General features: G+C 40.8%; 2 protein-coding genes and 1 pseudogene across 4 annotated transcripts; all 3 read left to right on the top strand.

Annotated features, from left to right (window-relative positions):
- Nucleotides 1-7,398: 7,398 nt before the first annotated feature.
- On the top strand, nt 7,399-118,501 carry BRWD1 (bromodomain and WD repeat domain containing 1). 2 transcript variants are annotated; one of them, XM_044250915.1, is made up of 41 exons: nt 7,399-7,530; nt 7,636-7,694; nt 7,835-7,864; nt 8,041-8,100; nt 29,517-29,667; nt 31,705-31,803; nt 32,171-32,331; nt 33,530-33,751; nt 42,417-42,517; nt 43,820-43,890; nt 45,661-45,761; nt 46,558-46,598; nt 47,457-47,555; nt 50,301-50,451; nt 50,716-50,850; nt 54,828-54,956; nt 55,574-55,799; nt 61,501-61,686; nt 63,760-63,943; nt 68,041-68,134; nt 71,746-71,877; nt 79,043-79,137; nt 80,847-81,036; nt 83,175-83,300; nt 83,396-83,503; nt 85,737-85,861; nt 86,540-86,622; nt 89,922-90,033; nt 90,674-90,735; nt 91,591-91,746; nt 91,971-92,091; nt 93,484-93,609; nt 95,052-95,124; nt 96,036-96,074; nt 97,843-97,989; nt 98,552-98,704; nt 102,117-102,283; nt 107,401-107,624; nt 109,104-109,268; nt 111,612-112,523; nt 113,439-118,501. In XM_044250915.1, the coding sequence occupies exons 1-41, from the start codon at nt 7,482-7,484 to the stop codon at nt 114,578-114,580; spliced, it is 6,807 nt and encodes a 2,268-aa protein (XP_044106850.1). In that variant the 5' UTR covers nt 7,399-7,481; the 3' UTR covers nt 114,581-118,501. The 2 variants fall into 2 exon arrangements, with proteins under 2 accessions (XP_044106850.1, XP_044106851.1); XM_044250916.1 differs by having other exon boundaries at nt 71,773-71,877.
- On the top strand, nt 20,090-21,723 carry LOC122908289 (annotated as a pseudogene).
- Nucleotides 118,502-128,569: 10,068 nt separating the features above from the next.
- On the top strand, nt 128,570-140,386 carry PSMG1 (proteasome assembly chaperone 1). 2 transcript variants are annotated; one of them, XM_044250919.1, is made up of 7 exons: nt 128,570-128,735; nt 130,011-130,117; nt 132,797-132,948; nt 134,666-134,728; nt 136,622-136,823; nt 137,714-137,850; nt 140,168-140,386. In XM_044250919.1, exons 1-7 carry the CDS (start codon nt 128,599-128,601, stop codon nt 140,240-140,242), a joined length of 873 nt encoding a protein of 290 aa, XP_044106854.1. In that variant the 5' UTR covers nt 128,570-128,598; the 3' UTR covers nt 140,243-140,386. The 2 variants fall into 2 exon arrangements, with proteins under 2 accessions (XP_044106854.1, XP_044106853.1); XM_044250918.1 differs by having other exon boundaries at nt 128,571-128,735; nt 136,622-136,820.
- Nucleotides 140,387-143,875: the final 3,489 nt, after the last annotated feature.

The raw sequence follows: 143,875 nt of genomic DNA on the forward strand, positions 1-143,875 counted from the left end.
GTCCAGTTTTTCCAGAGTACAGGGTTGATCACGTCTTCTGCTCTTCCCTAGCTGGAAAGATCTGCTGGGCACACGACTCCCAGCTCCAGGGGTCCTAGTCTTGGCAGGCACTCTCCAAGCTTTGGGTGCACATTCTCGCTGTTGGAACTCCTGCCCCCAGCTTTGCTTAGGCACTTCTGGGCGCCTTTGTATTAGTCTCCCAAGACTGGCTGGCCGGAACAAGTACCATCTAGCCTAGCTCGGTAGGCGACAAGGTCAAGGTCAGGGTCAATCAAATATGGCTTGCAGCCAATATCCTCCTTCTTTGGAGCCCTTGAGGGAAGAAGTGGCTGGCTAGAAAGTTTGGGACTCTGAGTTCTTAACTCAAACATCATTGGAACTTCACCTCATTACCAACATTCGTATTTTAAACCTTTGGTGGCCTTTTTTTTTTTAATTGATGATTTTGTGTTAAACTGTGGGTTACCCCCCCACCCCACCCTGCTCTAGGTCAGACTTGCCCATAAATAAAAAAGAGGGACCAGGAAGCTCTGTCCAGCTTGCAAACAGGGGTTATTTCTGCAGTTAGGTGTCAAAAGTCATCCCAGGAATGGGAAGGCCTTGCGGTAGGCACTTAGCTATTGCGTAACTGGTGACCAGGGACTATTGCCCCAGTGAGATGACCCAGTGACCTTGGAGTGCTCCTTTCTTCCCCAGCCCCACCTTCTTGGACTTTCGCTCCATCCTTTGTTCTCTCTCGGAGACTTCCTCTTGGGCCTGCTGGGTTTCCCTCCACTCCCAGCAGCTCCCAGACTCACCTCCCCGCCTCAGGGAAGGCCAGTTTTCTTGGCCTCCTCCTCTTCATGACCCAGGCTGTGCTTGCTTGAGGGAGAGGTGGAGGCTCTGGCTGGCGACCGAGGATATGGGGGCGCTGTGTGTCCAGGGAGGAGGCAAAGGCCACGCCATGTCCATAGGAAACGCAGGACAGGATGTCCCATTCCCACAGAAGTCTGGCGATCTCCCTCAAGCAGCCTCCCTTCCTGCCTCCCAGCAAGCTCTTCCACACGCCCTTCCTCTCTCCAGGCTCTAATTACTTTGCTCTGCCTTTGAGAGAATGCAGGAGGCCCTTCTTCTGTGGGGCCACTGGATGTCTGTGTGTGTGTGGGGGAGGGGTGTAGAGAGGAAGGAAGCATTTCTGGTCTTGTTAGCTCCATTTCTGCAGGCCCGGACTTCAGGGCCCCGTCTCCAGGAATGTCCTGAGCCAACAGGTTGCTGTGGGCTCTCCTCAGACTAAACCACCACACCATCCAAGAAGATTTATGAGGGAATATTGAGAGCATAACCATCTCATATTTGAGGAACTGTTTAGTTTTTTTTTTTTTAAACTATCCTACATATATTTAGTGTGTACCTACCACACATCAGGCTTTATTGTAGCTGTAGAGATACATCAGAGAGCAAAACACAACAAATCTCTTGACCTGCCTTCATCAAGTGGGAGGAGCCGGGCAATAAACACAAATGACGAGCACATTTTATAGCGGTTAGGTCAAGCGCTGCAGAGAAAAGGGAAGCAGGCAGGACAGAAGGGAAGCGGGGACACAGAGCGAGGGTAAGTTGTACTGTGTTTAGGGTAGTCAGGGAGGGTCTCACTGAAAATGCAACCTCTGAGCCAAGACTTGTGTGAGGCAAGGAATTGAGCTGTGTGATTTTCTAGGGAAAGAATGTTCCTGGCAGAAAGAACAGCAAGTACAAAGGCCCTGAGGCAGTGGCGTGCCTGGAATGTCTGAGGACCATCAGGGTGGCCAATGCAGCTGAACAGAGTGAGAAGAGGGAACAATAGGGGATTGAGAGGTCACAGAAGCACAGGACAGACCAGATGATGGAGGCCTTGTAGGACTTGGGCTTCTCCTGAGTCAGATGGAACCATTAGAGGGTTTTGAGAAAAGAGGACAGACCTGCCCTAAGTTTTAACAGGACCCCTCCAGCTGCCTCTTGAAAATCAGCTGTTCCAGGATAAACAGAGAAGCAGGAAGACACTTAAGAGGTTGTTGTGCTTATTGAGGTGAGAAGTGGCTATATCCTAGATATATTTGGAAGGTGGATTCATCCGGGTTTACTGATGGATTGTGGGTGTGGTGAAGAGATAATTCGAGGCCATTGGAAAAGAGATTAACAAAAACCATAATGAGTTGGGAAGGGTTTTGTGAAGCAAGGAGTTAGGGATCCAGGTAGCTCTCTCCAAGCTAGAGGACACGGTGTACGGAGACAAGGAAGAGAGAGGGGAGCAGAGGGAGGGAGAACTGGATGGCACGCTCTGGACCGTGCTGGAGTGCTGGCATCTCAAGGAGAGCCTGGGTACCGACCAGAGCTCTGGACGGAAAGAGAGGCATATTCCACTGGGATGACTAAGGAGAGCTGACGCCACAGTTTATGAGGGTATGGGCAGAGTTCAGATAAATCCATTAGGGACCCGAAAGCATGCGGGGCCCCCTCTAGCAGCTCCCATCTGACTCAGAAGAGAAGCCCAAGTCCCGAAGGGCCAGGGGAGGTCGGCTGTGAAAACTGAGAGAAGATCGCAGTCTGGAGACAAGGCTGTCCCACATGAACTGTGGCTTTAGTTCGAGAACCTGCAACCACCACCAACCTGTGGCTTGGCAGGAAAGGCGCTGGGAAAGCGGAAGCCGCCCTCACCCTCCTCCCACTCTTCCAGCTCCTGCTGGGGCCTCTTAGGGCAAGACCCATGAGGAGCCAGAGGACACGGGGCTCCCGGGCGGGTGCAGTCAGCGTTCCTGCGGATGCCCTGCCGGGAAAAGGGTGGGAAACCGACGATCCTACACCGTTTTACAAAGGAAGCCTGGAGGGGCGCCTGGGTGGCTCAGTTGGTTGGACGACTGCCTTCGGCTCAGGGCGTGATCCTGGAGTCCCGGGATCGAGTCCCGCATCGGGCTCCCAGCTCCATGGGGAGTCTGCTTCGCTCTCTGACCTTCTCCTCGCTCGTGCTCTCTCTCACTGTCTCTCTCTCTCAAATAAAAAAATAAAATCTTTAAAAAAAAAAAAAAAAAAAAAAAGGAAGCCTGGAGTTTGGGTTTGGGTGATAGGGAAGGAGACAGGTTGAATGGAGAGTATGTTAAGTTGTACTTGAGGAAGTATAAAAGCAGTAATAGGAATAATTGGGTAGGGAGTCCAGGAGATTCGCTGCTGACTGAGGGAATGGAGAAAAAAATAATTTTTACCTAATAGTATGATGTTGAGAGCTGGGCACTGTTCAGACATTCTCTCTGAAATGCTTACAAGGAATTCATGCGTTCTTGCTATCTCACATCATTAAATAAAACATGTAAATGGGTTAGTGCTGTCAACGATATAGACATATTCCCCAAATGTTATCTATCGTAGTTAATTCCTATCTGAAAGATGATCAAAACCCAAGGAGGAACGCTGAGCCAGGGAGTTTGCTTAACTTGTAGGTGGCATTCAAAGACAGACATATTCTGATTCCAGCGCCCACGTTCCCAAGGTCTCTCTCGTCCAGTCACGCTGTGTTCTCTCCAATGCCCTGAGAAAAATTTCAAAAGAACTGGTGAGACTTGGACACAGGCACGGACCAATGCCTGTGACGTGGGAACATGGACGGACGGGAGCCAGTGACAGGGAGAGGCAGGCACTGCGGAGGGAAGGGGTAAATGTGGAAGCAATTTGCTGAAGATGGCGGGGACAAGTAGCATTAAGGGGACAGCTGGTTGGTTTGGATTGAAAGGGAAGGAAAGGTCCTCAGGGAAAGAGGACACTGTAGGAAGTGGAGGAGGAGCCTCAGGAATCAGAGGCAAAGTCTGCTGGTGACTGAGGTCTTACCAAAAGCCAGTTACCTTCATTCCCCGCCCCCGGAGTCTTCTGGAAACCTATCAAGATACTAACTCTTCTACTCCGAGGGGATTTAGCTCACAGAAGCCCAGAAACCCATGATTACCACATACTGCCCTAGAGAAGGCTTCCAATACAATTTTTGTTGAATGAAATGATGTTTTTGTGTGCACCCGATTTCACTTCCGTGTCCTAATTTAGCTTTGTGGTATTGCCCTTCTGTAGGTCCAATGTCATCTACTTTATTATATTCCTCAAAACTCTGCTACTACTGTGTGTGGATGAACGGGGCTTCCTGGATGAGATGAAATTCAGTTACTGTACATTTGTGCAAACATACTGCTATTAGAATTTGAATTCTGTATACAGTTTTCTTTGCATGGTGTCCACTGCTCACAGATCTCATTATTTCAAAGTTGCTCCTAACTCTGGTTTGCTCCCCATTTTCCAGATGTGCTTTTCACACGTTTCACACCTAGGGCTTCCCTAGGGCCAGCCTCGGCTTTTTCAGCTGGGAAGTGAGCATATTAATGGCATCTGACTAAGAATCAGTGATGCTTATCCAGGAGAAGTGTTGGCTGCCAAGGACTAACACATTCTAGTTCTCTTCTAGTGGAGATGGTTGACAGCATTACAATGACGTCACCTGCTGTTAAGCTCTTCTGGCCCCTGCTTATCTAGCAACTTTTCTAGAATTTGGCTTTCCATATAGCTTGCCCATGGTGCAACTCAAGTTATTTCCATCTACCCCAAAGCAAACCTTATTGTTTGCTTTTGGAGTGGTTTTAGTTCATCCGTTGGGGGAATATATACATGGTTTATGCTTTGGAGACTCCTGGCTGGTCCCCAACGGTGGCGCTGCCAACGAGAGTCTATCTCCTTTTCCAGGTGGCAGAAGTGGGGATCAAATCTGGGTCTCTGTCACTTGAGAGTTGAATGGGGAAGATATTCTGCCTCTTGTCAGAATCTATGAAGAGAAAATCTTTCAAAAACAAATAAACAGGGTGCCTGGGTGGCTCAGTGGGTTAAGCCACTGCCTTTGGCTCAGGTCATGATCTCAGGGTCCTGGGATCGAGTCCCGCATCGGGCTCTCTGCTCAGCAGGGAGCCTGCTTCCTCCTCTCTCTCTGCCTGCCTCTCTGCCTGCTTGTGATCTCGCTCTGTCAAATAAATAAAATCTTAAAAAAAAAAAAACAAACAAAAAACCCAAACTGAAATTGGCAACTCCTGGGTCAACCTTTGAAAGTTTCAATCTTCCCTTATGTCTTTATCACTTGCTAACTTGGGTCATCTTTAGCATCAGATCATAGTGTCCCACAAATACGCACTGTGACTTCAAAATAATCAAGTTGTGCCAAGTATCCATTTTAAGAAATGAGCTACAGCCTGTCTGTCCTTAGTTGGTGGCACAACCTTGACCCACTAAGCCCCAAACTTGTGACTTTTGTGACTCTTGTCATTCCACTTCAACTCTATCTTGCTGACTTAACTCCACGTTTCTGATCCCGTCTCTGCGTCTTTGTTCTTATGTCTGTTGGCCTAATGCATCTTCATTTCTTTCCTATTTAAATGGTCATCTAAGTAGTTTGCCTGCTTCTTGGTCCTAATACTCTTAAATCAATCCTAAAATTAAAAGTCCCTTCTTTGCTTAGAACCTTTTGGTTGCTCCCAATTTTTTTTTTTAACTTTTTTTCTTTTAACTTCTTAGTGGGTCTCATCCATACCTCCAAAGTTACCCCAAATAGTCATACTACAGTTCCTCAAACTTGAAATGTTACTCATGTCTTGGCCCTTTGTCGTTCAGATGCTTGGAATCACGTTCCAGACCGAAGTTGGGAAGGCTCAAACCTCTCTAACTCTCCCTCCCATAGGCAGATTGATGCCCTCTCTGCACTGTATTTTGTCATTATCTGCTTACATCTGTTTCTCCTAAAAGACACTTAAGTCTTTTGATGGCAAAGATGTGGCTTATTCTTTCTTTTTTTGTTTCCATCACTTGATATCTGCTGAATTAACAGATTTAAGAACACATTACTGATGCAGTTGTCTGAACATGTTTGGGTTGTTCATTCACAGACATATGTAAGAACTTTTTTAAACCCGGTGTAAATAATTATAAAAAACTAGCACTAGCGTGGTGCTTATTAACAGACGCTGGGAACACATATTAACCCACAGGGTTGTGAACGCTCATAACCCTACGAAGCAAGCACAAATATGATTTACAGTTTACAGGTGAGAGAAAACTGAGGCTCAGAGGCTAAGTGATCCTTCTAATCGTGGCCCAAGACCCAGGGTCAGTGCCCCCTGAACCTGAGCTGAACCACTGCGTTTAACCTCCACAGGCGGTGGGGGTTATCACACTTTTGAGTAGGGATTAGAACGACAGTGTACACTCCGTGGAGAGTAGAGATTTTTGCTTTGCTCACTGCTGTTCTTTTGGGCTCAGAAGAGGATGCTCTGGACACGCTGAGCCACGACCCCACTGAGGCCAGAAGCTAGCACAGCAAGTAAGAGAGGGCCAAGTCCTTGTCCACTGCTCCAGCTCCGAATCCCAATTACACACGGTTCCCCTCGTGTGTTCCCTCAAGTTTCCTGCTTCTCTTCCTGCGAACCGGCGGCTGCCCTCGGTACTGCCCGCTTCCTCCCATCCCTTTTTCCCATCCGGCTAAGTCATCGCGGGTTCCAGGCTGCTTTCCCTGACTAAGGAGGTTTACATCCTCTGCGACGTTACTGCATTTTCCTTAACCCTTTCTGCTGCTGGACTGCTGGGCTCTCCCAAGCCGGCGGCTCGGTCTTATTTATTCATCCTCCTGGCCCAGGGGACGGCTGCCGTGCCCTCCGAGACGCGGACGTGTCCGCGGACCCCTGGCCTCCCCGCAACCTGTGGCTTCCCCGCATCCGTCCTCCCCCCTCCCCGGGGAAAGCTTCGCGGGCCGACGTTCTCCGCTCTGCGGGTGGTGGACTCTCAGTTTTACGGGTCTCGCGTCCTCCAAGCGACCGATCTTTCGTGGGGGGGGGGGCAAGCACACCGGTCCCAGACGACTGTCCGAGAAACGTCCCTTCCGAGACCTCGAAGCGGGCGACCCCGCCAGACACGCTGCGCGCTCCGGACCCCGGGGAGCGGCTTCGCTCCGGCCGGGGCCCGGGAACCTGCCCCCACCCCCGCCGCGCCCTCCACCCCCGCGCGCCGCCCGACCTCCGCCCCGGCGCCCGCCCCGCCGCGAGCCCGGCCGCCGCGCCGCCGCCGCCTCACAATGGCCGGGAGCCGCCTCACCGCGCGCAGGGATCCCGGCCACGCGCGCTCCCCGCCCCCACCCGCCGCCTGCCCGGGCCCGGGCCTTCGTCCACCCTCCACATTTCCGTCGCGGCGCCCCTGACACTGGGGAGAAAGAGGCGCAGCTAGCCGCTCTGGTCGCGGCCCCGCCGACGGTCGGACAGGGTCGCCTGGCGGTCGCCGCGCGGGGACTACTTTCTCTCCCGCGGAGGGACTACTTCGCGGAGGCATCGGCGTGGCGGCGCGCACGGCATGGCGGCGGCGGCGGCGCGCCAGAGGTAGAGGGACGCCGGCCCGCTCAGGCCTCGGCGCGGCCTACACGCTTCGCTCGCCCGCTCCCGCCCCGTGCCCCGCGCCCGGCCATGGCGGAGCCCTCGCCCGCCCGACGTCCGGTGCCCCTCATCGAGTCGGGTAAGACGCGCCGTCCGCGCCCTCCCCGCGCCGCCCCCGGCCTCGGCCGCGGCCCCCTCCCCGCCGCCGCGCCCGCTCTTGACCCGACTCCCCGTCTTCCTGCAGAACTGTACTTCCTCATCGCCCGGTACCTCTCGGCCGGCCCGTGTCGGAGAGCCGCCCAGGTGAGTGCGGGCCCCGCGGGCGGCGGCGGCGGCGGCCCCGTCCCGGCCCGGCCCCGCCGCCGCCTGGGGTCGCGGGTGGAGGGCGCCGGGCGCACCCGGGTGCCCCCCGCCCCCCTAACTGCGCGTCTCGTCGGCTGCAGGTGCTGGTGCAGGAGCTGGAGCAGTACCAGGTCTGTGCTTCGTGGCGCCCGCCGCGCCCGCCCCGCCGCGTCCCCTCGTGCCCCCTCCCTACCCCGCCGGGGCCGCTCGCCCAGCTCCCCTCCCCGGCCCCCCCCCGCCGCCCCCTGCCCGGTCCCCCGCCCGGCCCCGCGCGGTGGTCACTCGTGTGCGTCTCGTGCCTTTGCAGTTGCTGCCGAAGAGGTTGGACTGGGAGGGCAACGAGCACAACAGGAGCTACGAGGAATTGGTGAGGTTTTTGACATTTCCATCCCGTGTTTCCGAGCACCCGCTCTCCGCCCCCTTGTCGGGGCTCCTGCTCTTGGGCCGAAGCGGCCGAGCTGTGCTCGGGGGCGACCCCGGGAGAGCGGGACTCCTCGGCAGGTTTTGTTTTGTTTTGGGGAGGCCGTGTTTGTTTTGGGAGGAAACGGCCCAGGCGGGGGTGGGGGGGCTGGCGGCTGCCGGGAGGTGGGGACGACCCTGCGCCCCGGTTTGCGGTGGGGTGGGTCCCCAGGTGCTGCTGCCTTTGGTGAGTGCCGGGGGGCGCGCGTGCGCGCGGGCGGGGCTCCAGCCACTCAGCGAGCTGCTCTCATCCTTCTGTTTTCGTACCCGACTTGTAACTCGACCTCTGATTGGTCTTCCCTCTTTTGCCCCGCCCAGCTCCTCTAACCACTTGTTCCCTAGGAATAGAATCGTTGCTTTCTGAAAGGTGGAGAAATGTTCCTCTGTTTAGCGTGTTTTTCTTTCTCCTCCGCAGCGTCATAAAAGTCCTGCTGCTGTGACAGTATGCCACTCCTCCAGTACTTTTGCCTCTCTAAACTGTACAGTACTTGTTGAGTGCCTTAGAAAACTTACTTAGATGAATTTTTGTGTTGACCTTGCTGTACGAAGCTTCGCGCTGGCCCCAGCTCTGCCGTTTCTCCTTTAGGGGGACCCACCGTTAGCGTACAGTACACTTTGCATCGCCCCTTGTCCACTCTTGAGTTGCTCTCACAGTTCTAGAATTCGGTCTTGTGCACTGGATTGTCCTATGACATAAAACATTCTTTAGGAAAATATTTTTGCCAACTCGTGTGTTAGGAGAAAGGATTCTTGAGTTGCCAGGCTGTATCCGCATCTCGTATGAGCAAAACAACCCCTACGTGATCTTTTATCGCAGTTCTAATACTTGTATTAGGATTTGGTAGTAGAATATGATCACTGTTCTTGGATTAAACGAAAGGACAAAAAATAAACAAGGGGATTTTTCATCTGTGTATGAACGGTTAAGTATTATTGAGAAAGTCTGGAGAAAGGATTCTGTTTCAGGCATCAATTTTAATATTTATTGATGTAGTGGTTTTTTGAAGCAAACACTTAAAAGTGGATAGTATTTCCAAGAAAGTGAGTTCTAAAAATTCTGCATCATAGCAGAATTGAATTTGTTATTTTGAATACTTACGTCTAGGAAACGTTTTGAAGAACTATTTGTTTTACACCTTCTGGTGCATTATTGACAGTGCAGTTGGGCTGTGGAGGAGATAATTATGCAAATTTTGAACTACCATAACTACTGGAAAACTTTTAAAATTTTACATTTTTGTAATTTTTTGTAATTAAGCAATTCTGTTAGAATTGTAATTAAATTAATGTAATAATTGCTTAAAATCCTACTTAAAATTCTGCATAAAGTTACCCCAAATCTGCAGTACATTGCTGTGGTGTGGCTGTGAGCGGGGTGGTCTCCTCATCTGCCTTGTTGAGTATGGTGTATATCTTCCTTGTCCTTTGCCTTCCCCCGCCTCTACCCTCTCCTAGAACTAAGTGACGGAAGATGAGCTTCTTGTATACAGGAGAGTTAATTCTTTTGTCTGAGTATGAGTAGCTTCTAGTTCTCCAAACTAAATCCGCTTTTTAAAAAAATTAAGCAGTATTTCAGATATACACAAATAGTAACGTAATGAACCCTGTTGCCAATTTGTTACCTTTATTTTGGCTGCTGTTTGAAATACTTTTTTTAATAAATAACAGTGGAAATCTTCAAACAGAAAAATAAGAGTAAGGAACCATCCACTAGGTACTCCTTATCAGCCTGCGTGATTAGCAAAGAATGTTGCATCTGTTAGCGACCTCCCTTAGGCTGTATTGTCTTTTTGTTTGTTTTTACAGATTTTATTTATTTATTTGACAGAGAGATCACAAGTAGGCAGAGAGGCAGGCAGGGGGTTGGGGGGGGGAGCAGGTTCTCTGACTCCATCCCAGGACCCTGGGATCATGACCTGAGCAGAAGGCAGAAGCTTTAACCCACTGAGCTGCCCAGGCACCCCAGGTTGTATTATTTTAAAGCAAATTCCAGACATTCCTTTATTTCACTGGTTATTATGCTGAAGTGTTTTAAAGTAAATCTAGATACTATATGTTTTCTCTCACTTCTTCCAAGTGTATCGTGTAAAAACTGAACGGCTGTTTCTTAAACCACCACAGTGGCAGTGTCACACTTAAAAACCAAAGAATAATATTAATCTTTGGTGATACATATGTAGGTTTATTTATATATCTAGGCTAAATTTGCTTCTCCTCTTGTAGCTTGGATTTCTTTTTATATTTAGTTTGAACTGGGCTGCAGGCAAGGTCCATGTGTTGTACTGAACTTATTTTCCATCTCTTTTTTTTTTTAATATTTTATTTATTTATTTGACAGAGAGATCACAAGTAAGCAGAGAGGCAGGCAGACGGGGGAAGCAGGCTCTCCATTGAGCCGAGAGCCTGATGCGGGCTCTATCCCAGGACCCAGAAAACATGACCTGAGCTGAAGGCGGAGGCCCAACCCATTGAGCCACCAGGCACCCCACCATCTCTTTATCTTTAATAATTTTTTCTCCTGTACCATTGATTTTCTGAAGACACTTGAGTTGGTCAGTCTGTAAAATGTTTCACTTTTGGGTTTTGTTTGATAGTTCCTTTGTGGTGTTTGTTTCCTTGTGTTGTTAAATTTATTCCTTTTTTTTTCAGTAGTCCTTGTTCTTGGATCAGAGCCATCTGGGGAGCTTTTTAAAATCTGGATACTCAGGCCATGTCTCACACCAGTTAAATCAGAATTTTTCTGTTGGGAGTGGACATTGCTAGTTTTTGAAACCTTAGGTGATTCCAGTGTCACTGCTTACAGAGTTACAGTTTATCCTAGACTTGGACCGTGTTGTCACTCCCAACATGTATTTTGGAAGCAAGAGTATTTTTTTTTTTTTTTAAAGATGTATTTATTTATTTATTTGACACAGAGAGATCACAAGTAGATGGAGAGGCAGGCAGAGAGAGAGAGAGGGAAGCAGGCTCTCTGCCGAACAGAGAGCCCGATGCGGGACTCGATCCCAGGACCCTGAGATCATGACCTGAGCGAAGGCAGCGGCTTAACCCACTGAGCCACCCAGGCGCCCCTGGAAGCAAGAGTATTTTTGATATTTCTTGAATCAAGACTACTTTTCTGCATTAGCAGTTGGGCCTGTGAATTTGTAGAATGTAATTGGGGTGTTGATGATTTATAGGTGGTGAACATGAAGGAGGAAGAAGGAATGGGGCACAGGAGTGAGGAAGGACCTAATTTATAAAGGAGGAACATGTTTAAATAAGGCAAATGGGATTGGATAGACTTAATAATTGAGTAACACGCCAGTGCAGGCTACTGTCTTCCTTAACCAATAAATGAAATGAAAAATCCTTACATTAGAGCCTGTTGTTAGAGAATTTATTGTCATTATGCTTTTTCTTTAAATGTTTAGTAGGCCTTTAAAGAAAAGACTTAAAATTATTTATATAGAAATACAAAGTTTATTAGAGTTGTAAGTAGTCATTTTTCTTAAATCTTTATATCATTACAAGTTTTATAGATTCAGTAGTATTTCTAGGAACAAGTATATTTTATTTTTTATTGACTTAATTTGCGATAAGAATTTAATCTTAAGGAATTTAACATCATTTAATTGTCTTAATTAAGTTTCCTTCAGTATTTCATACTCTACTACAAATATACGATTATTTCAGTCACCACAAGATTGCAAACTTCGTCATATCTAAGTGTAATATTTCTAAAAGTTAACATTTTTTTTTTTAAAGATTTTATTTATTTATTTGACAGAGAGATCACAAGTAGGCAGAGAGGCAGGCAGAGAGAGAGAGGAGGAAGCAGGCTCCCCGCTGAGCAGAGAGCCCGATGCGGGACTCAATCCCAGGACCCTGAGATCATGACCTGAGCCGAAGGCAGTGGCCCAAGCCACTGAGCCACCCAGGCGCCCTAACATTTTTTTTTTTAAAGATTTTATTTATTTATTTGACAGTGAGAGACACAGTGAGACCTGTGCAGGGAGCCTGATGTGGGGCTCAGATCCCAGGATCCTGGGATCATGACCTGAGCCAAAGGCAGACACTTAATGGCTGAGCCACCCAGGCGCCCCTAAAAGTTAACACTTGTAAATATATTTTGAATTCATCATAATAAATTGCTCTTTTTACTCTATCAAGTATTAAAAATAGTTTAGTCATTACAAAACGTCTTACTATATCAGAATAATTTGCACAAATGTATCAATGCACTTTTCTATTTCTTGTGTCTTATTTGTCCATCTCCCTCAGTTACGAATTAACTGCCCAAACCAAGGGGGAGAGCAGTATTACTGTTGTGAGCTCCCTACTGTATTAAGGAATCCAGAATTTAGGTGCACTGTTAGACTTTACTTGAGGGTTCAGTTGAACCTTTTTTGTAGCAAGGCTACTTATTTACCCATTTCAAGCAAAAACATTGTATTGGATAATTGTATTGCAGCTGACTCCACTGTTTTAATTGTAGGATACTGACACAGCTAATCTCTTTCTGTCTGAATTTTGCATTTCTCTTGTAGTTGATTATAGAGATCTATTGTTCTATAGGCATTTCATTGATAGGGACCCCTTAATGATCATGGCAGTATGATGACAAGTTACAGTCCAGCAATATAGTGGTATAGAAATTAGAAACTTGGATTTTGTGCCAGGTATCTGGGCTGTAATCCTGACTTGTGCTGCTTTCTAGATGTTCTAATCTCTACCTGAGTTTCTTTCTTCCTTTCTTTTTTAAAAAAATTGATTTATTTGTTTGACAGAGACAGTGAGAGAGGGAACACAAGCTGGGGGAGTGGGGGAGAGAGAAGCAGGCCTCCTGCCAAGCAGGGAGCCCAATATGGGGCTCCATCCCAGGACCCTGGGATCCTGACCTGAGCCAAAGGCAGACGCTTAATGCCTCAGCCACCCAGGCGCCCCATCTACCTGAGTTTCTTGATCTTTGTAACAAAGATAACAGTAATTTATTTTTTCAGATATTATTTATTTATTTCATCGATAGAGATACAGAGCCTGAGCAGGGGGAGAGGGAGAAGCAGACTTCCCCAGTGACCTGGGAGCCCAACGCTGGGCTTGATCCCAGGACCAGGAGATCATGACCTGATCTGAAGGCAGATGTTTAACCAACTGGGCCACCCAGGCACCCCAGAGATAATAGTAATTTTATCAAAGCGTTGTTGTAAACGTGGGAAAAAAATGGCTTACAATGCCTGGCACACAGTAATGATCAGCACTTACAAGTAGCAATGTTGGCAGGATGAAAAGTCCTCATTGGGTAGACTTCCCCTTTGCTTCATTTATATTTGTAGGGTCTAAATGAGGTAACAAAATACGGTCTCTGTTGGCTCTTAGGTCTGAATGAATGATATCTGGTATTTACCCATTAATGGATGAACACGTTGTGGGATGGGGAACTCTAGTGGTACCCCCTGCCTGGGTGCTGAATAATGATAGTGGTATTGTTACCTCTGAGTCACTTAGCCTTGACTGTGCTATTTTATTTACGTAAGCTCCCCGTGAAGCGTCAGTTTGCTGACATCAAGAGCACGCTCTACTGAGAGCTTGCCAGGCACCCCAGCTGTACTGCTTTGAAAGACGATAGTTATTAATTACTTTGTTTTCAGAGGCTCTCCTAATCGTGACAGTTATTTGCATGGGACAAAAGTCATGTGAACTTTTTTCCTTTCACATTGTCTAATTCTTTGCAGATTTTTGCCATTTGGCAAATTAACTTTTCAGTTTTAGGTTCATAGCAAAGTTGAGCAGATGGTAAAGATTTCCCATCTCCCTTTGTCCCCTTTAAGTGCACAGCCTCCTTCATTGTCCGCATCCCCCAGAATGGTTCATCTGCTGCGGTGGATAACGTGTATTGACCCACCATAATCACCAAGTCCATAGTTTACATTAGAGTTCTCTTACATTTACAGTGTGCACTCTTGGTGTTGGGTGTTTTGCGGGTTTAGACAAATGGCATACCCACTAATGCAGTATCATATAGACACTGCCCTAAAACGCCTGTGCTCTGCCTGGTTGTCCTTCCCTCCCTCCTAGCCACTGATCTTTTTACTGTTTCCATAGTTTTGCCTTTTCCAGAATTTGACCTTTTTTTAAAAATTAGGAAATGTTCTCTCCTAACTTCTCACCTCAAAGTCTGGCTTGGCCTTAGTACAGCCAGCCCTGTTTTCTCTCTGTTACTGATGGCATAGTGCATTGTTTCTGTCCTTTTACTTGTAGTAAAGCCAATATTTTTCCATGTTCTCATTTTCTAAGTATGTCTCCTTTAAACAGCAAACAGTTTTATTATTTAGTCTCCTACTTGGAGTCTTCAAGTAATATAAATACTTAAAATTGTGTTAAGTCTACCAGGTATCTTTAATATATGTTCCTATCTCTTTATTTTTCTTCTATTTTGGATTAGTTTTTATACTGTTCTTTCTTTTTAGGTATTATATCCTTTTGTTATTATTTTAGTGGTTGCCTTGGAAGTTACAATAATTGTTGACCATTTATGTTAGTTACTTTACCACTTCCCAAATAAATGAAATTAAAACTTAATTCTTAGCCTCCTGTCCTTTGGGCTATTATCACATTTTGCTTTTATATATGTTATAAATCTTTCCAGATGTTACTGCTATTGTTTTAAAGTGAGTACTTGGGGTGCCTGGGTCGCTCAGTTGTTAAATGTCTGCCTTTGGCTCAGGTTGGAGTCCCAGGGTCCTGGGATGGAGCCCCTCATTGGTCTCCCTCCTTGGCGGGAGGCCTGCTTCTCCCACTCCCCCTGCTTGTGTTCCTTGTCTCACTGTGTCTCTCTCTGTCAAATAAATAAAATCTTAAAAAAGAAAACAAAGTGAATACTCATTTGTTTACCCACTGTCTACCTTTTTTTTGGTATTTTTAGTTCCTTCCTATCTTCCCGTGTATCTTATCTGTGATTATTTTTCTTCAGTCTGGATAACTTACTCCGTTATTTCTTTTAATGAGGTTTTGTTGGCAATGGCTTTGGTTTTCCTTTTTCTTGTTTATTTTATTTTATTTTTTTTGGTTTGAAACATTTTTGTTTTGTCTTTGTTTTTAGAAGTCGTTTTAAAGGTGAAATTCCGGTTGGTGCTTTTTTCTTTTTTTCCCCTTCCTTTTCAGTACATTAATATTGAAAAATTGGCAGTCTTACTGTTTCTCCTTTCAAGATGATGCTTTTTTTTCTGATGGCTTAAGGTTTTCATTTTGTTTTTGATATCAGCAGTTTTACTGTGATGTGTTACAGTTGTTACCTATTCCTTTATGACACGTTACCCCAAAACTTAATGGTTCAAACAATGCAAGTTTATTATTATTCCAGAGTTTCTGTAAACTAGAAGTTCAGGAGCAGCCGAGCTGATAGCAAGGTTGCAGTCCAGGTGTTGGCCAGGTCTGAGGTTTCAGCTGAAGGGTCTTAGAAGGGTCTGTTTGCAGTGTTACCTGGTTTTTGGCTAGATCTAGTTCTCAGGTTGTGGGACGGAGGAGTCTCGATTCTAGTTGTCTGTTGGCTGCCCTAAGTTCCTTGCCACTTGTCTATCCAACAGCGCAGCTGGTATCATCAAGATCTGAAAGCTGACTAGGGAATAATAGTCTGCTAGTAAGACAGAAATCACAGTCTTTTGTAATCTAATAATGGACATGGTATCCCCTCAGTGTTGAGTGTTTTCTGTTGGTTAGAAGTAACTCAAGGGGAAGGGATTTGGGATTTCACCAGGTTGTCAGTGACCAGTATTTGGGGATCATTGGAGGCCACATCAGAAGTTGCCTACTACATGCACCTAAATGAATAGATTTCTTTGCATTTATTCTGCTTGAGGTTGTTCAAGCCTCTTGAATCTGTGGGCTATCAAATTGTCCAATGTGTAATTAAAATCCTAAATGGAAAGAATGGAAGAATGGGACAAGAAATATTTTGAAGAGATAATAGCTGAGCATTTTCAACCTCTGGGCTTTCTCTGGGTCCACTGTTGACTACTGCCTCTCTTGATCATGGGTCCATTTGGCTTTGTGTATCCCATCATCTTTTGAAGTATGCTGGGCCATTTTGTGTTAAAGAGTAGAGGCTGAGGTAATACAGTTAGCCCCAGTAAAGGATGCACCCTTTTTCTCTCACGTTCTTAATGTGAGGAGCTGGGTGCATCTAATTTGTGTCCTGTTCTGTTTTTTTGGGTTCTGCTGAACCGTAGTTGGTTCGCTTCAGCCCTAGCTTCACATAGCTTAAGGACTGGATCAGGACTTTACCTTCCAGCAGAGTTTGGGGTTTGGGCCCCGGTGAGATTCCTTAGTGAGCGAGTGAGCCCTCTAGCTCTTTTTTTAAGTAGGCTTTGCATTCAGCACGGAGCTCAGCACAGGGTTGGAACTCCCCTATATTTTGTAGAGAAGCCTATATTTTGTAGCCCGGCTGCCAGCTTCCCCAAACCTTGAAAGAGCTTGCTCTGTTTTCAAACCCAGTTGCCAGCTTTTTGTTTGCTCTCCAGTTGGGCCTTTGGCTTTCTACTCTGTTTTCCTACCCCGAGCCTTCAGAGGGCCTCTGGAGTGCCCTTGTAGTGGACTGCGTCTTCCCCAGCTGCTCTGCATCCCGTTTTGGGACCTGTGCAGTTGGTGAAGGCCCGTGGGGAGAATTGGGGTAGGTGTCGACACTCCCTGACTTGGGGCCATTGGCATTCTCATCAGGCAACAGACCTGCCAGCCCATAGGTGACTGTGAAGTTTAAAAGCTTGGCAGGTTTTTCCTTGTTCTCATCTATGGTCAGTTTTTCCTGCTTCCCTGCTAGGGGTGAAAGCAGCTGTGAATCTTTCTGGTCACAGAAGGGCTCACCAGTTTCTGGGGTGTAGTTGATGTCAACTCTGTAGTGGGTAAAAATTATTTTCAAGCTAGACCAACCTGTTCTCATTGTTAAAGAGAGAGTGCTAGCCTCATGTACTCTCTCCTTTTAATAGTTGAAATAAATGCCTGCTTTCAGTTTAACAGAATTATGTGGGACATGTAACTGTCTGCAGTCCTCCGTGGGTACACTTCACTTGTACTTCCAGGCACATATTGGCTCTCTGTTCATTGAAAGAATTAATGTGGGTGGCTTAATGCTTAGTATGTTTTCCTGTTGAGAACCAGTCATCACCAGTTTGGTTATTAAATGTTTTTTTTCTATGATCTTTGATTTCTTAAAATCTCTCTGAGTCGTGTGCTTCATTTGTAGGTCAGAGCAGCGTTCAGCACTGGAATGGCTGTGAGAGACATGAAAGTTGAACATCCCCCTCCCCTTTTTTAAAGTTCCTTAGGCCATTTCATCAGGAAGGTACGAAGTAGAGTCTTTCAGTGATATTGACACTCTTTCCTTTATTATGTAGTATGTGAAAGTGACATTTTGAACACAAAACTTTTGTGTTACAGTTAGGTAATAACCATAGCACAGGATGAATTCTGAGTGCAGTATTCAGGATTTGGCGGAGACTTTGCTTGTTACTGTAATGGAGTAGGTGAACGAGATTTGGATGGGAGGATCTTAACTACACAGAAGAAATTCTCTGTGTTGATTTTAATCGGTCTGCATGTATTTGGCTTTAAAAACTTCTAGGGGCCACTTTGGCTCTAAACCTCTTCAGACATTCCTTGATTATGTTGTTACTTGGCATTTTTATTTGGATGCAGAAGAGCCGATTGCAGGGACCCAGAGACTCTGGAGAGTTGTGAACTAGACAGCCAGGGTTCTTATTTTTAGCTTTGCCATTTCTTAGATCTTTGCTTCTGGGCAAGTTATTTAATGCCCGTGCCTACGTTTTCTCATCTGTAAAATGTAGATGAGTAGTTTGGGGATATAGGAAGTTAGTCTGTGTGTGTGAAGTACTTAGAACAGTGTCAGGTAGAAATCATCATGTACATATTAGCTATTACCATTAAGGTAGTGAAGAATTAAATTAGTCAAAACCTTAAAAGACTTAGATGTATACCTTGTACATTGTAAGTGTGCAGCTTTTTTCTTTTTTTTTTTTAAGATTTTATTTATTTATTTGACAGAGAGACATAGCAGAGAAGAGAGGGAACGCCAGCAGGGGGAATGGGAGAGGGAGAAGCAGGCTTCCCGCCGAGCAAGGAGCCCCAATTCGGGGCTTGATCCCAGGACCCTGGGATCATAACCTGAGCCCAGTCGCTTAATGACTGAGCCACCCACACGCCCCCCCCACCCCTGTAAGTGTGCAGTATTACCTGTTCTTTTTGTGAATGTGGAATCTGAAGTTCTAGAAAGTACCTTGTCCAGGGTCCCATAACTAGTTAGGTGGAGCTAGCTTGTACTTTTAACCACATTGCCTGAGGGGCAGAAGAGTCTACTACCCTCTTACTCAAGGACCTGCTAGTTAAACTACCACTTGTATATTTCAGGCTGGATTCCACATTGAGAAACTTGTTGGAGAAAGACATTGTGGTAGAGCCCCAATGTAAAGCCTACATTTTGCCGATATTAAATTTTGCCCATATTTATATGTAAAATGTTTGAGGATCTTGGTGTTGGTAGTGGTCTTTATTGGGGTGGGGGTATCTGAAAATCGATGTAATTTGTTCATTAGTCTTTTCTATGAATTCTGACCAAAAGTGTCCTAATATTAAATAAAAATTGCTTTTTATTGTAGGATATTTAGAAAATGCAAAAAGCAAAGAAAAAATAGAAAAATCATGAAAACAAGAGGTGATCATTTTTCTTCATGCATATACTCTAACAAAAATAGGGTTTTTTTGTTTGTTTGTTTGTTTTTTTTTTTGAGAGCACATGAGTGCAAGGGTTGGGGTGGGGCAGAAGGAGAGGGAGAAGCAGGCTCCTTCCTCACTGAGCAGGGAGCCAGGCCCTACGGGGTCTAGGAGATGCTCTATCCTGGGACCTGGTATCTTGACCTGAGCTGCAGGCAGATACTTTACCTACTCAACCATCCCAGCACCCCCCAAAATAGGATCTTTAAAAAGATAATATTTTGAGAATTCCTTTCCATTTCTCTAGATAATTTTATCTAACCTTTTGTTTGTTGGGCATTTGGTTGGTTTCTAGGTTTTTTTCTTTTTTTTTTTTAAAGATTTTATTTATTTATTTGTCATAGAGAGAGAAGCGAGAGCAAGCATAGGCAGACAGAGTGGCAGGCAGAGGCAGAGGGAGAAGCAGGCTCCCTGCCAAGCAAGGAGCCCGATGTGGAACTGGATCCCAGGATGCTGGGATCATGACCTGAGCCAAAGGCAGCCGCTTAACCAACTAACTGAGCCACCCAGGCGTCCCTCTAGGTTTTTTTCTGTTAGTGATTCTGTGCATACCAAAGTAAGATCTGTGAGTTTATTTACATCTTTTATAATTGTCACTTGTCATAAATCTCTAGAAACTTAACCATTGAGTAAATTTTTTTTTTTTAAGTTTGTTTATTTATATGTAAATATGAGCTCTACACCCATGGTGGGGCACAAACTCATGACTGGGACACCAAGCTCTTCTGACTGAGCCAGCCAGGTGTCCCTCAGTAGTTAATGTTTGAGTCATTTTTTTGCCAAGTACTACTCAAAAGTTGAGGTTCACTGTATAATTTCATTTACTTTTAGCAATCCTGTTACCTTGTCTGTATTGTGAATTCTTGTTTGAGGTGAAGCTGGAAGGGATAAGTCACTTCAGTGAGGTAGTATTCGTAAGGCGTGGACCCAGCAGTGAGCCCACTTTGTGTGATAGTCATTCAGGAATGTGGGATGCATTTATTCAGTAAAGGAGAGCCTGTTGTATTCAAGATTCCAGGGAGACCGGTGTGGATGAGATGGACAAAGCTCCTGGTTTCCTGGGGCTTTACATAGGGGTAACTAGAAGTAGCAGGCAAGTTACTGTAATACAAATTCACGTAGTTTGTGAAAAGGATTGGGAAGGGTGGTGGGGAGGGACAGCTTTTGTCCATGGGGTGACCTGTGGCTTGAAGGATGAAGAAGGAAGTGAAGCCGTGAGAGGATCAGGAAGGAGCGACGGCCGCCAGTCTTAAAGCCTGCAGAGCTCTTTGCCACGTCTACTGCGGGAATGAAGACCACTGTCAGCAATCAGACTGTTGACATCTCGGATGTCAACATCACTCTAGTTGACACAGTGTTACTATGAAGGGCCCCAGGGGAACCCTGAGAAGAGTTCAGTCCCATCAATATAGAACTCAGTCTCCTTGGAAGAAGAAAAGGCTCCGAGTTGAAGACTGGTGGGAATGAGAGCAGAGCTGTCCACTGTCCTTGCTGTCTGTAGTTCTGCACACGAGGTGATCAAGGGCATTATTACACTGCGCTTCCTTTACAAGATGACGTCTGTGTATGCTCCCTTCCCCGGCAGCGTTGTTATTCAGAAGAACAGTTCTCTGGTGGAAATCTGAAGTTTCTTGAGTGAAAAATACACCCATCTGTGGGTTTGGATATGGCAAGGTGTTGCTTGTTCTGTATTTCAAGCCAAGGAGGATGAGTTAATTCTTGAAGGAAAGGACATTGACCTTGTATCAAACTCAGTTGCTTTGATTCAGCAAGTGATTGAGCAAGCCACAGCCTGTAAAAACAAGGATATCCGAGCATTTTGGGCTGGTATCTGTGTTTCTGAAAAAGGAACAGTTGCGCAGGCTGATGAATAAGATTTAAGTTGTCTAGCCACAGAAACAGAAGATAACCAGATAATTTTTCAGCCTTATTTATGATATTTTAAAGATGTAAAGATGTAATAAAAGTGCTAATATGGGGCTTTTTCTTAAATCAATAATCCTTCCTAGTTGGCAATTAAACGATTGTAGAAGTAGAAAAAACAAGACAAAATTCTTCATAAGGATGGTGACCCAGCAGTTAACATGCTTAAGACTTTTTTTTTAAGGAAGTTTGTTCTGCAGCTGTTGATAATATCATCTTTTCTGAAATGCCTTTTTATATCTTACCTGCTTTCCTACTTCTGTCTTACCATTTTGTAAGAATTCTTCATCTCTCTAGCTTCCTTTAGTCAGCCATGTGTTGTAGGTCCCTGTCCCAGCTTGCAGGCTGCTTTTACTTTTGTTGGGAGCCTTTTTTGGAGTTTTTTTTTTTTTTTTAAACAGATGTTTAAGAGTTTTTACTTTGATAACCGTGTTAATCTTTATTTTGTGTTTAGGGTTGTCCTTAAAGCATTTCTGCACCCAAAGATTAATATTATAAAAGGTGGTATTATGTATCTGTTCATTGTTCTTTTTTCTAGTCCATTTGTAATTCCTTTGTAATGTCTTCATGTTCAGTTGATTTGAACATATGGTTGGTGTGAGGTATGAATCCAGCTTTTTCCAAACTGTCAGTTTGCAAGTACCATTTGAGTCTTCTCTCCTTTCTCTACAGGGACTGTGGTCATCATTATGTACTGTATTCTTGCTGACTTTTTTTTTTTAGGTTTTATGTATTTGTTTGACAGAGAGAGATCACACGCACAGCGTGCGCACATGCGGGGGAGCAGTAGCAGAGGGAGAGGGAAAAATAGGCTCCCCACTGAGCATGGAGCCTGATGTGGGGCTCAATCCCAGGATCCTGGGATCATGTCCTGAGCCGAAGGCAGACGCTTAACCGTCTAAACCACCCAAGTGCCCTTTGCTGATTTTCATCTAGACTTTCTTCTCCATTCTTGTAACATTGTATACTATGTTAGTGATCAGATTTATGATACATTTTTTATTAAAATGGTTTATCAAATTCCTTTTGCTCAGGATTTTAACCCACTGAGCCACCCAGGCGCCCCTTGCTCAGGATTTTAGCTCAAAAAGATGATCCTTAAATACACAGTGTTCTGCTTTCAGCTAGTTAGGAAGGAATTGGTTCTGAGCTATAAGTTGAACCAGTAGTTGTGCAGCTCTGGATCCTTTCTGGCTTGTTACTCGTTTGGGGACTAATACTTCTATTCTGAATAGAGCCTTAACTGTATTAAGAATTGTTTCCTACACTGCAGGATTCTGTAGCCAAACCTAGAATCGCATTAGGTGCAGGGCTTTTATTTGACTCTGTAAGCTCATTTTGTTTGTGTTGAGTTTCATGAATTTGATTTCAAGACATAGCTAAGATGAATAGGTTTTATTTCTGTTGGAATATGGCAGACTTCTTGATGAAGTGATAAACTAAGTCTGGCTAGAAGATACTAATACTGAAAACTATGATCTTTGTTCATGTGGCTGAAGTTATTACTTGACTGGCACATCACTAGTTCGTATCTTCTGTAGTCCATAGTGTGTTTAAAACTCCTACATTTTGAAATGTCCTGCCTCTTCTGCATTAATACATCTTGTGAAATAAGAAAAAAAGAGGGTTGACTTTTTAGGGCATATTTGTCTCTTCATTAAGTTCCGTGTAGAACCCAGACTTTGATTAGTCTTCACACAGGTTCATTTTAATTAGGTTTTGCTTAGAAAATTTAATTATTTTCATATGTTACGACAGAATAATCTCAAGTTTAGTGGTGTCTTTTCGGAAGTCAGCTGATTTATGGATAAAGCCCCTGATTAGTTTGCCTTTTATATTGTATTCCTTTCAGATGATCTTACTTGCCATTGTGATGATCAGTCAGAACTCCCTATCAGGAATATTGGAAATCTTAGGTACTCTTCTTATGAATAATTTGTAATTTGGAAAAGCTTTTATAGGCTAGAAAAAGGGCTCACTGTTTTGCTAAGTAAGGGAAGAAGAAAATGATATTAATGGGTTACACAGAAATACTAACTAAGGATTTATGTCCTCGTTTAGTATTGGCTGAAACATGAATAGCATTTTCCAGACAAGTCTCACTTTATGGGATGGCTGGTGGATGACTTATCCTCAGATTTTCAGGTTGGTGGGCAGCGCTGGTAGGATTGTTGTGATTGCGTAGCACATGATAGAAGGTTTTTGGGATGCTTTTCCTGCTTAGAAGCAGTGGCCTAAATAATAAAGTTATAAAGAGATCTTATAAGTCTGTAGGGGAATTGATACAGAGATTTAATGGTGTCATTAAGGCCTTAGTCTCTATCTTTTTGATTGGGCACATTGATGTTTTGTTTTTTTCTCCTCAAACTTAGGTTGCTGTCATATCCTAGAAATGATGGGAGGAAAGGTTCTTTTATTAGGAGAAGAGACTTTCTGGAGCAGGGGTTGCTATCCTAGAAATGCTGGGAGGGAAGGGTTTTTTTTATTAGGGAGGAGAATTTTTCAGGAACATTCCCTTGCCCCAGAACGTTTCTTCTCCATTTCTTTGGGCAGGAATACCTCACATAGCCTCCTGGTTACAAAAGAGCATCCTTTCCAAGTGGGGGAGATAGTGGCTATAGGGTGAGCAAAGCTGGTCTCCAGGAAGCTAAAACTAGGTGTCTTTCCTGAATTAAAAGCAGTGCTTTTGAGTGAAGGATCTTCGTGCCAACACTAGACCACTTCTCTGCCTATGTCCTTTTGTATAAACTAAGGGTTAAGTTCTTTTCTCCTCTTACATCTATAGCAATATTTATCTTGCCATTGACTAAACTTGCATTTCTTTATAAAGCTTAGAAAAGAGGCCAAGAACAACTGTGGCATCAGAGGCTGAGGAGAATTACTTATGGAAGGCATCCATTTTTTTATTCTGTATCAAAGACTTTGTTGTCACGTCTTGTTTCATTGTGGTACTGTGTGCCTGTTATATAGGAGTTGTGATGTGATGTGGTAGTTCATATTTGTATGGAATCAGAAGAGACCCCGAATCGCTAAGGAAATGTTGAAAAACAAAAATAAAGCTGGCGGCATCACCTTACCTGATTTCAAGCTTTATTACAAAGCTGTGATCACCAAGACAGCATGGTACTGGCATAAAAACAGACACATAGACCAGTGGAACAGAGTAGAGAGCCCTGATATGGACCCTCAACTCTATGGTCAATTAATCTTCGACAAAAGAGGAAAAAATATACAGTGGAAAAAAGACAGTCTCTTCAATAAATGGTGCTGGGAAAACTGGACAGCTATATGTAAAAGCATGAAACTCGACCATTCTCTTACACCGTACACAAAGATCAACTCAAAATGGATAAAAGACCTCAACGTGAGACAGGAATCCATCAGAATCTTAGAGGAGAACATAGGCAGTAATCTCTGATATCAGCCACAGCAACTTCTTTCAAGATACGTCTCCAAAGGCAAAGGAAACAAAAGCGAAAATAAACTTCTGGGACTTCATCAAAATCAAAAGCTTCTGCACAGCAAAGGAAACAGTCAAAAAAACAAAGAGGCAACCCACGGAATGGGAGAAGATATTTGCAAATGACAGTACAGACAAAAGGTTGATATCCAGGATCTATAATGAACTCCTCAAACTCAACCCACACGAAACAGACAAACACATCAAAAAATGGGCAGAAGATATGAACAGACACTTCTCCAATCAAGAAATACAAATGGCTATCAGACACATGAAAAAATGCTCATCATCATTAGCCCTCAGGGAGATTCAAATTAAAACCACATTGAGATATCACCTCCTCGTAAGGTTTCTAGATGTAGTTTAATGGAGGGAAAGCTAAAGGTTAGATTATGTACATATTAAAGATATTAACCATTCATTCTAGACCTGATTATGGTATCCTAAACTTAACAGAAAAAGCTACTCTCTCCCATAACTTTCCAGTTTGACCCGTTATCGAGACTCTGCTTCCACGTTACAGCTGCTGCCCTGGGCTTGAAGAGGCGCGTGCTCACAGTTTGATTTGGTGACCGTGACAGTAACACAGTGGTCCTAGGATTATGGCTTATGAACTCTTTGAGACTGACTGGCTACAAAAACAAGATGATACTGACTGTGGCTACAAGAAATAACTTGATGTTGGAAGGAACTTAGTTCTGAGAACGTTGTCAAACTGCCTTACTCATTGAAGTCGCTGGTAGAGACTATTCCCAGCCTGTGGAGGACTTGAAAATACTGATGGAACATTATTTATCATTGGTTTTAGTAATAATCAAGAACCATTTTCTTTTTTAAGAACATAGTTTGAGAGTGAGAGTGCATGTGCACACAAGCAGGGGGCGGGGCAGAGGGAGAGGGAAAAAATACCTAATGCAGACTTCATGCTGAGTGTGGAACCCAGCGTGGGGCTGGATCTTACCAGGCTGAGATCCTGACCTGAGCAGAAGTCAGGAGTCAGTTAATGCTTAACTGACTGAGATGCCCAGGTGCCCCTTGTTTTTGTGTTTTGAGCTTTTCTCTTTAAGCAGTCTCTACACCCAGTGTGAGGCTCACACTCACAACCCTTTTCTTTTCATTTTTGTTGTTTGTATTAGGACTAGAACCACCATACTTTACAGAAATACCTTGTTTTATACAAAAATAGGTTAACCTCCTCCCCCTCAATCTTTGATGATTATGCTGGAATCTTCAGAAATGCAGTGAATTTAATTTTCTTAATGGGATTACAGCTGTTGCATGAAATCCATGTTCCTGCAACACCTGGACTTGGTCTAAGTACACATGCCTATGTCGAAGGCTCCTATTACTTTAATGAACTGTTTTATTGCTGCTTCAACTCAGGCAGTGAGTATAATCTAGAAAGTTCCCCTTCTCGATCATTTTAAGAGATAAAATAAGACCATGTCTAGCACTTGGAAGCACTCTGTTTAAAATTTTCTGTCCAAGATGGGATAGGGAGGGAGAACAAACCATAAGTGACTCTTAATCTCACAAAACAAACTGTGGGTTGCTGGGGGGAGGGGGGTTGGGAGAAGGGGGGTAGGGTTATGGACATTGGGGAGGGTATGTGCTTTTGGGTAAATTGGAAGGGGAGGTGAACCATGAGAGACTATGGACTCTGAAAAACAATCTGAGGGGTTTGAAGTGGCAGGGGAGTGGGAAGTTGGGGTACCAGGTGGTGGGTATTATAGAGGGCACGGCTTGCATGGAGCACTGGGTGTGGTGAAAAAATAATGAATACTGTTTTTCTGAAAATAAATAAATTGGAAGAAAAAAAAATAAAAAAAAAATTTTCTGTCCGTACCTTTTCTATTAGAGAATTTGTTTTTAGCCTTGTCTCTCATAGCTTGTCTTCAAGTGTAAATCTCCACTCAGGACACAGGCTTGGTTGTGTAACCCCGAAACTTAAAGCCAAATATATCTTATCTATCCCACCTGGATAGTAGAAATCTTACAACTATTAGAGTGATTTTCTGCCTTACAGAAGCTATGTTGCCATTGCCCAAAGTCCTTTTGTCTTTCTTAAGCTTTTTAGATAGGTTATTTAGGTGGATCAGTGCAAGTTACTTCAGTGGGGGTTTTGTTTTCAGATTTGCATCACTGACAAATTCTTAGATCTGTAATTTTCTTGGCCCCGTTGTAATTGCCTTCTAGTTCCTCCTGTCTCTTCCCTCCTGTGATGAGCTCATTACCTACAAGTTTTTGGGCTTTCACATGCGATACTTTGAAGCACAGAGTGCTGATTAGTATTAAGGAACACTTTGATGTCTATCTGAGCTTTGATAGGCCTTTTGGAGTTTTGCTGTGGGATAATCTGTCAGTGTAGGAAACAAAAGTCAGGTTGAAAAGTTGAAGATCTTTTATTTAGCCTCTTCTCTCACAAGGGCTTATGAACAGAAATTTTAAATATTCTATTTACTTGAGAGAAAAAGAGAGAGTGGGGTAAGTGGGAGGGTCAGAGAGAGGGGGAGAGAATCTCAAGCAGACTCCATGTTGAGCATAGAGTCCTATGTGGGGCTCCATCTCATAACCCTAAGATCATGAACTGAGGGTGGGAGGTGGGGGTACCAGGTGATGGGTATTGGAGAGGGCATGGATTGCATGGAGCACTGGGTGTGGTGCAAAAATAATGAATACTGTTATGCTGAAAATTTAAAAAAAAAAAAAAAAAAGATCATGAACTGAGCTAAAATCAAGAGTCAGACATTCAACTGACTGAGCCACCCGGGTACCCCACAACAACATTATATTGAATCCAGGCTTATTTTATATTTGAATTAATGTATAAGAATCAAAAGTGAGATCTTGAAGTATGTTTCACATTTTCTCTGAAGCAGGGTTTCTCAGGGAGCTTGAAAAAGTGTGTGGGGCACTGTTGGTGTCAGAGCGGCATGGAGAATACTGTTGGCAGTGATGGAAGGGAGCCTGGGCGCAGTGTGCCTTGCCTGTACAGACAGTCCTGTGCAGTGATGATTTTTGTCTTTCCTCAAATGTTGGTAATGTCACCATTGAGAGACCTCATCTCATGAGTGAGAAACCTTAACACAGCATTAAAATTCAAATCAGGCAACACTAGGCATCTTTAGAAGTTGAACTTACACAGTACCTCTGTGTTTTTAATTTTTTGAAATACATATGACCTGAAGTAAACTGCATGCATATTTATAAAGGTTCAGGTTGATGAATTTGCATGTGTGTTAATGCTGATGAACCCATCACAATGAAGATAGTGAACATTTCTGTCACACCCCAGAATCTCTTCTTCCCCTCTGTAATCCCTCCTGCTTTTCTTTTCTCCCCGTACCCAGGGAGATCTGCCTTCTGTCATGATATATTAATGTGTATTTTCTAGAGTTCTATGTTATATAAAATGATACAGGGTATGCTTTTTTTCTGGGTCTTTCAGCGTAATTATTTTGAGACTTCATCCATCTCCTTGTGTGTTATTAATGGTTCATTTAAAAATTTCTTAAAATCTAAATTCAGTATAATTAACATGGAGTGTATCATTAGTTTCAGAGGTAGAGTTCAGTGATTCATCAACTGCATACAACATCCAGTGCTCATTCCGTCACATGCCCTCCTTAATGCTCATCACCCAGTTACATGCTCCACCCACCCACTCCTCCTCCAGCAACCCTGTTTATTTCCTAGAGTTTAGCATCTCTTCTGGTTTGCCTCTCTCTATATTTTGGTCTTAATTTTATTTTTCCTTCTCTTCCCCTATGTTCATCGGTTTTGTTTCTTAAATTTTACATGTGAATGAAATCAAATGGTATTTGTCTTTCTCTGACTTATTTCACTTGGCACCCTATAGTTCTATCCATGTCAGTGCAAATGGCAAGATTTAGTTATTTTTGATGGCTGAGTAGTATTCCTGTGTGTGTGTGTGTGTGTGTGTGTGTGTATGAGAGAGAGGGAGAGAGAGAGACATGTCTGTTCAAATCTTTGCCTGTTTTTAAAAATTAAGTTTTTTTAAATAATTGAGTTTTGAGAGTTTTTTATATCCTAGATAGAAGTAATTTAGCAGAGATAAGCTTTGTTGACACGTTCTTTCAGTCTGTGGGATCTCTTTTCATGCTTTGAACAGTGCCTTTTGAAAAACCAGAAGCTGTTAGTTTTGATGAAGTCTGTCTGTTGGTTGTTGTGTGGATTGTATTTTTGTTGTCTTCAGAGATCTTTGTCTAACACCAGGTCTTAAAAGATTTCTCTAGTGATTTCTGTGATAAGTTTTGCAGTTTTAGATTGTGCATTTAGATATGTGATCTGTCTTGAGATAATTTTTGTTTATGGTGTGAGGTATGGATCAAAGCTAGTTAAAAATTTTTGTTTTGGCAAATGGATATCCAGTTGTTCTAGCTGTTTGTTGAAAAGATTATCTTTTGTTTTTTTGTGCTTTTGTTAAAAATCAGTTGTCCTTACATAATGATTCCTGTACGTTGGTATTGTTTCCATACATCAGTTTTGTTTTTTAAAAAAAACTGCTTTGGCTTTTGTAGGCCACTTGCATTTGAATATGAATTTTGGAGTAAAATTGTCAATTTCTGCAAAAAAGCCTGCTTGGATTTTGATTGGGATGGCTTTCAACCTATAGATCAGTTTGATGTTTATTTATTTTAAGAAGTTTTATTTATTTATTTGACAGAGAGATCACAAGTATGCAGAGAGGCAAGCAAAGAGAGAGGGGGAAGCGGGCTCCCTGCAGCCTGATGGGGGCTCCATCCCAGGACCCTGGGATCGTGACCTGAGCCGAAGGCAGAGGCTTAACCCACTGAGCCACCCAGGTGCCCCCATGTTTATTTATTTTTGAAGATTTTATTTATGTATTTGACAGAGAGACAGAGAGGAAACACAAGGGCGGTAGTGGGGAGGCTTCCTGCTGAGCAGAGAGCCTGATGTGGGGCTCAATTCCAGGACCCCAGGATCATGACCTGAGCCGAAGGCAGATGCCCAGTGACTGTACCACCCAGGTGTCTCAGCTGGCTGTTCATTTGGATTTTCTGTAATTTCTTTCATCAGTGATTTGTAGTTTTCATTGTACATGTTTTTCTCATGTTTTGTCAGACTTATCCCTAAAGGTTTAATATTTATTGAATAATATTGTAAATAATGTTTTTACAACTTGTTCTCCAACTTAGGTCTTGTCCAATAAGCATGTGGCTCCTGATCATCTGTTGCAAATCTGCCAACGCATTGGTCCCATGTTGGATAAAGAAATTCCACCCAGTATTTCAAGAGTCACTTCTTTACTTGGTGCAGGAAGGCAGTCTTTGCTACGTACAGCAAAAGGTACCTTAATTTGAAGAAGTGTTCTGCTTTGTAGCTTAATAATAATTATAATTGTGAAGTAATGTAAGCGTTGTGGAAGAAAGGCGATATGTAACTATAAACCATGCTGTGGACTATAAAATTCTCTGCATTTAGCATAGACATTGAATTTTACTACATAAGTGTTTAATGGGTCCTTCTGCATTTAAAAAAATGATTAAGGTTTAGATGTTAAGTGAAAAAGCTTGAATTTATTCTGAGATGTGTTTGAGGTTTTATCGATGTGAGTTATTAATTTTCCATTTTGTAGCTCACTTATAACTTCATTGAATGTAATTGTATGTGTCTAATAAACTCTTTAAATGCTAGAAGTATTTTATTTGGTATTTAGATTCTGAAAGCCCTTTGTAATAAGGGGAAGTGATTTTCTAAATTGGTAGCAGTTTGAAACAAGCACCAAATATGTACAATTGCATGGTTCTTTTTCATCGATTTTAATTTTTTTGCAAAGTTATGTGGTAGCAAAATGTTTGGAATTGCTGTTCTTTTTCTGTTAGCTTGGTATAAATCACTTAGATTAAGTATATGTATGTGATACGATCTATGTATATGACGTGGCTTAACTGCTAATGGGCAAGAACGTTGGCTCTTCTGATCCTGAGTATACCCGTGATTTTCTTTAAGATCCATTGCTGATACGGTGCTGCCTCCTAGGTGCGCCAGCAGCATATAAAGCTTGACTGAGAACAACCCTCCTTCTTGGTTCCATGCCAGACTGGTTTGTCAGCTTTAGTTACTTCTTAGTGCTCTGTGGCCCTGCCACACTGTGGTTTGGGTCAGGAAACTGTTCTTCCTCTCCCTTCTCTGTGTCCCTATTCACCTTGTAATTATTCTATTTTAGGTTGTTATGTAGTAGTTGCCTGAGTGGCCTGTTTTCCTCTGTTTTCTTTACTTGTGTCAAGCTCCGTGTCGTTTTGTGATGAGCACTGCTTTAGAACTGGCAGACCTTAGAAGAGACTTGAGCCAGCTGCTCTAGGGTAGGGGCCCATATTTCTCTGTTTTGTACTGGTGTCAAGAGAGGATGCCTTGTAACTGCTCTTCAGTCATGATAGTGGTAATGAATCCGTTCATGTAAAAAGTAACATGCGTGTTAGGTTGGGGCACCCGAGGCTCAGTAGAGGTTTATATGATGCCTTCCTTCCCTTCCTCTTTCATTTGTGAAGAAGCTAATTCCTGGCACAGCACAACCTGTGTTCTGCTGCTATCTCCTCTAGAGGGGGCAGATGTTTCTTCTTAGTGTATTTGTTGATAGTTCAAAGAGGGATGGGACTCGAGAATTAGTGTTCACACTCACAGATCCTATGTATGTGCTCTTGGGTAAAGGCTTATCCATGATCCTAAAACAAGAGGAAAGCCATTTAATTTTGTCAATATTTCCTAAGGAGATTAAAGTCATGGTAATATTGGCGAAAATTAATTTTAAAACTCCATTAACATTTTAAGGATTTTCATGTAAGTCAAATAAAATTTTTCTTACAAAAATTTCCATTTTGGGAAAGCTGGATCCGTTGTGACTAAGATCTCTTACCATTCATATTGTGTGGTGTAATTCTGCATTGATAAATAAAAACTTACTCGGCATTGACTAGGACTTGGGAGTCAAAAGATTTGGTTTTATGGTCCGTCTGGACTTGGTCATTGGCAGTGGGTCTCTTGAAAGGTCCCAGAACCTTTGAGCCTCAGTTACCTCACTTGTGCATTGGCGATCACACCTACCTCACAGGGTTGTTGTGAGGATTCAATGAGATGATGTACGTGGAAAGCACTTTGTACATTGTAAAGTGCTATACTCATGTTAGCTGTTGTTGTATCTGAGATGTCTTATTTTTTTTTCCCCTTCAGAAATAGTCTAATAAACCTCTAGGGCTTTTCTGTTAAAGTTTATTAGTTGGTAAAACTTTGAATAAACAGTTTGTTACAATATACGTAAGTATTCTATAAAATCTTTCTTGGGGTTAACTTTCAAGATTTTATGTGTATCTAAAATTCGTTTTAAAGACTGCAGGCACACAGTTTGGAAGGGCTCTGCCTTTGCTGCTCTTCACAGAGGAAGACCTCCAGAAATGCCAGTGAATTATGGTTCCCCACCCAGTCTTGGTGAGTGAGTGTGCTTGGCAGATGCCTGAAACCATGTTTTTAATTTCTTGCCTAACTTTGTAATGGCTATATTAAAATTTAAAGGGAAATACTGGTAGTGTTGTTTCAGTAGTAATAAGTACCAATTTTCAGACTTAATATTTTTTAAAGTTATTACTAAATGTAATAAAAATTAATGAGAGATAATCTTACGGTAACGAGAGGCTCATAATCGTGGTTATAGTAGAACAGAGTTGGGGAGAAACTTGTGTCCTTAGCATATCACGAACGTAGATTCTGTGACCCTCTAGAAATTGTTTTGGAGTTTTTCTTCATTTTTTACATATTGGCTCTTCCCTTAACCATTTTCATTGTTTTTATTTCCTAGTGGAGATACATCGAGGAAAACAACTCACAGGGTGTTCCACTTTTAGCACAGCATTTCCAGGAACTATGTATCAGCATATAAAAATGCACAGGAGGATTCTCGGACATCTGTCTGCTGTTTACTGTGTAGCATTTGATAGGACAGGACATAGAATCTTTACCGTGAGTTAACGTTTTAAACTCAATTTGGTATCATCTAGAGCATTGTGTGCATTAGAATCATGTAGGAGATCTTATAAAACATGTAGATTCTGTGGTTCCCATTCTCAGGGATTTTGACTCCATTGATCTAGTGTGGGGCCCGTGAATTTGCATTTTTATTAAGTATCCCAAGTGATTCAGATGCAGATAGCGAGGCCTTGAGTAGTGTTTGTGAGACATTGACCTAGAGAGTGGTTCACGGGCATGATCATCAAGGATCTTCAAAATAACGCATGCCTGGTATTTCACTTCCAGCCCATTCTAGACCTACTGCTGAGGGTAGTTTCTAGTATGTTCAGTAACCAAAACAGACCGAAAAAGCTTCCGTAAAAATCCAAATCTCTGCAGGTGATTCATATTCATATTGATTACTCATTGATCCAGGGAATTGATTACTTGAACAGTGAAAGATTATTTTATGATTATTGTGAAACTATATGTAAAAATTTATAATCTAACATTTTAATATTTTAAGGGACGATTACAATGGGTCAGAAGTTTAAGTTCCCTTTTTCAGTTGTGAGATTCAGAGTAAATACTAAAAAATTTTCTGAGTTACGTGGATGCTGGCTGGTGGCTACGAGTTTGAGACTGTGTTGTTCGGTTATTTAAAATGAGGATGCTAATCCCCTTATTTTTTAGTTGTTTTCGAGGTTGCCACTCACTTAGCTTGTGAACTGTAGGTCTGTCCTGATGCGTATCAAATTATTTAGCTTGATGTGAGCTAAACTGACATTTAACCATTGTTAATTGAAATAGGTGAGCAATGAATTTTTAGTTGAACTCATTACTTGGTGGGGAATTTTGGGAAATTAGTATTTGTAATGTGGTCTGATCCACAGAAATGAAAACTTCATAGTATCTTTTTTTTTCATAGTATCTTTATATAGATGTTACTTGATTTGAAGAAAAAAAAAATCCTATTGCTCCGTAAGTGTTCTGACTGTATGAGTCATAATTTACAGAGTATCATACAGTTGGAAAGAGAAGAGTTATACTTAATTTGAGTGACCCGGAAATGTTATTTTTAAAAATGCTAGAACATCTTTGTTACTTCTGAGTATTAGCATTTGTGAATAAAGCTGCTGTAAACATGAAAAAAAAATGCTGGAAAAGATTTGCTGTTTTAATATTTGTCTTTGGGTGTATTTCTTCTCAGGGTTCAGATGATTGTTTGGTGAAGATTTGGTCAACACACAATGGCCGCCTATTATCCACATTAAGAGGTCATTCTGCAGAAATTTCAGATATGGCAGTAAACTATGAGAATACAATGATTGCTGCAGGGAGCTGTGATAAGATCATTAGAGTGTGGTGCTTGAGAACTTGTGCCCCAGTTGCTGTGCTCCAAGGACACACGGGGTCAATCACATCTTTACAGGTAAACTAGCTTTAGTGTGCACATTTGTGTATGATCTTTTCCTTTAAAACTCCCTCCTTAGGGATGAGAAATAGTAATTATGTGGTCTGCTTTACTAATCAAGAGAAAATGTAATTAATCATACCTCCATGGATCTTGGAAGGGTGAAGTAATGTTGTCCATTGCACTTAGGGCTTTACATGAAGGCCTGATGGATAACTTAACTGTTTCCTAATTTGGCTTATAGTTGAGCTGGGGGTGTGTCCGTTAGAAGCAGGATAGGTTCATGATTTTTCTACTTTAAAACCTGTGGATTTTTCTAAGTTGATTAAGTTTGCTGAAGTATATTTAAAAAATCTTTTCACTTTATTGTAGAGGATAATTTTACATATACACAAAGTACAATAGTATAATGAACCCCTAGATGCCCATTAACTCATGGCCAGTTTTTTTTTTTTTTGCTCTATTCATCTCCCATTGTATCTAAAGCATATCCTAGTCTTAGAGCCATTAGTTCATTCAGAACTGAAAATGGTGCTATTCAGTCAGTTTTTTGAAAATTAATGTTTTGTTAGGAAGATACTGATTTGTAAGGCACACTGGTGCCTCCGATTTGATTTTGGATAAAACTGTGGGAGTGGTTCCACTGCACCCAGGCTGTATGTTAAGTTGTCTCTAAATAGATGTGTGTAGTCCTGTGATTAGAGACCCTTTTCTCAACTCTTCCGGTCAGTTTTCTTGAAGAATAAAAATAACATATATTTTTGAATGAAGACAAACATAATTGAGATAGTGTTATATTTTGAAACTTTAAGCAGGTTTTTTGCTGTGCCTGTTTATTTTAAGGCAAGAAATTCTCTAGAAGTTTTTATAGTTTGAACATTTACTAAGATCTTCACTGTGTGTTTCACAGTTGACATTGTGTTATTTGATACAAACTTCCAGGCCAGTATAGCAGCCAATGAGAAAACTTGTGGCTTTGTGCTGGTGTCTGTCCTCAAACCATCATGGAATCCCTCAGTGTGAAGCTGGAGCTCTGGTCTTTCCTGAAACCCATTCCTTTGGTAATGGGGCCCACATTCAGTTATCACCAACCAAAAATACCTGAAAAGTCTGATTGGGTGCTAATAAGTTTTTATATATCAAAAGGTTGCTAGTGGTTACCAAAGTTCAAAGACAAACAAGTACACAATTTTAGTTACTAATCTTTTTTTATATTATTTGTCCAGTTGTTACTGGCATATAAAAACCATTTTCACTATAGTAAAGGTGTTTTTCTTTTTTTCCAATTTAAAAATATTTTAAAAGATATTAAAAAAAAGATGTAGAAATAATAATTATTTGCAGAAAAATTAGATAATAGTTAATAACAAATAAGAAAACAAGCCTCTATGCTCTTACCATCTAGAAACCGTCATCATGAACACTTTGGTGTATATCTTTCTCAAGGGTAGCATTATAGAATGTCTTTTGATAGAATTTACATTCTCAAAAATGGTAGTATTATTACAACCAGAAATAGAACCTTTTGTCTATTTTGAAAGAATAGCAGATGAGCATTCTGCAGGAAGGAAGGACACTGTGTAGACATTGTGGTTGGACTAGTTTTCCTTTTTAAAAAGAACTTGAAAAGCTACACAGGTGGGAAAATACCTGAGGTACGTATAATGGGAGATTAGGATGTCAGGATCTGGTGGAGAAGGAGAGCGAGGAGCTATGAGTCAGAAGGCATTCGCCAAGTCCAGAGAAGGTAGCCATAAAGCTTAGCGGGATTTTTGACACACTTGTAGCGGAAGGGTAGATCTTGAAAGTATCTATACGTAAGTTCGACTAATTAGAACAAAAAATTGCAGCAGAGAACTGGAAGTTAGTACAAGGAAAATTCTAGAGTTGAAATATAAAGCTGAATTTCAGAATCGAGTGGATTTTTTTTTTTTTTTTTGAGTGGATGGTTTTAATAGTAGATTAGACAGTACTGAAGAAATTGGAGATTTAATGAACTGGAACTGAGGTCGGAAGAACATAAATGGATTGAAGCACAGCAGGAAGAATTGGACTCTGAGGCTCTGCTAAAAAGATGCCACATGTCTGTATGTACATAGATGCCGCATGTGTGATTAGGTTTCCTGAACAAGAGGGAATGAAGCAGAGCTGTATTTGAGGTAATAACCGAGAATTTCGCAAAATTGCACTGGAGAAGTAGAGCCACGGATTGCAGAAACACTGAGGACCCTGAGCACAATAAAGATGAATACAGAAGGCTACAGCTCTTGAACATCACTCTACAGAGAAATCTGAAAGTAGCAGAAGAAAAAATAAAGAAGCCGTAAGACTGATGATTAGCTTCTCAGGGGGACAGTGGAAGTTGGTAGACAAATATTCCTTCTAAAGTGCTAATAAGGGCACCTGGCTGGCTCAGTTGGTAGAGGATATGACTTGATCTCGGGGTCATGTGTTCAAGCCTTGTGTTGGGCTAAATACACACAAAAAAAGAAAAATAATCTTACATTTGGGTTGCTAATAGAAAATGACTATCAAGAATTCCGAACCTATCAAAGATACTACAGTGCTTTAAACACATTTTCAGATGATTTCCTAGCAAGGAAACCGCCTTAAGGGGGGAGTTATAAGTATTCTTTAGGCTGAGAGGGAAATGTGATCCCAGGCTTGGAGATGCAAGAAGGAATGAAGAGTTAAGGGGGGGGGGAGGGTGTGGGCAAATGGAAAAAAGCATTGATCGTCTACAAGTATAGTAGCTTCTGGGCTTAAAAGTCATTACATAGGATCAAACTAACAAATAATAGTAGTAAAAGCTTGTATATCAGGAGGAGGTAACTTTTAGTATTTTTAACATCTTGGCATTGTTTGAGAAGTGAAGTAGACTTTTAATAAGATGAAGGTGGATCTTTGTAATCTCCAGAATAACGACTAAAAGAACGGTAAGAGTGTATAACTACCAAGCTAATAGAGGGGGAAATAAGGAATAATTTAAAAAGAAGAGAAAGAAAGGAGAATGAAAGAAATATGGGAAATCCTAGGATGCTGCCAGGCTGTTATTAGATAGTAGTATATTCGTGAGCACTTTATTTTTATTTGTGAGTGCATTAGGTGGTTTCAGTGAGAGACAAAGATTTCAGACGGAACCAAGAGACAAAACCCCATCTTTGCAATAAGGCTATAGGGAGGCTCGAAGTAAATAAAGGATGGAAGACTGTAGCAAATATTAACCATAGGAAGATTGGTGTACTATGCTAATATTAGCTAATAGGGCTTTAAGGCAGTTAACCTTTTTAGAGGCAAAGGGACAATTTATAATGATAAAAAGTTTCATGAGACAGAAGAGTTCTAAATTCAGGAATGTGGTGCCAAAATACTTAAAGCAAAAATAGAATTTATGAGGTAAAATGGACCTCCATAGTCATAATGGGAGAGTAATATCTTTATCTCCGTAGTTGAAAGAAGAGACTATGTTATTAAGAAATCTCGATTTGAACAACATAAATGATGGCCTTGACCTCGATGTCAGATTGAAACATGGCATATAATAACCTGCATCATTTCTTTGTAGTCATAAGTGGGGTGTTTATTATATAAATACTGTTCACATTCTGACCCTTAAAGTAAGTTCTCAACAAATTTGAAAATACTGAAATAATCCCAAGTATATATTCTCTGACAGTAGTGCAGTTAAACCAGAAATTACTAACAGCCATAATTAATAGGAAAATAACCCTCAAATTAAACAGTACCCATTTATTAAAGGAAAAGTCAATAACCCATTTATTAAATAACCCATTTATTAAAGGAAAAGTCAATAAAATTTGAGAATACTTGAGCTGATTAATAATGAAAATACTAGATATTACATATTGTGGGATACTGAGTTTCATAGGCAGCCACCAAGATAGTTTTCAATGATTCTTCCCATACTCATGCCCCTTTGATAATCCCCATGTTGAGTAGGGTTGATCTGTCTTAGTATCTTGATGGAAACCAGTCATCATGTTGATAGGACACTCAAGACAGCCCTGTGGACTGTTTCTTGGCATTCATGGCAGTTAACTGAAGTTTCTTGCCATAGGCATGTTGAGTCAGGCCTTTTGGAAGCATGTGCTCCATCCCCCAGCTAAGCCCAGGCTGATACCTGCAATCTCAGGAGAGCCTGAGCCAGAACCACCTAAGCTGCTCCTGAATTCTTGACCTTTAGTACTTGGGGTATTTTGTTACATTTTGGAGTAATTTGTTACATGGCATAAAATTATTAATACACAGTGGAAGCTGTGCCCAAAGGGAACGTTACAGCCCTCAATGCATGTATTTAAAAAAGTTGAAATTCACTGATCAAGTGTATTTCTCAGAAAGTTAGAAAAAGAATAGGAAACAATAGAGGTTAACTATTAGGAAGGTAAGTATAGAAAGTAATAGAAAAAGTAAGTGTAACAGTAGAGAGGATCCGCAAAGCCCAAAGTTCTTTGAAAGACTAAAAATGTTGCTATAAGATTGATCAAGTGAGAAGAAAATGTCAAAAATAACCATTGTCAGCTTTGAAAAGGGGCATTTCTACCCTTTAGACATTAAAAAGAGGATATTTTATTTATTTTAAATTTTTTTTGATGTAATCTCTACTCTCAGTGTGGGATTCAAAACTCCTGACCCTGAGATCAGGAGTTGCTCTTCTGACTCAATTAGCCAGGTGCCCCTAAAAAGAGAGTATGTTAATTGGCTACATAGGAAATTTGAAAATTAATATATAATGGGCAAATATTCAGAAAAACACCAAGACTGCCTCAAAAAGGAAGAAAATCTGAATAGACCTTTAACTATAAAGCTGTGTAGTTAATATTTCTTAATCTAACCTGTGTAGTATTTCTGTTAAAGAAGTTTAACCTGAATCTCATGAGGAGGCAGTCAGACAAATTCAAAGTAAGAAGCAGTTCGTGAAATAGTTCTCCTATATCCTTCAGAAGTTTAGTTTCAAGAAAGACCCCCCCCCCCCGCCCCCAAAAGTGTTGTATAAGGAAGTTAAGAAAGTGGTACAAGTATAATGCAATGTGTGAGCCTTCATTTGGGTCTTGGCTTTAGGAGTGAAGAAAGCCTATAAAACACGTTTGAGAAATTGGGATAAATTTCAGTATGAATGATATTACATAATATTGATACTAAGTTTCTTGAGTGTTGAGGGTTGTTGTAGTTACGGAGTGGAAAGTTATTGGTCCTAGGAGACTCACGCTGAGGCTCTTAGGGCTGAAGTGTCATGATTCAGGTACACACGGCTCACCTCTGTCCGTTTGTAGCAAGAGACAGGGTGTATGATGTGCTTTAAAAAACTGTGAGAATCTGTTGAAAATGCTTTGGCAGGAGCTCTGGGACCAGGTAGTGGCAGAGGCTGCACGGCATGTGAATCTACTACTTGCTGTTGTGAACTGTACGTTTTATTTATTTTTATTTAGTTTAGACAGGAGGAGAAAAAGGATGAGAAGTGGGGAGGGGTGGGGGGGAAGGGGAGAGGAGAGAATCTTAAGCAACTCCATGCTAAGCGGGAAGCCCACTGTGGAGTCCACCTTGGAGCTGGATCTCAGGATCCTGAGATTATGACCTGAGCCAAAATCGAGTCAGATGCCTAACAGACTGAGCCACCCAGGTGCTCCGTGAATTGTACATTTTAAAATAGCTAAAATGGTGAGTTTTATGTTGTACAAATAGCCCCTCCACAGCTTTGTCTAGAATGTACATGTAATAAAGACACAGGAAACATGTGCATTTAGCTGTTAATAGGGCTAAATTACCTTTGAATACTTCATTCTTTAATAGCAAAACAGAGGATCAGCATACATTAAAAAGTCCTTATTTTGCCACTAAACAAGTTGTAAAAGTAGAACTTACTATGCATCCAGGCGTATGTTCTGTGCTGAATAGTTACTCAAAATGTATTGATTTCAAGAAAACCATTTTGACTTTGGAAGTAGCCGTGTGAGGTTATTGTACAGAATCACGAAGCCACCAGGGACTATGAGAGATCATACTTCTTACTCTTTTCCTTTATGCAGAACTTGCCTAAACCATCTTGGAAAAGTGAGACTCTTAATTTTTAATATCCAAAAATCCATATTATGGTCACTGATGAGTAGCTTTGAGGTTAATTAATGGAACATGGCTGGCTGTCAGTGATTCTGCATTTGAGGAGTAGTGCTACTTACAAACAGTAAAGGAGAGGCTTGAAAGGTTAAAAATTCCTGTTGGGCACTTAAAAAAAGAAAAAAAAAATCTGAAAACTCCCAAGCTCAGAGGACTCACTGGTGAATTCTATTAAAACTTAATAGAATTGCTGAGATCTTAGTAAACTGGATGGATATAGGACCTGTGTCCTAAAACCAAAACTTCACTATAAACCACCAATAACTAATTAACTGATACAATGGAGTAAGAACGTAATTCACAGTAGCAACAAAAGCCTTCAAACACATTTATCAGGAAATGGGAAAAGTCTATATGAAGAAAGGTCTTAAAAATAATGACAGAGCCTTGGGGTCTGTGGTCGGAGGAGGGGGGAGGGAATAATCTGTATTAGTTAAAACATCTAGTATACTTCTGAATCAGAAGATTCAATGATGGAAGAATAGCATATCTTTCCAAGTCTTGGTATAAAGTTAATGTGTTTATGTTTGAAATCCCAGGTGCTTTGTTTGAATGGAGTTCAGCATGCCATCAGGTTCATTTAGAAGAAGACAAACACATAGAGCCCTTCTCCTGCCCCCTCCCAAAAAACCCCTCATTAACCTTACGGGGCACCTGGGTGGCTCAGTGGTTTAAGCCTCTGCCTTCGGCTCAGGTCATGATCTCAGGGTCCTGGGATCGAGCCCCGCTTCGGGCTCTCTGCTCAGTGGGGAGCCTGCTTCACCCTCTCTCTCTGCCTGCCTCTGTGCCTACTTGTGATCTTTATAAAAAAAAAATAGTAATAAAATCTTAAAAAAAAAAAAAAAAGAGAGACCTTAACAACTTTTTCCGTATTCGGTATAAAAATTCTTTAGAGGTATTACAGAGAAAACAGTATGGTGTTGAGCTAGGGGCAGAATAGAGAGCAACACCATTTGTGTATCTAAGAATTGGATTTAATTAAAACATAGGTCACTTAAAATAGTTACTTTTCCACAGAAATTCAGGTTTAGAATTCTTCAAGTACTTTAGCAGATGTACATATTTTATGGTGGAATTTTAATTAACAAAAATACTTGATTATTAAGTACCTTCGGTTACTACTTTTAACGGGATATCTTCCAAAACTCAGTTTTAGTCCATATTCTGGAACACATCCGCTTTGATACAAGTGATCACTTTTGGCATTTAAAAAGCACTTCATTTCCTGTAGTGAAGAGAAGGAACTTGGAAGAAGCTTCTTTGAAAAATTATTAGGTGCAGATCTACCTCCCTTACCAAGTGCATAATCCTGAGAAAAATAATAAATCAGATAATACACTGTATCTCTCTGGGATGCTGTAATGGTAAATAATTATGTAAATAACCTAAAAAATTTCTTCCCAGCTCTTCCTTTTTCACTGGTCTTTGTTTGCTGACTTCCTTTGTCTTAAATGCCTCATGAGTCAGCACGACCTGGCGTTCTTCATGGCTTTCCTCCGCATTCTGGGCAAAGGAAGGGAGTACTTCCTTCCAGTTAAGGTTCTTAGATTAACTGGATTGATTCTTAGTTGTTTTTCTTATCTGTTTCCTTTCAGTAACTGTGATGGACTGCTGTCCGACACATTTTAGGGTTTTACTTGAGGACTGCGGTTACTTCTTGATCTTATTCGGTCCAGATTCTCTACCCATTTAACCCATTCCTCCACCATTTGCAAAAATGAGCACTTCAGTCACATAGATATTTCTGTTGCTATCACATACCATATTCCTTCTCACTCTGGTACTTCTGTGCATATTCTTTTGCCTAGTTTGTTTTTCTTGTTTTCTTTGTATTTTCCTCTTTGTCCATTAAGCCCTCTTGGGTATCTCCTGGTCCAAATTGGTCTTACATTGTCTAGCTTGTTGTGTAATACAGTTGAACTTTGTTAAACATAAATGCTAGCTCAATTCTAAAGTTACAGTATAATTTTTGTGTTTTTTTTTTTTAGACTACACTTCTAGTTCTCTTTTTTAAATATTTGAGTTGTTGATCTCCTTGGAATTTATCCTGGTATACAGTCCAGAGAATAGCTTCCAGATTGCTGCACAGTTAGTATTTATGCAGTGATCCATTGTTTCCCAAACGATTTGAGAGGGCACCTTCATCTTAGCTCTTCTATCAAGGTCCAGTTTGGACTTCAGAGTGTACTTTTCCATTGGTCATTGGTCATTCTATCACTGTACCTACCATGCCCCTGAATTTTACTTACTGAGGCTTTGTGATAACCCTTTCATATTGGTAAGACCAGGTCTTCACTTTCTCTCTGTTAAAAGCTTTTCTGGCTATTCTTGGTTATTAGTTTTGAAAGTAATCTTTTATTGGATCACATTACATTTATAAATTAGAGTTAGACCTTTTTTTTCCTTTTATTTTTCACTATACTATTGCCTGTATTTTGTAATTCTTAAGTTGTACTTAAGTGTGTCAGTTGAAGTTAACTTTGGAAAGCCATTGAACTATGACTTCAATAGAAGCTCAGGGAACTGAATTGTCCGTATTGTTGCATTTTAGTTTAGCCCTATGGCCAAAGGCTCCCAGAGATACATGGTCTCTACTGGTGCTGATGGAACAGTTTGTTTCTGGCAGTGGGACTTAGAATCTCTGAAATTCAGGTAAGTGGCTGTAATTGTGTGATGAGTTTTTTCTTTAATGTTTAATTTAGTCTAATGAGATGAAGTCTGATTATAAAGGGAAGTTCTGTATTGTGGTTGCCTTTTCACTTTTCTATTATATACAGCATTACTGCCCTATTGACTTTTTACAGTGTGTTGTTTATTTACAAAGATTTATTTATTTTAGAGAGTGTGCTCAGGGGGAGGGGCAGAGGGAGAGAGAGAGAGAGAGAATCTCAAGCGGACTGCACACTGAGTGCGGACCCGCATGTGGGACTCGATCTCACGATGCTGAGATCATGACCTGAGCTGAAATCAAGAGTTGATGCCTAACCTCTGAGCCACTCAGGCGCCCCTACAATGCACTGTTTAGGTGTGTGAAAGAAGCATAGCTATTCTTAGTGGACATATCTCATGGGGAGAAAAAAGTGAGATTGTATGTATGTGAAATGTTTTGAAAAATGTTAGAGATGTATACTCGGAAATTTAGGCAGGATTACTTAAGAATCAGAAGACAGGTTGTAGACCTGTGCTGTCCCGGACAGTAGCCACCAGCCACATGGGACTGTCGAGCATCTCGGATGTGGGTGGTGCATTTGAAGAACTTAATTATTTGAAGAACTTAATTATTAGTTTTATCTTAAAAACTGATACTTGACTCAGGTACCACAAAACCTGTAAGTGTATTTCAAATAGACTATGTGAATTTAGTTTCTCAGCTGTGAGTTTTAGGAAACCTAAAAACAGATAAATTATCTTTGATGAAAAGGGTTCAAATTAAGGTGTAGTATGTATCTAGTATATTCTGGAAGATTTCCAAGATAGAGAATGAAAAGTATCTGAAGTTCTCATTAATACTTTATTCATATTCATATGATATTTTGGATATATTAGGTTAAATGAAATAAAACTGATTTTATCTTTCTACATTTAATGTGGCTACTATAAAAATTTAAAGTTACATGTGTGGCTTGCATTGTTTCTGCTGAGCAGTGCTCTTCCTCATGGCTGTGTACCCTGCTCTATAGCCTGCATAGTGGGTTCACTTGCAGTGTGAGTTTTAGTCTCCTCAGTTACAAGATGGGGTTGGTGGGTGAAGCCCTTGCTGTGGGGTCAGGCTCTTGGGTATACCGGGATGGGGCAGAGCCTTTGGACTCCGTCCAGCTCTAACAGCATATGCAGAAATGCTTGTGAGCTACTGTATAATAAGGTGATAACTTCTAACCATGCTAGATTAAAGCCGGCATTATAAACCCTGTTAATGTGTTGAACTCATGAGTTTTAAAACAACTTCTTTTAAAGTGCACGTCCTCTGAAGTTCACGGAAAAGCCTAGACCAGGTGTTCAGATGCTTTGTTCTTCTTTTAGTGTTGGTAAGATAACTTCAGTAATTTTTCTTCTTAGTTTTATTTAGTATTTATTGAATGATCGTGTTATTGCTAAGAGTATTTGTCAGATGGATGGTAAATCACTTATGCCCATTTCATTAGGTTTAATCCAAGATATTTATTTCATTAGCTTTTCCCTTGTCTTTCACTCCCAATGTCATTCTCCCATTCTCTGATTTCTCATGGTAATCAGAGTCGGCGAAAGGAGGCTTAAGGTATCCACATGAGCCCCCTGTGTGAGGTAATACCAAAACTCTGCTTTTCTTGAATAGGCTGAACTGCAGATTTTTATAGTTTAAATTTGTTTTCCACTCATTTTGGGTGAAGTTATTGTACATTTTCTTTTCTTGTACAGTGAGCTTGTGTGGTAGTCTTTCTTTTTAGGGGAAGTCAGAGATTTTCCCCTTTACATAAAAGTCTAAAAACTTGAATGAGTGAATTTTGTATTCTGAAGCTAAGTTTAGGTACGTGAAGTTATTTAGAAAGCAGGGCCTCTTTTGTCAAGCGTCTTAAGCAGCACATATGGTCATTGCCACAATTAATAAAGCAGTGGGAGATAGTGAACTTTTCCAGATTGAAGTACACTTTTAATTAAAGTTCCATCTGATGTATATGTATTTGGTTCTTTTTTTTTCAACACCATCCAGCAATTCTTCAGCACCAGCTGGGTGTCCTATAGTTCAGCTCTGTTCTGAGACCCTTTCTCTAAATAACAGTGTGTGATCCCACAGGTTAAGAGTTCAGTCCTCCAAGACCCCCACCCCCCACCCTGGTCAGACCCAGTTGTCAGCTGTGCTTCTGACCGACTGGCTAAAGACCAGAAGTTCCATGACTCCCTCCTTGGGTTTGATTATTTTGCTAGAACCGCTCACAGAACTCAGACATTTTACCAGATTTCCAGCTTATTATTAAAAGGATATAACTGAGTGACAGCCATGTGGAAGGGATGCAGAGGATAAAGTGTATGGACTCTCTAGACATGCTAGTCTTCCCAAATCTCCACATGGTCACCAGCCTGGAAGCTTTCTGAACACTGTCCTTTAGGTTTTTATGGAGTTCTGTTACATAGAAACAGTTGATTGAATCATTGGTGATTGATTCACCTCCCTTCTTCTCCCGCTCCTCAGAGGTCAGAAAAGTGGGACCAGAAGTTCCAACCTTCTAAACATGGTTGGTACTTCTCGCAGTCTGCACCCCCATTCTTAGGTGCTCTCCCTATCTACTTATTTATTTATTTATAAGACTATATTTATTTGACAGAGACCACAAGTAGTCAGAGAGGCAGTCAGAGAGAGAGAAGGAAGCAGGTTCCCTGCTGAGGGGAGAGCCTGATGCGGGGCTCGATCCCAGGACCCTGAGATCATGACCTGAGCCGAAGGCAGAGGCTTTAACCCACTAAGCCACTCAGGTGCCCCAAGAGTCACTTTATTAACATAAACTCCGGTATGGGTGAAATGGATTTGTTTTGAATATCAAGATACTTTCATCAATGTTGTTGCTTGGGAAATCCCAAGGGTTTTAGGAACTCTGTGCCAGAAACAGGAATGAAGACCAAATACATACATATTTTTTGTTATAAATTACATCACTCCGTATTACATTAATTTTAAAAAGTCTTTATATAGTGTGTTAGAAAATGGATCTATTGAGATAAACGTAATTTTGGAATAAAATATCTTGCTTAATTTGATCTAGAAATTTGGTTCAGATATTTGTTACACACTGAATTTTTAAACCTTAACATTTTTATTTCAGGTGGTATGTTTTTAGCCACAGGTAGTACTGATCATGTAATCAGAATGTATTTTTTGGGTTTTGAAGCACCTGAAAAAATCGCAGAACTTGAAAGCCACACTGTAAGTATTCATGTTATAAAATTCTATAAACTAATCATTAATATTCCTCTTGGTCCATAGTCAAATATTGCTAACAAAATTGTTATTCTAATTTTAAATGCAGGAGGGATTGCATATATAAAGGTGAAGGATATTATTGACGACTAAGTATATGACTGTGCTAGTATTTTGTGGTTATTTCAGCTTTAAGTTGAAAATCTTGATTATGACAATTTATTCGGGTGGGTTTAGTTTCAGGGGACTTACTCATTTTAATCACACTCATGAAATCAGAATGCTGTTAATGTATAGTAAGGTAGAATGCTGTTAATGTATAGTAAGGTAGTTAACTCTTAGGATTCTGGAATACTGCTTAGTAGTCAGGTTATCTTTTTTCCCATAGGAAGTTCTATGAAATTAATAGTTCCAAATCACTTTAAAAGAAAAAATTTTAAATATGTAAATAATTATCAAAGTAATGCCTTGTTTTCAGCTACTTTATGCTTTAATTACTTTTCTACATGTGAATTCTTAACAAATGTAGTTCTTTGTAAATACAGTTTTAGTATATGTGCTGCCGAAGTGAGCACGTAAATACAGTTTTAAACTTAGAAGGAAAGCTTCTCTTTTTATAGTCGTGTTATAGTTAGGTTTTTTGTGTGTAAATGTAGGAACGATGGTGCTAAGCAGCACAAGTGCACGTTCTTACTCTCAACTGTGCCTAAAAATGGAGTGGGTTTTTTTTGTTGTTGTTTTATTTACAAATAAGAGTGATCACCTTTGTGTTTGTTTTCTGCCCCATCCCACCCCCCCTTAGGATAAAGTTGATAGTATCCAGTTTTGTAACAATGGTGATCGGTAAGTGTGTGTGTGTGTGTGTGTGAGAGAGAGAGAGAGAGAGAGAGAGAGAGAGCGCGCGTCAGTGTGAATGTGCTTTGAGGCCGATCCGCTCTGGTTCATACTAGTACAGCTGATACCTGGCTGTGTGTACTGCAGGCACTTTAGTAGTAAGTGTATTAACTGAATGAAAAGTGTCTGCAGTGGGGGGAACACGTTAAGTACAGGTTTTTACAATTGTAGCTTCTACCAGGTCCTACGACCAATAGGAGCTCAACTATTAGGTATAAAGCTAATGAAGTTCCTTGTTTAAGTAAAAAAAATCTCTTCTAGCAGCCACCATGTTGTGTCATGTGACAGAATTGTCACTTTAATTATATACTCTCTTGGTCTCCAGTTTCTTTTAGGTGCCTTTCCTAAATTGCAGTTTTTAACACTTTCCTTTGTTAAAAGATGTATTTGTTTGAGTTTATCCTTTGTCGAGTTCATCCTTTGTTACAAGATGAATTTGTTTGAGTTTAGAATGAAGATGCTTACAGTGGAATTTTGCTCTCACTGATCTTCCCATACATCTTTTAATTCTTCCTGTTTGTTTTCCCCTCCATGTACTACTTGTACATTGTCTTCTCAAAACTCAGTCTATTTGACAGGCTGTTGGTTGAGTTTGAAAAGTGCTTTAACTGCAGAGGGCCAGGCAAATTAGAGCAAACCAGATTTTTTTCCTCATCAGATTTGCTCTAAATCCCTGTCTTTTGAATTAATACCTGTATGTTTCCCTGTGGTCAGGATGGCTACATTGAGAATGTCTTTTGCTTGTGATTTTGACTGTACTTTTTGGCATGTATGTGAATATAAGATCTTTTTTCTGAATTTTTTAAGGTTCTTAAGTGGTAGCAGAGATGGAACGGCACGGATTTGGAGATTTGAGCAGTTGGAGTGGAGAAGCATTTTATTGGATATGGCAACCCGAGTCTCAGGGTGAGTGGAGATGGTTTATAGGAAGCGGGTGCATCATAATTACGTGGTCTTTCTCTCCGGTGGTTGACAGCTTTGTCAGGGGATTGGAACCACCTCCATTAAAAGCGGTGATCTAAATGAGTGGCTACTTCCTACATATCTGATACATTAATACGTAAATCTCCTATATCCCAAAGAATTTATCCTTATGTTTATGTTTCTAGGACACTGCCTGGTCTAGGGTAGCACCATATCAAAGTTCTTCGAAAATCCTTATGTTTGCTTTACCTTTAATATTTATAGGGGAAATTAACTCCTCTGCTGTGACTCAAACAGTTTTATTTGGTATCAAAATAAATTTGATACTCATATTTTTGTGAAATGATCTGTGGTAGGGAATGTGGTAGAGAGAATATATACTAGAAATCTGATAATCCTTGTTCACAAATCACAACTCTACTGTTATTTAAAAATGCTCTATCTAGATACTCAAAAGCATCTTAGTGTGAGAATGAATGCTGTCAGTCCTTGACTGGTTGAAATAATGAAGGTTAATTCATTATTAAGAGGATAATTTGAAATCACATTTACCTGTGAACAATTATTTTATTAAGCAAAATAGGAATATCAGTGTAAAAACCTTAAGTCAAACATTTGAGGCTGGAAACTGCTGTTTTCTTAATGCCGTGGAGTGCTCTGCCTGTAATTCCTTCCAGAGGTGGAAATAATTCTTTTCTCATTTAAAGTTTTACATCTTCCCAGTCTTGTGAAGTAGAGTTTTCTGTATATAAGAACTCATCGGGGGACACCTGGGTGGCCCAGTAGGTTAACTCTCTGCCCTCAGCTCAGGTCATGATCCTTGGGGTCCTGGGATTGAGCCCTGCATGGGGAAATCCCTGCTTAGTGGGGAGCCTTCTCCCTCTGCCTGCTGGTTCCCCTGCTTGTGTGCTCTCTCCCTCTCTCTGGCAAATAAATAAAATCTAAAAAAAAAAAAAAAAAAAATCAGTGAGTATATTTGTTTTAGTGTTCTCATCTTGAGGGATCAACTTGATGAAGTAAAACAACGTCTATTTCTTCAAAGTTACTAACAGGTGATGCCTTTTAGTTTAAAATGAAGCATGGAATCTTAGCCTTTACTCCCCATTTTGTCTCTTCTGTTATAACTTTTTTTTTTTTTTTAAAGATTTTATTTATTTGACAGAGAGGGAACACAAGCCGGGGAAGTGGGAGAGGGAGAAGCAGGCTTCTAGCTGAGTAGGCAGCCCGATGCGGGGCTCTATTCCAGGATCCTGGGATCATGACCTGAGGTGAAGCAGCAGCTTAACTGACTGAGCCACCCAGGCACCCCTCTTCTGTTAAACTTTTACCGGACCAGTGCTTCCATTATGCTTATATGGATAGGTGTTACGTGGCACTTATTCTATATTCTTAACAGCTTTTTTCTTTAATTAAAATATATGTTTGTTTTATGTTACAATCTCTTAGGATATATTCTCTGATTTCAAAAGCAGTTGGGCTTTGCCTTTTCTCTGTGTTTTACTGACTACTATATTTTACAGAGAAACTTTGCACTTCATGTTCATAAAAGCTGCAAAGTATTGTAGACGTTTGGATCCAAGGCCATTCTTGCCAAGAGACCCCATAGTGTCACTCTGTATAGGAGTGTGAAGAGATGAGTACAGTTTTATTTCAAGTTCAAAAGATTGACTCTCTGTGTGTCCGTTTACTTGTCTAGACACGGGGGGATGTGAGGGTGCATTAGCTTCTTTCTGTCTTCCTAAAATTTCTTGTCATCTTCCCTGGAGAGAAAACACACAAAATTATTGCTGTTAGGGCTTGGGGTCAAGGGAAGGGAATAATAGAAAAGGGGTAGAGAGAAAAAACTTCGCTTTTATGAGCAGTGGTGATGTCCTAACACATGCCTTTATTCAAACCGAACTTTTTAAAAAAAAGATTTTATTTATTAACAAATAAATAATAAGTTAAATTAATTAATTAAACTAATTAAATTAGAGCATACATAAGCAGGGGGAGGGACAGAGTGGGAGGGAGAGAGAAACTTAAGCAGACTCCATGCCCAGTGTTTTATATGTGGTTCAGTCTCAGAACTCCGAGCTCATGACCTGAGCTGAAATCAGCAGTCACATGCTTAACCAACGGAACTACCCGGGCACCCCTGAAGAGTTTGTTTGTTTCAAAAATTTTGTTAGCGGGAGAAGAGTGCACGTGCGCAAGCAGGGGGAGTGTCAAGCAGAGGGAGAAGCAGGCTCCTTGCTGAGCAGGGAGCCTGATGTGGGACTGGATCTCAGGACCCTGGGATTATGACCTGAGCCAAAGGTAGACGCTTAACCAACTGAGCCACCCTGCGTCCCAGATCCCCTGAACTGTTTTTGTTGCTGTTGTTTTTAAAGATTTTATTTATCTGTTTTGTCAGACAGAGAGAATATAAGCAGGGGGAGTGGCAGGCAGAGGGAAAAGTAGGCTCCAGGGAGCCTGATGTGGGGCTCAATCCCAGGATCCTTGGATCATGACCTGAGCTGAAGGCAGATGCTTAACCATCTGAGCCACCCAGGCATCCCCCAAACTGCTTCTATAATTATCCCCTCCCCTTCCCAGTATTTGCCAAAATCTGTTTAGAGATAATCTGTTACGGGTCAGATGTATATTAGATACATAATCATGTATGGACATGAACTGCATTACTTCAGTTATTTTTGTGTTGATTGTACTTTTCAAATTAATTTGAATTGCTTATGTTTTTCTTAGGGACTTATCTTTGGAAGAGGAAAGGTTTATGAAACCCAAAGTAACAATGATCGCTTGGAATCAGAATGATAGCATTGTTGTCACAGCTGTGAATGATCATGTCCTTAAAGTGTGGAATTCTTACACAGGACAACTGCTTCATAATTTATTGGTAGGTGGTTTTCATATAATAAATCAAGATTTTTTTTGAACTATAATTTGATTTTTGAAACTATAAAATTAACGTATTAGCTATGTTTCATCCACTGGATCAAATGATTAGAAATTTGTAGGTATACTAATGTTTAGTCACTGTCATTAATACATTTTGAAAGCCCTTGTACACTGTGAAAATAAGGCTTTTTAATTTTTTTAAACTTAATAACTTGCACACCCTCCTTAACTCTTATGACTCTTATGACTTTGTTGAATAAAGGGACATGCTGATGAAGTATTTGTTTTGGAGACACATCCCTTTGATTCCAGAATTATGTTATCGGCAGGACATGATGGCAGCATATTTATATGGGATATTACAAAGGGCACCAAGATGAAACATTATTTTAATATGGTAAGTGAAGTGTATCTTCCTGTATGCTTACGTTGGTTTCAAGTATTTGGATTATGAAGTTAAGCCAGAAACCGATCTGCATGCTTGGCATTTTATATTCCTAGAAATCAGGATACCGAAAGCCTAATAAATATCTGACAGCCATATTTATATATGCTCATAAAATTCTGGGTGTAACTGAGTCACATGAGGGAAGGAGTTTTCAAAAGTCACTTATTTAGCCCCCTGTATATGTGTGGATGTATTTGAATTTGCTTAAATTGGTAAAAATATGGTAATTACGCACATTCTCACTATATTTATTAAAATATTTGGTAATAAAACATAATATTCAGTAAAGTCATCTAGGGAATCAGAAACATCATTTTGTTTTTCCAGCCTTTTTTCTTTTTGCATATGTAATATTCTAAAACCAAATTAGGATCCTGGTGCATATTTTTAGAATTTCTCATCTATAACCACAAAGCTAGTTACAAAATCAGCAAATTTAACGTTGATAAAGTAGCATTATATAATCAGCTTTATATTCAAATTTTGTCAGTTCTGGTAATGCCTTTTTAGTTACATTTGGCCCTTGGAGCAGTATTTAATTCAGGATTATGCTATGTTAAGTGGCTGTATAGTTCTAGGTTTCTTTCATCTTCAGCAATCCTTTTTTCCCCTATTTCTCACCTTTTAACTTTTTTGATGAGTGTAGACAAATAATGTTACAGAATATCTCTGTTTTGTCTACAGAACATCATGATTTGATTCTGTTACACCTTTTTGGTGGTGATTATTTTTTATAACTTTGTTTTTGGAGAGAGAACTTGCGAGTGTGTGAGAGGGTTGGAGAGGTGAAGGGGGAGAGAGAGAATCCCAGGTGGGCTGTACAGCCAGCGCAGAGCTGTACACGGGGCTGGATCTCAGGACCCTGAGATCATGATCTGAACTGAAATCAAGAGTCAGACACTTAACTGACTGAACCACCCAGGGTGTCCTGGTGGTGGTCATTTAAAATATTTGGTAAGGTGGCACTTGCCAGGTTTCCCCCACAATAAAATAGTTGTTTTTCCTCTTTGTAACTGTTTTTTTTTTTTTCCCCTCTTTGTAACTTTTAAGCCAATTTTTTCAGGAGGTATTTTGAGACTCTGTAAATACTCTATTCCTCATTGAACTTTTAACTCAAAAACATTAGCATGCACTGAAGGTTTTTAGTGGCATCATTCTTTCCATAGTTTTTAGTTGGCATTCTCACAGTTTTGTAATGTCTTTTTCATCTTGTGTACAGAATGTTTTCCAAAATCTTACATATATTTTTAAGAATTTGCAGTTAGGTGTTTGACTGTCAATTCAGCCTTTCTCAGAAGGCTACATAGCTAGTCAACCTACAGTTGTTCCCGTGTCAGCGGTTTCTTCAGTACGCACAGCCGGACCACTGTGGATGGCCAGGCACACAGCTGTTCGTGTAGACCTGTCATTATTTCCCGGGATAAATTCGGAGGGAGTGACTGCATAAAAGGATTTCTGTGTTGTCCAGACTGACGTTTGATGTGCATATGAGATGTTTTATAAAATTACTGTGCAGTTTATACTGAGCTCCAGTTCAAAGAGGACTTCCTTTTGGAGCCAGTCTACTTGCAGGGTGTAGGTGAGTGGTTCTTAGACCTTTTTGTGAAGGCCGCCTGAGTCCGTGTGTTCCGTGGCTTCTCTTTTAACCTTAAAATTTTCATTTCAGTATGCTTACTTTGGACACTTCTTGACAAACATTTTAAAATGCAGTATTCTATTTATTACCATAAAATGCACTGACAACTCAAATAACATGGCCGAATTGCACATGTGTAACTAGGCATCAAATTATTGGAAAAAAGCCTTTTTCAGCAAGTTTTTTTGTGGTCTTAAAATTTATAGGTATCTCCATTTTCTTAATTATCCTTTAGAATTCTTAAAGAACATTATGTTTTGAATTTAACTTAGCAAAGCAGAAAACTGCATTAATTTGGGCTTTAAGCATAATATAAGCTGAACAGTTTCTGAGCTAAAGAAGTCTCAAGTAGGCATTAGTGCTCTTACTTCCAGTGAGACATGTAAACTTCGCTGGGTGTACTGGCTTCTTCCTTTCCTTCTTTTATTTTTTTAAAAATTATTTATTTTAAAGTGCACACATGTGCATGCAAGCCGGTTGGGTAGGTGGGGTTCAGAGGGAGAGGGAGATATCTCAAGCAGACTCCCCATTGAGTGCAGAGCCTGACCCTAAGATCATGACCTGAGCTGAAATCAAGACTCAGATGCTCAGCTATCTGAGCGAGCCAGGCTGCGCTGAATTGAATTCTTAACTTTACTTCTCAGCTGAGAGGCTCTCAATTTTCTGTTAGATTACATAGGGTTATAAATTACTAACATTATAGTATTATGTTAAATACATCATAATTTTCAGTGTGATGTCTAGTTCTTTAAGCATAGTTGCAGGTTGCATTTTGTCAGGAATCATTGTGGAGGACTCTTCAAACTACACATAGACACCCAAGTTGGACTTGCTCTGTGAGAGCCTACTCAGGAAAATTTCCTTCTCTCTAGGTTCTTTAGCAACCTTTTGGTGCACTTAGGTCCACGTGTGTGACAGCAGAGGAGCTGCCACCATCTTTGACTTACCAGCCAATGGTCTGGGCCCCGCCTCTGCTTTCCTTGGAGTGGAGGTTCCCAAGGGGTGCCAAGTGGTGCTGGGACATGGGGTGGGCTGTGGTGGAGATGGCGCCTCAAAGGACTGTGTCGTGGATCTGTGTTCCTATGTTTTAACAAAAAAATGGGAAGAAAGATATGTATAGCATTTATTCCTTTTTATGTTGTTAGAGTATACGAGTTTATATACGTGCTGTGTGTGCACAAAATAGGGAAGTGCCTTAAATATCCCAGTAACTTAATTTCTAAGTTTGTTAATTGGTAGCCGCTTGTGGGTGAAGTGTTGCTTTTCAAGCAAATGTTTGGGCATGGCATGAGTTTGTTTGGGCAGTGAGTGAGTGGAGGATTCACTTTCCAGCATTGATCAAACTTACCCTAAAGTTTAGTTTTTGCACAGTTACAGGCTCAGACGACAAATAGGCATAGATTTAAGCTGTTAGTGAAACAGCTCACTTAACTATAAGTTGGTAGTCTTAAATTCACATAATTTCAGTTTAAGAGCAAGAATAAAGCTGAAGAGCAGTCCGGGTAAGGCAGCAGTCACGATGTAATTGGCGCGTCCTTCCTGAGTCTGCGGTGGTTTGCGGTAAGGTAAGGTGGTTTGCAGGCATTTCTGCACACCGTGTGACTCAGCAGCTTTCCACCTTGCACAGTGGTCAGTCCTCTTTGTGGAAAGTTTAAATTCTGGAAAAGTACTGATTTTAGTTCATGAATACCACACTTACTGATCTATAATCATTTATCTTGTGGGTTGTCAATAGCCTTTTGCTATACATTAAAACAGAAGTTTATGAAATTGCTTGTCATTCACTTTTAAGAAGTGAAGAAAGCCTTTGCTTTGGATTGGCTTATAATGTCTACGGCCATACCACCCTGAACACGCCCGATCTCGTCTGATCTCGGAAGCTAAGCAGGGTCGGGCCTGGTTAGTACTTGGATGGGATTGGCTTATGATCTTTCATTCTGTGGTTCTGAGAACCCATTCTTGGACTACCTTTCAAGATTTTTTCTAGTCTAGTGGTATCTGAAATGAATTTTATTTTCTGAAAATACTACCATGTGCATAATGCAAAAGTTCTTTTTAAATATTTTCTTTCAGAAGTGATACATTTGGGGACACCTTGGTGCCTCAGTTGGTTAAGTGTCTGACTCTTATCTCAGCTCAAGCCTTCATGAGTTCAAGCCCCTCATTGAACTCATTGAAAGAAAAAGTAATATTTATAGTGACATGAAAACAAAAAATTTTGTTTGTTAAATTTTGATAAAGCAAAAGCACTCATGTAGAATTGGTTTTAACTTTTCCTTCCTTTTCCTAGATTGAAGGACAAGGACATGGAGCTGTCTTTGACTGTAAGTTTTCACAGGATGGACAGCATTTTGCCTGTACAGATTCTCATGGACACCTTCTGATATTTGGTTTTGGATGCAGCAAGCCATATGAAAAGGTCTTTTTAATTTTTTTGTGGCATTTTAACCACTTTTAGTATTTATTTATTTATTTATTTTGATAGAGAGAGATCACAAGTAGGCAGAGAGGCAGGCAAGAGAGAGAGGGGGAAGCAGGCTCCCCGCTGAGCAGAGCCCGATGTGGGGCTCGATCCCAGGACCCTGAGATCATGACCCGAGCCGAAGGCAGAGGCTTAAACCACTGAGCCACCCAGGCGCCCCTTTTAACCACTTTTAAAAAATTTTAATTCCAGTGTAGTTTAACAGACAGTGTTATATTAGCTTCATAGTGATTCAGCAATTCTGTGTATTACTCCGTGCTCATCAAGATAAGTGTACTCTTAATCTCATTCATCTGTTTCACCCATCTGCCTGCCCACCTCCCTCTGGTAAACCATCTGTTGTCTATAGTAGGAGTCTGTTTTTTGGTTTGTCTGGAAAAGGTCATTCTTAGTACTTTTTTATAGTAGTAGAATAAGTAGTTATGAAGGATGTTTTAAAAATAGGTGTACTGATTTGGTTTCATTGTTTTTTCAAATTATAAGTAACTTTAATATTTGTATTCTTTAACATGTACAAACCTCAAAATGTCAATTTGTAAACACCTTTTTTTCAGATTCCTGATCAGATGTTCTTCCATACTGACTATCGACCACTGATTAGAGATTCTAATAATTATGTCTTAGATGAGCAAACTCAGCAGGCTCCTCACCTTATGCCTCCACCATTCTTGGTAGATGTAGATGGAAATCCTCACCCAACTAAGTATCAGAGATTAGTACCAGGTCGAGAAAATTCTGCGGATGAACATTTGGTTCCACAGCTAGGCTATGTGGCAACAAGTAAGTGAAAAAAAATTTTTTCTTTCACTTCTTATTTGAAAAATGTTAAAAAATAATATACAGAACTCACATACTTTTAGACTTACCAGATATTAATAGTTTGCAGTATTTGTTTTATCATTCTCTCTCTAGATACATATAATTGTTTTTAACCATTTGGGTGATAAGTTCTCGACTGCATGATCATTTATCCCTAAATACTTCATATGTGTTTTCTAAGAAAAAGCTATTTTCTTAGTAACCATAAGTAGTTACCATCATTTAACACTGATGTAATACTGTTGCTAAGTCTGTGGTCTGTGATCAAATTTTGTCTGTTACTCTGTGCCTGTTAAGACTTTCATTGTTCTTCCCTGATGTGGATCTCAGTTGGGCACTGCACCTTAAATTTATCCTTGGTGAAGTTCAGGTTGTGCTTTTTAAAAAAAGTTTTATTTATTTATTTTTGCATAATCTCTACACCTAGTGTGGGGCTCAAAGTCATGACCCCAAGGTGAAGAATGATGTGCTCTTTTGACCGAGCCAGCAAGGCGCACCCCCAGGTTGTACAGTTTTTGATAGAATACAGTGTAAATGATGATGTCGCCTTCCTGGGGCGTCAGGTCAGGGTGCTGAGGATTGTGCTTTGTCCAAATGTTGGTGATGTTGTCTTTGCAAACTTGGTTAAGGTGCCCGTCAAGTTTTCCAGTACAGAGTTATTTTCCTCTTTGTAATTGATTAGAAATTTGTGGGGAGATACGATGTAAATAACCTGTTCCTTACCAAACTTTACCTTTAAGTTTTAGGATCCATTGATGATTTTTGCCTGAATCAGTTCTAAAGGTTGCAAAATGGTTGTTTTCCAGCTCTGTTGTCATTCCATATGCATTTTATTAGTTTATATGTTTATGTAGTTCAGATTTAGGGGTTGTTATATAAGGGGTTATAATCCATAATGGTCATTATTTGTTGCTCGTACTAGTTTTAGATTTGAGTGTGAGAGTCTCTTCAGGCTGACTGTTCCCTTTCCTGAGTCCCTTGAACACTTTTTCCTTTCTGACACAAGGTGTTTGAGTCCCATCTTGCTCTTGGTCCTAGTCAAGGGCAGAGTTTTTGTTTTGTATTTATTCCTAGCAGTGTAGTGTTTCTCCATACAGATGTTATTAAGCAAAGAAAAAAAATGCTTGTTTTGTTCGGATGAGGTTTGTTTTACTAAAAGTTAATCACCAGTTATCACTATGTGTTTACTGTTTTAAGTGTTTAATTTTTTATTAGCTTAATTGAAGTATAGCTTACATAAAATAAAATTCATGAGTTTTAACTGTACAGGTCACATGAGTTTGGCAGCTGTTAAACAATCACAAAACCACCACCATAATCAAGGTATAGAATGTTTCCAGTGTCCTCAAAAGTTTTTTTGGGCCTTTTAAAGCAAAATTAATTTATTTTTTATTTTGATTTACACTCAATTATTAACATACAGTGTATTAGTTGTAGAGGTAGAAGCCAGTGATTCATCAGGCTTATATATATACAACACCCAGTGCTCTTTACCTCCCAAGCCCTCCTTAATGGCCATCACCCAGTCACCTCATCCCCCCCATCCCCCCCCCGCTCCCCCGCCTCCGGCAGCCCTGTTTGTTTCCTGTGATTCTCTTACGGTTTATCTTCCTCTCTGATTTTGTCTTTATCCTTTCCCCTCTTCCCCTGTGACCCTTTGTTTTGCTTCTCAAATTCCAAATGTGCGTGACATCATAGGATAATTCTCTTTCTCTGACTTATTTTGCTTAGCATAATACCCTCTAGTTCCATCCACATTGTTGCAAATGGCAAGATTTCAATTTTTTGATGGCCGAGTAATATTCCATCATGTGTACACACACACGCGCACACACACACACATACACACACACAGCATCTCCTTTATCCATTCATCTGTTGATGGACATCTGGGCTTTCTGCATAGTTTGGCTGTTGTGGACGTCACTGCTGTATACCTTGGGGCGCAGGTTCTGTTGGACCTTTTTGGAATCTTCTCCAGGTCACTTGTAATGACTATTCTGTTTTGTCACTTTTATTTTGTCTCTTTGAGGAATTTTGTATAAATGGAATTGTATAATATTAAATCTTTTGTGTCTGGCTTCTTAGCATGGTGCTTTGGAGATTCATTTTTGTTGGACAAATCAGTTGTTTTTTTTTTTTCCTGTTTGTTAGTGAACTATGGTATGTGTATACCCTTATTTATTCATTAACAGCTGAAGGACAGTTGGCTTTTCCCCACTCTGATACTTCATCATTCCTTATAATAACCCCAAACTACATGTGGGTTTATCTTATGTCCTTCTTTGGTTCTATTAGTTTTTGCTTTATGTATTTTAAAGTTTTTTTTTTTTTTAAATTTGACAGACAGAGATCACAAGTAGGCAGAGAGGCAGGCAGAGAGAGAGGAAGAAGCAGGCTCCTTGCTGAGCAGAGAGCCCGATATGGGGCTCGATCCCAGGACCCTGAGATCATGACCTGAGCCGAAGGCAGAGGCCTTAACCCACTGAGCCACCCAGGCGCCCCTATTTTAAAGTTTTAAAAAATTTTTTATTTTTTTAAGATTTTGTTTATTTGAGGGGTGCCTGGGTGGTTCAGTGGGTTAACGTCTTTGCTTTCAGCTTGGGTCATGATCTCAGGGTCCTGGGATCGAGCCCTGGGTCAGGCTCTCTGCTCAGCGTGGAGCCTCCTCCTTCCCTTCCCTCTCTCGCCTACTTGTGATCTCTGTCAAACAAATAAAATCTTAAAAAAAAAAAAAAAGATTTTGTCTATTTGTTTGCTAGATAGTACAGTAGGCAGAGCATCAGACAGAGGGAGAGGGAGAAGCAGGCTGTCCACTGAACAGGAGCCTGAGGCAGGGCTTGATCCCAGGACCCTTGGATCCTGACCTGAGCCAAAGGCAGCCGCTTAACCAACTCAGCCACCCAGACATCACTTAAAGTTCTGTTTTTAGGTGCAGACACATTTCAGATTACCCTCTGAGTGAATTCTTCTATCATTATGAATTTTTCCTCTTTTTTTCTTGGTATTATTCTTTCTTTTGAAGACTTTTTCTTTATTTTGTGTTTATGTGCCAGTCCACCCAGTTTTGATGAGTATTGTCATGGTGTAGCTTCTCAGTTTTTGTAACCGATTTGTGTCTTCATATTAAAACAAATTTCGTGTAGGCACCAATCCAGTTCAACAACCTATTTGTTAATTGGAAAATGGAGACCATTTACGGTTAATAAAATTATTAGTATCGTCAGGGTTAATTCTCTACCATTTTGCTCTTTTTTTCTCTTTATCCTTTTCTGTCCTTTTTTTTTTCCTGCCTTGTGTGAAATTGATTACCTTTTAGTATTTCATATTATCTCTTCTAATGTCTTCTGTTGGTCTTACTTATTTCTAATGGCAGGACAGGAATTATCAGTGTGTGGGTTTGCAGATCTGTGGTTTTATCCATGACCTTTTTTATGGAGTCTTTAAGGTCGTAACTATTTTTGTAATAATATGGAAATATTATTTACTTTTTTAAAAGTGTTGACAATTGCACTGGTGTTACGGAGGCGGTGGTGCATGGAACTTCTGGCGCCGCACCACTCGCGGTCACCGCATTCTTCATTGCCTTAAACACATATTTTTAACTGTTCTGAGTTTTAGAATTGGAAGTATGCATTAAACAATTCTGCTGTATATTCCAAAGTTTATCTGTTCTGGCTAGTGCGAACACGGACTATTTCCACTTCTGTGAGAGCGCTGGAAATTTTTTGGGAAACTACCTTTTCATGTTTTTCTCCTTAGTATGGTGGAGTTTTACCCAGTGTGTGCACATACCATTATTTAGTCAAAGAATCATTCAACTTTAGTGTGTATCTCTTGAGATTTCTGTGCAATTCAGTCTTCTGTGATGTTCAGTCCTGCATTTTATTTATTTATTTAAGATTTTATTTATTGATTTGGCAGAGAAAGACACAGTGAGAGAAGGAACACAAGCAGGGGGAGTGGATGAGGGAAAAGCAGGCTTTCCACTGTGCAGGGAGCCCGAGGCTCGACTCTAGGACCCTGGGATCATGCAGGGATGGGGAGGACTAGAGGTGTCCTTTTCTACTGTTTTCCCTTTGGTTCCATTTGTGGTCTTAGGAATCTTTTTTTATTCCCAGTTCTAATTAAAACCTTCTTAACATTTTAGATTAGGGTTCCACTTTTTGCTTTCTTAGCTCATTTTTTGAAAATTTAAAAAAAAAATTCGTGATTTTAAGATAGATTAGGACATTTAGCTCTTGTAAGTTCTTCACTGATTGCCATGGTAAAATGGAGATGTTATCCATAGATATAAGGGAATTTAACTCAGATAGTAGAATGCAAATATTTTTTTCCTGAAATTAGTACATGACATTTTTTAGTTTCTGTATCTGTTACTGTGGTGGCTAGTTTATATTTTGCATTCTTTTTGCTAATACCCTATCAATTTCAGTCTGTTAGGGTTCTCCTTGTAAGTTGCTCGGGGTGTGGTCTGTATCCTATGTTATGTTCAAAGAAGATGCATTTTATATGGGAGGCTATGTCAGGAATTGTTTGCATGAAAAAGTTAGCATTTATTTATTTATTTATTCATTTAAAGATTTTCTTTATTTGACGGACAGAGATCACAGGTAGGCAGAGAGGCAGGCAGATAGAGGGGAAGAAGCAGGCTTCCCGCTAAGCAGAGAGCCCAATACGGGGCTCGATCCCAGGACCCTGGGATCATGACCTGAGCCGAAGGCAGAGGCTTTAACCCACTGAGCCACCCAGGTGCCCCGAAAAAGTTAGCATTTAGATAATTTTCCAGACCCCACAGCCATGTAACACTTTTTATCCACTAATGTTGACCGAACCTGTTATTTCAAAAATGAAGAAGCAAAGGCACTTTAAAAAAAATCTGATTTTGTACTTTGGGTACTGGCTAGGCTAAAAGCATACCTAAGAAACAGAGTAACTTAAGCTTAATCCAGAGGTATGTGTGCGTACCTCCCTCAAGACCCTTGGATGGCAAGAGGTACAGCTGTAGTTGGTTGAAGAGTATTACACTTTTGTTTCTTTCTTAAGAGAGTAGAGGAGAAATACCTCTGCTTTCCTCTACATCAGAAATCATACATTGTTGCTCTGGTCTTGTCAGAGACTTTGAGAAATAAGAGTTAATGAAGTGTATCTTAGGTGAGGCAAGGGGAGTGTTAGTGTGAAGCAGCAAAATAAAGCTTCCACTGAAACTCTCACATGTTCCCATGTGCTCACTTCAGGGGTTTCAGAGGCTCTTGAGGTTTTTGTGGTGGTTGGTATATAGGAAGGGTTTTGTTTGCTTTGAATCTTTTCTCTGATCCAATTATTTATGAATATATAGAATATTTTTTATTGCTTATTCATTATTTTTTTAAAGATTTTATTTATTTGCAAGCACACGCTCACTCATGAGCTGAGGGGAGAGGGAGGAGCAGGCTCTGTGCTGAGCTGGGAGCCTGATGTGGGGCTCGATCCCTGGACCCCGGGATCGGGACCTGAGCTGAAGGCTGATGCCCAACCAGCTGAGCTGCTCAAGCACCCCAGTCATTTATGTTTTTTTAAAGAAATTTGATCATTGCTAATATAATTTTAATTTTAGTCTATTGAAGGTTTGTTTTCCTATTCATGTTTATTATAATTTTGTGTTACGGCTGTGATTGTACAGGTGACGGAGAGGTAATTGAACAGATTATAAGCCTGCAAACCAATGATAGTGGTGAGCGGAGCCCAGAGTCCAGTGTTCTTGATGGAATGATTAGACAGTTGCAGCAGCAGCAGGATCAGAGAATGGGGGCCGATCAGGACGCTCTTCCAAGTGGACTTCCAAGTGGAGAAGAAACCCCCCGAAGAGGTAAGATGTATGAGAAGTGTTTTGTCTTAATATGCTGAAATCAAAGAGTAAACGAAGTCATTTTTTAGGTACATGAGGTGTGAAAAATTATAAGTGTATTTTTCTAACTTTAGTAACCTTAAGGTAACTTCATTAGGCGTGAAGTTGATGTACTGGCAAATGGACACTTGATTTTCAAGTACTTTGAAAGTCTATTAAAACTTTTTTGCTCTAAAACAAGAGTATTTTCAAAATTGTATTAAATGAGTTAAGAATTTTTTTTTTAAAAGGATACAATTCTAGGTTTCCCTTTAAATGCTTTTAATTAAAAAAAAAAAAAAAAAAAATTAGTTGCGTAGAGCATGATGTGTTTCTTATGGAACCAGAAGGCTTGAAGTGAGTTTTCAGGGTGAGGTTCTTGACCTTAGAATATAGTATTAGTTACTTCAGTAGTGGGAGTAATGGAGGGGTGCTGACCGTGATTATGCAGATGGAAACTCTGGGGAAAGGAAGTGCCTGTGGGAGATGAGGGAAGCCTCAAGTGCCACAGAGGTCATCCCTGCCATGTCATACTGTGCAGGGTACTTGGCCCCGAATTTCTGTATCTTTCCTTGACCTGTGTTTCCACGTGTCTACAGAAAAGAAAAAGCAAATTCTCCCAACAGACAGGTTAAGTATTTTGGGCAGGAATACTGCAAGTTGATGCTGTGTTCTTCTCTGCCCTTTTTTTTCCACCTTGACAATATATTCTGGCAATCAGTCCATATTCATTCACAGCACTTCCTCATCCTTTTTTATGGCTTCATAGTACTCTAGTGTGTGGAATAACTGTTCTTTGTGATTAATCTGTTTATGACGATTTCAGTTATTTCTCAGACTTGGTATTTGCAAGTGATATAAATAACCTGTTTCTTCACATTGTTGGAGAATAATACTATAACTTGAGCAGTTAAATTTATAATTTATTCTTGGTTCTTAATTCAAAATGTGTTTCTTAAATATCGGTATATTTTAATACAGGTATTTGGATTAATAGGGGCCTTTTAGGGGTCCTGAGGGTGCTCAGTCGGTTAAGCGTCCCAACTCTTGATACCAGCTTGGGTCTTGGTCTCAGGGTTATGAGTTCAAGCCCCACGTTGGGCTCCATACTGGATATGGAGCCTACGTAAAAAAAAAAAAAAAAAAAAATAGAGTTATAGAACGTTCTCTTCAGTAGATGAAGTGTGGTGCAATGCAAGTTGGTTCACATTTGATTGGTAAACAGAATGCTGTACCTAGAAGGACTCGGGGTTTTTGTTCAGTCATGTGGGTTTTGCCCTGGCCCAGAAAAGCTGGCAGAGTTGGAGTAGAATTTTATAGCCTCCTGCAGACAAGGATATAGCCCCAGTTTCTCTGTTGCATTAATAGCAGAAGCCCCTTCTTCTGGGATTTTAAGAGAACAGGCACTTGATCTGTGACACCTGCCACCACGTTGGTCTCCATTCTTCATCTTGCTGACCTCCACTCACGAGGGGTTGCCCTGTCTCCTCTGCCCACCTGATCAGCTCTGCACAGGCGTGGGGCTCGCTGCTGTCCGCATTGTCCTGTCCTCCACCCTCTCAGCTCCAGTTCAAGTGCTGCCAGCTTTCCCCACTCTGCGTTTTGGGAAGTTTTCATATCCACTCTGGCAGCTTACCTGCCTGAGTGGCTCAGATTATCTCTTAAAGTCACAAGTGATGTTCGTGTTTGAGCTCTTGTTATAAAGCCGCTACAGTTTGAGGAGACTATGCTGCAATGCTAAATTTTCCAGAAAGATGTGTTTTTAGTGTACAGGTTTGAAGAAGGCAGAGCCTTTAGGATGGCAAATACGGCATTATCGTAGAAAATACCATAAAAGATTTTAAGGAGTCTAGTAAAAATGGAAGTTGAAGTTCATGTTTGTTCTGTATTCTGTATTTTGATCTCAGTTACATTGTGATTCTTCTTCCAAAGATTTTGGATTTGTATTTTTGGTTTGTATGCTATTAGGAGGACTGTATGTATATGCCTGTTTTGTGTAAAATACATATTAGATTAAAATTTGTTTTGGAATCAGTTTTGACAATTCTCCTGCAGGTTTTAGAAGACTGAGCTTAGACATCCAGTCCCCTCCAAATATTGGTCTGCGTCGTAGCGGACAAGTGGAAGGTGTTCGTCAGATGCATCAGAACGCTCCTCGCAGTCAGATTGCCACAGAACGTGACCTGCAGGCTTGGAAGCGAAGAGTGGTTGTACCAGAGGTACCACTAGGCATATTTAGGTTTGTTTTAGGATATCTATTAATATTGTTTCTTTCTACAGAAATATATCTATATGGTTATTTACAGGTTTTGTACTGCATTAGTGGTATAAATAATCATATAAATATATTTTAGTAATGGATTGGAGTCTATTTTAATTGGGGTAGGAAAATGTTGAAATTGTTTTCTAAGTTTTACTGTGGTATATTTTTTCTTAACCATTCCTGTTCCATCTTTACAAACACCCACTTTTATCCGTTCAGTGTTATTTTGAAGTAAATATCAGGTGTATATTTTTGTTTATAACTATGTCTCTGTAATTCTAAAAGATAAGGAATTGTCTTCAGATACCGCAGGGCCATTATCGTACCTTTATAAAATAATACCTCGGTAGAACCAAATGTCCAGTCAGCGTTTAAATTTCCAGTTGTTTGATGTCATGTTTTCAGTTTTTTGCAAGACTGTTTCTTCAGTGGCATAATTTTGTCAAAAGACACGTATGTGTATACTCTTTCTGTGATGATGGCAGGTATTGGTGCTCACTGGCTAGGTTCATTAACTCACTGGGGCCATGAAACCGTGATGGCTCGGGCGCCTGGGTGGCTCAGTGGGTTAAGCCGCTGCCTTCAGCTCGGGTCATGATCTCGGGGTCCTGGGATCGAGTCCCACATCGGTCTCTCTGCTTAGCAGGGAGTCTGCTTCCTCCTCTCTCTCTCTCTCTGCCTGCCTCTCTGTCTACTTGTGATCTCTCTCTGTCAAATAAATAAATAAAATCTTTAAAAACAAAAACAAAACAAAACAAAAAAACCCACAAAAAACAGTGATGGCTCAACTCTGTTAAGTCTTTATTTGTTACAGTGGGTATATCTAAAAAAGAAATTTACCCAAATGTACTGTTCGATCATCTAGTGGGAAAGTTTGTATAAAAAAGACAAGATATATGCTTATTTTGCTTTATTTACCTTCAAACTAAAGATTTACTCCCTTCTACCCCCAGGACCGACCAATTTGTGCTTGTGTTCTTCACTGTATAAATCACACTGCTATGATTTAGCTCATTTCTGATAACCTTTTATTAAGTTTCTCTATCTCTGGCCAGGAGGAGTCTCTTCAAGGTGCCTTCTGAGTCCTTTCGAATGATGATAATACCCTTCTGTAGCGCCCTTGCTCTCAGGCCTGGCAAGGTGGTACAGGTTCATCGTGTAAATTTCTTATCCTGGATGTGGAATCATTTTTGCAGTAGCCTGGTTTTTTTTATAGTGGGAAATAATTTTATAATTATAGTCTGGGCAGTAGGGTGTTTTTTTGCTACTGAGGTGTGACTTGTTGAGTTTTTTTAGTTAATGAAACAGAGGTGGCAAATGTTCCTTTTCACCGATAATCTGAAATGTTCAGTATTCTTTTATGTCTCCTAATAACTAATACTTAGAAGATAATTTTGTAAAGGTATGTGCTTCATGTGTTTAGGCAGAAGAGTTTCAGTGATTGGTGGAGGAATGTAGTACTGACATATTGTATGGTAAATACGAATGTTTACAAATATACAGTAAAATAATGAAAAGCAAAATCTAGAATTGGGATGAGAAATACAGAAAATCACTATCATGTATGTACTATGCTGTAATTAAGCCTTAAAATTGTGTCTGAGTTGCATAGTCATCAGAACCAAAAGTGTCATCTTGGGATACTTTTTGTTGTCATAAATAAGGGAAGCAGACAGGTACCAGGATTGAAAGACCTGAAGAATAATTCCTTAAACAGGCATATATTTATTCTCGTAACATTGAAGACTGGAAATAGTTTTGGGATGGAACCATGGTTCCCTGGTTAATCAGGGACTCAGGCTGTTTCTGATCTCCATCTTATAGTATGGCTTCCAGGCTTAAAGTCACCTCAAAGTCTAAGATAGCTGGACCTTATGTAGTAGCCATCACATATCTGCATTTGTTATGGTGGTAGAGATGTAGGCCAGAAAAGAGAAGAAAGACAGAGACAAAAAGGACTTTCCTTATTGAGGGACTTCATTTAAGCAGCCTTAATGGTTGCACATCTCATTTTTCTGTTCATAACTCATTGATAAGAATGTTGTCATATGGACATACTTAGCTATGGAGGAGGCTAGGTGATCGTTTGTATTTAGAACAACAAAGAGCCACGATAAAAACAGATTGTGTTTTTTTTTTTAAAATGGCAATTTTTTTTTTTTAAAGATTTTTATTTATTTATTTGACAGAGATCACAAGTAGGCAGAGAGGCAGGCAGAGAGAGAGGAGGAAGCAGGCTCCCCGCTGAGCAGAGAGCCCGATGCGGGCCTTGATCCCAGGACCCTGAGATCATGACCTGAGCCGAAGGCAGAGGCTTTAACCCACTGAGCCACCCAGGCGCCCAAAACAGATTCTGTTTTGAAGGAAGAAAAGGAGAATGGAGTTTTTGCATCAACTAGCTGTCTGCTATAATGAAATTTTCCCAAGGAAGAGTGCAGCTTACTGTAGTACTGTGTTCTAAAACACACGTGAGATTTTGTAAAGGAGATGCTGATTGATGGAGTAATGGTCAGTGCTCTGGATAACAGTCCTTCTAGCGGGAGCAATGAGAATTTTACATAACTTCACTTAGGGTGGCATTTGATGAGGATCAAAAAAAATTAAAGTTTTGTTTCCCAACTATAAAAGTAGTATGTGTCTGTTGTGAAAAATTTAGGTAATAGGTGAAAGCATAAGACAATTAATGGCCCCGGTGTGCAGAACGATGAGTGCATAGTATTGCTTCGCAGTAGACACGGTTCTGGTTGGAGCTGGAACTCAGGCACGTGATTTGTCTTAATTCAGTAATAGTAGAAACTCTTCTCATTCTTTTCATGCTAATTCTGTCCATCCTGTCATCTTTGTCTTTTTTCTTAATGGACCATCTCCTTTAACCGTGGAATTGTATAGAGTTGAAGATGATACTCAGGAAGGCCTAGAATGTTCCTTTGCTTTATTATTGATTGAGAATGAAGTGTATGTAGTATTTCATTTTCAAAACAAAGGGAAGCAATGAAGTAGAATTCCATTCGGCTGTGAGTGAAAAACCGTATATAGTTCTTTAATACACATGAAATTGGTGAAACAGACAGCTTTTGAAGGACGGAGTCTGATTTAGAGTTGCTCTATAGATAGAGTGTTGCTCTGCTGTATACTGAGCGTGGGCTGCAGATGTATCCTGAGGAAAATGCAGTTTCTGTAGAAATCAGTTTTTACCTTAGGGCATTTGTGCATATTCTGTTTCGGAGCATTTGCTTACATCTTGGAGCATGGCCGATATGCCAGTTGTGAAACTGGCCCAGGTGGGGTTTTAAAGTGAACACAAACACAAAGCCCTATGTTTTCAACAATGTTCAAATTAGAGAAAAAGGACTTTTAGTCACTTGAATTCTCTAACCATAGAAAAGGAAAATGAACTTTGGTACCTTTCTCATGGTGGAAGGTCCCTTGCTTTGAAATCGGTCACAGATTAATCTTCTGTATCATGTGAGTTGGGAGAGAGACATGATTAGAAGTACTAGTAACAGTGCTATTCTGATTTTGTACAGATTATAAAACATGCAGTTTGAATAAATTTAGAGGAGGATTCTTCTTTTATTTCTTTAGAGTAAGGAATTGCAATCTTGGAAAATTCATACGAAGATTTTGAGTAGCTAATAATGAAAGATCCAGTATGAGTTGGCTGTATTGGGTCAATGAAAATATAAATAATTATTTCTGTCTTAAACATGAAACATAGGGGATACCTGGGTGGCTCAGTCCCTTAAGCATCTGCCTTGTGCTCAGGTCATAATACCAGGGTCCTGGGATCGAGGCCCACGTCAGGCTCCCTTGTGCTCACGTTTGTGCTCGCGCTCTCTGTCAAATAAATAAACAGAATCTTAGGACCTCCTAGCTACCTCTGAGATTATATTTATATTAAATTTCTAATTTATATTAAATTTCTAACAAAGTATAGCTTGATTTTTTTTATAACTTTAGAAATTTTCTGTATTAATTTTGATGACCAAAATCATAATGATTATTTTTTTTCCTCTTTATATTGTTTACTTTATCAGTTCACTAACCAATATACTGGATACTTGTATTTGTAGGAAATTGGAAGATTTCAGAATAGAGAAAGGTGAAGAGGAAAGAAATCTTTATATAATAGGAAGAAAAAGGAAGACTCTCCAGCTCACACAAAAGGTAACTTAAATTCTTAAATCCAATAACTAGAAATAAAACTGAATTTATACTTTTTTTGGGGGGATCAGTGAGACTATTAGTAACTTTTGCCTGATGTAGAATATTTCTTGCTCAAGGTCTTCTGTTCAGGATTTTAAAATAGTAGACATGAGGTTGTACGGCTGTTAGGAAAGGAGAAATGAGGGAAGGAAGTTGCCTAACATTCCTGAAGGATTCTAGGAACTACTCTTTGATAATCACTCTGCTTGTGAGCTAGAATGTTACGGGCTCATTGCAAACATTTCAAGTCCATTCCCACTCACTGACTTCTACAGCTAGCCAGCTACTTGACTTCTAAAACTGCTGGTTAGCTTTATCTCTTGCTGAAGTTTATCCAGACGATCAACTAAAAAAAGAAATCTTAGATGTTAACAATGGTTTGTGACCCTTCAAAGTGCTCATCCTGCTGGAGAAAATCTCATTCGTTAATCTCATTCTTAGTTTCTCTTTTGATTTTCATGAACATCACATGAGCAGCATTAACATTGATTCATGGTAGATGCACAGTGTTTGCAAGATCAGTGCTACAGAACTTTGTTGGAAAGTGGTTGTGTTTTCACCACTCAGTCTTGAGGGTACGTCATGACCGATGGCCTGTGCAGGCCTGGCTGCCATGACCTGCCTTGTCGTTTCAGCTTGATCCTTGATAATTTTGTATGACTTGGCTTTGAGAATGAAGTAAAAATAGTTTTTGTCTTTAACTTAAAAGTGATTTAACTATGTCGAATATTGAAAAGAAAAAGTGTTGGGCGGCCGGAATAGGTCAGTTGGGAGAGCGTCAGACTGAAAAGAAAAAGCATTGACTGAATGAGTATCTTTGGCCTGAGTTAGGATGTTTTCTCATGAAAAAAATTGAAAGTTAAATTCACTAAAATCATTTTCAAGAAACTAATAAATTTTTTCAGTTCTGCTTTTGCTGGAAGAGTAAATTTTGGAAGATTTTTAAAAATTTGATTACATTGCTGTTCCTTATGTATTTATAATTTTCTAATTTGGTTATATTGATATAGTCTGTGCAATTAAAATATATTAAAATTTAAGAAATAGTTAAATGTGAAGTGCTTTAAAATTTTCAGTTTAATCTCTAATTCAGAAATAATGATTCTTAATCCTATATTGAGTAAAAAGTCTAAGCTTTATAACTTAACCATCTTACGTACTAAGCCTGCTTAGATACAGTGTGTAAACACTGACCATACAGATCTGTGACATTACATTTTGTGGGGGAGCAAATTAGGAAAAAGTTCATAGTTTCCTGTAGGGGGTACAATGTTGCAAAAATGTCAAGAAACACTAAGTGGAATCCTACAGTATGCAGTCTTTTTTATCTGGGTTAGTCATTTGGCTAGATGAGATTTACCTGTATAGTGGTGAGTAGGTGAAGTCCTTCTGTTTTCATTGCTGTATAGTATTCCTTTGATGACTATGCTGGTATTATTTAGTCTGCTCTTGAAGGACATTTGGGTTGTTTTCATGTTTGAATATCAGTCATAATTCTTCTTTCAACATTTTGTATATATCTCTTGGTATCTGTGTATTTCTTTTAAGTATATGCCTTGGAGTGAAATTTTTGGATTATAGGATATGTGTATCTTCCATTTGGTAGTTTATGCCCTGTGGCATTTCAGAGTGAGTGCGCTTCTACCTGTAGTGAGGTATGTGTGAAAATTTCATTATGTTTGTACATTTCTCTCTTTCTACTTGTTTTTCTTTATGTGGTTTGCCGCTCTATTATTTGGTACATACACCTTTAGAATTTCCTTTTTCCCTACTGAATTGAACCTTTTCTCATTGTGAATTTTCACCCCTTATTTCTAATAATGTTTTATTCTCCAGATTCTTCATACAGCTCTGCTAGCTTTCCTTTGGCTAGTGCTTGCATAGCATGTTTCCCTCCTCGTGACATTGAGTTACATGTGTATTAAACTTTTACTGCTTGATTCTCTTCCGTTAGGCTGCTGCTTTTCTGAACTTTTTTCCTGACCTCTGTTTTACTTTTGTTAGTTCTGTTTAGCTGTGTGTAATCTGGTGTTAAACCCATTGTGTTTTTAGTTTTAGTTACTGTTTTTCTCAGTTCAGAATTTTTATACAGTCCCTTTTTAGAGCTTCCAGTTTTCTGCTAAAGTTCTCATTATTTTAATTTCTTAAAAATCAGCCATACTTACTTTAAAAATCCATGTCTGATAATTTCATTATTTTAATATCTTGTTCCCCTGTTCCCATTGCTTGTTGATTTTTTTTTTCTCATTTTTCACCATCGCATTTTCTTTGTTATCTGTGGTTTGATTGAATGTTAAATGTTGGAGATTATTTGAAGTCTAGGATATTTCTTCCCCTAGAGAAGATTTATGTTTGCTTTTGGTAAACTGCTAGGGCCACTGTCAAGCCTGTATTGCCTTAATCCAAGCAAGGATGGGGCTGTAGTTCCTTTGGATTACTGTTCTAATGCGGTTTACTGATAGGGCACGGCAGTACCCTTTGATCGAATAGCCAAAGCCTGGAGAGTTCTCCCACACATAGAAGGCTCTGAATTGCAATTTTCTGTGAGCCTAATTTAATTAGTTTAATCTGTTAGTGTTTTGCCTACCTTTCGACCCTTCAGCTTTCTCTTCCCGAGTGAAATTCTAGGGTTTTCTTTTGTTACTTGCATTCTCTTTTCTATCTTGGGCCTACACTTCTTTGTAGGGTTATTAGGTAGATTCCCTCAAACTTCTTATTAAGGAAATATATTTTGGGGGCGCCTGGATGGCTCAGTCATTAAGCGTCTGCTTTCAGGTCAGGTCATGATCCCGGGGTCCTGGGATCAGGCCCCGCATTGGGCTCCTTGCTCAGCAGGAAGCCTGCTTCTCCCTCTTGTGTTCCCTTTCTTGCTGTCTGTCTCTCTATCAGATAAATAAATAAAATCTTAAAAAAAAAAAAAAGCCAGTGATGTATTGAAATGATAAGACACCAGTCATTATCACACAGAAGGCACTAATGTGAAAACTAATTTGTCAGTCAAGGAAAATGTGTTTTGAGTGATTTCTCATACAACTTGGGTGTTTGATGAATAGCAGGCTCCCTCCACCCTTTAAATCAGTCTGTTTTATTTGGATGATTTTTAAAGATTATTTAATTATTTTGTTTTGACAAAATATGACATTTCAAAAATTCAAGCAGAGCTGAAAAGTACTGAAAAAAAGTCCTCTAAAAATTTAAAATCTGGAAATAGGCAGGATTAATATTTGAGGATTATTTCAGATATTTCTCTATACTTGTGTTCCTTAATGTTGGTGACAGCATGATAATATACGAATATATATTTTCACTTCTAAGATACGTATTTTAAGAGGTATCTGTTTTGGGTTATTGTTGTTGTTACATTCTTAATGGCAAACCATGTCTTCTAAGTAAAAATGCCAAGTTTAATTTAACTCTGTGTGTGTGTGTGTGTGTGTGTGTGTGTGTGTATTTGAAGTGTTATTATTTTTTATTTTTGCCTTAAATTCCTTTTGGAATTTGAAAGAATGCCCATCTTACTGATGCTTGTACTCATTTGGGTGTTGATTTCCATTTGCATGTTTATGTTTCAGTCTGACTCGGTGGTTTTGCTGTCACAGTCTAGGCAGAGGACGTGCAGGCGCAAATATCCAAATTACGGTAGAAGAAATCTTGGCCGGCTTGACTTATCTTCTGGAAATGAATCTTCAAGCTCTATGAGACATGTGAGTTTTGTAACTTTAAATTATATAAAATAATGTTCAGTAATTTGTCTTAATTCTTTCCATTGTATCTGCCAAGAGTCTAAGAATTTTTAACAGTTTTGCTGAGATATTTACCATACCGGTGTTGTATAATCCAGTATCTCTAGTGTATTAACAGAATTATCCTGTCATCACTACTATTTAACTTCAAAATATTTTCATTGCCTCTAAAACGAAATCTTACACTCATTTGCAGTTACTTCCCAGCCCACCTCACTCAGCTCTGGGCAACCACTTTCTGTCTATATGGATTGATTGGCCTATTCTGGGCATTTTATATGAATGGAATCATACAATACGATTTTGTGACTGGCTTTTTTCGCTTAGCATAAGGTTTCCAAGGTTGATCCCTGTGTGGCATGTATCCATACTTGTTTTTGGCTGTTATGAATAATGCAGCTTACTAACAGGTTTTTGATTGAATATAGGTTTTCATTTCTTTTTTTTTTTTAAAGATTTTATTTATTTATTTGACAGAGAGAGATTACAAGTAGGCAGAGAGGCAGGTAGAGAGAGAAGGAGGAGGAAGCAGGCTCCCTGCTGAGCAGAGAGCCCGATGCGGGACTCGATCCCAGGACCCCGAGATCATGACCTGAGCCGAAGGCAGCGGCTTAACCCACTGAGCCACCCAGGCGCCCTAGGCTTTCATTTCATTTGGTTATCTAGGAGTCAGTTTGCTGGGTCATGTGGTAACTCTATGTTTTTATCTTTTGAGGAATTGCTAAAATGTTTTCCAAAGCAGCTGTACTGTTTTATATTTCCATCAGTAATGTGTGAGGATTCCAGTCTCACCACATCCTTATCAGCACTTGGCATTGTCTGTACTGTTGGTTTTAGCCATCCTAGCGGGAGTGAAGGGCTAGCTCGCTGGTTTTGATTTGCATTTCCCTAATGATTAGTGATGTGGAACATATGCTTATTTCTTGTCTGTGCAAATCTGTTGCCTGTTTTTCAGTTTGGTTGTCTTTTTTTGTTATTGCCATAAAAGGTTTTTATTCTGGATGGGAGTCCTTGCAGATACAGGGTGTATACATACTCCGTTCAGAGTGCTGACGTCTCACTTATTGGATGGTTGGTTTCCTTTGAAGCACAAAAGTTTTATGAAGTTTGAGAAAATCCAGTTGATTTTTTTTCTAACTTAGTTGCTGGTGCTTTTGCTGTCATATCTAAGCCTTTTCTTTAACCCCTTTGCTTGACTTTGAGGAATGCTGTAGAATTAGTGGTCTTTTTTTTTTTATTTTTTGGGGGGAAGCCAGTATTTTTGTAGAGTCTTTAAAATTTAATAATAAGATGTTAATATTTTCTAAACAGTAACGTTTTGGTGTTTGAAGTGTTCCATATGGATGGACAGACTATTCATTTAATTCTGTTACAGAGCATTACAGTAGTAGTTCAGTTAGTGTTTGAGATTAAATCTAAATTCTTCCACTCAGACAAATTGTTTAACCTTTTATGTACTCTGGCCAGATCTGTAAAAGCAGTCAGTGTTAGCATGCATTCCTCAAAGATGTGAGAACTTACTTGATTGTGAAGTGTTTAAAATAGTGTCTAATATCCAATCATGCTAGCTGCTGTTATCCCCAGCCTTTTAATTGATCTGACGTTGTTTTATGTGATGAGACTGTTTTTACATTAGTTTCTTCTTATAGTGAATTGAACATGTTTTAACCCTTTCTTAATAGTTTTGGACAGTTACGATAAACATGCCCACCTATCCTCACTAGTTTCTGGTTTATGCTTACTGTGTTTTTCATACCTGTGCATTTTATTGTTTCTCCTTTTGTACACAAGATAGAGCATACTATAGATCCCCTTTTGCTCTTGACTTTTTTCACTTAAAATATTCTTGAACCCATTCCATATCGGTTCTTAAATATCTTCTCCCTGTTTTTTAAGAGTTGCATCACACGTGATTGTAACAGTTTACCACTTTCTCACGTATGGACATTTAGGACATTTCTGTTGTTTTTGTCATAAATAGTGTTACAGTGAATAATCTTTTTGTCTTTGTATGTAGTTTTGTCCTGTCGGAGATGCAATTTGGAAGTACATTTCTGGGAATGGGATTGCCAGGTCCAAAGATAGATGTCTGTGAGTTGTATGAGAGAGTGATAAAAAAAATTCCTGCTGAAGGAGGGTTCCAACTTGGCATTTCTACCAGTGGCACTTAGGAGTGCCTGTTTCCCTATCCATTAGCCCACAGAGTATGTTATACTTGATAATTTTTACCAATTTAGTGGGTGAGAGATGGTGTCCTAGTATAGTTTTATTTTAATGTTTTGGCTGTTCTTTTAGTTTGGTAAAATATAAAATTCATCATTTTAACTATTTTTCTGCATACAGTTCATTGGCATTAACTACATTTATGATGTGTGCGGCCATTACCACTGTATGTTTCTAGCACTCTCTCATCTTAGACATTCTGTATTCATTAACCACTGACTCTTATTTCCCTTCTCCATCCCTGGTAGCCTGCCTTCTACTTTCTGTCTCTCTATAAATTTGCCTATTCTAGGGACTTCTGTAAGTGGAATTGTGCAATATTTGTTCTTTTGTCTTTGGTTTATTTCACAGAAAGTTTTATTTTGACTTTTTCATATTATGTGTGAAGTTGTTGAACATTTCTTCATATATTTAGAGTGTTTTTTTTTTAAATCTTCATGCTCCGTGTATTTATGTCTTTTGGTCACTTTTCTATCATGTTTTTGGCCTCTCCTCACCCTGCCCTGAACCGTAATTTTTATCTTTTCGGGGGGCGGGGGGCGAGACAGAGGGAGATAACGAATCTTAAGCAGGCTCCTTGCCCAGTATGGAGCCTAATGCAGGGCTTGGTCTCAAAACCCTGGGACCATGACCTGAGCCGAAATCAAGAGTCAAGAGTCGGACGGTTAACCAACTGAGCCACCCAAGCACATTCCCCTGCCTTAATTTTTTTAAGTTCTTTATAACTGGGGCACCTGGGTGGCTTAGTCATTAAGCTCCTGCCTTTGACTCAGGTCATGATCCTGGGGTCCTGGGATCGAGCCCTGCCTCAGGCTGCCTGCTCTGTGGAGAATCTGCTTCTTCCTCTCCCTCTGCTGTTCCCCCTGCTTATGCTCTCTCTCTCGGCTGCCCCTCTCTCTGTCAGAGAAATAAATAAAAATAAAATCTTAAAAAAAAATCCTTTATAACTAGGGATATATAGTTGTCTGTAATTTGTAAGGTGCTGGGTGTTTTCTGCCATTATGGCCTCTAAGCAGTTATTATTTGGCATAGGTGAAGGTTTCTGATTTCAGCAGATTTAATTTTTTACACATTCTGCTGTGTTCCTGAATTTTTGGGTTAATTTTATCATTGAATTTTCTGAGGTTTTCAGGTATCTTCTCCTTTGCACGGATACCTAGTTTCACTCCTAAGTTTTGTGCCTCTTATGGATTTCTCTGGTCTAACGGCATTCCTCAGTTCTTCCAGCGCAGCGCTAGGAGACATGGGCCTGCATTCCTGTTGGTGGACACAAGTCTGCCATTGTCACGTTAAGAAAGATGCTTTATTTTAGGTGTCTACAGTATACATACATACCGTATTTTGCTAAGGGGATATCAACTAATGCTTATTTTCTTATATTCTTTTTGAAATACCAGGATTGATTATAGATTTTTTTTTTTTCTTTTTAAATCATCACTGGTATCAGTCTTAGAATTTTTGTCTTTATTAATTTGGTGTGTTTTTAAGTAATGAGGAACTTTTTAAACTAATGAAAGCATAGATAATGTGGAATGTTAAAACCACTTGACCTTTTAAAATCATGATTTTGTGGTTTGGTGTCCTTGGTTTTACTTGCCTCGATATGAATTCATTCACTTATGTTGTTTTAGGGGGGTGGGGGTGAGGTGGGGGCTCTTGTGGCTGGGTGGAGATGAGAGTGTGTGTGTAAATGTGTATGGCAGTAGGATAGAGATTGTGGCATTATGTATATGCATGTTGGTCCATTCCATTTTGGTTTGGAAAGCACCCATGGTAGGAAAGTTAGCCAGATTTTTAATTCTAGTTCCTGTACTTATCATCCTGTGACCCCAGGCTTATTTATTTTTACTTTTCTTACACTTGGGTGTTCCTATAGATGAAGAGCTAGTAATGTATAGGGTCTGGGAGACAGCAAAACACTCAGAGGCACGGTGGATATAAGTTTTGTGGGGTTGAAGCTTGTGTAATCTTAGGACTTTTTTTTTTTTTTAAAGAAAAGTCCCTCAAAGTTTCAAGTAGATTATGCCACCTTGATAGGCAAGTTAAATCAGAATCTCTGAAACTTAGTGTTGTTAGTTTTCTTAATTCTTATTTTCTTAGTTCTTAATTTCTTAATTTTCTTTGTTCTTAATTCTGCCTATGTTAACAGGTGTTTGGAGAGTTGGGATAACACATATAAGACATTTCATAGGGTGTGTGGTTTCGAGGTAGTAGCTTTCAAGAGTTTAAGAAAAAGTTGATTTGAGCATGCGAAGCACATTCCATTTAGTAGTTCTGTTGTGCTAGGCCTAGAATGTACTCCTGGAATAGTGTTGAGAAACAGTTTGTAGAATTTTTGCCTATTCAAATGAAGTAAACAAAAGTAGGGTTTTTTTTTTTTAAGATTTTATTTATTTGAGAGAAGGGGAGAGCACAGAGGTAGAAGCAGACTCCTACTGAGCAAAGCTTGATCCCCAGACCCTGAGATCATGACCTGAGCCAAAGGCAGAGGCTTAAGCAACTGAGCCACCTGCACGCACCCAAAAGTAGATATTAACTTGATATTTTGCCCTTTGAGTTTTGGATCTTACTGACATTTTCATTGTCTGTTATCAAAGCTCCTAAAGTAAATGCTGTTACAGGAAAAGGTCCTGTCTCAGTTTAAAAGTACCTGCCTGGGACTCATGACCAGAACTTAAAGTGGATCACAACCATTGGTGCTGTGATGATCAAAAAGTTGTTTGTTCCCCTCTCTTCCCTTTAAAAAAAGGGGGGGTACACCTGGGTGGCTCAGTGGGTTAAAGCCTCTGCCTTTGGCTCAGGTCATGGGATTGAGTCCCACATCAGGCTCTCTGCTCAACAGGGAGCCTGCTTCCCCCTCTGCCTTTCTGCCTGCCTCTCTGCCTACTTGTGATTGCTGTGAAATAAATTAAAAAAAAATTTTTTTTTTTAAAGGACTGTTTTGGAGCAGTTTTAGGTTTACAGAAAAATTACACAATGAGTACAGTGAATTCCTATATACTCTCTTCCCTTCACACAGTCTTTTCTATTAGTAATGTCTTGAATTAGTGCGCTGGATTTGCTTTAACTGGTGAGGTGAATTCCCTGGTTTACATTAGGGATAGCATGTGTGTTGTATAGTTCTGTGGGTTTTGACAAATGCATTGTCTGCCATATCAGTATCTCCCATAACAGCATCAGACAGAACAGTTTCACTGCCCTAAAACCCCACTGGGCTATACTTAACTCTTCTCTCCCTCCTCCTGAGCCACTGGCAACCATTAATCTTTTTACTGTTTCCATAGACTTTTCCAGAATGCCATATAGTTGGGTTATACAGTATGGAGCCTTTTCAGATTGGCTACTTTCTAGTAAAAGAGGTTTAAGTTTCCTCTACAACTTTTTGTGGCTTGATGTTTCATTTCTTTTTAGAACTGAATAATATTCGGTTGTCTGAATTTACCACAGTTTATATATTTACCTACTGAAGGACATGCTGGCTGCTTCTAAGTTTTGACAGTTAGGAATATAGCTGTTACAAACTTACACATTCTGGTTTTGTATGGACTATTTTTAATGCATTTGGGTAAATACCAAGGAGCATGTTTATTGCATCGAATGATAAGGCCCTGTTGGACAGCTTTGTAAGAGACTTCCAGACTTTCCCGAGTGGCCATGTTGTGTTTTGTATTTCCATAGTCAATGAGGGAGAGACCCTGTTGCTGTTTGTTGTTGTTAGATGTCTTTTCTTCACAGATTGATCTGTAGATTTAACACCATCCCGATCAAAATCCCAAGTTAATTTTGTGGGTGTTGGCAGAGTGATTGATTCTAAAGTTTACTTGCAGAGGTAAAAGACCTAGGATACTGAAGAAAGTAGTTGGAGGACTGACACTACCTGACATTAAGAGTTAGTATAAATCTGTAATTTTTAAAACAATGTGAGATAGTGAAAGCATAGACAATAGTTGAGTGGAACAGAATAGGGAAACCGAAAATAGACTAATACACAGATCATCAAGTAGCGTTTGACAAAGGAGCAAATACCACTCAGTGGATAAAACATAATTTTTCAACAAATGCTATTGGAATGACTGGATATCCACATGCTAAAAAAAAAAAAAATCTAGACAGAGACTTCTCATAAAAATTAACTCAAAATGGATCATAAACAATATAATGCAAAATGGAAATTTCTAGAAGATAACATACAGTAAAATATAGGGGACGTTGGCGATGGCAGTGACTTTTTAGATAAAATACCAGAAGCACAATCTGATAGAGAAAAACGTGACAGGCTAGAGTTCATTGAAATTAAAATCTTCTCTGGGAAAGATACCATTAAGAGAATGAAAACGCAATGAAAATAGGACTCCCAGTCCTATTGACTGGGGGAAGATATTTGTAGAACTGCTATCTGATAAAGGACTTGTATTTAAAACATACCATGAATTCTTAAAACACATTCATGAGAAAACAAACAATCCAGTTTAAGAATTAGCAAAATGCCTGACACCTCATCAAAGAATATCTCTAGGTCATATGGAAAGATGCACAACGTCCGTCATGGGGGTGAGAGGGGAACGGTGAGAGCCGGTTGCGTACCTGTCACGGTGGCCTAAGTCCAGCAAAATACGGAGGACATCTACATTGACTTTTTACGAGCTTCACTCAGAAGGGCTGGCTGTATCAGCAGTAGTAGTGTGAAGTCTTAGACTCTGATGCCTTATGCTTGATAAGAAAAAGAATATAGTAAGAACATTTACTTCTTGTTTTTTTAAGTCCATCTAACTCTTTTCTTGCCCGATGGCCCAAGATGATCAGGACAAAGTACAGTTTTTCTTGACTTGTATTGTTTAATCTCCAAAATCAGGAGTTTTATTTTATCTACATCTCTCCCCCGCCCCCCGACCTCGGCCAATAGGAGACTTCCTGTGATCAGAGTGAAGGCTCTTGTTCTTCTGAAGAGGAAGAATGGAGGAGTGATCGGAGGAGTGAGAGTGACAGCGCGAGTTCAAGGTACCTGCTCGTCCCTATTCCCATCTTTTCCGCACTTCAGTAGTAGGCCTGGATGCCGTGGCGGGGGCACGGATGGCATCCGAGACGTAAGCGCTCACATCTCCGGGACAACTGACTTTTTAGTACATTTAAAAGGAGAAGAAAACCGGATTAACAGCTTTATCTGTAGAAAATATTTTAGGTATTTTTGACTGTAAACATTTGAGCGGGCAGGACGGGGGTGTGTGTACTCCAACTCAGTCCAGTCTTGAGCTGCGTTTCTAATGAGTAGTATCCAAAGTGTGTGTGGTAACACCATCATTCTGTCTAGTATTAGTTCTGCATGTGTTGACCTTGTATTTAGTTTTGGTATCGAAATTTCATTGGATCGAGATGTTAACATCTGTTCCTTCTCTTGGTAAATAAATGTCAGCTTCACCTTTGACAGATGCTCAAGCCAGAAACATGGACCTCTTTCTCTTTTCATGAACATATCTATCACCACATGTAGGAAGGTGCCTCTGCCAAATAGGACTGAAAGTATCTTCTTTCTATTTCCATTGGTCCTGTTCTAGACCACCTGGCCTAGACCACCTACTGTACTCCGTTTTCTTTCTTGACTTCTCTTATTCCATTATGAGAAGTAATTTTTAGAACACTTGTCTATTTTATTTTTTTAAATTCATTTTTAATTATGAAACAGACAATAAAATTTAACTATCTTAATACTATTGTTAAGTGTATGTTTCAGTAGTGTTAAGTACGTTCATACTGTCTTGCACACACTCTCTGGAGCTCGATGCATAACTGAAACTGTATACCTATTAAACAGTGATTCTCCACCTCCCATCCCCGTCCTCTGGCAACCACTCTTATGCTTTCTGTCTCTATAATTATTATCTTTTAATTCAGCTTTTCTTGAATTTTATTATACAAAGCAGGTACTCTTGAATTTTTTCTAAATAACTCTTTTTGTAATAAACAGCTCTTAGAAATGTGTGTGTTAGTGTGAGTATGTTTTATTGAGCCTGAGAGGTATGTGGTTGGCCAGTGATGGCCCAGTAGAGTCCTTTGTCATCCTTTTCTGTATTTTCTGAAGCTGGCACTGGGCAGGGGCTCATTTTCTGGATCTAGTTTCCTGTTGGACTCTGCTTCTGTTCCAGGGTGGGCTACGAGTTCCTCTCACGAATCTTCTGTCATATCAAGTAACGGTCCCCCTCTTGGCAAGAAGCTCTGACCACTTACAGCTTTCTATTTGTTGTGTTGTGTTTTTCTTGGGCTTCTTGGTCTGTGCACAGATGGTTTTTCATTCCAGTTAAAGTTTCTAGTCTATTCCTGAGCCCCCTCTCACTTGGGGTGGGAGGAGGGCCTGCTCTTACGGTTCTGTGTGATCTCTCCTGTTTTCATAACTACACTCCATCTTCTGAAAGGGGATCGTTGGTTGGCTCTAAATGTTGTGTTCCACAGTGTCTCCGATGTATTATACTTCAAAATCATTCCTCAGGCTCACATCCTTTCCTGATTTCCAGCATCAGTGCAGGTTTCTCTCTTTCGCATGATCCCTGGTTATTTCCGTATTTGCTGATGGTGAAGGCAGAGTGTTCGAGTTAAATTTTCCCATGACCCTTCCTTCCTTCCCACTACATCTCTTCTCTTAATGTGATGTGACTGGTTTGCTGTCAGGGCTTAGATTCTGGTTCCCTGCAACTTCCACTCTTTTCCTTTCCCAGTGACTCGTCCTCTCGATACTCTGATTGGACTGCCGATGCGGGCATCAATCTGCAGCCTCCTCTGCGGACGTCAGCGCGTCGGCGCGTTTCCCGCTTTTGCAGTAGTTCAGAGGATGAAATGTCTCCTGAAAATGTATCTCCTCCAAAGCGGAGACGAAAGAGAAAGAAAGAAAATAAGCCTAAAAAAGAGGTAAGAGAAGTATATCTTTAAAAACATCTTTTTACACTTTTTATAGAGGTGTTTCTGTCCATATTTGGAAATTAAGGGGCACCTGGGTGGCTCAAGTGGGTTAAGCCTCTGCCTTCAGCTTAAGTCATGATCCTGGGATCAAGCCCTGCGATCAGGCCCTGCATTGGGCTCTCTGCTCAGCAGGGAGCCCGCTTCCCCTGCGGCCCCCCTATCTTATCTCTGTCTGTCAAATAAATAAGTAAAATCTTAAAAAAAAAAATTAAAAGTCTTGGGGGCATCTGGCAAGTTGACTCGGTTGAGTGTATGCCTTCAGCTCAGGTCGTGATTCCAGGGTCCTGGGATCAAGCCCCACATCAGGCTCACTGCTTGGCGGGGACCCTGCTTCTCCCTCTCCCTCTGCCTGCAGCTCCTCCCTCTTGGGCTCTCTCTCCCTCTGTCAAATAAATAAAATTTTAAAAAAATTAAAATTCTTTAGGAAATTGGAACTTTTATATTCTTCTGACAGTGTTAGCACAACTCAAATGTAAAATGGAATTTATATTTGGAAAAGCTGCTCTGTTGTGAAGCCTTCTCTGTTGAATCTGCCCCAGATTGGCCTTGGCACTGACTCCTTCCCCAGTTTGACACCTAAAGGAGGAGCTCTGTTTGCTCAGCATCCCACAATAACTCTTTATTTTCTCCTGTTAATCAACACCAGAAATACACTTCAGGGCATTTTGGGGCACTTTCTTCTTCTCTCATCTGTTACTGCCATGTGTCCCAGACACATCTGGCATGTTCTCCTTTGTTTGGCATCTTCACACTCTTAACTATGCTGTTCCTATACCTTACCATATGCACAGGGCTCGTGTAGTGCCGATGGTGGCCATTATTTAAAGATGCCCCCTCTTTGTACTCGTTCTCTGTTGCTGTGTAACAGATCATCCTGAAACTTAGCTCCTTAAAACAGCGAACTTGTGGGGCACCTGGGTGACTCAGTGGGTTAAAGCCTCTGCCTTCAGCTTGGGTCGTGGTCCCGGGGTCCTCAGATCGAGCCTCGGATCGGGCTCTCTGCTTGGTGGGGAGCCTGCTTCCCTTCCTCCCTCTCTGCCTGCCTCTCTGCCTACTTGTGATCTCTGTCTGTTAAATAAATCAATAAAATCTTAAAAACCCCCCCCAAAACAGCGAACTTGTATTCATGTTCTGATGGATTAGGACTCGGAGGGCTGATTGGCTAGGTGATTTGTGGCTCACAAGGTTGCACACAGTGGCTGGAGTTGGCAGCTGTCTGAAGGTTTGATCTTCTCTGAAGCTTACTCACTGGACTCAGTTCCTACCACAGGGCCCCTCTGCAGTGCTGTGTGGGCGTCGGCGGGACATGGTGGCTGGTTTTCCCCGAGCAAGTGATCCTGACGTGTAAGCAAGAGGTGACCCTGAATCCCTGTGACAGCCTAGTCTTCAAAGCCTCTCGTCACTTCTGTTTCATTCTGTTTGTTAGAAGCAGTTCCAGCCCACCCTCAAGTGGAGATGTGGCTGCATCTCTCGAAGAGGCGAGGAGGAGTTTCAGAGAGTTTGTGGCTGTGTTTTAAAATCACCAGTTTTAAAACCTCAGTCAAGAGGAGACTGTGCTGATTAGTCCCTGGTAGAATTCAGAATGGTGTGTCGGTAGGGCAGGCTCTGTTGAAGAGGATTTAGGTTGGAAATTAGGCCTCTTCTGTAGGATATAAAGTGTTACAAAGAACCTTAGAAATTCAGGAGATGCTTGAAAAGTGCTAGGTAAATCTGCAATGCTTTCACAAGTGATACGTTCCTGTATATGTTAAGGAACCAAATATGTATGCTATTTAAAAACGAATCATTAGGTGACATGCCCATAAATAGGCATTCTCAGTGGTGAAGTTTCTTTTGTTGTCTGTTTATTTATTTATTTATTTTTAAGATTTTATTTATCACAGAGAAAGAGTGGTAGAGCACAGGCAGGGGGAGCAGGTCACCAGTGAGCAGGGAGCCCGACGCAGGACTCCATTCCAGGAATCATGACCTGAGCCGAAGGCAGCTGCTTAACTGACTGAGCCCCCCAGGCGCCCCCTGTTTTTCAGTTCAACAGTGTATGCGTGCCCTTTCTGTTGTGCCAAACTTTGTTCTGTTCCCCTTGGCAGAGCTTACGGAGGATGACTGCGGTGGAGCTTGCAAATATGGAACATTTATATGAATTTCATCCTCCAGTTTGGATAACTGACACCACACTTCGAAAGTCACCTTTTGTTCCTCAAATGGGTGATGAGGTGAGAGTAATAAATTTTAAAAACGTGAATATGGATACCATAAGACAAAATATTTTACTGTTAGGTTTTAATTTTTAAATGTATGCTTTTTGCAGGTAATATATTTTCGACAGGGTCATGAAGCTTATATTGAGGCTGTCAGAAGGAGTAACATCTATGAGCTGAAGCCCAACAAGGAGCCGTGGAGAAAAATGGATCTCAGGGTAAGAGGACGGTGTCATTACGTCATTAAACAGTTGGCACATGGGTAGTAAAATATTTACAAATCCATTAAAAATAAACCAGTAGAGGCATATTTCTTTACTATCTTTCCATTGGTTTCCTGCTTTCTGCTATCACCTTTTAAGACTTACGATCCGGCAGGAAGACATGTTTGTCAGTGGGTGGTCTTCGTGTATTGCTGACTGGCATTCAAAACTAAGTGTGCCAGAGTCTTTCAGGAAGGCAGCTTGGCGGTATGTATCATTGATCTTAAGATGCATGTATCAGGATACATGTTCAAAAGAAGTACAACTTTTCAAGAGAGGAAATACAAATTGGAAAAAAGGTTGGGCCCCATGCATAATAAACTAGATTGCTGAAAACAATACAGAATACCCCTGTACTTAACCAGTTTTATAATTTAAAAAAAAAAAAAAAAAAACATTTAGACAAAGAAACTACCACATTTTAGCAGGTAACAAAGGTTTTGGTTTGTTACCAGTTATTCACATTGGGGACAGGGTCCATGAAAATGCCTAGGCTTTCTGGAGGCTCTTTTAATGATTGGAATTGAAATGAAAGATATTTAGATGTTTTGGGGCGTCTGAGTGGCTCATCCATTAAGCATCTGCCTTCGGCTCAAGTCATGATCCGAGGATCTGGGATCGAGTCCAGCATCGGGCTCCCTGCTCCATGGGAAACCTGCTTCTCCTTCTCCCACTCCCCTTGCTTATATTCCTTATCTCACTCTCTCTCTCTCTCTCTATCAAATAAATAAATAAAATCTTTAAAAAATATATATATCTATTTAGATGTTTTAATTCCGTGATTTTACTTCCAGTAATTTAGGAAACAACTGGAAATGCATGTGAATTTTTGAGCAAGGCAATTTCATTTCACTGTTTATAAAAAAAAAAAAAAATAGAAAATTTCCAAATATCCTGTAGTGTTGAATGAATCAAATCATGGTACATTCACAGAATTAACTACTATGTAGAGCCCACTGTGTAATTGAGGCTTTTAAAATATTTGTTTTTGAATGACTATTGACTTTTTATAATTTATTACTAAGGAAAAGTAGGATGTGAAATATTCATGGTAATGATAAAAATTTACAGATGCATGTCTTAACAAAAAACATCAAAAAGTCAATAGTGATTATATGTGGAATAGCATTGCAGTTGATTTTTTTTTTATTCTTTATGCTTTTATGTTTCTGATACTTACAGTAACTATTAGATGATGAGAATAGCTGTGTTAGCAAAGACAGCTGTTCTTAAATACTCTTCAACTTAGTGGCTGTCCTTCTTGAACTCGGCTTGGGTTATGTTCTGATTTATGTCCACCTTTCTCACTTATTACTGAGTCTCTGAGTACAGCTGATCCTCATTATTCACAGATTGCATATTTGAATTTGCCTTTTGGTGTACGTTATTTGTAACCCAAAATCAATGCTCATGATGCTTTCTGGTCACTTGCAAACATTCACAGAGTGGCAGAAGATTTGATTTGCATGACCAGCATGTTTACAGCTGAGAGTGAGCGATGTGATGCCTTCTTATTTGAGCCTTATCTCATAAATAAGGGTCCTTTTCAGAGTCTGTTTAATGCAGTAGTAAAGACTGTTTACATTTTTATGCTTTTTGTTGGTGACTTGCTGTATAAAAGAACCCGCAAGTGTGGTGCTTAAAGTGCTCTCCTGTGTTAGCACAAGAAAGTGATGATGTGCTTTCCGGGGAAAAATGTGTGTTAGATAAACTTCGTTGAGATGTGAGTTATACTACTTTGGGCTGTGTGTTCAGTGCTGATGAATCAACGTATTAGATGAAGTGTCTTTACACAGAAACACACAGAACAGGATTGTGTATCTCTAAGAAGAGAACAAAGCTGCAAAGAAACTCAGATTATTCACAGCAGTTATCTTTAGATATTGAGCTGGTCAGTGACTTACACGTTCCTTCTTCCGCTTGTGGTATATTTTCTAAAGTTGACTATATTCCTTATGTGAGAAACAGTGTTAAGTGTCTGTCCTAAGAAAAGATGTGAAGCAAAATGATTGCAGTTAATAATTGATGTGTCATGAAATGATAGCAAAAATGATTATAATTAATGTTAAATTGGAAGCTAAATTGTGAGTTTACGTAATGTGGCAGTATGTGGAGAATTATGGTCTTGAGGAATTGCTCTGTTTTAACCATTTTTAAACACTTTTTTAAAAAAAATATCTGTTAAAAGGATCAAGAATTGGTCAAAATAGTTGGAATACGATATGAGGTTGGGCCCCCTACACTCTGTTGCCTCAAACTTGCATTTATAGATCCTGCAACTGGAAGACTAATGGACAAATCTTTCTCTATTAGGTATGTGTTACTATTTTTTTATGGAATTATTTAAGTTTAGATTTTTCCTCTTGCTGATGAGCAGGTTCTTTCCCTAGCTGTAGGGTAAATAGTAGAGCACCGTGGACAGCCTGTGAGTTGAGGTTCTGGTGGATGGGAGCCCACTAGAAGTAAAGATCATTTAACTGTGTTAAAACAACAGTTACGCGTTGGCGTGTTGTATACCTTTCTCTGTGCCACTTAAATGTGTGGAGAATTCTGGACTGGGGGGATATTTCTTCTGTCTTTATTTTTGAGAAAATGTTAGAATAAATAATCTGTTAAGCCTGTGTTGTCTGTTACGGTAGCCCTTAGTCACAGTGGCTCTTGAGCACTTAGAGTGTGGCAGATTTCAGTTGGGTGTGATGTTAGGTGTACACGCTAGATTTTGAAGACTTGATACAAAGAAAAAGATGATATAAAATATCTCATTATTTTGTACTTAAAACAATGTGAAGCAGGATTTAAGGTCCATAGGGTTAAATAAAATACACTCTTAAAATGAATTTTATTAGCTTCTTTTTACTTATTTTTAATAAGGCTAGTTGAAAAATAAAAACTCCCAAGTGCAGCTCCCATCCTGTTTCTTTTAGACATTGTTGCTCTAAACTAGAACCACCTACTCAGGGAGTTTAACAATTTTTTATATTCCTGTTTTAGATACCATGATATGCCAGATGTTATTGACTTTCTTGTATTGCGTCAATTTTATGATGAAGCAAGACAGAGGAATTGGCAGTCTTGTAAGTCCATCCTTACTGAGTTTTATATGCCTTTAAAAAATGATCTTTTTTTATCTTATTGGTCTATTTTTGTGGCTCTGGTGCTGCTTTTTATGGAGGATGCGAACACGTAAGTTGTGGAAAGATACAAGCAACTGGAGTATATTTTGCTTAGGGCTTGGTACTTACATCTCCTTAATACCATTTTTAGCCAAGCACCATTTCTTGTATTCGGATAGTACCTGACTTTTTGAAGGGATTATTTCTTACTCATTGACTATATGCTAGGGTTGACCTTTTCTTTCCTTTCAGACTTCGCCAGATTGCATTTTTTTCTGTCTTTTTAATAATTCACAAAATTATTTTATGATATATAACAATCAGAAAGTTGAAAACTAATGCAGATTTCAAACATAATATTCTGGCATATCAGAATATTTTAATGTCATACCCACGCAGTCTTAAAAAGGTTGACTTGAGGAAACTGTTTCCTTTAAAAAATTCATAGAACATTTACAGTTTATAACCCTGAGACATTTGGCTGGACAAAAAAATAAAATTACCTTATTGGACTATTTTTAATGGTAACATCCATTCAGGTAGTCAGCATTATTTTGGAACTAGAGGTAAAGGAAATTTTTCTTGAAGAAAAACACATCTAGCCACACACAGAAACAACAAAAAGCAAACTTGAGTCGTCTGGAATGTATGGGCGTTAACAAGTCCTATAGCCAGATTTGGAAGTTTCCCATCTATTATGTTTATCCAGCCCCTACGATGTCTTTGTTGGAAGCTGTCCTTTCGTTCCACCAACATGTGCATCCAAAAATTATTTTAAACTAAGTTTTCTGTAGCTCAGCTCTAGAGATGGATTTCTACTCACCTCTCGCAATTTAGTGGGTTTGTTTTATTTTTGTGGTTGAGAAGTGAATGTACCAGACCTTCTAATTAATTCAGTTTTGTTCCCCCATGAAATCTTACCTGTTTTCTTGAAGTTTGGGGAGTGCTATTAAAAGAAGCTGCTTGATTTCGACTCCCCTATATTGAAAACTTTACTCAGGTTCTACTGTACTCTTGACTCAAGTTTATCCTACTCTTGTATAGGCAAAAACAGGTCCTTTTTTTGTGTTTGTGCTTAAGGAAGAGCCAGGTTTTACCTTCAGAAAAGTGATTTTTAAAAATTTATTTAAGTAATCTCTGTACCAAACATGGGGCTCTAACTCATGACCCTGAGGTTAAAGAGCTGCGTGTTCTTCTGACTGAGTCAGCGAGGTGCCCACAGAAAGGTGATTTCTTAAGGCTCCTTTTCATTAAAAGTGTTATCTTCCACTGTTTGTTTAAACTGAGAGGATCTTCTAGTTTTAGATAAATAAAAAAATATTATAAAGTTAATTCATTACATAATTAGATAAAAACCAGGGTGTTCCATCAGATTTTTAATATATGCCTTTCATTTAAAAAGTTAGGAGAACTTGGGGCTCCTGGGAGGCTCAGTTGTTGGGTGTCTGTCTACCTTCGGCTCAGGTCATCATCCCAGGGTCCTGGGATTGAGCCTTACATTGGGCTTCCTGCTCCGCGGGAAGCCTGCTTCTCCCTCTCCCACTCCTCCTGCATGTACTCCCTTTTTCACTGTGTCTCTTTCTATCAAAAAAATAAATACTCAAAAAATTTAGAACTAACCAAGATTTTTTTCTAAAGTTGAAGTTATGTTTTAGAATATTTATATAATGAAATGGCAGGGAGATGGGTAGAGGGGTGAAAGAATTAAGGGCTTCTTATAATGTGGAAAAGTATGAAATCTACATAAAAAGTCATGTTTACATGAATTTGAAAATATATTAAGAACCTCAAAACTGGGATGCCTGGGTGGCTCAGTCAGTTAAGCGTCTGCCTTCGGCTCAGGTCATGATCCCAAGGGTCCTGGGATCGAGTGCTACTTTGGGCTCTTGCTCAGCCAGGAGCCTACTTTTCCCTCTGCCTGTTGCTTCCCTTGCTTGTACTTTCTCTCTCTTTGACAAATTAAAAAAACAAAACAAAACCCCTCAAAACGAGTAGATCTGATAATTGCGTTATTGCCGTTTTTTTTTCAGTTTTACAGAATTTAGTTTAAGCATACTTTGTTTAGTTAATATTATTTGTGGGTATTTTCTTACATGAATATTCTCTTTCTTTGGGGTGAGATGTAACTTTAATTTTGATTGCTACCTTTTCCTTAAAAATTTCCTTGAAGAAAGAACTGCGAATCTAGCAAGGATAGATACGTGACCTTTTTTTGGTCAGTGATTTTGTTTTGAGAATGGTGAAGAACATGGGAAGGAAAGGTGGGGTTATTACAGTGGTCTGTGTTTCTTTTGTAACATATGTGAAGTAGCTCACATATAGCGTGGTCCTCTAGACGCATTCTTAGAAATCATTCCCAAAATGACTGAAGTTGGTTGGAGCACTCTCTGCAGTTATTTGGATTTGTAGTGGAGTCCTCCTAATGCCTACTTGCCTGCTTTTATTTATCCTGCCAAGATAAAGGAGTGTTTGGATGTTTAATTATTTCTTCTTCTTCTTCTTCTTCTTTTTTTTTTTTTTAAGAGAGGGAGTTGGGAGGGGCAGAGGGAGAAGGAGGGAGAATCCTAAGCAAACTCCATGCCTGAGGTGAGGCTCGATCTCACGACCCTGAGATCATGATCTGAATCAAAACGAAGAGTCAGATGCTCAACTCACTGAGCCACCCAGGCTCCTAACATTTTAAATAATCGATATGTAAGCATTTCCAAGGGTGCATCTAGAACTGATTCTTATTGTGAAACCATAACAATTAAGACAGTTTTATGTGGCATTATTTATATAGGAACAACTTTGGAACAGTCATAGATTAAATTCACATCATAACTTTTATAATCTGTTTTATTCTTCAGGAAATACATATTTCAGAGCTGTATGTATTTAATATACTTATTAAACAAGTATTTATTGATAGTACATATCGTTACAAATGATTTTTGAGTTTTATTAAACTTGGTTTTTTGTTTCTTATAGTAAAAGGTAATGCAGCTTATTTGGGGGTGGGTGTTTGGCTGCAGCAAACAACAGCATCTAGTCATAATATTTAGTCTGTTATATAGGTTTGGTTATATGCTTTCAGTAAACTGCCCCCTGTAACATTGTATCTTTTTTACATTGACTTTATCACTGAAGATTCCTGAAAAGTGGGGAAAGGTGGCTAATTTTAAGAACAAGAAATAATTTTTATCTGTATCATTGTATTTTATAAATTAAAAATGTTAATCTTGGCAAATTGGTGTCTCAGACTTGGTCTTCTCTTACAGGTGACAGGTTCCGCTCCATCATTGATGATGCTTGGTGGTTCGGGACAGTGCTAAGTCAAGAGCCATATCAGCCACAGTACCCTGATAGTCATTTCCAGTGCTACATTGTTAGGTCTGTATGCAGTGGAAAATTAATCCTCCACTGGTGGGTGGTTTTATGAAGAACTATTAGGTTCAGGTTAAAGACGATTTAGTCTTTAACTAAAGACACGATTTCGTCTTTCATTGAGTCTGTCTCCCCTGTGCGGTATCTCTAGGATGCCCTTGCTGCTTCCTGTTCACCAATACCCCCTGGAGGCAGGCTCTGCTTTCTGCCCTTGGGACCATTTCTATAGCCACCTGGTGTTTTCTCAGTGTAATACTGCAGGATTCTTGTTTAGGAGCACATATTACATCATTTCCCTTGTTTACGGAAGTCTGTGCTGCTTTTCCATTGACTGTGGAATAAAGTCCCATTCTGAAGTGTGCGTTCAAGGCTCCATGGTGTCTTTGAGTATTTTTTTCCTTAGACCTACATTGCAGTACAAGCCACACAGGATTTCTGGCTTTGTCTTTGAACCTGGCATACATTTTTGTACTTTTTCTTCTCATTATATATCTTCCTAAAAAATTTTAACTATTAATATTTAAATTTGTATTGCTACAACGAGGTTTTCATATTTTCTTTCTCTTTACTTTTGTAGTGGCTACCTAGTTACTAGCCACAAGTCATTTTTATGATAGGCTAACTGGACTTTCTGTTTTTTTAACAGGTGGGACAACACTGAAATTGAAAAACTTAGCCCATGGGACATGGAACCAATTCCTGATAATGGTATATAATTTTTAAATGATGTTGGGGTACCAGGTGGTGGGTATTATAGAGGGCACGGCTTGCATGGAGCACTGGGTGTGGTGAAAAAATAATGAATAATGTTTTTCTGAAAATAAATAAATTGAAAAAAAATTTTTTTTCATTAAAAAAATAATTTTACCTATGTTTTCAGTTTGAGAAACGTTTTTAAATTATTATGGTAACTGTGAGGTTTACTAAAACTCAAGAGAATTAATGCATGTCTGGCTCATTCTTTTTTTTTTTTTTTTTAAGACTTTATTTATTTATTTGACAGAGAGCAAAAGAGGGAACACAAGCAGGGGGAGTGGGAGAGGGAGAAGCAGGCTTCCCGTGGAGCAGGGAGCCCAGCGGGACTTGATCCCAGGACCATGGGATCATGACTTGAACTGAAGGCAGACACTTAACGAGTGAGCCACCCAGGCACCCCTGGCTCATTAATTCTTAGCATAGGCTTCCAGCTTGACGCTGAGTGCACCTTAGTAGCCCCACGATCATTTCTCATATAATCCTGGCTAGTTATTTTGCAGAATTTCCCTCAGTGTAGGCTTGATTCACATTTACTCATCATCCAGGGTTTGCATTTTTGGCACTAGCGTTAGAGAAGTGATATGTGGTCCTCAGTGAGTCCTGGAGGCACATGGTATCCATTTGTTTTACTACTGAAGATGTTAACCTTCATCTTGTGATTTAGGTGGTGTCTACCAGATTTCTCCACTGTAAAGCAGCTACGTTTTCCTTTGTTGTGTCTTGTTTATGAGTTTTGACAACTTAAATGTAGTATATATTTGTTTGGTTGATTATTTTTCTTTTTGTTCTTTCTAATGGGATTCATAGTTGATCCACCTGAAGAATTAGGAGCTAGTATTTCTGTCACTTCAGATGAGCTAGAGAAATTGCTCTACAAACCACAAGATGGTGAATGGGGTCAGAAATCAAGAGATGAAGAGTGTGAACGAATTATTAGTGGCATCGATCAACTTTTGAATCTTGGTAAGTATTTCAGTGTGAAGTTTCGTGTTCAAGTGTTCCTTTCTATAGAAGTATTTAAAAACAGTAACAAGCCATGGTTGTGTTCTTCCCTACAATTTCTGTTTGCTACCTTTTGGTTGGGCCTGTGGTGTTCAACGTAGCTCTATTTTTAATCATTTGTAGAGAAGTAACCTCTTAAAAATAACGAGTTTATTGATGAAGGTTTCTTCTGTCTGCCTCCACAGACATAGCGGCAGCTTTTGCGGGGCCGGTCGATCTGTGTACGTACCCCAAGTACTGTACCGTGGTAGCTTATCCAACCGACCTTTACACCATTCGGATGAGACTCGTCAATCGATTTTACAGGTCGGTAGAAACCTCCTTTAAAAAGAATCTGAAAGGGTCTTTGGTCATCCTGACCAGAGTGAATGGTGGTGCAGTGGGAGCTGATCAACGTGACTTTCTGTTTCATTCTCTTCTTTCATTATGGTATTTGTGGTCTTATGTGGAAGACATGTTTGATGTTCAGATGACAAATACCATGTTTCACTCCGCAATCTTCTGTAGTCTGTTTTTCTTATGAATTATGTTAAGTAGTTAGACATCCTGATTTGTTTTTATTTGCATGTTAACATTCCTGGTTAGCAGCTCAATTTATTTATTTAAGATTTCATTTTTTTAAAATTTAATTTCTTTCAGTGTACCAGAATTCATTGTTTATGCACCACACCCAGTGCTCCATGCAAGCCGTGCCCTCCATAATACCCACCACCAGGCTCCCCCGACCTCCCACCCCCCACCCCTCCAGAATCCTCAGATTGTTTTTCAGAGTCCATAGTCTCTCATGGTTCACCTCCCCCTCCAATTTCCCTCAACTCCCTTCTCTTCTCCATCTCCCCATGTCCTCCGTGTTATTTCTTATTAGCAGCTCAATTTAAAGATAAAAATTAACTTGGTTAAAGATTGGCCTTTGAAAGATTAATTCCCCAGAGTCACCAGCTTTTTATATTTGGCTTCTAAAGCACTGATAATAAAATTTCGTGGTCTTGGTGATACATTTTTTTAAGTAATTTATGGTATTTTTTAATAATTCATCTACTTCAAGAAATTACCAATACAAAAAACTGGCTTCTTAACATCATTTGTGTATCCAAACCTGGGAATGTGCTTTTGTTCAGAAACTGCTTTGCGTGGTTACTCTCATAGGATTAATGGTATTTAACACATTTTCTTTGAGTCTTAGTAGCTTCAGTTGTATATCTAGACAAGGTGAAAGGGAGGGTTGCTCTGTTTTTTTTTTCTGGATGTGATTAAGTGAACTGTTAAGATTTTTGGTCTTTACGGGACGCCTGGGTGGCTCAGTTGGTTAAGCCGCTGCCTTCGGCTCAGGTCATGATCCCAGCGTCCTGGGATCGAGTCCCACATCGGGCTCCTTGCTCGGCAGGGAGCCTGCTTCTCCCTCTGCCTCTGCCTGCCATTCTGTCTGCCTGTGCTCGCTCTCTTCCCCTCTCTCTCTCTGATAAATAAATAAAAAAATAATAAAAAAAAGATTTTTGGTCTTTACATGTATTCTCTGCCGTTTAGCTTCCGGTATAATTGCTTGTGACTGTGATCAGGTTAATAGTGTTAGGAGGTTATTATTCGTTGTAACTTTTGCATTTACATTTAATATATAAATATATGCTGGCTTAATTTTTTTTTCTTGGTTTCTGTCTTTTCATTTTCTATGTCCTAAATTGCCTACTTTTTGTTTTGAAGGAGGCTATCTGCATTAGTTTGGGAAGTCAGATACATAGAACACAATGCCAGGACATTTAATGAACCTGAGAGTGTAATTGCAAGATCAGCTAAGAAGATAACTGACCAGCTTTTAAAATTTATAAAGTAAGTTACCTCCTATCAGAGATGTTGTGGGAAAATGTCTTTTCATGTTGTACCTCTTGAAACCAGCCAGTTCATAATTTCTCCTCTCTGAATTATACCCTTTTAATGTGCTACATTCAGCGACACTTCTTTACATATATATTGTGAACGTAATTTCAGTAGTGGCATGAGAAATTGAACAAATTTTCTGCTTTTTTAAAACTTTGAACTAATTTTCCAGAGAGTTGCCCTATAGATACCCTTCACCCTGTGTCCCCTTAGATTAACATTTTTCGTACCTGTGATGTCCTCATGAAACAGTAAGAAATGGTCCTTGGTGTAATGACTGTACTCCAGATTGCCTGTAAAATTCCTTAGTTCTTCCACCAGTAGCCTTGCTCTGTCTCAGGACCCAGTTCAGACACCCATGGCTTTCATGTGTCTGATGTCACTGTGTCCTTTCCCTCTGTTGCCTGGCCTTTCCCTTCTTTACTGACCTCATCATTTTTTCTCACCTCTTATTTTCTGGAGAGTATTGAGTTTGGGTTTGAGAGATGTGTTGTCATGACTAGATTGGTTTTTATCTCTGGGACTGTATCACATGAGCGTGTTTGTGTGTGGCTTTGCACATGCTTGCTTGCACTGAGAGATCAGTTTGGAAGAGTAGGAAGGAAACTGACTTGGAAAGTGAGATCTGAGTTTTAATCTGTTCGAGTGAACATTCTTTGTCACTTTGGACAAATTACTCAGCCTGTTTCCTTCAACATTAATGAGTTTTGCTCTATGATCTTAATGCCTTTTTCTACCATAGCCATACGAATTGTTGGAAAGAATTATGTATTGGAGAACATGGTTGATAAACTGTGCCATCATTTGCACCATTAGGCTACACCCTGGGAAATTACTGGTTCTACTCTAGCTCACTTTGCTGGGTTGACTCTACCTCTTGCCCAGACGACTTGGACTTACTAACACTTCTTCAGAACTTTCATTTTTTTCTGCTTCAGAAAATCACACACCATTTTCATCTTCCTTGTGCCTGGACGTTCCTACTTTCTCATTCTTTCTTCTGTGTGTGAAAATATAATTTGCTTTGATTTCTACTTTCCCCCCTTTTATCTCAATCAACCATGTTCTTGGTACTTGTATGAGTATTACTAGTGATGATGTGTAGGAAAACTCATCTGGATGTTCATCCAGTTGAGCTCATGTATGTGTTATTTCTGGATTACCAGCTTAATTTTTATACATACCTAGCTGGGGGGAAAAAAGCTTGCTTTTAATATTCTAAGATGGTATGTTTTTCCCGCAGAGGATAGATTAAAAAACCCTGATATTCCTCTGCTTGAAATTAGGCATGCATACTTGGGAAACTATTTATATCTCAACCTACAGTTTGAATTTTTGACAACAGCGATAACTGTATCTACATACTCTTAAAAACGTGAAAAATTGTTTTTTAGGAATCAAGACTGTACAAATATCTCAGAACTTTCTAACACTTCTGAAAATGATGAGCAAAATGCTGAGGATTTGGTATGAAGTTTGTCAATTTTATAATGATTTTTATTAATTTCAAATGGTAACTTAAAAATACTGAGTGAAGTAGAAAATATCAGTTCTCATTATAGTCTAGTGAACTATGAAAACTATTTTGGTAAAAGTATATTTCTTAATTATCTAGATGGTTCAGTGAGGTAATTGTTAGTTTTAACCAGTAATTGATACCAAATAAGCAAAGTATATCTATATGAATAACATAGCTGTGGAGTATGTTCTCTGCTTTTGCTGAAACCAATATCTGAGAGTTGGATTTAATTCTAAGTAAAAATTCATGAACTTTCTTATGTGCACAGTACCCACAGGTTCTTCACTCAAGATGGTATTGAAGTTTAAGGCAGATGTCAGTGGTGTTGAATATTTCAGTCTATACAGAATCGAGCAGGAAGTTGCAGAAATTGTAGGAAGGATATTCTTTTAAAACACCACCCATGTCAGTGGAATGTCAAATTCTACATAAGTCCTTATTGTGATTCACTGATTTTCATGTTGATTTATCTTGGAATAAAAATGGGTATACAGATATTGATTTAGAGAATAAGAAAATGTGTAGAGTAGGAAATTCAGGAAATGTAGGAGATGGTTTCGAGGGTCTTACGGGTAGAGGTAAAACCAATTTAAAGTTGCTTATGCAAGTTCTATTTAGGTCATGCACAAAGCAACTTTTTATAGCTCTTTTGGAATTATTGCATGTTCTTAGGGGATGTAAGGGATTATTAAGAATGGTTGGTTGGTTGGAGTCTGGGTGCCACAAAGGTCATCTGATAAGGTCTGCCTTTTTTAGATTTTTGTAAACAAGGTAAACCTAATGTCTTTGATATGCTTTTAGATTATTATATTTCAAGTGAGAATATTAACACTTAAGCTGCTCTGATTTTTATTCCTAGGATGATAGTGATCTTCCTAAAACATCTTCTGGAAGGAGAGTAAGTTAATCTTCCTGATTGACCTTTGTTTACTTATTCTGTGTTTTAAAATCAATCTAAGGGGGTGTTTGGGTGGCATGGTTGGTTAAGCGTCTGACTCTTGATTTAGGACCAGGTCATGATCTCGGGGTCATGAGATTGAGCCCTGAGGGGGGCTCTGTGCTGAGCCGTGGTGCCTGCTTTTAAGATCCTTTCTCTGTCGCCCCATCCCACCCCGACCCTGCGAGCATGCACGTGCTCTCTCTCTCTCAAAAAAATGCTTAACATTTTAAGTGTTACCCAGATGCTTGCTGCTTAAATCTCAGCTTTTTATTATAGTAATTTACCTAATATGCTTGGCCCAAATAACATTGAGAAAGTTAAACTTGAATTATTGTCATTTTCATATAATTTCATTTTTAAACAGACTCCTCTAAGTGTTCAGTATCTCTGTAGTATTTGCTTGCTATGACTGCTATAGCACTTACAAATCTAGTGGCTTAAACAATTAAAAACAAAATAGTGTTGGGGTGCCTGAGTGGTTCAGTTAAGCATCTGCCTTTGGCTCAGTTCATGATCCTGGTACCCTGGCATTGAGCCCCACATTGGGCTCCCTGCTCAGTGGGGAGCCTGTTTCTCTCTCTCTCCCTCTGCCTGCCATTCCTCCCATTTGTGTTCTCGCTCTCCGTTGAATAAATAAAATTAAAAAAAAAAAAAGAAAAGAAAAATGGTCTTGTACTTATGTAGATCAGCAGTTGGACATGGGTCTCAGTGAGCTAAAATCAGCGTGTCATTCCTGTGTTCCTTTCTGGAAGCTCTAGGATTAGGATTCCTTTCCTTGCATTTTTCCACCTTCTAGAGCTTCTTGTCACCTCTTTTATCTTTATGCCAGCAGCTTGAAGTCTCTGGCTTCTGACTCTTCTGCCCTCCCTCCCCTTTTTAAAGAAAAAAAAAAAAAAATTATATATTTATTTTAGAGCCCGAGTGGGAGGGGCCAGAGAGGGAGAATCCCAAGTGGACTCCGTTCTGTGTGCAGAGTCCAGTGCAGGGCTCAGTCTCACGACCCTGATGAGATCATGACCTGAGCCGAAACTAAGAGTCAGATGCTTAACTGACTGAACCACCCAGGCACCCCTTTTTTGCCTCACTCTTAAAAGGACCTTTGTGATTACATTGGGTCCATCCTGATAATCCTGATAATCTTCCCATGTCAAGATGCAAGCCAATCATGCCGTTAGTCAAGTCTGCCATGTAAAGTGACAGTCGTGAGTTCTTGGATTAGGGTATGGGCATCTTTGGGGCTATTATTTAGCCTACCAGGTTATCCCAGGTGATGCTTCATATTCTGTGAAAGTATTCTCTATACTTGGAAGATAGGTGGTGGGATGAACAGTATTTTCAGAGTGATGGATGTTCTTGGTTTTTTACAGAAAAGTGGGTTTCTTCCACGTAGGTAGAAAATAAGAGTAGCCACAACATGGGGCAGCTGGGTGGCGGCTCAGGTCATGATCATAGGGTCCTGGGATCGAGCCCTGCATCAGGCTCTGTGCTTGGCAGGGAGCCTGCATTTCCCCCCCCTCTCTCTTTGCCTGCTTTTCTGCCTACTTGTGATCTCTCTGTCAGACAAATAAATAAAATCTTCAAAAAAAGAATAGAAGAAAAAAAAGAGTAACCACATTGTTACAGTACAGAGACAGTTCACTTTCATTTTTACCACTATACTGTGTCATACCCCACTGTTACATTTCTAAAACTGAAAAAATTTCTAATACTATAAATGTGTTTTTAGGTCCATGATTGGAAAAAAAGGAGCATCAAAGCGACCAACTATGTTGAAAGTAACTGGAAGAAACAGTGTAAGGAACTAGTGAACTTAATTTTTCAGTGTGAAGATTCTGAACCATTTAGACAACCTGTTGATTTGGTTGAATATCCAGTAAGTTGTCAATGTTGAATGTTTGGGCCTTTTCTTGTTTTGTATAGAGTTTGGGGTGAAGGTATTTAAAGTAAACTTTAATGAGTAAGATGTCTTAGCTTCGTCTCTTACCACTGAATGGAAGAGTTGTATTACATAGTTATTCTTGACTCTATAGACACCCTTGTAACTTGGGCTGAGACCTAGCTAATCACTGCTACATCATAATGGGAAGATCCTACATGGGGCCAGCCCCGGGAAAACTAACTTGGATAAAAGCATCTGTATTCATTTCTCCAATACGGGAGTGGGAAATGACCTTTTAAAAAAGTAGACAAATTTACTGTAGGAAGCTTGAAAATTACATGAGAGTGTAAAGAAGGAAAAAAAATCATTCCACATCCTACCAAGTATATCATTTTGGTATATTTCTTATTTTGTTTTTCTATCTGGGTCTCTCTAAAGTTATGGATGATTCTTAAGGTGTCCTTCTGACCTTTTGAATATTTTAGAGATCTGTTGCACTTGGATTTCTAAAAGTAGCTATCAAATCTTTGAACTAATTATTGTTTTTAAAACCTAGGACTACCGAGATATTATAGATACTCCAATGGATTTTGGAACAGTAAGGGAAACTTTAGAAGCAGGAAATTATGACAGCCCTTTGGAATTTTGCAAAGACATCCGGTTGATATTTAGCAATGCAAAAGCATATACACCAAACAAAAGATCAAAGGTAATTTTAAAAGTGGTCATCAGAGAAAAAAATGCATAATCTATGTTGATGGTTATTTTCCACTTGCTGGTAAATCAATGTTGGAATGTTACAGATACGTGGGAAGAGAGACAACCACTGGTAAGAATAGTGCCCTGCTGCAGCCTGAATGTCTGTATTGGTACCTTCAGCAATTCGTGTTTACTTTACCTGAAGTCATATAAACAAATAGGAATTGGGGGGAGTGAGGCTGCCAGTGAAATTGATACATAGAACGAGAAAAACCTGTGTTTCGTACATGTAGGAATCTTGAAAAGTGGATTAGAAATTTACTGAGAGAGGCTGGGGGAGAGTATTGCAAGTGAGTGAAGAACGGTCGGAAGTGGGGGTGGGACTCCTGACGCCACACCAGTATTTTGGATGCAGAGAGGAGGCACATGAGCTCTCTTACTCTTTATTTATTTATTAGAGTACTAAGAGAGAGGACATCCCTGAAGTATTATTAAAATGTTACACATTGGATACATCGGATACACATTGGATAACTTTTCAAAATTTGTTGAAGCATAATAAATGTACAAAAAGGAGGGTACATATACTCAGCGAATTTTCACAAATAGCACAAACCCTTGTAACCAGTCTATATTGGGTAATTAAAAAAAAACCGATTTGAGAGGATCTTAAACTAAAGCACTTGCTTATTAATGTTGTAGCACCTTACCTATGATCAGCGATTATCACTGCTAATTAACTGTTTTGCCTTAAATTCACTTTCTCTTCATTACTTATCAGACTCTCCTGTTTAATTCTTTTTTTTTTTTTTTTTAAGATTTTATTTATTTATTTGACAGAGATAGATCACAAGTAGGCAGAGAGGCAGGCAGAGAGAGAGAGAGGAGGAAGCAGGCTCCCTGCTGAGCAGAGAGCCCGATGCGGGACTCGGTCCCAGGACCCTGAGATCATGACCTGAGCCGAAGGCAGTGGCTTAACCCACTGAGCCACCCAGGCACCCCTCCTGTTTAATTCTTAATCTGAGAACTCTTTCCTTGCATTCATTGTGCAAATTTAACATTGATTTAACATCAGTTTTTAAACACCACTTTAATGTCAAGTCTGACTTTTTCCCAAGGTTGTGTTATTGTCGTATTCATCATTAGTGAGACACTTTCTTTCCAGAGAGAAAACAAATCTCATTCATGCTTCTTTCCCCCTTTAATTAAAAATATATATTTGAAGATACATCATACATCTCACCCATTTAAAGTGTACAATTTATTGGATTTTTGTGTATTTTATCAGAATTTCAAAGTTGTGGTTATACATATGTAACTAACTTTATTGTCTTAACCACTTTTAAGGGTATTGGCATTATATTGGGTATTGGCATTATATTCAGTGTTGCTTAACCATCACTACTATTTCCAAAACTCTTTGGTCAACACAAACAGAAGCCCTATTCGCCAAGCAGTACTCTGCAGACTCTGTGCTCTCTCCCTCTCTCAGCCCTTGGTAGTCATGTCTCCTGTCCTTTGTCGCTATGCATCTGCCTATTCTAGATGTTTCATGTATGTGGAGTCACACAGCATTTGTCTTTTGTGTCGGGTTTCTTTCATTCAGCATGTTACAGTACAGGACATCTGAGAGATGCATCTGTGTTGTATCCCATATGAGAACTTTATTCCTTTTTATGCCTGAATAAATACTAAAAACTCCATCATATGGCTATATCACATTTTATTTATCTGTTCATTTCCTGTTGGACAGTTGAATAGTTTCTGCTTTTTGGCTGTTAGGAGGAATGTTGCCATGAATACGGAGCATGTCATCTGCAAAGAGCGATAGTTTCAGTTCTAGCTTTACCATCCAGACGATCTTTATTTCTCTTTTTACCTAATTAGCCTGGCTAGAATTTAAAGTGCAGTGGTAAAAGCCCACAGTATTTTCTCATTGCTCATTTTGGGGAATGATTTTCTGTCTTTCACCATTGTGTATGATTGTAACTGTGTTTTTTTTTATTTTTTAAAATTTATTCATTTGTCAGAGAGAGATCACAAGCAGGCGGGGGGCGGGGAGCGGGGAGCAGGCTCTCTGAGCAGAGAGCCTGATGCGGGGCCCGATCCCAGGACCCCGAGACCATGACCCGAGCCAAAGGCAGAGGCTCAATCCACTGAACCACCCAGGCACCCCCGTGGTTTTTTTCACGGATGAAAAATTTTGGGGAGCTAATAATTTTAATATCCATTTTTGATAAATGTTTGTGTTTAGTGCAAATGCATCACAGGTTTATGTAAAACCTAATGAGAAGACAGGTAATAGGAAAGTAATGATTCTTAAGACAGTCAGGTTTTGAACTTAAATACGATTAAGAAAAAAATACCACTTGTTGAAACTGGTGACTTACACTAGAATTCAGATTCGAAGGAAAAGAATAAATTCAAGTTACACAAAATACTGGAAATAATAGTCAGACATGAAGTGGGATTTTGAATTACACATATATTGTGCATATGTATGTGTGCATATATTTTCAAATATATTTTAAATATATATGTTTAAATACAAATATATTTTAAATATAGGTTTAAAGTCATATATGTTCATATATGTTTAAAAGTGTATAGGAAATTGATGTATCCCACACACTTTTTTTTTTTTTAAAGATTCTATAATGGTAGCCTCTCCTCCACCTTTCTGCCAGGTGCATCCGAGTTACTGATACACAGCTTTTGAACATTAGACTTTTTCACTTATTTTCCAAGAATGATTGTGAATGAGTTGAGAATACTTCCTGTAAACACATAGTTATACCAGAGTTATTTGTAGTAACACTTAACATCACACTGCAGAATTCTGTGAAAGATTTGATACTATTTAAATGTAAAAACTGTTAGAACACAGTCTTTCACATTAAAGTTTTAGGTGTGTTTTCTTCTCCCGGAGGAAGATAGCCTTCGGTCTGTAATTTAGGTGGCATCAAAGGCAGTCACTTTGCAAGTTGGAGATGAGGGTGAAAGTGCCTTTGTTTTCTCATCCCAAGGAGACACTGCTCTTTTGCTGTCTAAATAGCAATCCTAGAACCCACCAACTTCACATCTAACTTTGGGAGAGGGGGACTTTTTTTTTTTTTGGATTTGTACATGTAAATGGGAAAACGGGAAGAGCCAAATGAGAACCACAGACATACAGACATCAATCCTAGATTACAGAGAATTGCTTGATTTAGAATGACTTTCTTTTTGTCTGAGAGGTGTATGTTTGATGGTGCCTGTTTCTTGTTGTGTCTCTGAAGGAAGGGGGGTGTGGGTAAAGGAACACATGTTTTCTAGAATAGTGATAGAATAGACTGCACGTAGCCTATGTGTTACACATTTTTTTCGTGAAAGTATTTTGAAAGGTATGTTGTAGTTCTAGTTTTGCTTTCATATCCTTACAGATTTACAGTATGACCTTGAGATTGTCTGCCTTATTTGAAGAAAAAATGAAGAAAATCTCCTCTGATTTTAAAATTGGTCAAAAGTTCAGTGAAAAACTTCGAAGAAGCCAGAGGTTCAAGAGACGGCAAAATTGTAACCGTGTCAATCAGGCTTACAAAAGTATCAGGTGAATTGGTTATTGGAGGCTTTGTGTGCAATTAGACAAATTTGAGGTGGTGATGCTTCTTTAATTTTATTATGCTAAAATGGTTAGGAGTATAGTATATTCAGAAAGATTTGTTTTTTATGACTTGAAAGCACTGCATGTATACAGCTACTATAGAATTTGTAAATAGGTTAATTTTAAAGCATTTAATGAAAACTGCAGATTTTAAAAATTTTAGGATTGAATATTATTTATTACATAAGAACCTTTTTCTTTTTAATGCAGAGTTAAGTGATTACTTTGTGTGATCTTTGAGCATTTGATTGAATAAGGGAAATACCGATGAAACTTTATGCACCCTATTTTTTTCTGAGGAATAGTTGTAAAGAAATACAAAATTTATATTTTATTATATTTATTTTATTGTTATTTTTAAATTTAATTTACTTTATCTATTTTTATTTTTTATTTTATTTTTTATTTTTATAAATTATTTATTTATTCTCTATCAGGAATTTAATACTATATTCTGTCTTCTTTGACTGTTTAGCTTACATTAATATCAGATTTCCAGAATCTTTTAAAGTGTTGCAGTGTGAAAATGGAGTAATTCAGTGTTTAGTGTGTATCCGGGCATCTTTGGAATACGCACTGAGGGCATGGCAGGTGTCTTCCTGCGAGTTCAGGGCTGGCACTCTGCATCTCAGTTCAGAGCCGTCTCCTTCAGATTCATACCATTCTCTTAAGAAGTGTGTTCTAGTTTAGCTCCCTCCCTCCCTTTTTTGTGTTGTTATTGTCAAATTACATTTTTACATGCTATGGCTTAGCTAGTTTTCTTTAAAATTTCTTAAGAAAAGAAAAAAAAAACATTGGTACTGTTAATTATATTTACCTATGTGATTACCTTTCCCAGTAGTTTTTATTTTTTGTGTGGAGTGAGTACCCTCTGGTGTCCTTTCTTTGCAGCCCGATGTCCTTTAGTGTGTCTTTCTAAGGTAGGTGTGCTAGCAGTTCATTCTGACCGGTTTTTGTTTGACACTAGTTTTGCTGGATGTAGAATTCCTAGTTGTCCGTGCTTGTTCTCCGCCACCCCCACGTTTTGAGTATTGCCTTCTATTGCCTGCTGACCTCTGTTGTTTCCCATGAGAAGTCAGCTCTAATCCCGTTACTGACGTTCCCTCCCTTGTACATACGGAATGGTTTTTCTCTTGCGGCTTTCAAAATTCTGTCTTCATTTTGCACCCGACTATGGTGTTTGTAGGAATTTTTCCAGCTTTCTAGAGGAATGTTTTTCATCAAATCTGGGTGGTTTCTAGCCATTACTCAAATATTTCCTGCCTTTCCCCTCTCATTTGGGGACTCCTACTGTACATAGGTGGATATGATGGATGGTGTCCCACAGGCCTCTGAGGTTCTCTCCATTTTTCCTTCTCTTCCTGTTCTTCAGATGGGATAACACGCACCTACCAAGGTCTCCGATTCCTGTACCAGCTCACATATGCAGCTGAGCCTGTCTTCTGAATATCTGTTTTAGTTTATTGTGCTTTTCAACTCCAGAATGTTTGTTTTTTTGTAATTTCTATGTCTTCATCGATATTCTTATCATCTTGCTTTTATTCTGTAAACATTATTTTATTGGGTTTTTCAGATGTGTTTGTAATAGTTGATTTAAATACCTTTAGTTCAACATCTGGGTCCTTTCAGAGACTGTTTCTATTGCCTGCTTTTTTACCTCTATGTGGGCAAACTTCCTTGACTCTTGATAGGCCTTGTACTGTTTTGTTGGACACAGTACATGCTTAATAAAATAATGTTGTCATTCTGGAAATACCATCTCTTCAGGTTTTCTTGTTGCTGTTTGTTAATGTATTGTAGAAACTCTGGATTCTGATCCTTCTCCCTCACTGATGGTGCTTGTTGCTGGTTTTGTTTATTGAGTTGCCTACACCAGTTCTGTAGTCTGTCTTTTCTAGTGTTAAGCCACTGAAATCTGCTTATTATTATTTTTAAAATTTTTATTTATTTATTTGCCAGAGAGAATGAGAGCGAGTGAGCACAAGCAGGGGGAATGGCAGACAAAGGGAGAAGCAGACTCCCTGCTGAGCAAGGAGCCCGATGCAGGACTCCCAGGAACCTAGGATCATGAGCTGACCCCAAGGCAGATGCTTAACTCACCGAGCCACCCAGGCACCCCTGAAATCTGCTTTTTAAAAATTAAAAAAGAAATTGGTGGGGGGTGGAGTGTCTTTCTGGATGTCTTCTCTGACTTAGCATAGCTCAGTGGTCAAAAATTTGTGTTCTCACACTTGAAGTAAGCCTTCCACCCTTTTCTGAAGATGGTCTTTGGGTGGAGTGGGGCTGACTTCACCTTCTTCGTATATTTTTTCCAGGCAGGAGTCACAGGGTCTGCCAAGGACAACTAGATAACAGGGCTCTCCTTGAGTATGTGTAGAACTTTGAGTATAGGTAGAACCTTCCACACCCCCGGGAAGACACTGGAGCTTTTCAAAGGCTCCTGTGACTGTCTCATTCCCTAGATCTCCTTTAACTTTTTGGCTGAACTTCTGTTGGCTCGAACTGATGTCCCAGCTTAGGCAGCTGTGTGGTTGGCCTGGCTGGATTGCTGGTAGTGAGTTTGGTGCCCTCAGGCAGAGCATGCGCTGTTTTGCGAAACTCCCAAATCAGGCCAGCTCCTTTTGCCTCTTGATCCTGGTCCTCATTGTGCCACAGAATTGGGGTGTGCATGATTGGGAATAGCCGAAAGTTAAAATGCCCAAAACTCTAGTCAGTTTTTTTCTTAGATTCAGAAGGTTTTCTTGAATAAATGCTTTTTAATTTGTTAAGTGCCTGTGATTACCTTCCAGAGTTGTGAAATGACTTTTTCGGATGATTTGCCAGTTTTATCTTTGCTTTTTGGGTGAGAGGGTTTGCCAGAGTCTTCCTTGCATCCCTGCCCCCTTGTTTAGACTGACAGCTGCCTTGAAACAGGTAAACACGTGCTCCTTCAGTGAGTGAGTTTGTCCCGTTGAGCTGCTTTGCAGCCTGTCATTCAGGGATGTACATTACGAAGTGGACTATGTGAGTCCCCCCTACCTCCCCCCCCACCCCTGCCCCAACTTTTAATTTTGAAATAATTTCGGAATTACAGAAAAGCTGAAGAATAATTGAAAGAACTCCTTTATACCCCTTGCTTGGACTCACCAGTTTTTCATAGTATGTCACATTTGCTTTATCATTGCTTTATCTTGTTGTGAGGTGTTTTTTTTTTTTTTTTCTAAATTGTTCAAAAAAATGTTTCTGACATCCTATTGCTTTACTCCTAAATACTTAGTGTGGATTTGCTAAAAAATAAATACATAAATAAGGTTCTAACCATACCTTATTGCATCTCTACCGTTGACCCAATAATGTCCTTAGGGCAAATTTTTTTTTTCCAATCTAGACCCAAAGGAGGATCTTGCATTGCGTATATATGGATATATATGTTTCTTTAGTCTGTTGTTTAAAAAAATACCAACTCATTTAATCCTCACACGATCCTATTTTCAGGTTTTTTTGTTTTTGTTTTTGTTTTTTTAAGTAAATCTCTACATGCAATGAGGGGTTCAGATTCACATCCCTGAGATCAAAAGTCATAGGCTCCACTGACTGGGCCAGCCAGGTGCTCCTCTTTAGTCTTAATCAGGAATTTTAATTTCATCCTTTGTCTTCTTAATTGACATTTTTGGAGAGTATGGGCCATTTATTTTATAAAATGAACCTCAGTTTGGGTTTTTTGGTTATCGTAGGAGTTTAATTAAAAAAAAAAAACCTTTCTTTTTGAACCAATGAAAAGTCAGGATGAAGAGGAAGCAGTCTTACTCCGTAGGTATTTATCACTTTGTTTTTTGTTTTAAAATGAAGTGTATGATGAGTATGAGCATGTAATTATTTCTTTTTATATTTATTGGTCTGTCCCTCAGTTGATAGTAATGGAAGTTTAATATTTTGACATAAGAAGCTTGAAATTTCCTGATGATGACAAAACAGCTGCTGCCTTTTTTTTTTTTTTAAAGATTTATTTATTTATTTATTTGGCAGACAGAAATCACAAGTAGGCAGAGAGGCAGGCAGAGAGAGGAGGAAGCAGGCTCTCTGCTGAGCAGAGAGTCTGATGTGGGGCTGGATCCCAGGACCCAGGATCATGACCTGAGCTGAAGGCAGAGACTTTAATGCATTGAGCCACCAGGTGGCCCAAAACAGCTGCTGCTTTAAAGAACCTTGTGGTTGGGGCACCTGGGTGGCTCAGTGGGTTAAGCCTCTGCCTTTAGCTCAGGTCATGATCTCGGGGTCCTAGGATCCAGCCCAGCATCAGGCTCTCTGCTCAGCAGGGAGCCTACTTCTCTCTCTCTGCCTGCTTGTCATCTCTGTCTGTCAAATAAATAAAATCTTTAAAAAAAAAAAAGAAAAAAAAAGAACCTTGTGGTTATTTTTAAGCTCAGATTAGATATTCTTAAAAGCTTCTCTGTATTGTTTTAAACAAAAATAGGATTATTCAAGATGAATATTAAACCCAGATCTGTAATTTAAAAACCAAAGACTGTCTTGTCCTAAACTTCTACTTTTTCTTCATAATCCATGGCTCAGGTAAGCAGCATAGTGAACTCGTTGGTACTTAGAAGTGAGTGGATTGGTGTTAGATAAAAACTATCTTGTTCTGATCTTTTTTTTTTTTTTTGCCTCTGTTCTTACTGTTTAGGTTTTGTTGCTTTCTCTTCTTAATCTTATACTGTAGTTTAGGAACAGATAGACAAGAGAGAAAATTGTGTCATACTGAGACTCAGTTTTGTTGCATTATGAATGAATGCCTGTATTACATGAACATTGGCTTTTACTCCAAAGAACTTTGACATTCAGTCTGATTCTCTGTTCATAACTCTGCTACTTGGATCATTTGTTCATTACTCCAGTTTGGAATAAAATTATGTACAATTTAGAGTAAGAATATTAGTAGTAATCCGTGTCAGAATAAGATGTTAACAATGAATATTTCAGTGTTTCAATCATAAAATTATTCTCATATTAAGAAATAGTATACTTTTACTCAGGCATTCTTGGTTTAATTAAATTTTGTTTTCTTTGTTCCTGTCTTTGACCAGAAATATCAAGCAGAAGCGGTTAAAATCTCAGACAAAAGTAATTCCTGAATTGGTAGGTTCTCCTACCCAGTCTACCTCCAGTAGGGCCGCTTACTCTGCGAGCCACAGGACAAGTGCTAGTGTCTCTTCAGGGGTGACGTCTGGTGACTCCTCGGATTCAACAGGATCGTCAGAAAGAAGGAGAAGTAGGCCTGTCACTCTGCATGATGGCTCCACGTTATCTGGTGAGACGGGAGCACTGTTAATTAACTGTCCATCACTCCTGTGTGTAGCACTGCCAGTTACTGTGCCTTCAGAGGAAGGAATAAATAAGACTGGCCTAACAGTTGAGGAAATTGTATTCAAAAGAGTCAGAAGTAACAAAATTGCAGCAGTTACTATATGTTTGATAAGTGCTGGTCTTTGCAAATGGTGCAGCTGCATTCTATGCAAACTTGAATCTTCTCTATTTTAAATAATGGGATATAAATATCACACTTAATATACAAAATATGATGCTTTTTTCTTCTTTTTTAAAAAAAACACATCATGATCATCATCATGTGAGCCTAGTAAATTCCAAGCTGCTTATGGTTCTTGGCTCTTTGGTAGTATAACCAAAGCTAATCCTAAACCTTTTTTAGCATTGTGGGAATGAGGCTGTGGTGGGTGTATACTTCCCTGTTGCTCTGAGTGATTTTGATGACTTACTATTATGACTTAAAATAATAGGACCAAAGAGGTAGAAGAATGCAATGTAGAGTGGCAAGCCTTGCAGAAGAATTTGGATTACTTATTTGGGTCCCTGGATGAGTAAGGGAATCACATGATGAATTCTGTTTCAGGAAGATCAGTCACTTTGGCAGTAATATGCAGGGAAAGGGAAGAATCTAGAAACCGAGTCAGTGTGCTGGGAAGTGGACCAGAATAGAATAGGGACAGGCAGAATGGCAAATGGCAGAGCAGTTTCAGAGACAGAAACACAACTTGGTGACTGGTGTCCTAACGCAGCCACTTTAACACGGAGTTGGGGTTGTATTTGTGGAGCAAAATTTTATCTTTTAGCAGCATGCTCCCACTCACTTTGATGAAACTTTCACTCTGTGACACGTTTGTAAGAATGGAGTAGACGAAAGAGCGGGAAGCTTCTCTGTGCCGTGTTCGCACTGGAGCGTGCACTCATTCAGTGAGGTCTTTAGGGAGAAGTGACATGTACTGTTCAAGTCATTTGTCTTGTTTTTTTCTGTCCTTCCCTCCCCCTTTTCAGTGGAACAGGTGGAAATGGCTCTTGAGCTGAAAGCACGTGTGGTACCACTGTGCTGTTACAGGGTTTACTAGCACAAGGCCTGAAAGTGTGTCCACTGACATGGGACTACACAGCAGTTGTCTATCCTGAAGGAAATACTGGTCTCAGGACAGAAGTGGATGGGGGGCTAATTACATTTCTAAATGGAAGTTTATGAAATACGTAAACTGTATTTACTGAATTCAATCCAGGATCAAAATGGTCCTTTCAGAAATGAGAAAAAACTGAATTTGGAATGCTGATGACATACTTTCTAATGCCAGAATTTTATGACCTGTTCTTTGAAACAGTTTTTAAAAACATAATCTCCTCTAAGTATTTTGAGAATCTGCTTTTAGTTTGTTGTTATGAAACAGCTGCGTGTGTGTGTAAAGAGAGAATATGTGTGACGAACTGCTGATGCTTTATTTTTTCTTAGAAAGTGAAATGGAAGATTCCTTAGGTACCTCTTCATCTTCAGCTTCTAATAGTTCAGAGGAAAGCAAAGAGAGTTCAAGACCGCGTGAAGCTTCCTTACGTAGTGGGCTGGCCAGAAGCAGTAGTCTCAGGGTGACAAGAACCAGAGCTGCTCAGAGGAAAAGTGGTAAGACACTCAGTGGTTGGTACTTCGGAGAAGTGTTTATCAAGGGAATCCCTAAGCTAAGCATAGAATGGTTTATTGTTTTAATGTATCTACACATATGGTTAAAGGTCTTTTTTAGATTTTTTTTTTTTAAAGATTTTATTTATTTGCCAGAGAGAGAAAGGAAGAGAGCAAGCATAAGGGGAGAAGCAGGCTCCTTGTCGAGCAATAAGCCTGATGAGGGACTCGATCCCAAGACCCTGAGATCATGACCTGAGGGGAAGGCATATGCTTAAAATTGCTGAGCCACGCAGGCATCTCACCATTTTAGATTTTTTTAAAAATTGTGATAGAATTGACAATACAACATTATATTTCCGGGGTACAACATAATGATTTGGTATTTGTACTGCAAAATGATCACAATAATATAGTTACAGTCAGTTATTATACATAGTTAAAGTTTTTCTTTATTTCTGGTGAAGAGGACTTTTAAGATTCACTTTTTTTTTTTTTTTTTAAGATTTTATTTTATTTATTTGACAGACAGAGATCACAAGTAGGCAGAGAGGCAGGCAGAGGGAGAGAGAGGAGGAAGCAGGCTCTCCGCTGAGCAGAGAGTCTGATGCGGGGCTCGATCCCAGGACTCTGGGATCATGACCTGAACCGAAGGCAGAGGCTTTAACCCACTGAGCCACCCAGGCGCCCCTTAAGATTCACTCTTAGCAGCTTTCAGATATGTAGGAGTACTAGCTGTGGTCATCATGCTGTACATTGCATCCCTGTGTCTTATAACTGGAAGTTCGTGTCTTTATCTCCTTCACCATTCCTCCCCCACCAAATCTGCTCTCTGATCAGTGAGCTTGGTTTTTCATTTGTTTTGGTTATTTTGTGTGTTAGGTTCCACATACAAGTGAAATTATACAGTATTTGTCTATTTCTGTCGACTTACTTTGCTTACTATGATACCTTCAGGGTCTATCCTTGTTGTCACAAATGGCAATATTCCATTTTTTAATGACCGAATAAAACTCTATTGTAGAGATACACCACATTATCTTTTCCATTCATCCGCCAATGGGTGCCTTGGTTGTTTCCTTATCTTGGCTTTTGTAAATAATGCTGCAGTGAAATTGGGGTGCAGATACCTTTTTAAGTTAGTGGTTCATTTTCTTTAGATAAATACCTAGTAGTGCAGTTGCGGGATCATAGGGTAGTTACAGTTTTAACCTTCTGAGGACCCTCTGTACTTTTTTTCCCACAGTGCCTGCCCCAGCTAGCATTCCCAGCAGCAGTGCATGAAGGTTTCCCTTTCTCTGCATTCTCGCCAACATCTGTTGTTCCTGTGTAATTTTATCTGTTCTGACAGGTGTGAGATGACATCTCACTGTGGTTTTGATTTGCATTTCCCTTATTGGTGGTGTTGAATATCTTTTTGCATTCTTTTGGCCATTATTTGTGAGCCATATTTTGAAAAATGTCTACTCAGGTCCCCTGCATTTTTTAATCAGATTGTTTTTTGCTGATGAACTGTATGAGGTCTTTAAATATTTTGAACAGTTAACTCCTTATCGCGTACATGATTTGCATGTATCAGTAGGTTGCCTTTTTATTTTGTTGATGATTTCTTTTGCTCTGCAGAAGCTTTTAGTTTGATGTAGTCCCACTTGTTAATTTTTGGGTTTATTGCCTTTACTTTTGCTGTCAGATCGAAAAAAAAAACCATCATTGGCAAGATCAGTGTTAAGGAGCTTAGACCCCCTGTGTTTTCTTTTAGGAGAGTTTATGGTTTCAGATCTTACATTCAAGTCTTTAATCCATTTTTATGTTAATTTTTGTGTATGTGTAAGATAGTAATCTCATTTCATTTTTTTGCTGGTTGGCTGCTGGGTGTCCCCAGCACTGTTTGTTCAAGAGACTGTCCTTTCTTCGTTGTATATTCTTGCCTCTTCTCTTGTAAATTAATTGACCTTGTAGGTGTGGGTTTATTCTGGGCTCTCTTCTGTTTCATCCTTAAGGCTGTTTTTTGTTTTTGTTTTTGATTTTGTTCTGGTTTGGGGTTTTTTTTTGGGAGTGGAGGATGCATGATCGAGGGTGAGAGGGAGAGAATCTTAAGCAGGCTCCACACCCAGCACAAGGCAGGGCTGGGTCTCTCAACCCTGAGATCATGACCTGGGCTGAAATCAAGAGTCAGACAGTTAACTTGAGACACCCAGGCGCCCCCATCCTTAGGGCTTTTTAGATATAGACGGGAAATCTGTTTTGGCATTAAAAGGTAGGGAACATCAGTTCTAAAATAATAAATTTTTTTAAAAAAATGTTGAAATGAAGACTTTCCTAATCTTATTGCTACTTTATTTCTAGGTCCAGTTTCTTTAGAGAATGGATGTGGCAGGAAAGCCACTCGAAAGAGAGTCTATTTAAGTGACTCTGATAACAATTCAGTGGAGACCCGTGAACATCTAAAAGCTAGGGCCGGAAATAACCGAAAAGTGCTACGGAAGTGTGCTGCCGTGGCTGCCAATAAGATAAAGCTCATGAGTGACGTAGAGGAGAACTCTAGCTCTGAAAGTGTCTGTTCTGGCCGTAAGCTGCCTCACCGTAATGCTTCTGCTGTGGCTAGAAAAAAATTATTACATAATTCCGAAGATGATCAGAGCTTAAAGTCTGAAATTGAAGAAGAGGAACCAAAAGACCGAAATCAGCCATTACCACTGTCCAGTTCTCATGCTGCCCAGAATACTGTGAATGAGTCTGAAAATGGGGATTCAGAGTCAGAAAGTGATTTGCGAGTAGCCCGCAAAAATTGGCATGCCAATGGGTATAAGTCGCATGCTCCAGCAACTTCTAAAACTAAATTTCTGAAAATAGAGTCTTCTGATGAAGACTCTCAAAGTCATGATTCCGATAATGTACATAATAGAACTGCTGGTCCGTCCACATCTGGGCAGAAACTTAAGGCAGAGAGCATCTCAGAGGAAGAGGAGGAAGCAGATTCTGAACCAAGAAAGTATGCTGGTAGGAAATACAACACAGGTCGCAAGAATCTTACTTTCCTTAAAAAAGCAAAGATCTTCAGTGATTCAGAGGACTCGGAATCTGAAGAGGAAGATCGAGAAGGTGGCAGCTACCACAGAATGGAAACGAACCTGGTTAGAGGGGGTTCGAAGTGTGAACCCACTGCTGGGTCCCAGTGTTTCTCAGATCATGTATCTGAGACTGATTTGGATTCAGATGATGACAATACAAAAGGCAAACCAAACAATTTTATGAAAGGTAATTCAAAATATGTAATCTTGGCTTACTGGCGTGTTCTCACTGTTCTTTCCTTAGAGCTTTGTTTTTTTGTTTCCCCCCATGAATCTTCTCTTCACCGGTGATTTTCTGTCCATCGCATGCGTTCTCCCTCTTGTTCTGTGCATCCCTGATGTTCTGTGTGCACGCATAACTGGTTGCCAAACATGTTTAGTTTTATTCACATAACAGGCAGTCTTGACCTTAACAGCTGTTTCTGGTAAGATTTCACTTCTTGTATTGGCTGTGGGTTTCAGGAAAGCAGAGGCAAGCACATTTATAAGCTGTGGTGTTAGTTTAAGAGGAGGAAAGAAAAGGGTAGGACTGTTTGCTTGGAAGGGATGCGTAACACCGACAGCAGCAGCCCCCAGCAGAGTGCCCCCCCCCAGCTGGCCTGTGGGTCAGGAAAGTAGTAGCTCGTTGGGTCTGCATGTTTTTTATGAGCCTGGCTGTCATTATTGTCCACCTGCCTCGTAAGAACTCTGGAGCACAGAGGGGGGAACCGCCTCCTGATGTAAGGGGGTATTGGCAGGTGGCGGCCAAAGCGAAGATTAAGGGTGTTGGTGTAACTTCAGTGTTGTGAAGTGAAAAAAGTTTCAGGGAGGCTGAGGGTCGGTGATGAGTTTGGGTACGCCAGGGCACTAGTGAGAAGTTAGTGAGAAGTTAGTGTGTATTCGTGTAAACCAAACGTCTGTGTCCTGTGTGTTGTGTCTGTGTGTCGCAAGGCCCGGGGCGTCGGCGCGGCAGCGCGCTGCGCCCGTGACCGGTGCTGCGGCCGCCCGAGCGCCGCTGCTCCTCCTTCCGATGCCAGCTCCGGTCGCTTAGAAAGACGGGCAGGGAATTCCTCCACACGTGCCCTTGCGGATTAAAAGGATGCTCTTCATTTTTAATTTGTAGATCGCGCATCTCAGGACCACGGGCAAAGCAGGAAGGTCTCCAGGAAAAGGGTCTGTTCCAGCGACTCAGACAGCAATTCGAAGGTGGCTAAGAAGGCCTCAGAAGCCAAAACGGGTCTCCTCAGGACTCCGCGGAGACGGGCGACCGCCGCTGCCGGTAAGACCAAGCTCGGGAGTGACGCGGAGGACGTCCGCGTAGACGGCGCGTGCCCCGGAAGCAGAAGCGGCCGGAGGAAGCCCCTCCCTCCCGCTCGTGCCCCCGCTGGGAAGACGGCGGGCGAGTCTGCGGGAGACGGCGGCCGGCAAGTGCCAAACGAGCCGCGCGCCGGCGACTCGGAGGGCCGCGCCGGAGGCGTCCGTCCGTCTTCGCGCGGAGACTCGGGCTCCGAAGGGCTGCCGAGCCCCGAGCCCAGGAGCACGGCCGCCGGGAGGCCCGGAGCACACGGTGCGCCTTCGCACGCCCGGAGTTGCTCGGTCGGCGCTTCGGAGGAGCCGTCGCGAAGCCATATTCCCGGGGGTGAGGCGGGTGCGCCGGGCCCCGCGGAGGCCGCTCTGGCGCCGAAGGCGAGCGCCGAGAACGCCTTTGAGGACGACCTGAACTACGGGCTGCGCAGGTGGAACGGCCGGCGGCTCCGGACCTACGGGAAGGCGCCGTTCAGCGCGACCAAGGCGCTGCGGGCGTCGCAGGCAGCGGCCGAGGCCGACGCCAAGAGGAAGAGGCTGCGGCCCGGGCCCGAGAGCGGGCCGGCGGCCGGGCCCGGAGGCGCGTCCGAGCTGGGGGCCGACGGCGGCCCCGGATCCGACTCCGAGGTGGCGTCTGGGACTGAATCCGACGTGGACTGTGCCGATGACGCGAAAGCCAAAAAGAGGAAAACCAGAGGAAAAGCAAAAGCGGCGAGAAAAGGTAAAGCTTGTGCAGCCGCCGCATCTAGAGGCGCGAGGCGGCCGAGACAGAGCAAACGGCCTAGGCTGAGTGTGGACGATAACGACTGGGAGGACTTGGACTATGCAAAATCGAAAAGAGGTCTTCGACGTTCGAAAATCAAAACGAGAAATCAGGGCAGAAGGACCGTGAGATACCATGATGGGGATGATGACAGAAGCTTAGAAAATGTGTTGGATTTTGATGATTGCACCTTATGACCTTGCCAGAAAGCCAGTTCATTGAAAGAGGAAATGGACTGGAATTTATGGTGAAAGTTGGTTGTTGAAATTATTTTTTGTCCTACAATTCAGGGAATATATTTATATTTTTCTATGAAAAGTTATGAATGTGACTAAATCATGACTGTTATCTTTATTTGCACTTGCTTGCCTTTGTAGCAGCGCTCAGCACAGGTGCCAAAATACGCTTCATTTTGGGGGCAGATCTACTTTGACAGTATTTAACTACAGATAGCAAGAATTTGAAATCTGTTCAACACTAGACATCCTGGTTATCGAAACCGATAAGCATTACTTTCATGGTAGCAAGTGTCACGCAGTTACTTTCTGAACCCGTCAAGAGGTGGTAGTTTCTAACCCCTGTCCTGTTGTAGTCGAACAGTTTCACGTGGCCTATGTTTACAGATTGTTCATACATATTATGTGCATACTGACATTATAATCATGGGAGGTGTAACCATGATTAGTAGGCGAGGTACCTACCACTCCCCCCCCCCACCCCTTCCCTGGCTACTTGAGCAGAATGCATTATACCAGATTTGGTCATTTTCATTGAAATGGTTTCTTTCCAAATGCTGTTGGGTCTTTTTTCTCTTCTTCTTTATTTTTAAGGAAAACGTCATCACTTTTATTTTATAAACTTGAATTTATAAAGTGCTGGTAAATTATTTTTTAAAATGTTTTGATTGTATATTTTAAACCTCTAAGGCCCAGACCATAGTCCTGGCATTTTCTTTTCAATTGTGCACTAACAGAATGCTATATAATTTGTCTTTTCAAGATCTCCTGGTTTCTTTGTAAGGGATTTAACCAAAATCTTGGTCTTCCATAGTCTTACTCTGTGAAATAGAGGAGTTTGTGTGCCTTAGATTTAGGAAAAGTGTGTTCTTTAATAGAGTGTACAGGGCCAAGAGAGTATTTAAATTATATGTAGTTTCCCCTCCTTTCCACTGAGATTGTAGAGTTGTTTTGTTAAGAGTGCAATCACAAATCTCATTTATATAGGAAAACAGTTAAACGTCATTCTCTGTCTCTTTGTTTTAGCTTACTGCTGCCATGTGCAATCCCAGGTGTTCTTTGCGGGGGCAACTAAATGTATCTTTACTAGTGACCTCTAGTTTAAATCTAAGAAACTGTCATGTGTTGTGGGAAAATAATTTTGAAATCCATTTATAGTGAAACTTCTATCACATCATCAAATACATAAATAAGTACACTTATTTTCGAGCCAAATATTTTTGCTTGATAGGTTGTGCTACTCCATACAGTGTAGGTGGCCATTCCTAGCTTGTTTGTGCCTGAAGATGGACTTGATTCAAATGGTTTACATATTTTGTAGCGAAGGAGTATGTTACAGTACTCCCACCTTTGTTATTTATTGGCCCTGTGTTTGGTTCCAGACAAAATTAACCTTTTTCTCCTGTGTATCCTAAAGGTGGCAGGTATGGAAAAGCATCAGACTCTGGTATCAGTGTTAGAGAATGTTCTTAAGTGTTGTTACTTTTCAGTTATCTGTTCATTCGACATGGTAGAAGGTACTTTGATGTAAGGGGAAGGATATTTTTGGACATTACCAGTTGCGGTAGGTGAGATAGACCTACCCATCCTTTGTTGTTGAGAGAGCTGTGATTACTTCAAAACTATGAAGCTCTTCTTATTAGAGTTCATGTTGAGTATATGGTAGAGAGAGTGATTCAGGAGAATTGGCCTTGACTCTTGACCTGAAAACATTAATGGAATGTTCTTTACTTCCCTAGTTTTAAGCAATGGTGATAGATGTCCTATCCATTAATTTATTTAAACTCTTCTAAAGCTTCTCAGTTTTATATCTATTCTCAGGGTTATAACTCCATGTTTACCATCATCTGCAAAAAGGTACCAAAAAAATCCATAAATACAAATATAGAATATGTTCATAAATACATAAATTCTTTTGGTAGAATGAGACTTTGATCATTAGCCTTCATCAGTAGAACTATTCTTATCTTTTGGACTGAATTAACTGGTCATAGATTGGCTGGTCAACCAATTACTAATTTTTCTTTTTGTCTTAAACTGTTAGACCTTTGTGTATAGAAAGCAGTATTTTGGTTTCACCTGGAAAAAAAAACAAACCCAAGAATTTGGCCTCATGACTTTGAAGATGTGGTTGACAGTGGTAGCTTCTCAAGTTCTGAAGTAAAACTAAGGGATTATAGTGAGAATCACTTTTATGGGTTTTTTTGGTCATGGTGCTATTCCTAAGGTTAACTTTGAATATGTGACACACACTCCTAAGTACTTTAAGGAAAATTAATAAATAATTAATAGTTCAAAATGTTTACATTGAGCACTAGAACATGTTTGACTTTTTTTCTACTTTTCTTTATGCGAAATGCGCAGGGATTTAATGCACGGATGTACTTTAATGTGTTTGGGATCAGTTTGTATATACTTGTGAAAAAAGACAAAAGCTTGCAGACTGAATGTGAACTGATCCGGAAGTAAGTGCTATAGTTTTTCATTGCACTTGAAGTCACTTAATGGTGTATATGAGCAACAACAAAAACTGCTGTGGTTGTGTTTGTTCAGGGTCCTATGATTTTATTCATATATGGTTGAAAAAAAGGGCTGAGGTATTTAGATTTGAGTTTTGATTCATTTGAAAGACTATTAAGGAAAAAGATGTCAAACATTTAAGAAATAGGTGAGGTTTAAAAACTTTTTTTTTTTTTTTAAATCAGACTTACTTTAAAAGGTATATCAACAATGTGTAGTAAGTTCTGAATAAAAGGGAAAGTGTATCCCATTTTCAGATAATTCTTAGGGTGGTCATTCTCCCTTTTTTATTTTAGGGGAAAAATCTCTGATTACATTCGTTCTCAATTTAGTAATTATTTGGAAAGAATGATAAAGCATTTACTCACAGCTTCTAAGTTACAACACAAAAGTTTCTTTTAAATAGTACATGAAAATGGGGAGAAAGAACTTATGTTTGGGGAAAAGGCACTTCAAAACCTAGAATTGCAAATGAGAAGTTACGAAGCTAATAAAAATGCCATCTTGAAGGTATTATCGTCCAAAAATAAGAATAAGACTTGTCACTAAATCTTCACACTCCGTTGGTTGCTGACCTCTTAGATAAGAGTTCTTAGGACTGCCTTGGGTTCATACTACATTCCCTGTCCTTCTAGCCTTTTTTTCTTTAGAATAATCAGAACACAATTTGTTAATTTAATTGTATCATTTTAAAAACTACATTGAAAGGACTTCAATCTCTCATCAGTGCACATTGAATTTGATTGTGCCACCTGAGAAAAATGAGGTTTGTGTATCACTAGAATGCAAGAATGTTGTTCACAGTGCTTACAGTATTTTTGGTTTTTCCTTTCTACTCAATTGCGTTGGTTTTTTTTTTTTTTTTTTTTTTTTTGAGTAACTTCTAAATGGCTAGAACAGGTCTGTTTGCCTTGCCCTTTATAGCTGAAATACCAGCTCCATCCTTTTCATCCATGTTAAGTCAACATATTTCCTTGATTCGGCATCTTGGAGTAGTCCACAAACACTTCAGTGTCTTACGTTGTATGGAAATTGTAGTTGAGTTATTTTCTGGTGTGATGTAGTCCCCCTCCCTGCGGGAGAACTCTCCGTTATTATGTAAGTCCATCTCTCAACTCCTGCTGTGGATAACAGGATGGAATAAAGGAGAAACCTTAAGAAATTTGCAACCTCACTGTTTAAAGACTGTCTCTAATTCTAGTATTTGGGAGCAAAGACCAACAAGTAAAATTGTCAATGCTAGGGAGAAAATGGAACATTGTGGAAAAATCTAGTCCAACTAGATTAGTAAGTGCTAATACCACTTGGTAGCTCAAAAGTTGTGAATGAATGGAGATTAAAGTGTAAAGACCTTAATGGTGAGGGCTGTGTTGTCTTTTCTCACTTTTTTTTTTTAATTTGAGGTGTTTGTAGCTGTTTTCTTAAATTATAGATGTTGCCAAACAGTACGTGGGGATTCTCAAAAGTTGGAAGGTTTTTACTAGTCACTAATAATCTTCCAAGCTAGTTCCTTAATACACTGTGAATTTGGTGGGAAAATATCAAGACTTTACTTGGTGTCTCCTTAAGCATTGCTTGTATGGATCTGATGTAGGGAGTTTGGATGGGGGACAGTTACAACATTGGGGTCTTACAAATCTGCAGGGTCTGTCTCTGGCAGCATGTAAGTAACTGTAGAATATGTATCTATTTGTCCGACCAACTGACTGTTTCATTGAATTTAATTATCAGTGTTTGAGCATATTTTCTGGTCATGCTTTAGTTTTTAAGGTAAGTTTTATCATTTATGAAAACCTTTAATGGGATTCTGACTGACCTAAGTGAAACAAGACAACCAGTTACAGTTTGCCTGGACTGCAGCAGCCGGCCTGTCCTACAGGAGTAGTATTTAAAAGTAACTACCCTTTTTTGATCAGTAGTTACATCATGAAACAATCTCATTTTTAATATACTGAAGGTAATTTTCGAAGTGTCAGTCCATACTTAGTCCTCGGACAGTATGCACACATTCAGTTCACCTGTGAAATTCTGACCATTTTCACTGGAGCCGGATGAAAAAATTCTCCGGTTTTTCACTCCCACACAAGATCTCTCAGACTTTTCTAAATTAACTCATTATCACAGCTCACAACTCAGTTGTCATCTAGGAACCAGTTTTCTTTACCTTTTTTAAAGTCAATTACTAACTAAAAGAGTATAATAAATTTAATGTTATCTTACCATCTTAAACAACTTCAAGCCTTCTAGCTGATTAATTCTATAAGGTCTGCAGTAGGCAGTCGATTTACCTTGCAACTCATCTTTACTCTTGAACAGCTCTATTTTTTCTCTCAAACCTCTGTCCTCTTGTGATTGCTTTCTCAGGCAGAATGCAGGGCCACCCTGTCATACGGGCTGGGGGTGGGGGAGGGAGTTGAAAGATGGGCCCCAAAGGGGTTGTCCTTGGATTGTCTGTGCCCTGCTGCTTTTCATTAGGGAAGTAATAAAGTAGATTGAAAACCAGGGTTAATGCCTGATCCCTTATCCTGCCCAACAGTTTAAAATGCTCTCAGATCTCTTGGGGCACCTGGGTGGCCCAGCAGGTTAAGCCTCTGCCTTCCGCTCAGGTCATGATCTCAGGGTCCTGGGATCGAGCCCTGCACTGGGCTCTCTGCTTGGCAGGGAGCCTGCTTCCCTATCCCCTCTCTGCCTACTTGTGATCTTACTCTCTGTCAAATAAAATCTTTTTTAAAAAATGCTCTGAGATCTCTTTCAAGAAGTTCATTAAACCCAGAAACCAGTATTGCACTGTATGTCAGCAAAAATTTAAAGTTAAAGACTTCATTAGACAGGTACAGGATCCCTCAATTGATAGTTCACAGAGCTTTTATCAGATTTTTAGGGGGAAAAAAAAACGGCAGTAGCTATCACAAGTCTTTGACAGTTGCTGGTTAACAACTGTGTTCTGGGGATGCGAGGAAGCCAGAGTGATGAGCTATGTCACCCGTCAGAGCCAAACAGAATTCTGTGGTGCCCATCACAGAGTGTGTTGAAGACTTGATAGATGCATTTATTCATCTGTTCAACTGTAAAGTGACCAAGCTAGTGAAGAACAGCTCTTGATTCGGGAATCATTTCTGACAATCTCCTGACCTGATGTGGGCGTACTGTAGAAGCTGACTTTGCAGTGTTACCAGCTCCCCCAGAAAACAGGAAAGTGCTCAGCTCAGGGAGTTACAGAAAACACGTAAAGACGCTTTCCAGTGTATGGGGTGTTTTTTGGAAACCTGTGCTTTGGGAGGAATGAATATCCATGATAAATGCTGTTTGCGCCTTGAGATTTTGATCATTTCATTGCTTTTCAGTGAAGGGCAGACAAGGAATTTTTTTTTAAGATTTTTAAAATTTATTTGACAGACCACAAGTAGGCAGAGAGGCAGGCAGGGGGAAGGGGAAGCAGGCTCCCCGCTGAGCAGAGAGCCCAGTGTGGGGCTCAATCCCAGGACCCCAAGATCAGGATGGGAGCCAAAGGCGGAGGCTTAAACCACTGTGCCACCCAGATGCCCCAAAGGGCAGGCAAGAAAGAAGGCATCTCAAACTAGCTCTGATGAAAGCCTTGCTCGAGAGGTTACGTTGATTTGCAAACAAGGTTTCCGCTCTGGATTTACCACCAGCCACGACAACCAGTAATGTCCAGTACTTCAAAAATATGTGAAATAGGCTAGTACATGTTCATTCTGATTCAGACATGCTTTCATCTTTTTTCCATTTTCAGATTTGTTTTTAATATTCCACAGTTAAAATGCTGATGAGATTAAAAATTTTCATGCTTCTATAGCAATGTGAAGTTTATTTTGGATCTAGGAAAACAGTTTTGTATTAAGTATCATAATTGGAATATGACTAGTCCTTAAAATAGAGAAACTAGAGATAATTGCTTTGAATCAAAAGTATAATGTCTACATCCAAATTTCTATTCACCACAGACCATCTTCGAACACACAGTGATACAGCTTCAAGTGGTCATGCAGGTGAACTGTGATGGGTGCTCTTACAGATGTCAATTTTTACTCTGTGGGTGAGGTTTTTGCCATATCCAAATGGGGAATCATTTCTAGGAAAGCAGCAATCCCTCAAGCGCTCAGTAACTCCTCCAAATCACCTGACCAACACCATCTGGACAGGACGACTTGGGGATTGTACTGACTGGTTAGTATGAAGTGACACAATCACAAATGTATTGTTAGAGCAGTGTCCTCCAAAAGTTACAAGCTTGTACCCTAACATATAAATTGGACTTCTCTCTAGCCCTGAATGATCCTGTATATAGTTCTAAAAACTGTAGTTTTCTCAAGGCGAATAAAGCACTTTATAATTTACCAAGTTCTTAGTAATAAAATTAACACTGACTTACATGTATGCTTTTTTTTTTTAGTTTTCCACACTGTCAGTCTTCTTAGAGTGCTTTTATCTTTATTCTGTGACCTTCCCATTTTAGGTCTAAGACTAGAGTTCCAGCTTCATCAAGTTGGAGTGGCTGTACACAGGTAGAATTGACTCGGTTATCATACCCTCCCCCCATAGTTACATATTTGAAGTGCAGCTTTTCTTAAAGCACTTTAAAAAACCTACTTAGCGTTTCTTTTGTAGAATCTTAACTGTATTCCCTTATTTTGGATTACAAGTAACCATTTGTTAAAATGAGCTCATATTTACTGGGCTCCTAAGTTGCATCAGTACATCAAAAAGGAATTAGTTGCTGCCACTTAAGTCCTTTTGTCCCACAGAAGTGGTTAGTGTGCTAGCGTTTTATCTATACTATCAGGTGGCTATATTGTGGGGAGTGAACTGGCTATCTACTTTTGATGTGGTTTCAACATGCAAATGGAAATAGTTGAGCGATGCTGGTTGCCCTCATCCTGTGTAGGTCAGATTTAACCTTCATTTTGTTATCTGTTTTTTTTTTTTTTTTAAGATTTTATTTATTTATTTGACAGAGAGAGATTATAAGTAGGCAGAGAGGCAGGCAGAGAGAGAGAGAGGAGGAAGCAGGCTCCCTGCTGAGCAGAGAGCCCGATGCAGGACTCGATCCCAGGACCCCGAGATCACGACCCGAGCCGAAGGCAGCGGCTTAACCCACTGAGCTTATAAGAGCGTTTGTCTGTTGTAGCATACTAATTCACATACTAGTATTTGCCTAACATTGATTTTATGTGCTGAAGATTGACTTTGGATCTAGGGTTGCTTTGCAGAGACATTAGTTGGTAATTTTAAACATTGCTCAGAAAAGGCCCTTTGTAGTGAAAACGCGAGCTTTCTCATGGTCTCTGCTGCTTGTGTGAGTGACTGCACACAGCCCAGCCAGGCAGGGGAGGCTGTGCTGCCCAGCAGTCTGAGGATGAACTCAGCCGTGAAAAGGCCATTTTTGCAATGCCTGGGGACGTAGAATGAACAAAACGAGTTACCTTTAGAAATAGAATTTCACTGGAAAAGTATAGAAGTCCCATAGTTGGCAAAAGGTTTGATCCATTTTTGGGGGGTTGCTTTTAGTACAGGAGTTCTGACCTATGCTGGGTCTTTGAGAAAGCGTAAGCACATCTTTGAAGTTAGTTTCACAGACTGAGGGTAAAATCGGAAGAGCTTTCGAGAGCAGAAGACTTCCTCAGTTCTCACTCTTAATGAACATATCAATCAACAGTAGCCCATTTTCACCTGTACTCATTTGTGCTCGGTGACAGAAGGGCAAACCTCTCTGTTCATAAAGGAAAAACTAGGAAGGTTGTTGATCGTTGGGAGTTTCAATGCGGTAGAATGAATAGCATTACTTGCGAGCTGGCAAAATGAGTCCTTATTTTCTCATTCTTAGTGGTGAAAAGGATAGGGTGGGAGAGCCCAGATGTGGACTCCATTGTTTCGGTGGTCTCTAGCCTGTTCTTACCAACTGCTGAATGTCTGCAAATGAGGTGGGGTCCCCAAACTCACCCCCCAGCAAGGCTTGTGTACCTTTAAAACAGTTTTAGATAGCTTGATTTAACGGCTGCAAGGCTAGAGTGCCAACAGATAAAACCTAACCCTCAGCAGCTGAAGTTCGGGTGCATTTTTATCAAGAAGTACAGATTTTGCCTGCTCTCTGAAAGTAAGGCATTCCTGTGATCACCTTTCATAAGCCCAAAATATGGGATAAAATAAAGATGCAGCTACCATTAATATAGATGGAAAAAAATTGAAGGCATTTGCAGACTCTGAAAAACACCTCTCAGGCTTCTCTGGTATCTTAGGACATGTCTTACTAACGGATGCACAGGCTTCTCTGGTATCTTAGGACATGTCTTACTAACGGATGCACAAAATCGGTGTGGCTCAAGCCCAGGTGCTCAGACAGTACAAGAGCTCTGGCAGCAGGGGGAGGAGCTTGGTGGGCCGATCTTTGCTGCCTCTCTAGAGGCTCTCAGCAAAACCAACACCAAACGCTGTTTGCGCTTTTGGCCCCAAACCTTTTTTTTTTTTTTTTTTTAAATTTTTAAGACTATTTATTAGAGACCACAAGCAGGGGGATCGGCAGGCAGAGGGAGAAGAAGCAGGCTCTGTGCTGAGCAGGGGGAGCCTGGTATGGGGCTCGGATCATAACCTGAGCCAAAGGCAGATAAGATGCTTAACTGACTGAGCTACACAGGCCCCCCCCCTTTTTTTTTTAAATAAAAGTGAGATCCTCTTTGATTTCTTTTGGCTAGCAAAATCAGGTAGGTCTTTTGTAAAAAACGAAGTGGCATAATGTGAACTTTCCAAAAGCCTAGGAGTGCATTAATTAATCCTGTATTTGAAATGTGAAAATCTGGCTTTGAGACATTGGCAGAAATAACACTGATTTGAGCCCACTGGTTGGTGATCATGGAGCAGTGGGTGCAACATCATGGGATCCTCAGCACAGCTGGATGGATCTCAGGCCACGCTTGGAAAATTGCCTCTCTGCAGTGCTTTCTGCCTGTTTGATTCCTCCACAGTTCCTAGCTCTCAGCTACAGTAACACTCCTCAAAGGAAGCTTTCCTTACCCCGTGATTCTGGTTTCTAGAATGTGGTTCTCACAGTTGCCCTACACCTCTTAGTTCTTAGAGCAATTAGAGTTAATATATATAGAATTAGTGTTTTAGAATCTTTATCCTGATCCTCTGGATGTCCGGCATATACCTAGCTCAGAAAATTATTATTTAAATAATAATGGAACCAGGATTTAATAATTCCAGTTATGTAAAAATGCTCAAATATTTTTAAAAAAGGTGGACCTAGGGTTAAAACCATATTTTAGTTAGATAAAACGAACAGGCAATTCCTTTTTATCTACTGGTTCATGTTTGTTTTGACTAAAGGTGTTGGAATTCAAACTTCAAGGACCTTCTTGAGGCAGAGCTGATGCCACATCGAGTCATGATTGGCACTGCCTTCTCTTGGAGGTTCTAGGGAAATCATTTCAGAACTGCTGTTGAATATCCTAAAATAGTTCAACAGAGAATATCCGAAACGATACCAAGAATTTAGTGCTTTATGATGCTGAAGATACAGTCTCACAAGTCTGCTCCTGTTCGAAGTGGCAGTTGTCTTTGCAGATGAGAAAGCGTGCCGGGTGGCCTACTACTCAAGGCATTTGTTGATAAGGAAATGGGAGGTTCTACCGATGTTAAGAACATGTAGTATCACTGATGAGAAATCATGTACGTTTTTTACTTATTTAGCAATGTGAGTAATTTTTAAATTTATTGTGTAGGAAATGTGTAACTGAGGAATTGTAAGTAGTAGTAAAAACTTGTGTTACAAGGTTTTTGCATTTACATGAACTTTCACTCGTTTTTCAGAATCTGTTCCTAGGGACAGAGAACCCAATACAAAAATGAGAACATATATGCATAATGAGAGGGCTGCAGTGTAAGTGCCTAGTGAAACTCTGAAAGCAAGCATGGTGCCTGACCAAGTTCTCAGCAGATGTGCCGCTGTGGCTGCAAATAAGATAAAAATAATGAGCAATCTCAAGGATGCGATTTCAAGAGCAGAAAATGTGTTTTAGGAAGAACAGCAGAAAGCTGCCACATCGAACTGCTTCTGCGGCTAAGAAAAAATTACTGAGTGTTTATAAAGAGGATGATACAACCATAAATTCTGACAGTGAAAAAGAGCTAGAAGATATTAATAGCAAAGCACTTTTTTTTTCAGGCAGTTCAGATCCTGGAAAGCAAAAGCACAATAGTGACTATGGAAACGTAGAAGGGGGATCAGGGACCACAAGTAAACCGGCAGTTGTGTTCTGCTCCGAGCTCTAAAGGTAATCCTTTGTTGGCACCTTTTTTGAGGAATTTTCTAAAAGCCATAATGGAGCGGGTCACAGTGAGCCCTGGTGCAGACACCCAACTACAGAGATTATGAGGGGGAAATTAGACAGTGGAGCCTGGAGTGGAGAGGTAGAAAGCAGAGGCAAGTAACCTGTCCTAAGATTGTTCCTCTTCAGAAAGGAAGGGCCTTGAAGAAACCCCATGATTCCTTAGAGGAAGAAAATAATGGGAAGTGTACAGGTTCTGTAGCAAAAACTTCAAGGGCTGAAAACAAATGTCAAAATTGCAAACTGATGCTAATTTTAAGGGTTCAGAGGGGCGCAGCTATGGTGTGTCATTACTGCAGTAAGAGGGGGCATTTCAAGAGAAGTGCCACAAAGCTTACCTGGCTTTTGAGCAAAGCAAATCCTTTCATAAGATCCAGTCCCTAGAATTCACCACCTTAAAAGTCAAAAACAATTTAAACTAGAAGGACCTGGGGATTCAATGATGGGGATGTTGATAATCGAGTTCTGAAACAGAGTGGCAAACAGGCAATTAGCAAAAACCCATTAAATGTCTTACTTTGTTTATAATACTGGAATTCAAATGGAATGGTGACCACTTGATAAGACTAATTCAGGGAATATATATTTTTCTATGAAGGCTATGAATGTGACTATTGAAACAACTTTTCCTCATTTTTACTTGCACATAACAGCATTTACAGAGTTGCCAAAATGTGCCTCATTATGAGGCAAGATCTTAGTTTTAACCAGTTAGAAAATAAAAGGTATAGATGAAGATTAAAACGGTCATATTTTTGGATGAGACAGTGATATATTCTTACATTTCTCTACAGCAAAATTAGTACCTTATGAATGCTTTGAGCAAATTAATTATAATTTCATCACAACAAACTTAAACGGCAGCATGTGTGGGCTCTTTCACTGTGGCCTTTGCTAGGATTAGAAATCTTGATACTATAAAGAATTCTTTGCAGTGAGGTTTAATTTAACAGGTATTTGTTGAAAGGAAGATCACCAGATTAAATGAATGCACTGTTGAATCTTTTTAAAATAGTAATATGTTATTGGAAAAATGAATTGTTAGAAACAAGTTGTTTTCCCATTAAAAAAAATCTGTGAATATTAATATATGATTTGCATGTGTAAATCTGAAAAAGTAAAATACAGAAACCTGAGAGTTTCTATTCCTTTTTCATTAACAGACTAATGTAATGCATATATTTTGGTTACACAGCTAGACCCAAATGTCTAGATTACTTGAGAAATTTGTTTGTGGTTGCATGTCTGCTTAAAAAAAAGGCTTTTTGTCGTCTTTTTTTTCCCCCTTGGCATAAGCCAGAATATTTCTAACGTACAAAGTCTGTGTCCTTTGCTCTGTTTATAGTATACTTTCATCTGAAATACTGATACCAGTATCTTGTTACTAGTACAGGTGAGAAAAGGAAGAATTCCTAATAAACTGCTAATATTTTTAGGCGCATGGGGTTTGATTTTTGATTGCTAAAATGTATAAATCTATTTCCATTCCCATATTTACCCTTAATTTTACAGAAATTTCTCATTGGGGTTGCTATATCCTCAACAAATACCATAAAATGAAAATATTTTAGTCTCAGTTAAGACTCTCTCACACAGAATTTCTTGTCAGCTTCCGTGTAATCAAAGAATTTGTTGTGAATTGACAGTGTTCTGTGATGGGGTTATTTCCCGTCAGGTCTCGTGTGTCACCCGCCTTCTTTCATAACGCGATCTCTGCTGCTTTAGTATTTAAATTGAACATCTATTTGCCTTTTTTTGAAGTGCTCGGCCTAAATTTACTGTAAGTGCATGAAATAAGCATTTGTTTAAAAACTTAACATTATCGTAAAACTGTGAAATGTACGCAGAATTTAAATCACTGCCAAATGTATTATTACCCTACTCGTAATTTCAGTCAGCTTTCTAGAAATGATTTCTTCACAATGTAATTGTGAAATCAAATCGCAGTAAATTTTACTGGTAAAAATGACAAGTTACTTTATTCGACAAAAAGGACTTAGACACAGTGATAGGGAAACTTCTCTTTATTCTGCAATCCAGCCATTCTAGAGAGCAGCCCAGGAATCCGTGCCCCTTAACCACCGCACCTCGGTAGCCTTGCTGACCACACGCGAAGGCCCCCTCGCTCTCACTGGACAGCAATCTGTCACACTGTTAGCCTTAAATGTTCCAATTCTGCTTCAAAACTCAGACTTCGGTTTTGGTTCCGTTCGCTAAAACGGATTTCATGTACATGCCGCTGTTGATCCTATTTCTCCGCGTCTCAAGACAAGGTACTCGTGGCGGCTGAGACTGGCAAACAGGAGGCTCTGCCCGAGCCCAGGCAGCAGCTGCGGGCGTCCTTGGCGGCGTTCCAAGCCGCGCGCAGGTCCCGATCCCCGCTCGGTGACGCAGGTAAGCGGACCTGGGTCTCACGGCAGCACCGGGCACCGCCCCACCTCCGACCCGGCGCGGCGGCCCCTCGGGCTCGGCGAACCCGCTCGTCCCGCGCGCTCCAGCGGAAACAGCCGAGCCCGCACCCACCGCACAGCTCGCTCCGTCACGGGAGGCCACCGTCGGCGAAGTGCCGTCGGGACGGGACGCGGCCGCGTCCCGAGGAGAAGCGAACTATGCTCGCGTTCGCGTAAACGGAGACGGGCTGGACCGTCAGCCCCGACCTGTGAACTCTTACCGCAGAGTAAAACCCGCGTTTGACCCCCCCACGGAGCGCCGTATTTCTGCCCCGTCTCGGCCCGCAGCACCGCCCCCTCCCCACGCCCCCCCACGCCCCGGCGAAGGGGAACGGGCGCCGCGGGAAGGAAGGCGGGGGAGCGGGGCGGGTTTCCCCGCGCGCGTTCCTCTCTCCCGTGCGCCACCTGCCGGGACAGGACGCGCCCCCGCCCCGCGCTGGCCTCTCTAGCCCGGAGTCTTCCGACCTCTCGGTGTCGCCGCGCGCTCCGGCTCTAGAATAAGACGCTCGAGACTGGTGCGGCCGCAGGGGTCCGCGCGCGTGCGCGGGGGCGTGGCTCAGGGGTGCGGAGGCGGAGCACGGGGCGTGGCGGTGCGCGGCTGAGGGCGGGGCGCATGCGCCGTGCTAGGGCTCCGCGGACGGGCCCGGACGCTGGCGCGGGTACCATGGCGGCCACGTTCTTCGGCGAGGTGGTGAGGGCGCCGTGCCGCGCTGGGACCGAGGACGAGGAGGAGGAGGAGGAGGAGGGGAAGAGGGAGACGGCGGAGGACAGGGAGGTCCGGCGGCAGCTGGCGCGGAAGAGGTGAGGTCCGGGGGTCGGGCGCGGAGTGGCGCTGGCCTGCGGCGGCCTCCCTGGCGTGCGTACCGCCGGGGCTTCCTTTGCGGGGACTCGGGGGCCGCCGTGCGCGCTCGTAGCGGGTTCCCGGGAGGCCGTCGTTGGTGGTTCGTGGTCCGTGGACGTAAGGCAGCTCTCCCAAAGCCTTTTTATCCTCCGCTCCGCTCTTCGTTAGCCTCGGTGTCCGTAGCAGGTGGAAAACCCGCCTCTTTAAAAAGATCAAAGAAAATACAAAATGACCCTTCGCCCCAACCCATTCACGTAGATTGGACAGTGGTGACGGCGTCGCCGCATGTATTTTATCCCCCCACTTCGGAGTCCCAGGGACCGCGGCCTTGCACGTCCCCGCTTTTCGGAATGCGCCTCGAACGACGGAGGCGTTTTCCCGAGTGTGCTCTAACAGCTCCTGACGAAGGTAGTCGCCTGATACCGTGTAGTACCGGCGCAGGACCAGACTCGCGCAGCAGTGTCAGACGCCGGGTGTTTCAGTGAATTCGTGTAAGCCAGAATCCGGACGAGGTCCACACGTTACTTTTCGACGTTCTGTCTCTCTTGAGCTGCCGGTCATTTAGAGCAGCCCCCCTCCCTTCTCACCCCTGCCGAGATTAGTGTTGGGTAGGGTGTCCCACACCCTGAATTTGTCTGATTTATCCTGTTCGTTCTCTCCCTGCATTCTCTGTGGATGGATGTTCCTCTTGGAGGCGTGGTGCAAGCTCAGTACTCTGCTGGCGGGAGGGTGGTGCTTCCCATTTCTTGTTGCACACTGTACCCGTTTGTGCCACTCTGGGGGATGCTGAGGTTGATCACTGGGTCAGGTTGGACAGCCTGATCTCTGTTTTGGAGTTCTCCATGAATTTTGCATCAGATTTTTTTTTTTAAGATTTATTTATTTATTTGACAGAGATCACAAGTAGGCAGAGAGGCTGGAGGGGTGGGGGGAGCATGCTCCCCGCTGAGCAGAGAGCCATTCCGGGCTGGATCCCAGGACCTCGGGCTCATGACCTGAGCGGAAGGAAGAGGCTTGAACCCACTGAGCCACCAGGCACCCCTGCATCAGATGGTTTTATCTGTTACTTATTGTTGCCTGAATCTGTTGTTTCCCTAGATGGTAATTACATTCTTTATGAAATTAAAGCCTGCATATTGCTGATTACAGAATCATGCTTCTAATATCCTTTTCCTCATAATAGGTACTAATTATGTTTAAGTTGCTTTAGTTTCGTCTTTTGTTTTTTGTGTTAGGGAGGTGCGGCTCTTTCGAAGACAAACAAAAACATCTTTGGAAGTTTCTCTGCTGGAAAAATATCCTTGCTCCAAATTCATAATTGCTATAGGAAATAATGCAGTAGGTGAGTAGAAATGGGTTAGAATGGTCGTTTTTTTTTTTTTTTTAGAATGGTCGTTTTGTTGAAAGAACAAAATCCGTGGGAGGTGGGTGGGGAACGGCATAACTGGGTGATGGGCATTAAGGAGGACATGTGATGTACTGAGCCCTGGGTGTTGTATGCAGTGCAGCTGATCAGTCACTGTACTCTACGTCTGAAACTAATAAGGACTGAATGTTAATTGATTGAATTTATTATTTTTATTCTTTTATTTTTTCAAAGATTTTGTTTATTTGACAGATCACAAGTAAGCAGAGAGGCAGGCAGAGTGAGAGAGAGAGAGAGAGGGGAAGGAGGCTCCCTGCTGAGCCGAGAGCCTGATGTGGGGCTCCATCCCAGGATGCTGGGATCATGACCTGAGCTGAAGACAGAGGCATTAAGCTACTGAGCTACTCAGGTGCCCCTAATTGATTGAATATAAATAAAAAATTTAAACAAGAAACCCCAAAATCCCGGTTACTTACTTCTTAACCCTGGTACTTCAAATGTCTGTTACTTTTTTAGAAAAAGTCGTAGCAGGGTAACTTTGTATCTGAGTAAAATCTGTGCCTGCTCAAATGATAACCGTCTTTTTTTTTTTTTAATTTCTTTTCAGCGTAACAGTATTCATTGTTTTTTGCACCACACCCAGTGCTCCATGCAATCCATGCCCTCCCTAATACCCACCACCTGGTTCCCCCAATCTCCCCCCCCCCCTTCAAAACCCTCAGGTTGTTTTTCAGAGTCCATAGTCTCTCATGGTTCCCCTCCCCTTGCAATTTCCCTCTACTTGCCTTCCCTTGCAATTTCCCCTCCCCTTGCAATTTCCCCTCTAATGCCTCCCCTTGCAATTTCCCTCTACTCCCTTCTCCTCTCCATCTCCCCATATCTTCCATGTTATTTGTTGTGCTCCACAAATAAGTGAAACCATATGATCATTGACTCTCTCTGCTTGACTTATTTCACTCAGCATAATGTCTTCCAGTCCCGTCCATGTTGCTACAAAAGTTGGGTATTCGTCCTTTCTGATGGAGGCGTCATACTCCATAGTGGACTACATCTTCCTTATCCATTCGTCCGTTGAAGGGCATCTTGGTTCTTTTCACAGTTAGGCGACCGTGGCCATTGCTGCTATACACATTGGGGTACAGATGGCCCTTCTTTTCACGACATCTGTATCTTTGGGGTAAATACCCAGGAGTGCAATTGCAGGGTCATAGGGAAGCTCTACTTTTAATTTCTTGAGGAATCTCCACACTGTTCTCCAAAGAGGCTGCACCAACTTGTATTCCCACCAACAGTGTAAGAGGGTTCCCCTTTCTCCACATCCCCTCCAACACATGTTTCCTGTCTTGCTAATTTTGGCCATTCTAACTGGTGTAAGGTGGTATCTCAGTGTGGTTTTAATGTGAATCTCCCTGACGGCTAGTGATGTTGAACATTTTTTCATGTGTCTGATAGCCATTTGTATGTCTTCATCGGAGAAGTGTCTGTTTATATCTTTTGCCCATTTTTTAATATGATTGTCTGTTTTGTGTGTGTGGAGTTTGAGGGGTTCTTTATAGATCCTGGATATCAACCTTTTGTCTGTACTGTCATTTGCAAATATCTTCTCCCATTCCGTGGGTTGCCTCTTCGTTTTGTTGACTGTTTCCTTTGCTGTGCAGAAGCTTTTGATCTTGATGAAGTCCCAAAAGTTCATTTTCGCTTTTGTTTCCTTTGCCTTTGGAGACGTATCTTGAAAGAAGTTGCTGTGGCTGATATCGAAGAGATTACTGCCTATGTTCTCCTCTAGGATTCTGATGGATTCCTGTCTCACGTTGAGGTCTTTTATCCATTTCGAGTTTATCTTTGTGTACGGTTGATAACCGTCTTTTTTGACAGACTTTTAAAAATTAAGATTTAAAGGAAGTGTGCTTTGGTTAAGGAAGTTGTAAATCACAGGAACTGAGTTTATAGTGTGTCCATGTATCCACATGTCCTCAGAGTCCTGGTACTGTTTGGGCCAGACTCAGAGTGACAGAGGTGGTGTGTGTATATGGCCCCTTTGGAGCAGTGGTTCTTAAATGTTTTTGAAGTAACAGGATCCTTTGAGAACAGGATGAGAACTCTGAAAATACCAGTGATGGTCCCTAATGTTTTTGAGCACTCAAGTTTGAAGATCTGTACATGCATGACTCCATTTGATAGGTTAAGAGTGCAGGGTCCAGCTAGGACAGCAGATGCATGTAGGTGTGCAGACTTGTGTGATTCTGGCTGGTGCACAGGCTCTGGGGGTGAGACCTGGGAGCCTCTAGGAAGTCAATTTTGCCCTGTCAGGTAGCCCTTGCTTGCAGGACATAGTAAGTAAGTGGTAAATAACTGTTGACTCGTTTATATGAAGTTCTCCTGGCCGACAGTTTCCCCGCAAGTCTTACCTTGTGACGGTGTGGTACAGCCCGGCAGTAAACCTGTGTTCTGAGTTCCTGCCTCTGATACCATCTGTACTGAGGTGGTTTAACTTCTTGAGTCCTCAGTTTCCTTTTCTGTAAAATGGCTGTGTAAGGTTAGTGGTCTTAATGGCTCTTGTAGGTCTCAAATTCTACAGTAACTTGAAATCGTTTTTGCTTCTAGGAAATGCTGCTTGCAGACATGGCACTAACTGATGTGAATTGTTTTTCACAGCGTTTTTGTCGTCATTTGTAATGAATTCGGGAGTCTGGGAAGAAGTTGGCTGTGCTAACCTCTGGAATGAATGGTGTAGAACAACGGACACGACACATCTGTCCCCCGCAGAGGCCTTTTGTGTATTTTATCATCTGAAATCGAGTCCCTCGGTATGTGGGACTTGGATGCTTTCAGAGGGAGCTGTTTAGGCATCATTCGTGTGGTGTTCATTTGAATTTTGTGTTCCTTTATATCTACTTCTGGGCTGACGAATTGCCCCTGTAGGCAGTGCTGTTACTTATATAAATATCAGTGTGGCGAACACAGTGTGCTGATAAAGTCCTAGGAAATTCTGAAATAACTTTGTTAGGAAAAACCATAGACAGCAGACATTCACACCTTGCTCTCATTCAAAAAATTATTTCAGCTGGTAACTCTGAATGTGCAAAAATGTGTTCACTCTGTGAAAGCAGGGAGTTCACTTTTGTGGCAGGATACCCAGGATTTAGCAAATGCCTGGTACATGCTAAAAACTCTGGTAGTGTTGATTGAACAAATGAATGCTTTATGCGTTCTGAGCATAATTCTCTTGACTTTAAGCTTTTACCCTAACCTGATTTTTTAACCCCTGAAAGTCATTCTGTAGCTGACACCGAGTGATTTCCTTGTGTCCTATGCGTTCAAATCCTAATCTTGGGTCCATTCAGAGAACACAGCATACAGGGCGATTTGAGAGTCAGGCAGATGAGGTGGCCAGGCAGGTGCTGTGTCTCCCCCACCTGCTTGTCTGACAGAGCTCCATTCCCCAGCTGCTGAGCTGTTGAACACGGGCCAGCACAGGGATTTAAACAGTGAAAGAAGCTGCTGAGTCCCTAATACTGTAATGGGGCTTATTTCAAAAGGTAAAGACCCAATGTTAGCCTTGAAAACTGTAAATTTTGATCTTTTAATACTTCTAGTTTGTTTTTTAACATGCTATCCAAAGTTATTTAAGATTGCTTAAGGATTTTTATGCACATCTAGCATTTATAGGAAATAAGAATGTATAAAGTAAGCATGTTTTTGATCTCATCTTTAGTTGGGAAGATTGTACTTTAGAACAGATTGAAGGTCCAGTAGGAGAAATTTCCGTCACCTTTTCTAGTCGTACATTCATTATATATTTCTTGATTATGCACAACCTACGTGTGTAGTTTATTATATGTCCAGTCTTTTTCTTGTCCCCCATCCCACTGTACTTTTTTTGCCTTCTTTGCTTCCTTTGGGTAATTAAGTGTTAGCATTTCTGGCAATGTTTTAGTAGATGTTGAGTTCTGTGGATAATATCATTCCATGAGCATTAATAATCAGGAACCCAACCTTTTACGGCATTGTGGCATTACAGATTATTTTGCTTTGAGTATGTGGGTTAGAACTTGGTTTCTAAAATAAGACCATGTCTTCAGAGACATCAGTACTGTTTCACAATGCCATTTGGGTTGAGATGCTGTCTGGCTGCCATTCACTCTGAAAGCACCTAGAGTTTGTATAATGCTTATGTTAATAGTGTTTACATTTGTTTTGTGTTTGGCCTTCCCAGTGTATGACCCCTAGAAGGGCAGCAGGACTGGTATCATTCTTGTGTCATAAAGAAGATTCTGGTAGCATTTATTGATAGTGTCTTCAGTGTCTCCTATGCAAACTCTTGTGGTCACTCCGTTCATGTGTACTTTATTCTCATGTTAACTGCCAGTAGTGGTTTGATTTGAATAAATAAGCCAATAGCAAATTAAGAAAGCAAGTACTATCTAAAGGTTATATTAGGATTCAAATGGTGTGTATATGGTGGTAGTTCGGAGTGTGTCAAATTCATTTGACCTGACGAAACACTTGGATGTTATTTTCCAGGTCGTCCTCTGTCAGTGCAGCTGTTACGTAGCTGAAGATCAGCAGTATCAGTGGCTGGAAAAGGTAAGAGAAACGAAGACGGGTGGGCTCCCTTTTTTAAGGGCTCCGTGTCTTAACGCTTGAGCCTACATGGTCACATGCAAAGCAGGAAAGTATTTGTTTTTTTTTTTCTTAAAATTATCATGGGAAATTAAGTATCATAGGAAATTGTTATGGAATATAAAGAATAAAATAACTCATTTAACAAATGTTTTGAAGATTATAGGCCAAAGAAGCATAAAACAGTTGGATCCTTTTCATCTGCTGTATTGTTACGTTTGAAAGAAAGCCAACCAGGCGCCCAGCTATCTAAATAAATAAATAAATAAATATTTAATTTATTTATTTGAGAGAGAGAGAGAGCATGTGCACACAAGCAGGGGGAACTGCAGGGAGAGGGAGAAGCAGACTCCCCGCTGAGCAGGGAGCTGGATGCAGGACTCAGTCCCATTGATCTGATCCTGGGATCCTGACCTTAACCAAAGGCAGATGCTTAACTGGCCGAGCCACCCAGGCACCCCAATTTGTGTTCCTTCAATTTAAGTAGCATGATTGTTATGTCAAGAATATTTTATTATTTTTGTACTATGGGACAACTTTTCCAGAACTTCAGATTTTTTCATTAATATATTTTTTTTCCTCAGGGACAATCTGCATCCCCCTACCGTTTGGCTCATGTCAGCCACAAAATCCTGATAAACACACACAGTCTAACAGAGTGGTCAAGTGTGAATTCAGAGTATGAGTGTTGTAGGGAGGCTAATAAATTAGGACTAGTGAGTAATGTGCTGTTTCTTAAATGGGATGTACCTGCTGATGTTAGCTATTTTGTGTTGATTTACTAAGCTGTGAGATGATGAAGTTAGTCTTAGAAATCATTAATGATGTGTAAAATTTATAGTTCTGTTGTTATTATTAGAAATAGCCATTTTGGGGCGCCTGGGTGGCTCAGTGGGTTAAGGCCTCTGCCTTTGGCTCAGGTCATGATCTCAGGGTCCTGGGATGGAGCCCCACATTGGGCTCTCTGCTCAGCAGGAAGCCTGCTTTCTCCTCTCTCTCTGCCTGCCTCTCTGCCTACTTGTGATCTCCGTCTGTCAAATAAATAAATAATCTTTAAAAAGAAAAAGAAATAGCCATTTTCTTTTTTTTGTAAAATACTTCCCGACAAGGTAGGGTGGCCTAAAGTTTACTTTTTGTTCTTAAAAAACCCCCCAAAACAAAAAAACTGCTTTTTTTGGTTTACAAGACCATAGATTTTAAAAGCTGGAAAGGGTCCTTGGAACTTCACAAAATACATGCTTAGGAGAAAATAAAGGTCTAGAGTGATTAAAACTTGCCTATAAGCAAAAGACTTAAAAATGCGTTTACGGAATATTGCAGTGAACAACACTATTGTGAATGCAAGGTTGCAGCTTAGAAACATCTTTATTAAAGTGTTACTGAACGCAGGAACACACGGATTAGAGAAGGGGGATCACTTCCTTTTGCTGATACACTGTTAGTCTGAATGTCGCTTGCAAGTAATGTGCTGTTCTTAGAAACATCTGTATTGGAATAGGTCTCATAGTTAAGCAGCTCCTTTACCCTGGAAGCCTGTCCTGGTGTTAGCACAGCTGCGCCGGCCATGTTTCTTCCTGACTTCACTGGCTGCACACGGCAGCCCCCTCAGGTGGGCAGCACTGTCCTCTATTCATAGCTGAGGAAAGGGAATTAGAAAAGGTCAGCAAACCAGAAAGTGACAGAACCAAGCTCAAACCTGGGTAAAGGGACAGCAGATGTGTTCTCTTTTCCATTGGACGCGTCTACCTCTCAAGGGGAATATTACTGTGAACGGTGTTAGATAAATAGCTAGAGGAATGTTTCTGTTCTGTAACAAAATTATGTTTGTATTTTAATTTGAGGTCAATTTTGCCTTAGGTCTTTGGCTCTTGTGCAAGGAAGAATATGCAAGTGACGATTCTCACATGTCGGCATGTTACTGACTATAAAACTTCAGAATCTACTAGCAGCCTTCACTCTCCTTTCCTGAAAGCCCTGAAAACACAGAATTTCAAAGAGCTTCCATGCTGTTCACTGCTCGAACAACCAAATATCGTACATGACCTTCCTGCAGCAGGTGGTGGTAAAATTTGTGACATTTACAGTGTATCTTGTTAATGCTTTATTGGTTATTAGTTACTACTGTAATTATTAGGGGACTTTTTAAAGTAGTTTGCTCATGATGATTAGCAATACCAATGTATTGCTTTAATATCTCTTGTTGCTAGTATGTTGTGTGTATTTTGAGTTTTAACATTGTCCACACACGCAGTTACGATGTGAGAACAGCTCAGAATTCTTAACTGAGTTCTGAAACTGAAGTTTCTTGACTATTTTATTTTTTATTCCTGTTACTGATTATACCCTAACATCACATCAAATGTGAGATTGTCACGTACTCTTTGGTAGCTAATATAATTGTTATTTGTTAGTAAGTAGGTTTTTTTCCCCTTAAATGTGAAGTTTACTGGAGTAAGTGGCTAATCTGTTTTATTATATTCAGCAAAATTTAAATCTTGTAGTTACCTATGATGTGTCTCAGTATATTCAGGAAATGTAAAATAAGCAATATTTACAAAAGCAAGAAATTATTTAGCGAAAATAAATTGGCTTTGAAAGAAAATATACATTATAAGTGGTTTGATATGACAGTAAACACTTTAAGGAAAGCAACAGAGAACTACTTTTAAGAGTAGCCTTTTTTTTTTTTTTTAAAGATTTTATTTATTTATTTGAGAGAGAGGGCATGGTGGGGGAGGGTCAGAGGGAGAAGCAGACTCCCCACTGAGCAGGGAACCTGATGTGGGACTCGATCCTGGGACTCCAGGATCATGACTTGAGCCGAAGGCAGTTGCTTAACCAACTTAGCCACCCAGGCACCCAGAAGTAGCCTTTTTTATTTAGAGATGTTTAGTTTAAAAATCATACAGTAGAAGACTTAAGTGGTTTTTCCCCTTGTGTTATTCACAGTTCTGAGTTACTGTCAAGTGTGGAGGATTCCTGCAGTTCTGTATTTGTGTTACACTGATGTGATGAAGTTAGACCTAATCACAGTTGAAGCTTTTAAGCCTGTCCTTTCTTCCAGAAGCTTGAAAGGTTTGGTTAAGGTAAGGTTTTAGCTCATTGACTTAATACCTGAGTTACAACAAACTTAATAACAATGGTAAATTTAAGTTACTGGTTTAAAACTTAAGGAATGCTTAGAGATCTTTTTTCCTCCAAGTAAAGCTTTCTGATCTGGCACTTTGAATTGGATTGCTGCCCTTTCTTTTAGATGTACTTCTGTAACTGGAGAGATGTTTTATTTAAGCTTTTTCATGGTAGACCAGTGCAGTGCATTGATACAAATCCCAGATGGCTGTGTAGAGGGATGGTTTGACTGTTCAGGAAGTTTCTGTAACTAATTCACTTGGAAGGTTGTAATATTTAAGAAGGAATTTTTGAGCACAGCATGGATTAAATTATCAACGTGGATTCACTTAATTTTGCATGGGCCTGGCTATGTGAAGGCAAGATAAACCTGCTCTTTGTGTGTATATCCCTGGGCTCTTTCCCTAGAAAAATTCCTATCAGAACATGTACACCAAAAGTTTTGCCTGTGGTTTCAGGTAGTTTAGGAGGTCCTGTCCTTTCCCTAGGAGATTGGCTGAAAGTGTATGTGCCCTGGGTAAGATTTTCTCTCGTACAGGGGAGAGACAACAATAGCGTTCCACAGTGGGAGTCCTGTTTTATTGTAGAACGACCATTGATGTTAGGAAATCTTTTCTGGCAAGTTCTTTTAGAGTTAGCTCATTGTACTTGTCTCATTAAATTAGTTTGCTTGCTCGACGGTCAGCTCCGTGGGAATGGACCGTGTTTTTCCATCTTGGCGTCCCCCAGTCGTCAGGTACCTGGAAATTAGGAGAATGCTTTCCCAGCCATTTGTTGAATTAGTAAAACTTAAGACCAAGTTCGTATAATTCAAGCATGGTTTTGTATCAGCTGGAGTCATGGGTAAGCTTTTTGAGCAGCTGAGTTTCTAGGTAGCGGTGCTTTCAGAGGACACAGCTAACGGCTGTGTTTGCTTGTGTGGTTGACTGAGGGCCCTGCCCGCGGCGGCGTGAGCGCAGACCCGCGCCGGGCTCGGTCTAGTGCGGCCGGCACTCCGCGCGCGCTCTGGAAACGACTCGTCGCGTGGAGGCTAAGTCCGCCTGCAGCTTCCAGGAGGCTTCTTTGAAGGGGAGAGTGAGAGAACTTCTCGTAAGTGTTCATTGCTTCCTGGGAACGTAATGATGGCGGAGGGTGCAGTGGCTGTTTGTGGAGGGCGGTTGTCTCTCAGCCGCGAGCCGATGTGGTCATCCTCAGTTGGTCTGAGCGGGCGCGGGGTCAGTGACGCGGAATTCTCCCGAGCGTCTCTGGAGCCAGGTGAGTGCCACGGCCCGGGGGTGGCACAGGCCACCGTCGCGCCAGCGGGACGGAGGAGAGCACCCCCTGGCGGGCCTGCCACAGCGGGGCGAGGGCCGTCTGAGGAGAGGCCGGCCGTGCAGCTGGTCCGAGATGGAAGCGGGCAGCGTGGACGAGGGCAGGCTCGGAGCCAGGGCGCGCGGGGGTGGGTGCGGGGGCTGCGAGCGCTCCTGTCGGGGAGAGGCCGGCCGGGAGGGTCATCTTGCACTAGAGGTCTCCGACAGCCTGTGGAGGCCGTAAGGCGTCGCCATAAAGTTTTGGGCTTAGGGGGTTCATCTACTTAAATACTTCAAATTCCTGAAGCTCTGAGGCGCGCGGATGTGTCACCTCCTGAAAGTGGAGATTCAGGGCAAGGTCCGTTTCTTTGTGAGCCTTCCTGTTTCCATCCTCAGAGTGTAGGGCTGGAGTGTGCCTGTTGTTCCTTTTTTTTTAAATTTTAAATTTTTAACTTTTTATAAACATATAATATATTTTTATCCCCAGGGGTACAGGTCTGTGAATCGCCAGGTTTACACACTTCACAGCACTCACCATAGCACACGCCCTCCCCGATGTCCATAACCCCACCCCCTCTCCCGTCCCCCTCCCCCAGCAACCCTCAGTCTGTTTTGTGAGATGAAGAGTCACTTACGGTTTGTCTCCCTCCCAATCCCATCTTGTTTCATTTATTCTCCTGCCCACTTAAGCCCCCATGTTGCATCTCCACTTCCTCATATCAGGGAGATCATATGATAGTTGTCTTTCTCCGCTTGACTTACTTCGCTAAGCATGATACGCTCTAGTTCCATCCACGTTGTCGCACATGGCAAGATTTCATTTCTTCATTTCTGTACTTCTATTACTTCTATTACTATGGCTGCATAGTATTCCATTGTGTATATATACCACATCTTCTTTATCCATTCATCTGTTGATGTGCCTGTTCTTTCTAACTGGGTTCTCCATCACACTGTATTGATGACTTTTTTTTTCTTCTTCCAGAATATTCCTCAGAGCACAGAGATACTGAAGAAATTGATGACAACAAATGAAATTCACAGTAACATTTATACATGATTCCGGAGATAGTTTTGTAAAGTGTATTACCATCCATTCCTTCAAGGGGAGCAGGGTGTATAGGTTTTTGGTTATTTTTTTTTTCCCCCAAGGGGGTATTTTGTGGATGTACAAACAGAATAAACTTATTTTAAATTCATTGTAGTTTTAGTTCCTTTTTTATGGTGGTACTCTTGATCACTAAGATAAGCCAGAAGTTTTTCTTTAGCCACTAGGTGGGAGTATTGTTTTGAGTATTTAGTACTAATTTAGTGAAAATTTTAAAAACCTACAGATAACAACAGGTTTAGTAAAATGTAAGTAGAGTTACTTTAGTGCAGTAGTTCTGTGTGATATCTGAAAGTTGATTTGCTAATGATGATTGTTTTATTTATAAGAGATAGAGCATGGGCTGGGGGAAGAGGGGAGGGGGGAAGCAAGCTCCCCACCGAGCAGGGAGCAGGGAGCCCTGGGAGCAGGGATCCCAACCCCAGGGCTCCATCCCAGGACTCCTGGATCATATGACCTGAGCCGAAGGCAGACATTTAACTGACTGAGCCACCGAGGTGTACCTATTGGTAATTCTTAATATGTGAAGTTTATATTTTATAGGTTCTTCAGGTTTTTTGTGGGTAGAAACGGATCAGGTAACAAAGTTAGATATTTCCTTAAAATGAAATGAAAAGAAATGTGTATTTCATCACTTCTCAGTACTGTCTGCCAGGCAGGCTCTTTGTGCAGACTTTCCCGGGCCCTGGTGCAGGGTTAACTGTCTTGGCGGGACCAGCTCGGCTACGGCAGGCCGCAGTTGCTAGAGCGTGACCGAGTCGTGAGCTCGAAGTACTGCCCTGCTGCAGGAAACCACACGCTACACTCTGTCGGTGGAGAGAAGTTTCACAGTGGTGAAGTTGAGGAATGTTGGTCTCTTTATAAGTTATGGAATCTTTGTATATTACAGATTTGTTGTTACCGTTATTTTGTTTAAATTCTAGTTGGTTGACATACAGTTCAGTATTGGTCTCAAGAGTAGAGTCCAGTGGTTCATCATTTACACGCAACACTCCGTGCTCATCACAAGTGCCTCCTGCGTGCCCATCCCCCATCGAGCCCATCCCCCACCCACCTGTATATTGCAGATGGTAACAACATACTCGGATCTTCTAGATTCAGTTTGCTTCCTGTTCTCGACAGGGTTTGGAGGTGGGGTGAGGATACTCTGCACTCCCCTTTCGAGTGTCCGAAGTCTCAGGCACAGCGTGTGTGAACGTGCTTTGAGAAGAGAAGTTGAAGTGTTCTTGTCCATTCAGGAATGTGTGTGCGGATCCCTGTGGTGACTTTGGGGTCCTGTCTGGAGCCAGAGCCTTCTCGCGCCGAGGGTACGTTGATCACAGAGGAAGCACGACCTCGGAAAAGAGGCACTCTCGGGCCAGCCCTTACAGGGCAGGTGGTCCCTGGCGTTCCAGTTTCCTCATCTGTGAATTGGAGGTAGGAAAAGGAAAATTAATGAATTAATGTAAGTGTGCAGTAAATGTTGCTTCCCTCCGGTTCCATTTTTCATCTGCTTAGTAAGGAAGAACCGATCTGCTTACGTGGTTGGGTGGCTGGAAGTATAAATAGGCAAAAATGCTTCTGATGGACAGTAGAGGGTATTTCCACGTACCACCCCCGTGTACACGACCTCACGGTGCAGCCAGGAGGGAGCGACAGGCAGGCACCGTCCTGCGTTCCTTTCCCACGCTCCATGCCACATTCGAGAACTGCGGTTCTTGGCAGTATAAAGGCCGGTAGTGGAGTCGCTGAGGGGGATGCTGAGTGGGTTCATCAGTGTGGTGGGTTGGTGAGTGTGTCGGATGTTCCTTCGCACTGAGATTCATTGACCGTGACAACAGTAATTATTTAGCAGCATAAAATCTGGAATCACATTGAGGCAGATAAGCCACCAATTTGAATAGTGACGGTTACTGGAGAAAAGCAATCAGAATGAACACAAGTGGCTACTACAATGCTGACGTCTCTCTAATGCCAACGGACACTCGTTTGTGAACTGCATTCAAGCCTGAAGATCTTCATTTGGGCTGGGGAGAGGGGCAGAGAGGAGGACGGTGTGCAGGGGGGATGGAGAGAGAGGGTGTGCACGAGGCTGCCTGGAGTCCCGCTTGTTTGGGGAGGTGGGGGTAGGCAGTCTGCATGGTGCCACCCTGAGGCTTTCCAGGTGTGTGGCTCTCCAGACGAGTTCAAGGAGGCCAGGACAGGAGCCCTCGGTGACAGGAGGGACTGTTGGCCTGCCTGCCCCTGCTGTGCGGCTTCTTGATTTCATTGCCTGACCTCAGGCTAGCTCGGCCGGTGCCCCCTCCGTGCTCCACCCCTGACATCCAACACGGCCACCCCAGACATTCTTGGTGAAGAGCAGCCGCGCCTTTCTGGTGTTCTGCTTAGCTCTCTGGTGCTGCTGGAACAAACTCCGTCACGGCCGTACCCAGAAGCCTTGTCTTCCTGTTCTCCGCAAGTTCTTTTTGTCTCCTGGAATCCCAGGCAGTGTCACTCTGCATTAGTGTTTGGGGCAAGGAAAGGAGGTGATGAAGATCAAATCATACTGATTGTTGTTAGCGCATCTCACAGAGGTGAGCCCGAGCTGCCTGCAGATGGACCCGTGTTGTCTGATTTCACTGTGGCAGGTCTGGGGAGGGGCGCGGAACGGGAAGGTTGGTGTCCGCGGAAGCTGGGACAGCGGACTCCCCCGTGTGAATGTCAGGGGCACTTATTCAGGAGAAGGACAGAAGTGTGAAGTAGCCCTTGCTGTCCCTTCTCCGGCCCCAATGCCATTGGGAGATGCTCTTAGTCCCCTGTGACCCAGACTGCATCCTGGAAAGGAGCTACTGTGACTGACTGACCACAGAAGGGGACTGTGCCGCACTTGACCTCTAGACGGGTTTATGGTTGGCATCTGACACCGTCCTTGAAACAGGCCAAGGGAGAGCCTGTTTTACAAATGAGGGCACTAAGGGGCTTGAGTCCCACAGGGTCAGACCTCCTTGAGGGGTAGATTTCAGCCCAGCTCTGTTGCACCAGGCTCAGCGTTCCTGCAAAACTGCCTGCCCGAGGCTGGGGATGAAGGCTTCCAGGGCCTCATGGCTGGAACCATCCAGAAGACCAAAAACCCGATGACCAAAGATGGCTCAGCCTCCCAGGAACAGGACTGGGTCTGAAGCGCATCTCAAACCGCAGCTGGTGGCCCGGGGCACAGAGCAGAATGACGTCGGGTGGAGCTGCTGCGCTGGGGTCTGTCCCAGGCCAGGCTTCTGGGGACAGTGTGGACTCGGCTGCAGACCCGGCTCCCCTCACACTTTGCTCCCTTAGCCGAGTTCAAGTCTCTGCCCGGAACCTGTTTCCTGTTGTGCCCGTCGGAGTGCTGCGGGCAGGAGGCTAGGAGAGCAGAGCCGAGTGCCTGAGGGAGGTCCCACTGGCAAGGAAATCCGAGGGCGTGTGGACCACTGCACAGAGAGCTGCCGGGCAGAGGGTCTCAGCAGGCACTTAGTGCAGGGTAACACACCAGAAACCCAAGAACTGGTGGCAGAACTGTGCTCTAGACACAAAATGGTACTGGAAGCATCTGGGAATGTCAGCTCCTCTGGCTGAGCCTGGGGCGGCCCGGCC

This window comes from Neovison vison, chromosome 6, assembly GCF_020171115.1.
Source record: "Neovison vison isolate M4711 chromosome 6, ASM_NN_V1, whole genome shotgun sequence".
NCBI classification, from domain to species: domain Eukaryota; kingdom Metazoa; phylum Chordata; class Mammalia; order Carnivora; family Mustelidae; genus Neogale; species Neogale vison.

Bases quoted from the DNA above. Each gene is read 5' to 3' on its own strand.
- BRWD1 (XM_044250915.1), top strand. From the start codon at position 7,482: ATGGCGGAGCCCTCGCCCGCCCGACGTCCGGTGCCCCTCATCGAGTCG. The intron at 43,891-45,660 runs GTAAGATAACTT...TTTTTATTTCAG, and splicing joins TTGTTCTTCTTTTAGTGTTG to GTGGTATGTTTTTAGCCACA. The intron at 45,762-46,557 runs GTAAGTATTCAT...ACCCCCCCTTAG, and splicing joins CAGAACTTGAAAGCCACACT to GATAAAGTTGATAGTATCCA.
- PSMG1 (XM_044250919.1), top strand. From the start codon at position 128,599: ATGGCGGCCACGTTCTTCGGCGAGGTGGTGAGGGCGCCGTGCCGCGCT. The intron at 128,736-130,010 runs GTGAGGTCCGGG...TTTTTGTGTTAG, and splicing joins CGGCAGCTGGCGCGGAAGAG to GGAGGTGCGGCTCTTTCGAA. The intron at 132,949-134,665 runs GTATGTGGGACT...GTTATTTTCCAG, and splicing joins ATCTGAAATCGAGTCCCTCG to GTCGTCCTCTGTCAGTGCAG.